This window comes from Falco peregrinus, chromosome 3, assembly GCF_023634155.1.
Source record: "Falco peregrinus isolate bFalPer1 chromosome 3, bFalPer1.pri, whole genome shotgun sequence".
In the NCBI taxonomy this organism is placed as follows: domain Eukaryota; kingdom Metazoa; phylum Chordata; class Aves; order Falconiformes; family Falconidae; genus Falco; species Falco peregrinus.
This window is the reverse complement of record NC_073723.1, coordinates 13,786,011-13,888,821: the sequence shown is the minus strand read 5'-3', so window position 1 is coordinate 13,888,821 and position 102,811 is coordinate 13,786,011. Positions and strand designations below refer to the sequence as shown.

Sequence of the window (102,811 nt, the reverse complement as noted above, 5' to 3'; positions counted from 1 at the left end):
AAAAGGCGCTGTACCTTTAAATCGAAGCGGGGAAGAAACTAACGGATAATTAATTACGAGGCTCAACTTTGGGCGGAACCAGCCAACTGACCTGTATGAATGTGCGCTGCATTGGACTGGGTGTGCAAGTCAGGAGGAGCGATCCCCGGGCACCCAGCGCTCCCCGGGCACCCAGCGCTGCCCCCGACACCCAGCGCTGCCCCCGGCACCCAGCGCTGCCCCCGGCACCCAGCGCTCCCCGGCACCCAGCGCTCCCGGGGCACCCAGCGCTGCCCCCGGCACCCAGCGCTGCCCCGGCACCCAGCGCTCCCGGGGCACCCAGCGCTCCCCGGCACCCAGCGCTGCCCCCGGCACCCAGCGCTGCCCCGGCACCCAGCGTTGCCCCCGGCACCCAGCGCTCCCCGGCACCCAGCGCTGCCCCCGGCACCCAGCGCTCCCCGGGCACCCAGCGCTCCCCCCCGGCACCCAGCGCTCCCGGGGCACCCAGCGCTCCCCGGCACCCAGCGCTGCCCCCGGCACCCAGCGCTGCCCCCGGCACCCAGCGCTCCCCGGCACCCAGCGCTCCCGGGGCACCCAGCGCTCCCCGGCACCCAGCGCTGCCCCCGGCACCCAGCGCTCCCCGGGCACCCAGCGCTCCCCCCCGGCACCCAGCGCTCCCGGGGCACCCAGCGCTCCCCGGCACCCAGCGCTGCCCCCGGCACCCAGCGCTGCCCCCGGCACCCAGCGCTCCCCGGCACCCAGCGCTCCCCGGGCACCCAGCGCTCCCCGGGCACCCAGCGCTGCCCCCGGCACCCAGCGCTCCCCGGGCACCCAGCGCTGCCCCCGGCACCCAGCGCTGCCCCCGGCACCCAGCGCTGCCCCCGGCACCCAGCGCTGCCCCCGGCACCCAGCGCTCCCGGGGCACCCAGCGCTGCCCCGGGCACCCAGCGCTCCCCCCGGCACCCAGCGCTGCCCCCGGCACCCAGCGCTCCCCGGGCACCCAGCGCTGCCCCCGGCACCCAGCGCTGCCCCCGGCACCCAGCGCTGCCCCGGGCACCCAGCGCTGCCCCCGGCACCCAGCGCTGCCCCCGGCACCCAGCGCTGCCCCGGGCACCCAGCGCTCACCGGCACCCAGCGCTCCCCGGCACCCAGCGCTCCCGGGGCACCCAGCGCTGCCCCCGGCACCCAGCGCTGCCCCCGGCACCCAGCGCTCCCCGGGCACCCAGCGCTGCCCCCGGCACCCAGCGCTCCCCGGCACCCAGCGCTGCCCCCGGCACCCAGCGCTCCCCGGCACCCAGCGCTCCCCGGGCACCCAGCGCTCCCGGGGCACCCAGCGCTGCCCCCGGCACCCAGCGCTCCCCGGGCACCCAGCGCTGCCCCCGGCACCCAGCGCTGCCCCGGCACCCAGCGCTCCCCGGCACCCAGCGCTGCCCCCGGCACTCAGCGCTGCCCCCGGCACCCAGCGCTCCCCGGCACCCAGCGCTCCCGGGGCACCCAGCGCTCCCCGGCACCCAGCGCTGCCCCGGGCACCCAGCGCTCCCCGGCACCCAGCGCTGCCCCCGGCACCCAGCGCTGCCCCCGGCACCCAGCGCTCCCCGGCACCCAGCGCTCCCCGGCACCCAGCGCTCCCGGGGCACCCAGCGCTGCAGGAACCGCACCTGCTCGGTCACCTCCCGCGGGCTGGGACGGTTGTGTCCGCAAGCCAGAGGAGGGAGGAAGGGAGTGGAACATCTGTAATACCCGGCTGCTCCTCGACGTCGGGGCCAAGTCTCCCTGGGGGAAAAGCTGAAATTCCTGGCGGGGTCTCCCTTAATCCCATTCTTTATCAGCTTAATTTCGGGCGGTGCAAGGCCCTGCCTTTGCCTCCCAGCAACGCCGAAGGAAAAGGTGAAGGAAAAGCCGGCATCCCCCATTTGAAACCCTCCCGACCCGCCGGAAAGCTCCGCTCATTTTTAGTCTCAGTGTAGGTGAATTAAAGATGATTAAACCTTTTCTCATCGAAATCCCTTTGGAGAAGCCTTGGCGCTGGGGAAGAGGGAGGGGACCCTGTGCGCCCCCTTCCCTTCCCCTGCACGCCCTGTGCAGGCCTGCAAGTGCCGGGGCTTGCGCCAGCGCCCCCTAACCCGTGGGGAGCGGTGCCGGTGGCCCCGGTGCCGTGGCAGGTTCCGCTGACCCCGGGCGCGGACTCCATTTCCCGAGGAGCCGAGCGGCGGCGCCCGGTGACGGTGGCAGGAAGCGCGGCTGAGCCGAGCCGAGCCGCGCCGCGCCGCGCCGAATCCAGCCGAGCCACCGCCGAAGCCAGCCGAGCCGCCGCCGAAGCCAGCCGAGCCGCCGCCGAAGCCAGCCGAGCCGCCGCCGAAGCCAGCCGAGCCGCCGCCGAAGCCAGCCGAGCCGCCGCCGAAGCCAGCCGAGCCGCGCCGAAGCCAGCCGAGCCGCCGCCGAAGCCAGCCGAGCCGCGCCGACCCCCCCGCCCACTGGAGTGTTTGTGGGGGCAGTCCCCCTCACGCGGGGGTGCTGAGGGGGGGTGGTGTAGAAGCGGGGTGTCCCCAAAGAGGGGGGACAGTACGGAGGGGAGAGCCGCAGGGGGTGTGAGGGGTGTAAGGGCCCCCGCGGTGGGAGGCTCGGAGTTGGGGTGGGGTCGGCGCTGCGGGAGGGGGCCTGGGTGCAGGGAGGAGTGGGGTGCAGAGCTGGGACTGGGGGTGCGGGGAGGAGTGGGGTGCAGAGCTGGGACGGGGGGTGCAGGGGAGGCTCGGGGTGCAGAGCTGGGTGCAGACCTGGGACTGCGGGGCGGTTGGGTGTCAGGGTGCGCCTCCGTTTCGGGAGGCCGGGCAGTGCCGTGCTGCGTGGCACGGTCTGGCCCCAGCCCTGGTGCGGCGTGTGCACGGGGAGCCCGCGGGCCACCAGCCAGTTCCATTAATTAGCAACTACAGCTGATGAGTTTCTGCTGCCCTGGCCTGGCCACGTCACCACCAAGCACACTGCTTCCACTTTGGTTTTTGCTTTTGCTGGCAGAAGCAGATAAAAGCCCCCCCCCCCCCAAATTAGCTCACCAGCCTGATGTGTGGCTGATGTTCATTGGGCACCCACACCATGGAGGGGGTGAGCTTGGTGGGCTGTAGTGGGGTGCACCACAAGGTGACCCCAGCTTAGCCTGCCCCCCCCCCCCCCCCCAACTCTCCACAGAGTTTTGGCCACAATGGAGGGGGCTGGGCTAGTGGGCAAGCACATCCTGGTGACGGGTGGCACTGGCTTGGCGGGAAGAGCCATCGAGAAGGTGGTGGCTGATGGAGAGGGGCAGCTGGACGAGGAGTGGATCTTCATGTTCTTCAGAGATGCTGACATGATGTGAGTTGACTCTGTGGGTTTTTTACTTGGAAAGCCCCCAGTCTGCTCTCTTGACTCCACTGAACCCCCAAATTTCCTGTCCCAGGAGCACCACAGAGACCAAAGCCCTGTTTGAGCTGTGCAAGCCCACCCATGTCATCCACCTGGCTGCCATGGTCGGAGGCCTCTTCAGAAACATCTGCTACAACCTGGATTTTTGGGTGAGCACCTGGGTATCAGGTCCTAACAGGGTCCCTGTGGATGCTGCAACACTCTGCCCTCCCTGAGCTGGGACATGGGGACACAACTTGCTCTGCTCCCAAAATCCAAACCAGAGCTCCTCTGGTTTCTAGAGTTATTAATGAGTTATTACCCATAGGGTGCAGGGTTTTGGGGGTCCCCACCCTGCAGATCTGAGAAATCTCTCCATCCCCAGAGGAGAAACATACTCATCAACGACAATGTCCTGCACTCGGCATACGAGACAGGGGTGCAGAAGGTGGTCTCCTGCCTCTCCACCTGTATCTTCCCAGACAAGATGACATACCCCATTGATGAGAGCATGGTGAGCATCTCTGTCCCTAGGCACCTCCCAGGAGACATCCCTGCCCTGCTTAATTCTCTTCTCTCCTATCCCCAGATTCACAATGGGCCACCTCACAGCTCCAACTTTGGCTACTCCTATGCCAAGAGGATGATCGACATCCAGAATAGGTGCGTGTTGGGGAGGAGGGGAGGTGAGGCATGGGAGAGTTCTTGCAGGCTGTGAGCACCCAGCGGTTATCAGGCCAAGCGGAATCCCCTGGGACTCCCAGGAATTAAACTGAGCTGGGGAGGTACCTGGGCTCAGCGGATGGAAATGCCACTAGCCAAAGTCTTCTGGAGACATCTTTGTGCTGGAGGGGGGTGAGCCCACCCACACCTTCCCTGCTCTCACCCAGGGGCTACTTTGAGCAGCATGGCTGCCGCTTCACCACTGTCATCCCCACCAACGTCTTTGGGCCACATGACAACTTCAACATCGAGGATGGGCATGTCTTGCCTGGGCTCATCCACAAGGTCTACCTGGCCAAACGTGAGTGTAGCAGGACTTCTTGTGGCCTTTTTTGGGAGCATTGGGTTGTTGTGGGGATTTTTTTGTTGGTTTAGTTTTTTTTCTTCCTGCTTGCTTAATCAGCTGTTCTGCAGAGTAGCCAGGGTGGGTGAAGGTAGCTCAAGTGCTCATGGACACACTTTCCTTCCTCCTGCAGAAACTGGCTCTGCTCTGACTGTCTGGGGCACTAGCAAGCCCAGAAGACAGTTCATCTACTCTCTGGTATGCATGGCCTCAGGGACCTCTGGGAGCACTCATGTCCCACAGCTTGGGGGAGGGCAGAGTAGGGGGCCGGGGGTGGGGTGGGGTGGGGTGGGTGGGTGGGGAGCAGTGCCTGGATTTCAGCAGGGTCTGAGCCCACCTGGGTTGTCCCAGGAAGCATTGGCCATCCTCAGGGTTGGGTCCCCTTGTGATGGGAGGGCTGGGGGACAGCAGCCACCCCCCAAGAGCCATCTACCCCTCCACAGGACCTGGCCCGGCTTTTCCTTTGGGTCCTGCGGGAATACGATGAGGTGGAGCCCATCATTTTGTCAGGTAAGCACTGCCCATCCCTGCCACAACCCTGCCTCCAGCCTCTTCAAGAGGATGGGAGAATCATGCTGTCATGGTTTAACCGTGGCTGGCAACCAAACAGTACCGGCAACCAGACACCATGCAGCCACTTGCTTACTCCCCCCCACCCAGCGGGGTTGGGGGGAGAATCAGAAAGGAATGTAAAATTTAAGGGTTGAGGTAAGAACAATTTAATAATTTAAACAGAATAAAGAGATAAGAACAACAGTAATAACAATAATAATAATAATCATAATAACAACAACAATTAGGATGGAAAGATGGAGAAAAAGGGTAAAACCCAAAGGAAGGGAAAAGGAAACCAAGTGATGCACAGTACAACTGCTCACCACCCGCTGGCCGATGCCCAGCCAGTCCCGGAGAAACGATCCCCCCCAGCTAACCTCCCAAGTTTATATACCAAGCATGATGTCCCATGGTATGGAATACCTCTTTGGCTGGTTCAGGTCACCTGTCCTGGCTGTGTCCCTTCCCGGTCTCTTGTGCCCCTCCAGCATTCTGGCTGGCAAGGCCCAAGAAACTGTGAAGTCCTTGAGTCTAGTATGAACATTACCCAACAACAACTAGAAACATCAGTGTGGTTATCACCATTGCTCTCACCTGAGAGCCAAAACAGCACTGTACTAGCTACTAAAGAAAAAAGTTAACTCCGTCCCAGCTGAAACCAGGACACATGCCCTGCTCCATAGTGGGAGAAGAAGATGAAGTGTCCATCAGGGAGGCAGCAGAGGCAATTGTGGAGGCCATGGACTTCAGGGGAGAGCTTGTTGTATCCTTTACTACAGAATGGCCTCCCCTTGCTTGCAGGGCTGCTACAGCATGGGGGGGACCCCACTTTCCACCAGCAGCCACAGGGCTCCGGGGGAGATGCTGTGGTCCAGAGCATTGCTCCCGCTGCCCCAGCCAGGACACAGCGGGGCAGAACAAGACCCATCTTTCCCCTTTGGTTTCCCTTAATCCTTCCCATCCCAGTTTGATACCACCAAGGCAGACGGGCCGTTCAAGAAGACGGCCAGCAATGCCAAGCTGCGGCGCTACCTACCCAGCTTCCAGTTCACACCCTTCAGGCAAGGTGAGATGGGAGGCTCCACCAAACATGGAGGTCCTACCCACTGCAGTTAGCTTTGATGGCATCAAGGTGGTCCAGCCTTTCAACACTTAAAGGGGGCTCAGAAGGATGGGGACTGACTTTTTAGCAAGGCCTGTAGTGATAGGACAGGGGTTAATGGTTTTAAACTACAAGAGGGTAGATTCAGACTAGATACATGGAAAGTTTTTACACTGAAGGTGGTGAGACACTGCATCAGGTTGCCTAGAGGGGTGGTAGATGCCCCATCACTGAAAACATTCAAGGTTATGTTAGATGGGGCTCTGAGCAACCTGATCTAGTTGAAGATGTCCCTGCCCATGGCAGGGGGGTTGGACTAGATGACCTTTAGAGGTCCCTTCCAACCCAAACTGTTCTGTGAGTCTATGAACAAACTGCATTCCCAATCCCAAAACCCATCCCATCTTCTCCCTCCCCAGCTGTGAAGGAGACCTGTGCCTGGTTCAACACTAACTACGCCAACGCCAGGAAGTGACAGGCCAACACAGCACTGGCACCGGCATCATCCTCTTCAACTCAGGGTTGTCCTTTTTTTGGGGTAGAGGACTGGGCTGGGGGAGTGCCAGTCACATTCCCAAAGTAAAAGGGGGCCAGAGCCCAGTGAGCAGCCCCCACATTCTTGCCCACTGCTGGGAGCGGCACAGGATGCCCAGGGGAGGAAGTCTGGGGCACCCCAAAGGTGCTGACACCCCAGACCAGTTAGTAGCAGCCAGCTGGAGCCACCACTACCAGCCACCTTGGCTGTGTCCAAGAGTCTGGTGGTTCTGGCTGAGCTGTAATGGGCTACACTGCTAATTGCCTGTAATTAGGCTGTAATAAAGGGAAGGTGATCAGGGTTCCTCTGGCACAGGAATGGCAGCTGGGCATTTGCTGTTGCTTTTGCACATGAGGATGGTCCCAACGCCCTAGCATCAGGGGGACCAGAATGAGGAAGGCACCAGCTGTAAATATGGATTTATTAAAATATTTCAAAATAGCATAAAACTGGTAAGATAAGGAGCATCCACCCTGCAGCACAGTCCTGTATCCATGTCAAATTGCACCCTTAGGGTCCTGAGCACCATTCTGCCAGGATCTAGAAGAGCCAAAAAAGGGTTTTAAACTTCTCTGGGAGGGGGGCAGAGGGTCAAACATGGAGGTACGAGTCCCTGACCAAGCCGCTGCATGAGGCTTAACCAGTGGTGTGGAGATGGCAGAAATCCTGCCCATGGATGGCTTCTTTCCAGCATTGCTGCTCAGCCCCAATGAGCCCCTGGCATGGGGACCATAGGGACAGTAAGGACCTACAGAGGGAGGAGAGACCTGTCAGCACCCCAGGAAGCCCCCAGTGGGACTGTCCCCCCACGGTTGGGTCACTGGCTGCACCCCGAGGTGACCCCAGCCCCTGATGTCCCTGGAGAAGGGATGTCCTCTATGGTTGGTACTCGTATGTCGCTGGCTAGAGGCTGGCTCAGGCTGCAGGGTTTGGGCTCCCAGCACTTCCCACCACCCATGGCTGGCTCCAGCATCGCCTGGCTGAGGAAGAAGGGGTTTAGACAGGGCATCCTGCAGCCCTGCAGGAGATGTCCCTTGTCCCCTGATGACATGTAGGTCTTACAGGATGTGCCTTGGCCATCATTGCAGGACATACACCGCCACCCAAAATTTCTCCCTGTGTGTCACATCCCCAGCCCTGGCTCCTCTCCCAATGAGGTATCCTGCACCCAAAGGTGCACTGACAACGAGGACACCCCAGCCCTAGAGGGCCTGACCCTCAGGGGGACCTAGCTGGCCCCTAGGAGCAGGGTCTGGATGAATCTGGGGACATCCCACCCAGCTCAGGCTTGCCCTATACAAGCTCAGTTTTGTACTCCAGCCACCAGGGATGGGTGACACCCGCCCTGGTAAACCAGGGAGGCCTCCTGCCGTCACTGGGTGCTGCTCCAGGTATGAGAGCCCTGCAAGAACATGGCATGGGTGGTGACACTCCCAGCACTGCTGTCCTTAGGTAGACGGTGGGGACACCCTGGAATGCTGTGCATACCCTAGCATAGTTTGGAGATGCTCTGGGGTAAAACATGCCCCAGCACAGGATGGGGATGTGCTGGGGCTTCAGATCCCTGTGCTAGAGCCACTACACCTCCCACTTCATGGTCGTCTCTCCCATGTCCCCCTGCCCAGACAGCTCTCACCTTGCAGGCAGCTCATCTCCCTCCTGTCCAGCTCTTCATGCAAGAGCTTCATTTCACACTTCCTGCATGGGAAGAAGGAGAACTAGAGTCCCATGGCATTGGTGGCTTCTGTGTCACCATCACGATGGCAGCTCACTCACCAGCCTCCCCTCACCAATGTCTGGGCAGAAATAAACCAAGGATCTAGGATGAGATAGCAAAAAGCTATCAAGATGTGTGCAGCCCACCCCTCTCCTCCTGAGGGCCAGCAGCCCAGCCCACCCCACGTGAAGACCAGCAGCCTTCCCCTCCCCTCCCCTCCCCTCCCCTCTCCTCTCCTCCCATACCCTCCCCACCGCTCTCCTCTCCCGTCTCATCCACTCTCGTCCCTTCTACACCCTTCTCTCCACTGCTCCGCTCTCAATTCCTCTCCTGTTCCCCTCCTCTCCCCTGCCTGGCCTCTCCTCTCTCCTCCACTCCCCTCCCCGCCTATCTCCACTCCTCTCCTCCTCTCTCCTCCCCCATACATCCCATCCCATCCCATCCCATCCCATCCCATCCCATCCCATCCCATCCCATCCCATCCCATCCCATCCCTTCCACGCTCCACTCCTGTCCCCTCTCCTCTCATCCACTCCTTTACTTTACCTTACCTTACCCTCCCCTCGGTTCCCCTCTGCTCCCCTTTTAATTCCTCTCCTCTGTTCCCCTCCCCTCCTCTCCCCGCCCATCTTCACACCTCACCTCCTCTCACCTCCTCTCTCTTCTCCTACTCTCTCCTCCTCCCCTCCCTTTACATCCCCTCCCCTCCCTTCCACACTGCCCTTGCCTCTCTCCTCCACGCCTCGCCTCCTCTCCCCTCCCTTCCCCATACATTCCATCCCATCGGTTCCCCTCACCTCTCCTCTCTTAACTCTCTGCTCTCCTCCCTTCCCCATACATCCCCTCCCACGCACTCCTTTCCTCTCCCCTTCCCTCCTCTCCACTCCCTGCTCCTCCCTGCCCCTCTCCTCTTCTCCCCTCTCCCCTCCCTTCCCCACTCTTGCCCTCCCCACCCCTCCCCTCGCCTCTCTCCACCTCGCCTGGCCTCCTCTCCTCCCCTCTCCTCCTTTCCTCTCACCTCCCCTCTCTCCTCCCTTCCCCATACGTCCCCTCCCCTCCCCTCCCCATACATCCCTTCCTTCCTCTCCCTCTCTACCCCTCTCCTCCCCTGCCCTCCTATCCATTCCCCACCCCTATCCTCTACTCTCCTTTCTTCTCCAGTTCCCCACCCCTCCCCAACTCCCCTCCTCTGCTCTCCTTTCCTCCAGTCTCTCCCACACCCTTCCCCTCCACACTGCTTCCCTCCCCTTACTTAGGCTTCCCTGAAAGTTTTCATACTTTGCGTTAAGTTGGTTAGTAGGCTTAGGACATTTAAGTTACCTAGGATTATGGCCATTACAGTGTATGGTTTTAGCGTGGTTAGGGGGAGAAATTCAGATTCCTGAAACCCGGTGAAGGTGCTAGTTGAGGTAAGTTTAGGCCCTAAAACTCGTTGAAGGTTCTAATGGTGAAGACTTGATGTACTGAGGCCTGAGCAACAGGCCCTCAGCCAAAGTTGGCCTTTAGATGAACCTACCAACGGAATGTTATGGAGAGATACATATATATTTAGTATTCTATCATGAGTGAAAGAGGCATGATCCTTAGTGAACTATGTATGATCCTTAGCGAAAGATGAAGCTGAAGATAAACTGGAATCGTGAGTGAAGAGATAGCACATCCTTCCTTGCTTAGACGCAGGTCACCAAGGCCATGAATCCAGCTGTTTGGCCTTGTTTGGAACCAGGTGGTCAAAATTCAGTAGATAAAGGAAACTCCCTCAGGTCCTCCCTGAGCCCTGGCCAGGCTTTGGTGGGATCTGAGGGGAGAGTGAAACCAGGTGTTTCCACATTTGCAATTAGGTGGGCTTTTTTATTCAATAGTACAAATGCTGGACACTCTTGCAGCGACTTTAGAGACCTTGCCTATGAGGGGACACCCTGTGTAGGATTCCCCCATTGCCAGGAGAGGCTGTCCACATCCTTGCTGCAAGAGGGGCTCCACAGCACCTGTGGACCTGAGGACAGTAATGTATTAAGGCAATTGGTATATGTATCTTCCTTCATCGCTATAGCTAACCTGGAGTAGTAATGATTAGGTCCATTGCCTTGCTTATCTGTTCTATTGCTTGAATCAGGGTATTGTAGGCTCATCCTTTTTGTATGTGCGTATTGCCTTCTTTTCTGTATGAATGTGAAACCAACAGTAAATAAAGGTTATTTTCTCTATTGGTGTCTGTGTGCTATCTAGCGACCTCACCATGTGACAAAACAAGGCCTTAAGTGAAAACAGTTTAGGCCCTACTTGTTGACGAAGGCCCTAACTGAGGTAAGTTTAGGCCTCAAAACATGGCAAAGGCCCTAACAGAGGTAAGCTGAAGTCCTGAAACATGGCACAGGCCCTGATTTTTTGTCCTGAACTTGGCAAAGGCCCTAAAACTTAATGAATACCCTAGATGAGGTAAGTTTATGCACTAATATGGGAGAGGAGGATAGAGAATGTCTGAAGAGAGATATATGAAAGGAGGATGGAGAACGTCTGATCTGGCAAGAGATGAGAGAACACCTGGGTATTGTGAAGGAAGGTAAGAAAGTTAAACGTGGTTATCTAGTAGCAAATAGGTGTCTGCATGCTTGTAGTGAAATATGGCTATGTAACTGCATGAATGCTTTCTGCCCTGAGCCTGGTGGTCCATACAACTGGAATTTGTATCTGGGCTCAGAAATATAAATATGAGCTTCTCTGTACAATAAAGTGTCTCTGGTTGCACCACAGCTTGAGTCCGTGCTTTCATACACTGCAACTGCTCACTTTTGCACTCATTCAGAGCCCAAATGCTCCATGGAACCACCCAGACACAACTGGGTGAGGGAGGAAAATGGAGGGGAAGGCAGGAAAGAAGAGGAGAGGGGAGGAAAGGGGAGAAAAAAAGTGGAGAGAGGAGGGGAAGGGAGCCTTGGGGGGGAAAGTGGTGGGGAGAGGGAGACAGGAGGGGAGGATTTGGGAGAGGAGGGGAAGGGAGGAAAGAGGAGGGTCGGAGAGCAGTTGAGAGGAGAGAGCAAAAGAGGAGAATGGAGGGGCGGGGAAGGGAGGAGTAAGGTGGGGACGGGATAGGTGGGACGGGGAGGGCGGGGAGAGGAGAGGTGAGGAGTGATGAGGAGGATAGGGAGGGTAGAGGATGGGAAGTGTAGAGGATGGGAGGAGAGTTTAGGGAAGGGGACCCGAGAGGAGGAGGGAAGGGGAAAAAAGGGGACAGGAGAGGAGGGGCTGCTCCAGAGAGCCAAGAGTGGTGGCCCCTCCTCCTGGGGGCCGCAGCCCACCCCAGCCCACCCCACTCCTCCTGAGGACCAGCAGCCCACACCAGGTGTCCTGGTTTCAGCTGGGACGGAGTTAACTTTCTTCTTTAGTAGCTAGTACAGTGCTGTTTTGGCTCTCAGGTGAGAGCAATGGTGATAACCACACTGATGTTTCTAGTTGTTGTTGGGTAATGTTCATACTAGACTCAAGGACTTCACAGTTCCTTGGGCCTTGCCAGCCAGAATGCTGGAGGGGCACAAGAGACCGGGAAGGGACACAGCCAGGACAGGTGACCTGAACCAGCCAAAGAGGTATTCCATACCATGGGACATCATGCTTGGTATATAAACTTGGGGGGTTAGCTGGGGGGGATCGTTTCTCCGGGACTGGCTGGGCATCGGCCAGCGGGTGGTGAGCAGTTGTACTGTGCATCACTTGGTTTCCTTTCTCCCTTTCCTTTGGATTTTACCCTTTTGCCCCACCTTTCCATTATGATTGTTATTGTTATTATTGACATTACCGTTATTTTAATTTATGTTCTTACATTTTCATGCCATTTAAATTATTAAATTGTTCTTATCTCAACCCTCAAGTTTTACATTCCTTCCTGATTCTCCTCCCCACCCCTCTGGGTGGGGGGGAGTGAGTAAGTGGCTATGTGGGGCTTGGTTGTTGGCCGAGGTTAAACCATGACACCAGCCCCCTCTGCCTGGGGGCTGGCAGCCCAGCCCAGGGGACCTTGCCAAATGGCAGCAGGATGGGACATCCAGGATGGGCACCCAGGCTGGGTCCTAGCAGCAATCAAGGGTGCCATGCCTCTTCCTCCCTGCAACCATATCCCACTTGTCTGGGGTGGAGGTGAGCTGGTGATGGGGCTCCATCCTGCAAAGCATGGGCCAGGCTCCCCCAGCACTGTGTCAGGCAGCTGCCACCAGGCACTGCCCTGCAGGGAAGTGAGAGCATCGTTGAGGGTAGAGCACCTCCAGCTCACCCCTGTGATACTCTCAGAGTGGCATGTCCCCAAACAGATCCCCCCACACCTGTCCCCATCTGTTATGTCAAGGACCAGGAAAGCAGAGAATGCCAAGATACAGAGGAGCTTGCCAAGGGGGTTGGAGACAAGGAAAAGGAAGATTGCACAGGGCAGCATGAGCACCAGTAGCGTGACCGTTAGCAGAAAGCAGGAGTGTGTATGATGCAGGTGGATGTGGTACTTGGGCTCTGACATGTGGGACGGTAAGCAAGAACCAGCACCCATCTGCCCTCCAGCACCAAAGCATAGCTCACCAGCTGGGCCAGGGATGGCGCAGAGGTGCTGCAGATGGTTCTTCAGCCAGCTCCACGCACCCTCCATGGTTGCCAGCATCAGCCTGAGCCTCTGGCTGATCTGTTGCAGCTTCTCCATCACCTCCTTCATCCAGTGCTGCTGGGTCAGGTCACTCTCTGCATGTGGGGGAGATGGATATGGCATTGGGATAAGCCAGGCGAGCTGCACTCAAGGGTGTTCTGCTGCAAAAAGAACTGGGAATGGGGTTTGCCACCTTCCTACCTAGTTGGGAATGGATGTCCTGAGCTCTACCCTGCACGTGGTAGAGGTCTGACAGGAAAACCCAGTGCCCTTTCCCAGGCCTCACAACACCACAGCTGCTCACGTTCCCTGTAGGGAGAGCCAAGACGTTTCAGTCCCTAAAGTGGGACACAAGGATATATAGCAGCATCCCAGCTGGTGGCCCTTACCCGTCTGCTGGGTGATGTCCTCCACAAGCCAGGCCATCTAGTGCCACCAGCTGGCGACGCGGGTTTCATCCAGCACTGGCTGCTGCAGGCTGTGATGGACAGGGATCTCCAGTCTTGGCTGCGGCCACTGAGCCAGCCACTCCCACAGCTCCTCCTGGGGCGAATACTGGGGGGTACTGGAATGGTGGTGACAGGGGGCGGCTCCACAGCACCCCACAAACCATCACTCCATGGTGATGCCCACCACCACCTACCAGGTGGAAGCTGGCTCACCCTCAGCATTCAGCCTCCATCCCACGGTGCTGGGGAGACTGGAAAAGCCTTCAGAAGCAAGTAAAGCTGGCAAGGCTGAGGGTGGGAAGAGGGTTAGGAGTGGACACCCCCATCTGCCGCGACGGAAGTGGGCTGAACAAGGCTGGTTTTACCCCAAAATGAGGATGAGCAGCTGAGCAGAGGTGGCTGGGTGCCACTCAGGCTCTGCAACTACAAAGTTTAGGATTTTTTATTATTATTTTTTTTGGGGGGGTGGGGGCGGGAACTGCAATGGATTAATACAGAATTTGGGGTGGAATTGGAGAAAACAGGATTTGAGGTGCCCTGCCCTGGCACTTTACCATATCTGACATGCAGTGGTGTGTCCGGTGACCTTCAGTGCTGGCCCAGCAGTTGAACAGGTCAACCTCCAGCCTGGTCACTGGCCTGGCAGTTGAACAGGTCAACCTCCAGCCTGGTCACCTCCTCCTCACCCAAGTCAGCGCAGAATGAGCAGAGCCACACCATGACCTGGTGGCAGCAGGACTCAGCACCCGTGGGTGCCCCCAGCACAGCTGGAGTGAGCATATAGAGGGGTTGGTTTTGGGTGTGAAACAAGGAGAACTGCTTGAGTCCACCCCAAAACTTTGCCTTCAACCCCCAAAGACATACCATGCCAACACGAGGCAGCCCACACCAGGAAAAGCAGCTGCCCAGGGTGGTGGTGGTGGTGGTGGGGTGTCCTGGGGATCCCCTGTTTCCCCAGCCCGGGGGGAGACCCACAGCCACACCTGATGGTGGCAGAAGTTCATGGGTGATGGCCCCCAGCAAGCGGCTTCAGTCTAGAACTGGTCAACACGTGCTGCCACCTCAGAGGGGACAGATGGGCGGATCCCCAGCTTCTCTGGGCAGATGCCAAAGCCCAGCCACCCACAAAACCTGGCAGTGGTGCAGAGGAGCAGCACAGCCCAGCAGCTCCAGGGCATGATGATGATGATGATGACGACTGGGGGTTCCTGCAGGGAGAAAAGAGTGGGGAGCACCCCAACACCAGGACCAGCCCCCCACCAAGGTCAAGGACAGGTCTGGGGGACCGCCCATTGAGGCTACCCATCCCATTGCGGGGGGACCCCCCCCAGTACACTCAGGGGTACCTGGGGCTCGGCTGATGGTCCAGCCCCGGGGCGGTGGAGGCGGCTGGGGACCCCCACGCGCGTAAACCGCGGCGGCTCCGCCCCAGCCACAGCCCCCAGGCCACCTCCCGCGCCTGCGCAGACACCCGCCACTCTTCCGGGCCCCGCCTCTAATAACCAAGAGCCGCCAATGGGTGAGCAGGGGCGGGCAAAGCGCAGCCAATGGGCGTTCGTGGGCGGGGCCTGGGGGGGGCGTGTCGGTGCGGTGGCCGGAGCGATGGAGGCGGTGGAGCTGCGAGTGGGGTTCGTGGGCGCCGGGCGGATGGCGGGTGGCCTGGCCCGGGGGCTGCTGCGGGCAGGTACGGGCAGGGGAGAGGCCCGGGAGGCCCTGTCCCACAGAGCGGTGTGGGGACATGGGGACAGCCCTGTCCTTCCTCTCCCCGGCTTCCCTGCCCTCCGTGGGGTCCCTTCCCCGTAGGGCAGGGTGGGGATATGGGGACAGCCCTGTCTTGTCCCCCTCCCGAGGTTCCCTGCCCTCACAGTGGGGGCATAGCCCTGTCCCCTCTCCCTGGGTGTCCTTGGTTGTCCTCGCCCCATAGGGTAGTGTGGGGATGGCCCTGCCCGTACTCAGAAGCTGGGAGATGGCCACTGCATTTGGGGTCACCTCCCTTGCCGCTGCACCATGGCACAACTGGGTGCACCTCAGCTGACCCACTGGGTGCCCACAGCTGTCCCCATGGGGTGCCTATGCCAGCCAGACTGGCAGAATCTGGCCCTCTTTGTGCTGTGTCCCCTAGGCTGATTGTGCAGGGGTTGGAGGAGAAGAGCACATCCCAGCTAGTATCAGGTTCCCTGGGCTTGTGCTGGGGTGTCCCCAACACCCTGGGGCCACCCCAGCCACTCACCCTGGTTCCTGTGTTCCCCAAGGGAAGGTGCCAGCCAGCAACGTCCTGGCCAGCGCTCCCTCGGACAAAAACCTGGATGCCTGGCAGGTGAGTGGGGCCATGGAGTGACAAGTCACCCCACTCGGTGGCCGTGGAAGGGTGAGGCATGCTGGGGTGCCCCTTGTCACAGTTTTGGGGCACCCTTTACCCCTTTGCAGGGCTTTGGCTCATCCTTCCCAGGTCTGGGTGAAATCCAGGCAGAGCCTTGGTGGCTTTGCGGCCAGAGTGGGTCCCCATGCCATGTCCCCCCATGTGAATGTGCCTTGTCCATGGAGGTGGGGGGTGCCAAGCTGTGACACCTCTCCCTGCTCACGCAGGAGTCAGGCTGCCGGACCACTCACTGTAACCTGGAGGTGCTGCAGGAGAGCACCCTGGTCTTCCTGGCCACCAAACCCCACATCCTACCGGGCGTCCTGCAGGAGATCCGTCCTGCTGTGGGACCCCACCACATCATTGTCTCGCTGGCAGCTGGTGTCACCCTCCAGACACTGCAGCGGGTGAGCCTCCACCTTTTCCTCTTCCTCCTCCTCCCATTTGCACCCAAGCCTGTGGAGAAGGACATGCTGCTGTGGCTCTCTACCCACCCACATTGCATCTCCATGTTCTTCCCTATGGACCATGCTTCTCTGCCAGCCCCATGGGGGGCTGTGATACCCACTGGTGTCTCAGGGCACCCTTGGGTGCTCCCCAGAGCTAGCACCCTTCTCCCATCCCTGTCTCTCCCCAGCTTCTCCCTGCTGGGACCAAGGTGCTGCGGCTCATGCCCAACCTGCCATGTGTGGTACAGGCAGGGGCAATGGTCTTCGCCCGGGGTAGCAGTGCTGGTGACGGGGAAGCTGCCCTGCTGAAGAGCCTGCTGTCATCCTGTGGGCTCTGTGAGGAGGTCCCTGAATCCTACATCAACATCCACACTGGCCTCAGTGGCAGCGGAGTGGCCTACGTAAGCACCCACACTCAGTGGGCACCAGCTCACCAGCAGGACATGGGACACCAGCAGAAATCCCACCTATGTGGGGCTGGGGTTTGGGGTCCCCACTTGTGCCACGCTCACCCCTGATGTTCTTCTTCCCCAGGTGTACCTGTTTGCCGAAGCCTTGGCTGAAGGAGCAGTAAAGATGGGCATGCCAGGTGGCTTAGCCAGTAGGATCGCAGCTCAGACGCTGCTGGTGAGTCAGTGCTGTCATTCAGGGACACCTAGCATCACTCCTCTCCCCACTACCCCACAGCTCCCACCTGGCTTGGGCATCCTGTCACTGTTGCTGCTCTGGGCGTCAGGGTGACAGAGTGAGGGAGGAGGTGTTGGGTGGCATTTCTCTCTTGAAACGAAGATAAGGCCACCAGAAGACAGCAAAGGGCATGGTGGTAGGACAGATGCTTCAGCACCTTGTCCCTTGCTGCAGGGGTGTGGGCCGTGGGAAGATGCTGCCATCCAATCCCTGGGCAAAGAGGAGGGTGTTTGGGAGGTCCCCTTTGTTTGACCCACCCTGATCTCCTGTAGGGTGCAGCAAAAATTATGCTGGAGACGGGGGAGCACCCGGCAAAGCTGCGAGGAGATGTCTGCACACCTGGGGGCACCACCATCCATGCGCTGCACCAGCTGGAGAAGGGTGCACTGCGAGCCACTGTCATGAATGCTGTGGAAGCAGCCACCAACCGGGCACGCGACATGGCTGAGGACTAGTGCTGAGCCCCTCCATTCTGTCCCCCATCGGGCGGGAGGGGTGATGGCGACCAGACTGAATCCCTTCAGGGAGCAGGGGACACCCCCAGGAGACCCTGGCTGGGGGTGGGAGATGGTGTGGACCTGTGTCCATGCCACATGCTACCTCTGCAGCACTGGGACCAAATAAACATGGGCAGCACAATGGCGGGCTTGGCTCTTTCTGGTCCCTTCAGTGCTAGAGGCTACTATTGTACCCACCATGGGGTCACCTATATGGGGAGGTGACAGCCATGGGTCCCTGGGCCAGTAGGGATGGAGTTGATGCCATGCCGGCTCTGTGTTCACCAGGGATGGAGCTGATGCCATGCTGGCTCTACACTCACTGATGCTGTGCCAGGATGTATGGCACTGAGGACAGGGATGGGGGCAGGGTTTTGGGATGGGGTGATCCCATGTCAAGCTTGCTGGGGCTGGACAGAGTGGCCACATCCCTGCGGCAGGTGGTATGTGGATGCCAAGGGACCCTGAGAAGTGGGAAGTTGGCAGGATGATGCTCTGGGGATGAGTACAGAGAAAGGCTTTGACTTTTACACATGGGCACTGGTGCCTGCTCCTCTGCTCAGCTCTGGAGATGTGTGCATGAACACAGAGCTGCTATCCACATCCCAAAATTATGAGTAAGAAGTCAACCAGCTGAAAAACATCCACCTTTCACTTTGGCGAGGGACCAGCATCACACCATGGGCCTGCAGATGGGTCCCTCTCTGGCAGCAAGGTGGTGGGATGGAAGCTGTCAGCTCTGGGGTGCTGTACATCAAGGGAGTAGAAATGCCTATCTGGAGAAGATCTGAGCCTTTTGTGTGCCCTAATTAAGCTTTGTTTGCTTCCCAGCACTTGCACGGATGCAATGAGTGATGATTTGCAATCTGCTTTGAAACCACGCAAAACATTGCTGGTGAAAGAAACAGCTGGATGCTGAGCCTCTGGCTCCTATGGCTTCGACTCTCTCCCCACGGTTGCTGTCACCCCAGATGTCAGTGGCACCAAGCCAAAAGAGATGCCACAGCCCTACAGTGCTGCCGGGTCATGCTAAAGCATGAACTTCCTGGACACTTCCTCAAGGCACCTAATTAATTAGCAAAGCTGCACAGAAGCCAGAGGCAGAGCTTGAGCCTGCCTGTGTCTCCTGCCGATCTCTATCCTTTGCTGTGGAGCCAGGGAAGGGGCTCACGGCACCTACGTGGTGCAGGGAAGCAGTGCTCCTCAAGGTTTCCAAGCTACCTGGTAGCTCTCTCCTTCTGCCTGCTTTTATCCCTGCCCTGTCCCCAGATTCCCCCAAGGTGATTCTGCTGGTCTCTCTGAAATATGCAGCCTACCAATTTCATTCTCGGGCATCTCCATCTCTTCTGTGTCCTCCACACCATTTCAACATACCTGGTGAAAAAGCCTTGGCAAAATCCAGCCCCACTGCTTGTGACACTGCTGACCTCAGCCCCTGGCCTTTCCCCATCTTCATGTGTCCTCCTAAAGGCTTTTGAGCTCTGGGGTTTCAGGTTGTCTTGCAGAGAAGCAGCATGTTCAATCCCAAAGCCAGGAAGCTGATGACCTTCATCAATTTGGTATGCACTAGTTTTAACAAAAATGGCTTAAATTCCAAAATTTTATTTAAAAAATCAGAACTCACTGCAGGTATATTATTGCTACTACCTTACTGCTAATATTCCTGCCTTCAAGAGAGGCATCTTCTGCCTGGTGAGATCACGGAGCAGATCCTCCTGGAAGGCATGCTGAAACCTATGGAAGGCAGGGACGTGGTTAGAGACAGCCAACATGGCTTTGCCAAGGGCAAGTTGTGCCTGAGAAAGGTAGTGGCCTTCTACAATGGAGTGACTGCATTGGTGAATAAGGGAAGAGCTATGGACGTCATCTACCTAGATCTCTGTATGGTGTTTGACATGGTCCCACACAACATTTGTGCTGCTAAATTGCAGAGAGGTGGGTTTGATGGGTGGACTGTTAGCTGGATCAGGTATTGGCTGGATGGCTGTGTCAATGGCTCCATGTCCAAGTAGAAACCAGTAATGCATGGTGTCCCTCAAGGATATGTACTGGGACCAATCTTATTAAATATTTCTATTGATGACATAGATGGTGGGATTGGGGGCACTCTCAGCACACTTGCAGATGAGACCAAGCTGAGCAGTGTGGTTGATTTGCTTGAGGGAAGGGATGCCATCCAGAGGGACCTGGACAGGCTGGAGGAACGGCCCCCTGCAAAGCCCATGAAGTTCAATGAGGCCAAGTGCAAGGGTCCTAAACCTGAGTTGGCGCAATCCTCAGTAGCAATACAGGCTGGAGGATGAAGGGATTGAGAGCAGCCCTGCCAAGAAGGACTTGTGGGTGTTGGTGGATGAAGAGCTGAATATGAGCCAGCAATGTGTGCGCAGAGCCCAGAAAGCCAGTCCCATCCTGGGCCACATCAAAAGCAGCATGGCCAGCAGGTCAAGGGAGGTGATGCTCTCCCGCTGCTCCGCTTTGATGAGACACTTGCCCTGCTGCACCCAGCTCAGGTGTCCCCAGCACAAGCCAGGCAGGGATCTGCTGGAGCGGGGCTGGGGGAGGGACATGGAGCTGGTCCAAGAGCTGAAAGCCCTCTGCTGTGGAGAAAGGCTGGGAAAGCTGCAGGGGTTCAGCCTGGAGAAGAGATGGCTCCAGAGAGACCTTACTGCGGCCTTTTAGTGTAGAAAGGGGGCTGGTAAGAAAGACGGAGCAATGGTTTTAAACTTAAAGAGGGCAGACACAGACTGGACATAAGGAAGAAATCTTTTACACTGAGGGTGGTGAGACACTGGAATAGGTTGCCCAGAGAAGTTGTGAATGCCCCATCACTGGAAGCGTTCAAGGTCAGGTTAGACGAGGCTGTGAGCAACCCAGTCTAGTGAAAGATGTCCCTTCCCAAGGCAGGAGGGTTGGACTAGATGATCTCTGAAGGTCCCTTTCAACCCAAACCCATGGTTCGATGTTGTCACCTCCCAAACCAGGCCAATAGTGCCATAAGAGCACCCAGGCTGACTGACACAAGAAGTGAAGACCTCCAGCCCTGTATCTTCTGCTGAGCTTTGCAACATTGTCAAAAATGGATGACTCCTTTAACTCACAAACTACTGCTTGAAGTGAGCCACATCAAGCTCTAAAATGTTTTTTGTGGGTTGTTTTGTGATTTTTTGGTGTAAAAGACTATAAAAATAATTAGAAACATGGTTTTACATGATTACATCCCGTTAGTGGATAGAAGTCTGCATTCAGGCATTGCAGCATCAAGCCCCAAACACATACCATTAGGAAACCAAAGCTAAGGGAGAAGCATGAAATGGGACAGACACACACATCATGCTGGCTGTCAACCTGGCAGCAGCCAAACAGCAGAAATTGAGGTTGGCTGGGTTTGTGGGGGAAAAAAAACAGTGCATTTCTCCCCTAATTGGAAGCTTTTCTTGAAATAGGTTCTGCAGTGGAGTTTCATGATCTGAAAGGACAAACCTCACCTCCAAAATTGATGACTTCTGTGGGTTTTTTTCCTTGCTGCTCCCTAAATGCCCTGGCAGCCTCATTTATTGGCAAGTTAACCCTACTAATAAATTAAAATATCGATTTGGGGACAAGCCGCAGTGGCTCAGGTGCCTGCCTGGCCCTACTGCATTAAACAGGCAGCAGAGAGGTGGGGAACACAATGGAGAAGACCACACCAAGAGGACACAACCGCACAGAGGTTCCCCTTGTGCCAGCCTCCGTTCTGCTGGGATGGCTCCACATGACTGTTCACAGATGACAACCCCAAAGTGGCAATAAAAATCCATTTAATTTTCATAAACTCTGATGTTATGAGACAAAGACTCAACAAGTAAAAACACCCACCTTGCCTGCTGACATGGGCATGGCAGCACTGATGAGTTGTTGGGTTTTTTTCTCCTTTCAATAATTTGGCTAAGCAGGCTAATATTTAATTGAAATCAGGTCAACAGTTGCTGAATTCACATCTGATGCCTCCAGTATTTCAAGGCAGTGCTGGGAGCCCTCCCTGCTCCCATCTCAACTCACAATGCATGTCACACTGGCAGGCCATCTGCCCTGCACTGTGAGATGCATCTTCCATCCCCAACTGCCCCGCAGACCCTGGGAGTGGCACCTTAACCCCCATCCCTGGAGCCTTTGGGTTCATGAGGATTCTCAGGTGATGGTACCTGTTTCAGCAGGTCTCTGTGGTCTGGGTGTTCCCAGGCATGGGGCTGTCATGGGAATGATGAAGGCGACCCTCTCTGGGGAGTTGCAGCTTCATGGATGCCACCCCAGGTGTCCCTGTCCCAATCCAGTGCATGAAGAAAGTTGTCTTAAACCAGCCTCAAGCCTCCCCGGTTTAACAGGGCTCTGTTTTGGCAGTAGGAAGAGCATCACCAGCCTCCTCCATGGCAGAATGCTTTCCACCCAGGAGTGGTCCCTGTCCAGCCGGCAGTGCCCACCCCAGCCCCGCTCCAAGATGCAAGGAATTACTTAGTGTAACTTCCCCCATCATCCCAGCTCCTCGTGGTGATATTGAGGATGTCCCTCTCTCACTCCTCCTCACGGGGTCAGAGGGACTGGGCAGCACGGGAGGCACCCACCCCCTTCTAGTGGTGCCAGTGACTAGGGGGCCAACCCCACTCAGTCTCATGTGACTTAAAAAATAGCACCTCCTAAATATACTCAGGTGAGGAATAACCCTCGGAATATGCAATGTACGGAGGAGTTGTTGCACAAACCCCCCCCCCCCCCCATTAGCCCTAAACTGTAACCCCCCCTTAGCTGTAATAACCCAGGGGCGTTTGGGCCTCCTGAGCTCTAGTGACTGCCTGTGACAGAGGGGTAAGAGGAGCTGGCACCTCTGCTGCCAGCCTCCTGGGACAAAAGGGATGTCCCCAGCCCCCTTCACCCCCCACACCTCAAGTGTGGTGGTTGGTAGCTGAGAGGTCACAGGTTGCCCTGCCCTAGGAATGGGGGCTGCCACCGCGGTGTAGCCGCTGGGCCATGCTGATGAGGGAGCGGAGCTGCACCAGCTTCAGCGGCCCCACTTGCTGGGGGTCCTGACCCTCCAGCCAGCGCAGTGCTGTCTCCAGACCTTTGATGGCTTCCCGAGCTGTGGGCAGCAAGATATCTCCTCCTTCTCCACCCCTTCTACCATCCCCATCTCGGGTAGCTGCCTCCTCCTCCTCCTCCTCTGCCCCACAGCCCCCAGGGCCTTCCTCCTCAGCATTCTCTTCCCCATCATCCTCCTCCGTACCCGGGGCCACATCGTCCAAGTGCAACCAGTCAGCCACCTCCTCGGGAGCCAAGCGCTTGTAGGCCAATGCGGCCAGGTGGGTGAGGTCGCTAAAGACTTTGCTGTCCCCTCCACCCTCCTCCCCACGTGGGGGGTTTCCATGCTCTTCCTCCCCAGGCTGGGGCTCGAAGGCGGCACGCAGCCCCAGCAGCCAGCACTTCTCGATAGAGCTGGGGGGGATGAGGTCCCAGGAGAGGCCAGCCAGGTACAACATGTCCTTGAGGAGGAAGGACTGCACAAAATCCATGGGGCAACCCGAGCCGCTGCTGCCAGCCGCGCATGAGACAGCAAGGCGCAGCAATTCCCGCTTGTAGAGCTGCTTGAAGGCGGACACCACACCCTGCTCCAGTGGGGCCGGGATTCGGCCTCCTCCTCCGGCCGAGCTGCTGCCAGCAGGGCCCTTGGAGAGGAAGAGCGCGCGGATGGAGCCGTCGGGTGTCTGCAGTGGCGGGGACTCCTCAGAGCCAGTCCCGGAGGAGGGTGGTGGGGAGCTGAGCAGCAGCACAGCCTTCTGCTGCAGGCAGCTCCGTCGCAGGAAGCGCTTGACACCCGGCACAAAGTCCTCAAAGAACCAAGCCCGAAGAAGGGCTGGCCCCAGCCTGGCTTCGGGGCTGTAGCGGTAGCAAGCAGGGAATTTGTCCTGGTTGTGATGACGGAGGCTGGGGGGATCACGAAGGCCCCCAACCACTAACGGCTTGAGCTTGTGGGAGCCAGTCAGGTTGGCAGCCAGCAGCACAGTGACCCGTTCACGGGGAGCCGGCCGCCGCCGTGCTGCTGCCGTTGCTCCGCCAGTCTGCCCTGGCAGCAGCTTCCAGTAGAGCCCAGTGATGTTGGTGTTGTAGATCTGCTCGTCGCCATAGCCCCCAGCATCAGCAGCTGGCACGGGCAGGGCCTCGGGGCAGGCAGTGGGAGCCCGCTCAGGCTCGGTGGGGAGGCCACCCTCCCCATAGATACGCTGACTGGAGATGCCATGACGCTTCTGCCAGCGCCAGAACCAGCCGTGGCTGGCCTTAAAGGTACACTCAGGACCGTAGATCTGCCGGGCGAAGGCCTCGGCCTGGGCCTGGATGAGGGGCCCAGAGAGGGGGACGCCATGCTGGCGGAGTGCGAGGAACCAGGAGTAGACGGCGCGGTCGATCTCCTCCTCGTTAGCCAGGCGCATCTTCTTGCGCTGGGTGCCCACCTCACCCCCTAGCTGCTCCAGGAACCACCGTAGCTTGGCCTCATCCTTCAGCCAGCCCCTCAGCGTACCCCCCGGCACCCCGAAGGCCCGGCACACAGACGCCTGTCGCTCGCCCTTCTTCACCCGCTCGATGGCTTGGAGCTTGTCCTTGATGGAGTAGGCCCGTCGCAGCGCCATCTTCACCGACACCCCCGCGGCTGCACTGCCGCCACCGCCCTGCCGCCCTCCCGCCATACCGGCCGGCCCCCCACCCGCCTCCGGCTCCCCCCCGGGCATGGAGCCGCCCCCGCAGCCATGGGCCGGCGCGGTACCGGGAGGGGGGCGCGTTATAACCGGGGCGGGGCGGGAGGTGGGGGGGGGGGCGCGGCGCCTTTGTCTCCGCTCCGGCCCCGAGCCGGCCGGTAGGGCGGGGCGGCGCGCAACGCGCATGCGTCCCCCTCCATAGCGATTAGGTTGCGCCTCTCCCCCTTCTCCTTGCCCTGTTGGACTCTTCCCCGCAGCCCCGCCGCTGCCTCTGAGTTGTACCACTCTACAAAGACGGGGGGCGCACGCTTCACCTCTTCCCCCAGCGCTGCTTTCCCCGCCCCGCCCGGCTGTTCTACCGTGGGGAAAAGGAAGGGGGGAAAGGAGGTCCGCGCGGTGAGTGCGGCGCGTTGTCTCCCCTCGCACACCCCTTCTGCACCCCCCGCCCCCGCCGCTCGTGGTCCGCGCCGCCCCCACAACCCCCCGCGCGCGCTAAGCTGTATCCCTTTGCCTGGTGGAGGCCGAGCGGAGCGGTGCCGCCTGCGGCCTGCCCGGGGCCCAGCGCTGCCGGTGAGTGCAGCCCCCCTCACCGGCCCGCCGGGCAGGCTCCCCGCTCTCTGGGGCCCTTCAGCCCCACACCCTCTTCCTCCGTGAGCCTTGCTAGTGGGAGTTTCGGGGGACTCTAGGAGATGCCTTGCTCCTCTCACAGCCCCGGGGTGGGAGATTGTGGGAGCCCCTCGTGATCTGCGGGGCCCTTTCCTGCTCGGGGGCCAGGAGGACGCCTTGTGGGGGCTTCCCACGATCCGTGGGGTCCATTCGCTCACAGCCCTCAGGAAGGGGCAATTCGCCTGTCCCCCCTGAGGTCCCTTCCTGCTCACGGGCTGTGGAAGGAGAACGTGTGGCTCCCTCGCAATGGCGGGAACGGGGAGCTCTGGCGGTCTGTCACTATACGTCGTTACTTCCCCTGTTACAGTCAGGGAGGGAGGTTGTGGGGTTCCTCCATTGCCTGTGTGGTCCCTTTTTCATAGCCTGAGTAGTGGGGGTGGATCCCCCCCATTATCTGTAGGGTCCCATGGTACCCTGAGTCCTGAGGGAGGGGGCTTTGGGTGCTTTTGGTCTTCGGGGTTACTTGTACCCGCTCAAGGTCTTGGGGATTAGTGGGGTGACATCCCTACCATGCTCCCCACAATCTCTTATTTCGGTTTCCTCTTAATGGGTCTGGGAAGGGGGATGTGGGAGTCCCTCCCCACCTCTCCATCCCCTGTGGGGTCTCTTCTCCCCTCACACCCCAAGAAAGGAGGATGTGGGGGGTGCCTTATTTGGGAGATCCCTTTTCTTCTCCTGGGCCCAGGGAAGGGTGTTGTGGGGTTGCTTCTCTTTCGCAGGCTCTAGGGAGGTGGTTGCAGGAGCACCTAGTTACTGGTGTAAGGGCTGATGCTGGAGGTCTCCGTAAATCTTTGTACCTTTCCACGGATTATGGGGAGTGGGTTCTCTCTCTGTTGGGGTGCTGGTGTTGGGATATCCCTGATGCATGAAGCCTCGCCTCTTCAAGCTTGGAGGGGATTAGGGTGGTTTCTGCCTTAGTAGGGAGGGGAGTTAAGAGGAGCCCCCTGTTCCTGTAGCTCTGGGCGCCATGGGGGTCTGCTCTTCTCCCTGTTGTTCATCTTGGCAATGGTTTCTTGTTGAGTCACCTGCTGCAAAGGGAAATTAGAACTGCTGCACTGTCCTGGCACAGAGCAACTGACAACCCTCTGTAACTGAAGCAGTGGCATGATCCAGCCCATGGCCCTGCACTCTTAGCTGCTTCTCCAAACTTGTTTTGGAGCTGGGAGCCCTGTAATGTCTGGTCTCCTCCATTGACCTGTCTTTGCTCTCTTGGTACACCTGGACCCTGCTTATCTCGCCTTTCCCCCTCTGTGTGCTGGTGTTCCCAGCCCCTCTGTAACCTTGGTGGTGCCTCCAGCAGCCCGTTCTGCTCTTTCTGCTTTTCCTTTTTCTTCCAATGACAGCTCGGTCAGGAGGTATCTATTTCAAAACTATTTGGGGAATGGGAGGAGTGGTTGTGTGAAGGCTGCTGATGTGCTCTCTCAGGGGTTGTGAAGGATTACAGCAGCAGCTGAAGTTGCTGAGGCTGCTACAGTCTTATCATTCCTACTTCCCTGCTGGTGTTCACTGAAATCAATATGGATTTGTTTTTTCAAGTCTAGATCATTGAAGTTTTGGAATTGATTGTAATCTGATGTTCACAATCCTGTCATGCTCAGTGTGGAGGAGAAAATAAATTTGGCGGTATAGCTGTAATTCTTTCCTCTCCTTTTCTAGGTGTGCCCTCTTTCTCCCTGACCTTGCCAGGTATGCCTTTTTTTTTTCTCTTCATCTAAGCTACTTTGCTTTTTCTTGTGATGGTGATTTCTGTCCTGTCTTTCCCTGCTGGTGATTTCTCATGTCCTTGATTATCTCTTCATTTGTACTCGGCAGCATTGTTGCTTGGAGCAAAGAGTTGCATTTTTAGGTGATCGAGATTGAGGGTGGTGGTTGTTTCCCTGGCTAAAGGCTAGCGTGGAGCTTTATATTATAGCAAAGGTGATAGCAGCTCGTCTCCTGACCCTGTGCTGCTGCATTGGACCGCTGTTTCTGCTGCTCGTGAGTTGGGGGAGAGCCAATTTAGGGAACGAAACTAGAAGAGCAATACTACAGAAGCATTAATATTTTCTTTTGCTTTAGCTGCAAAGCATTTGCATTTTCTTTTGCTTTAGTGTTGAGGAAGGGGTGGATTAGCTCCTTTCAGTTGCAAGAAGCCATCAGACCCTCTGGTGTGAAACAAGTCTTGTTGCTTTTAACTGAATCACCAAAAATAAAAAGCAGGAGGCAGTGCAGGGATGATGCTTGTCTTTCCTTTGCTGTAGAGCTTGTAGGTATGAAGCAGCTGTCTTAACTGGTGCCTGAATGCGTAGCTGAAATGGCTCTTGCTTTTGTGCAGGACTGCGGTAGTAGCGGTTTTAAGAAGAGGAGAAGCGTTTCACAGGCAGTATGGATGTCTAGTGTGATGTAGCCGAGGTGCAGGTCTGAGGCTGTAGAAAGGAACAAACTGGTGCCTATGGACCTTCTTGCTCCTCTGTCTGCTCTCTCTGACTTCAAATGGGCCATTTCTAGGGTTTTTGGTATTTATATTTTTTTGACTGCTGCTGGGATGAGTGTTCAGGAGTTTCTAATGGAGAGGGTGTGACATGTGATAGCACAAGAGCACTAAATATATAACCATGGTGGCCCTGTCGGAATCACCTGTGCCAGGGCATGTAACCAGATATGCCGATGGAGGGTTGGGATAGAATCTCCTGTAGTTAGAACTTGTCAGTGCTGGGCTGGGGGATGAGCAACTGGTGTTGGCTTGATTGCTGCTTGGATTTACAGAAATCAGGACTTTTCCTGCGTAGCCTTTGGGGCTGCATCTGTGGGGTGGTTTTGGGGTGAAACCACAGCAAGCTGCCTTATGTGTACATCATCCCATGTCCCTTGGTGCCACCTGATGCCCATTTTTGATGTCTTTTTCTGAAGAAGGCAGTTGAACTGTGACTATTGTCTTGCCCTCTTTGTTACAGCTTGCAGAAAGCTGTCACATCCCTCCAGAGATCAGTGACAGATGACATCTGCTGCGCTCGCTCATCTAAAGAGACTCTTCAAGGCTATCAGAAATATTTTGTCACATCAAACTTAAATTATTTCTGGGAGAGCTGATTTCAAACTGTGGTGTTACCTGACTTGCTGTGCCTTGTTGGGAGCTGACTGGTCAGCCTGGCACATGAGATTAAAATCGCAGTTCAGTTCCAGTGCAAGAAATTGTGTAGGGCTTGATGGAATTTAGGTCTCTGGGAAGCTGTGACAGACATACTTATAACCTGACTGCACCCACCCCTTTATTTTGTAGGCCTCTCTGTTCAGAAGAAATGTAACTTTCTTATGGATAGAAAAAGAGTGGCTTTCATTAAACCAATAAATGGAGTTGACTTAACTTTCTTTTTTTTGGCTACAGCATTATGGTGATGTATGCTTTTGTTTTACTGACTTTCTAAAAAGTTGCTAGGCTTAAAGGGATAATGCAGCCAAATAGCTGAAGTCCAAAGCTTATTTTGGATTTACAGAACAACAACAGAGGCCGTTTCATTGCCTATTTTTAACATTACACATTTCCCTGCAGTGCTGGAAGTACACCACAGCTTTGTTCTGGCTTGAAATACCTAGGACATGGTGACAAGACAACACCAAGCACAAAGTTCTGAAGCTGTAGCTATTGATTCAAAATCCTTTCAGGTTTTTTAAAGCCTTTTTTAGTGGTCTGTGGAGGCCTAAATACTGACCTGTGATTTTTATTTTTTTTTTGCTACTTGGGAGTATTTTATTATTTGGCATCAATAAAGATTAATATCATTTGCCTTTTCAGTGGTTTCATGCTTTGTAAAACCCCTGATAAATTATCTGCACTATCACTGGAAAAGCAAAATTGTCCTGGGTACACAGGAGCCAATCTCTGGAGTGTGCAGTAAGAGCTTTTATAAAGTTTGCTGCCTCTGTCTCAAAGCATTAATTTATCTTTGTGCTAAAAAAAGCTCATTAAAATGAAAACCTGCTTCACTTCTGAGAAATGTTATTAGGTCGTGGATGAATGTGGTCTCGAGTGGTTTGAGCGGGAGACCCAAGGGTTCATGTTGCATTACTTTGCTTTAAGTGCAGAGTGCACCTCTAGTTTCTGTGCTGCGTTTTTTGCCAGTGGAGAGTGTTCATAAAACTACAGTGTGTTCTTTCAATTGTAAAACTTTGAGGAGTTGAAGCACTGAAACAATTGCACAGATGGTGGTTTTGTGTGGTGGTAAATCTTAGCTGCTCCAGACTGGACTGTGAGCAGTGTGAGTCAGTTTAAATTTCTTCCAGAACCTCTGAAGAGGTGAATTTCTCCCTCCAGACTTGGTGACATTAGGTGTACTCCCTTTGCTTGTCGTACTGTGATTTAGCAGACTTGGCTGAAGGAGGAGTGTGAGCTTGTGTCTTGTCTGGAGTAAATTTATACGCTGGGAGAACTGGTAGTGCTGTGGTATTAATGGTCTGCAGCTCTCTCCTGTCATGAGGCTGTCTGCACCAGCTCAGGTGATGGTTTGTGTGGTTAAAAGCTTCATATATGTTTCTTCCCATGTTCTTCTGGGAAAACTTAACGGACACAGAGTAGAAATGTCTTTTTTTTATTTTCAATTTTTGCTTGTTTCTAAACTTCCTCAAAAATCTGGTCTTTATTATAAGGTTTGGCTCATTGTGGAAACAAGTAGGTGCTGCAAGTGTCTTGGACTTGTGTTTGGAAAATGATATTAACACTTGTTGTGATAAATTCCCTTTAAGATTTTCCCTGGTAATAATCATTGTAAAAACAACACTTGAGTTCCTGTGAGCCAGATTTGATGGGGAACATTTGTGGTCACTTTGGCTTGGAGGTTTGTGTTACTTCCTTGCAGAAACAGCCCTCTTAGGTGTAATGTTAAATTGATGACACAGGAAGCTGTCTTATTGGGTTTTTGTAGGTGTAGCCTCTGTGTAAGTTGAATTCTTCTGCAAGCTTTCACATGTTGTATTGATGCTTTTTCTGAAAAATTGGTAGGCTGAGTACTGGTGTTAGTGTTTTATTTCTGCCTTATTTTATGCAATGTTCTACAGATTGCTGACTTGTAGAAATAACTGCAGTCATGTGAATTCATTATTTGACATTATAATTGTTATATTATATTTTCAGAATTATTTAAAAGTATTTGCTGTTGGTGTTTAGTTACCTGAAACTGGGGGACCTGAGCGCCAGCTGACAGTGTTGATATGGCAGGTTGGGATCTTCTCTGTTTGATTCCCTGTTGTGATGGGGTGGATCCTTTTGGATACTTAATTTTTATTGCTTGTTATTTAAAATTAAAAGTAAGTGGTTGTCTGTGGTGTTGGTTCATGAAGATAATGTAGTTCTGGGGGGTTAACCAGCTGTAAGTTTCATTAAATGTATTTGAGGGGGAATTAACTATATGATAATACATTCAGCTCTTGTCATTCTATGTCCTTGGTGACTAGCTGCTGCATCTCTACAACTTGAAACTTTCTCTAATTTTATCTTTTTTTCTTAATGCTATCATAGGAGCTAAAAAAGTAAGTACTCTCTAGTTGTCATGTGGGTTTTGCACTTTCTGGAAGATCAAGGGAATATAGGCATGGATCTGATACTTCTCACTAGACAGATTATTGTACAGTTCTCTGATTTCTACTGGAAATAAGTGTACCTTTACAGATTTGTTTATTAACGTCAGCTGTGTCTCATTTTGATTTGAGACAGTTCTTTGAGAGACACTTGGTAATTGGAGTACTCAATAATCCACCTCACCCTTGAGATGAGTGATGTGGGGGCTGCAACTCCAGTAGCTTGAAGCTGTTTGCTTAAGGACTTGAGCAAAATCACCTATAATTAAAAATACTAAACTCCAGTTATTAGTTTTATTTTTGTCAGATGGTCATACTCTTTCTGTATGAAATGTTAATGGCTGTGTAATGCAAATTAAGTATTTAAAGCTATATTGAGTCATGTCTGGGTTTCTCATTACACCCACTAGAGATTCTTCCTGAAATACTTTTGTTATAACCTCTGAATACAACACCTGTGTTGGGTTAATGAAGTATTCTCAATGAAGGATCTCTTTGAAGGCTGTGATTTTTTCTTGGGATAACTCGAATGTGAATGTAGAGCCAAGCAGAGCATGTCAGGCAAACGGAGAAATCTGATGGTTAAGGACTCCTAAACAGAACAACCTAAGTAACCTACAAATTCAGACTTACTATCCTGCCTATGTAGTTTCAGTTGTGCATTTTATTTTTCCCCTAGATTTTGTGCTGGCAGGTTACTCCACTAGATCCGGATGGCTGCTGTTCTAGAATGTGTGCACTGCAAAGCGGGGCCTTTGTGCACAACATTTTTTTTATTTGCATCATTTAATCCTTTTCCAGTCTGCTGAATGACTGAAATACAGATACTGCTCTAGCAGACATTGCCTCCTCTTGATGCTACCCTCCAAGAATCCCATTGAAATTGGCATCTCCTGTAAAGATTATTTTTTAAGGGGGATGCTGTTTCCTACTTAAGAAATATAAAAATATCTAAAATTATTTGTCCAGCAGTTGAGATGATCAGGAGTATAGGGCTGCCTCAATGTTGGGGTTTTTTTAACAGCAGGAGTGTATCCTTGTACTTGAAAATAACATGTGTAGGCTCTTTGGAGGCATGTTTTCTGTTTGCATGATGTATGTGATGTCATTTTTCACTGCTTGATGATAGTACTGTGGAAGCTGTAGTAGCAGAGCTTATCCTGACTTGCAAACCTGCATTACCGCTTGCTCATAGCATTGCTCCTACCATGCAATGCATGTGCTTCCAGTGTGGGTGTTTTTGATGTTGATGGTAACAAGTAGGATAATGTTTATTGAAAGCGCTGGTTTGTTTCTAGTTGTCTGTAGTAAGAAGTGGGCTTTTTCTCTATTAACTGGTGTACAATGCAAGAGAATAGTGTAAAGTAAAATAAATACTTGAAAGTAAGTTTCAATTTAGATATTTTCACATGTTTTTAGCTGTATCACAGTGCTTTCAGCAGCTATTGGAGGAGCATTCTCACAACTCAGTAAGAAAAAGATCTGTCTTTGCTTTCCCTAGTAGTTGTTACAATTGAAATACGTTATGACATTAATATTTTAAACTATAGAAATTAAAATTGAAAGTTTAAAAAAGCAAGTGTTTAGTTGTAATAGGTTTGTTTTTACTGGTCTGTCAAGCCCCCAGATTTGAGGCTTGTAAATTGTTCCAGGAACTGTTTGAACTGCAAATTGTTGACTGAAGTCTGGAGGATACTTCAGCTGTATGTGTTTTATTTGGCAACCTGTCACAGATAAATTTGTACCTATAAAACATGCAACTGCCAGTAGCTAAACAGAGACCTGGCTTACAGATACTTCATTTTGGGCTTTTTTTTTTACTCTAAGGATCTGACTTTGTAGTGTTTGGCAGTGAGTTACCTACTCGTTAGATGTTTGAGCAGTGCAGTAAATTCTGTACTTGGAAAGGTATTTCCTGTACCAATTAAAATAAGTCTACATGTACTAGGATTATTTTGTTCTGTGGTAAAGTATGACTAAGGAAAACACAGAGTAGATGTAATGGTTTTCATTTCAGTAGATCTTTTTGGTAAACTAAGCTATTTGTGAGATCTTCAGTGATTCATTAGTTTTAATTTGCAAGTAACTGGGGTTTTAAACCAAAACTTGAGTCATAGCTTTTCAGTCAGCTCCCTCTGCTGACTTCTGGTAGCAGAACACAGATAGGTGTAAGCAATGACCTCTAAAGATACTGAAAAATTGGGGCATCTTTCTTTAGCCTGTCTTCCCAAAACCATACCTAGTTGAGAATACCTAACAAGTAATTAAGGACTTACCTACTAACATGGAAGAATATTGTATACGTTACCAGGGATTTGAACAAAGCCTTGTAGGTTTTTTCTGCCAGTTGTCTTCAAAAGTGAAATTTAAAGTGCTTTCAGCCAGTGCCTTTATATTTAAATAGTAACATACAGAATACTTGTCAGAGCAGCAGAAGTATTTTAGGAGGAATGTTGTTTTGACTTCAGAAACTAGACATGTTTAGGCAGTTTAATCTTTGAATTAAAATCGGTAACAAAGGAAAAATCGAATAAAAATGCTTAGGCTCTTTGACATGAATAATAATGGTATGATAGCTTTTGACACTCTTGTATTAAGAAATTACCGAAGTCTGATGCATGCCCTTGCTTTATTTAGTTTTCTTGCAACTACTTCATTGTTGTGCTTATCTTTTAATGCTGCCACTCTTTGGAAGATGAGGACAAGGAAGCCTCCCTGCCCAGTAGAAAAAGTGTGGGTAGACAAGCACAAATATGATGAAGCAGAGAGACTGCATTACGAAAGAGAAGCGATGCTAGCTGCTGCAGCCCCAGAGGAGTGCCAGGAGGTAGAGGCTGTAAATGGAGTCTGCAATGATGACTCAGTTGAAAGCGAATTCAAGGGAGACCTGAAGAGAGCAAGGAATGGAAAGAAGCAAAGGAAACGGAAGCGTTCTCCAAAACCCAAAAACGTGGCCTCCAAGTTAGACTCTATTCTGACTGGGTTGTTAGCTGACAATGTGTGGTTTGACAAGCCTTTCTATGATCGCGCTGAGAACATGTACAGGAAAAGACTAGTGGATTGTCAGAACCAGGAAGCACCAGAACCTGAACTAACTGCTGAGCAGTCCCCTTTAGTGGCCAGGTCAAAAGCTGTCCAAGACATTCCTAAGCCAAGGATGCTTTCAGCAGTCCTGTCCTGCTCCCATGGTAGTCTGTCTGCATGTCACCATGTTGTTCAGGATGTCTGGGTCAACAAGTTTGACTTTGATAAGGCTGAGGAGGTGTTTATTGAAAAATCTCAGTTCTTTGTTCCTCCAAATGTCCTAACCATCCCGTCTGTGTGGTCAAATGCTGGCAATGTTGGGCTGAGAACGCCGGATGAGGGTTATGTTACAGCCCTGCCTACACCTGCTACACCAAGCTTGGCTCCAGATGTTGTTGCTGCTTCTGCTGCTTCCTCTGTTACCAGTTTGCCTGGTTCTGTACACCAGACGGTAAATGGTAAGCCACAGATTTCCAGCTTGCAGGCGCTCATGTCAGAGGTGTGGTTAGAGAAACCTCTCTATGATGATGCTGAGAAGAGCTTCTACGAGAACATGTTTGATGGTCATCCGTCAGGCAAAGTCAAACAGCAGCAGCGTGGATGCCCCGGAGCATTGAAGAACCACCATGAGGACAGGAACGACAGCGCTGGAAAGGAAACAGGCGTGAAACATCTGGAGACCACCACCAACTCTCTGCTTTCCAGTGATGCTGAGCAACCTTCACCTACCTGCTTTTTTCTGCATGAGGGCAGCGAAACTGTGTGGCTTAATAAGCTGGCATATGACAGTGCTGAGACACGATACTATGCAGCCGAGGCTCTGAAAACGTCAAGAACAGGAGACAGTACGGGGATGCAGGAATCTGCAGTAGTAACTCCCTCTCAGCCAGCTGCTTATGCTTCAAGCGTACCTGCACCAGAAACGAAGTAGGAGAAGTTTATTCTGGGGTAACACTCACACATGCAAAACTGCTGGGTCAGGACTGAGCTGAAAGAATTTGCATGTGTAGAAGACAGGAGTCTTCTGTATTTGCAGGACCGAGCATGCATGTCGCTGTAGGGAGATGCTGCTCCTGAGCCAGAGAGCCTGTTTGTGGGCAGGGTAACTGGGGGTGGGGGGGGTGGGGGGGGTGGGCCGCGTGGGGCGGGACACACAAACACGAAGACATGGGACTTCTTCCAGGAACCCCTTTCTCCCGATGAATGTTGGTGGCTAAAGGGTAGTATTTGTGTGGTGCCAGAAGTTAAGCATTTAAAGTCAGGGCTGGTAAGTGAGCTAAGGTTTGATTCCCTCTTTGTATGTGGGGGAACTCAGGGCTGTGGCCCTCTTGGTATTCCTATTGCCTACAAAAGGTCATAAAAGTGAGAAGTTGGAGAGAGTAGTCATGAGATTTAAACAGGCCTGCTGAGACAGCAGAAGGTGTGGTGTTTCATCTTTGAATTTGAGAAGTAAAATTGATGGCTGTTTGCTGTGTATTTCTGTTAAAATGCCACAAGATCCTTCAGAAAAGCAGTTATCCCCAGTTCTCCTGCACAGCACATAGGCTAGTCATTGGGCTTCACACAGGCAGTGACTACCTTTGAGCATCACTACCAAATTCCACCTTGCAAAGAAGGCTTGGGGATGATGACGAATTACAATTTAGGGCATTGGTCTGGTGGGCGCATGTGCTATATTTGCTTCACTGGAGGGGGGAAGGTTATTAGACTATTCTGCCTGGAAGCTGCTGTTAATTTTGGGACAGGGCTGGCTGGATTACAGCTTGTTTGATGTGCATATAAGTAGCTGGGTAGGAAGAGTTCATTCTCAAATTGTAGATTATTTTTGTAGTTGTAACTTGCAGTTATAAATCAGTTTGAAGCCAGAAACATTTAAAGACTTCCTTTTAAAGTCCTGAATGATGTGCGGTATGAGATAATGCTTTCTGTGTTAAATATATGCTTTTGTGTATGACTGGATGAACCCCGAAGTCTGCTGCATGGAGGTCTGTACTGCCCTGGGATCCTGTCCGGAGGACAGTGCTTAGAAGTTATCTTGCAGTGCTAAGGTAGAGACTGATGTTCTTGGGGGGGGGAAAAAGGATTTTGGAGCATTAGGTCTTATTTCTGACACTTCCGATCATTGAGGTTTTTTTAGCACTTGTTGTAAAGGTTTTAAGATCTTTACATCAATGATACAGGGGATTAGAGACAAGCTTTAGAGCATATGTGCCTTTCATCCTGTCCTGTCTGGGATAATTTTCTCTTTACTTGGACAGAACTAGATGTTTGGTCATGCCTTTCACCCTTCCCCAGGGAAGTGCATGTGTTGTTGTAAAATAGATGGCATGTTTGTGTGTAACCAGGGTTCTTTGTTAATAGTACTGGTTGGCAGGTCAAGCGGGGTCTTGGAGGTTTGAGTGCTGATGAGAATGGCTTCTGTGTAGAGGAGCTGTGTGGTATGGTGGCCTCTGGCCTCTTCTGAATGAGTAGATGAGAAGGGTGCTTGTTTTACAAGACTCATCTGTTGGCTTTTGTGGAAGTACTGGAGAGCTGGTGGGGGTTGAGCTGACGGGTTTGTTTGCAGGTTGCTTTTAGTTGCTGTCTGCATTGTGTGGTGGAACCTGGTAATGGTGTGGTTTCATTGTGGTGCTCTGTCCCTGTTCTCACCTTCTCCAGCTGATGTTGGCTCTGTGGCTGTCCCCTGGTTTGAAATAAGGGCACATCTTCTCTTACTGTTGCAAGGGCTCAGTCGTTTGCTTTCAAGTTAAGAAATTAACCTGTGGAAGCTGCTGCACTGAAGAAAAAATAACACTATTTCACAGCAGTTTTAGGATGCTTTATGCTGTTCCTCCATGTAGCGGCATGTGCATATCCCTTGCAAATGTTGCATTCCTGATTATTTTAATTTCCAAACAGTTGCAGCAGCTTCCAAAAGGGCAGCACATGTGGGTTACCTGTGGTACTGTTGTAAATTGTGTATATGTCTGGACTCTGGAGGCCAGTTGCTGTCAGTGTCAGGTGGTGTGCTGGGTTGTTCTTTACAGGAAGATTCAGTAGTGCACCCTAATGAAACATGGTGTGACCTGTTAGAGACATGTACTAGTCTAAGACAGCCAACAGTTGCTGTCAATGCAGTTGAATTGTTTTCAAGGAAGACTGAAATGTGTTTTAAATTTTGTGAGCTAGTGTCAGGAGTTGCCTGTCACGTACAGAGTGCTCTCTTGTTGGCACACTGTAGTGTGGCACATGATGCTTGGAGCTGTGTATTCTTCAATCTTTGGTTTCACAGTCACCAGGTGTCTTAAGAATTAAAAGCATTATTTCCTTTTTGTTTCTCGTGTACAAGACATCTTTCTTAGCAGCAGATTCCCATGTGTCTAGCATGATCTAGAAAATCCTGCTCTGAAAGTGCTTTTGTGGAAGAAGGTACAGATCAGCTAATTCATTCTGTCCCCACTTGGTGTCCTGTTGCTAAATGCAGGTCAGGCCAGGCAGACAGGTGGGTAATTAGGCTGCCCTGCTTTCTTAATAGGATCCTGTTCACTTAAAGCTTTCCACTGGAGGGGAAATGGCCAAGCAGAGAGCTGCAGGCACAGCTCTATGGGGGAAGAAAGCTCTCTTCTGACAAGCTCATTGCAAGCTGTTAACCTTAAGTACTTCTAGGAACTCACTTTTGTGGTTTCTTTTCCTTTCTGTAGAAAAATGGCAGTTGACTACTTTATGCATGAGAAGATCTGGTTTGAGAAGTACAAGTATGATGATGCTGAGAGAAGATTCTATGAGCAGATGAACGGGCCAGTTAGCAGCTCTTCACACCAGCAGGTAACACTTGTTCTCATATGGGTTTAGTAGAGTGCTGGAGCTTTAAGAGCTAATACAAAGCAGGCAGAAGGACACAATCCACCTAGATGCGCACATCTGAATAACTTCCACTGTTGGTGCTGCTTTTTCCAAGTGTAAGTCTTGTCTTTAGAGCTCTCTAAGCCTACCCCCTAATGTCTTTTGAAAGGCAATCTTCTGTGGACTGTGAAGAATTTCTGCCACACAACCAGTGTACTGGGAGATCAGATGCCTTTGTAACAGCAGGCAAAGCAGTTACAGGTTGCCACAGTTACTCTTAATCTTTTCAGGCTGCTATGGCGGGGCACAGATGCTATCTGTGATCTAATAGGGGCACAGCTTGATCTGTAAGCCCCAAGAGCTGCAGTTCTGATGACTAAGCTGGGTGATATGCTGTGCAGAGAACTGACCTGTCCCCATTCAGCCAGGGAAGATGCTGTTTTGCTGCTGTTTTGGAGCAGCAAAACCTTCCTTGGCAAGGGATATAATTGAGTATGTATGATACAATGTTTGAAGAGAGGCAGTGTGGCTCCAAAGAGACAAGGAATTACGGTCCTCTCTTTGTACCCTCCTGAAGTATTCAGTGTGCTCCTGCAGAAGACTGCATCACAGGACTGGTGAGTTGGGGGGAGCAGGTGGAGGCGAAGCATGGGGCATGCTGCAGCAGCACAAGCTGAGTAGTTCAAGTTTAAATATTAGCCTGAAATTATTACTGTTTAAAGGTACAGAGCTATCGTAACTTCTTCCTGCTATGTAATGAGCTGTTAACTGCTTATGCGTTCGGTTGGTTATATAGAAAGCTGCTTAAGAGTTTTAAACGGCTGTCTTGCAAGTGTTTAAGGGGAAGCTTTTTGCTTAGGTAATAGCTTCTAGGCGCACACTATTCCTGCTGGCCATGCTAGCATAGTGGTGGCACAGCACCTAGGACACTTGCATAAAAATTAGAAGCTATAGATGAGCACTTGAAGTAGATGTTAAAGTGCAAATCTCTGCAGTGCTCTTAGAAGAACTGTTAAGCTATTTCATGCCACGTAATGAGCTTCCAATGAAGAAGACCTCCCTGCAAGAAGGCTCTGGTGGAGATTCAGCAGCAGTTTATCAACCACTTGCCTGCTAAGGAAAAAGATACATGCTCCTTAGAACCTTCCTGCAACCTGGAAGTGGTTTCCATCTGAATGTGTCCAGGCTGTTGCTCTTCTGTGGTTTATTTGACATGGGGGGTTGAACCTGTGGGTGGTTTCATATCTCGGATCTTGCTTTGGGGTTGCAGTCTGGAAGAGGCAAGGAGTGAACGGATCATGGAAACTGAATTTGTGCCCTAGGAAGGGAATCCTCAAATCCAGGTTGAGGCATGGCAGCAGGAGCATGGGGGTGGAAAAGCACAACCTTGTGCTGCCATATTCTGGGTCATACCTGTCTGGATGGAAGACTTCAGCTAGGGCTATCACTTCTTGCCTGAATACAGTGACAGGTAATACTATGAAAAAGAACTGCCTAATGATAGATCTGGAAGGAGTACTGAAGTGACTCCAACCCTCTGCCTGGCTGGCAGCTGTCCAAACCCTTCAGGATAATAATAGAGAACTGAAAAGCTCTTGACTGGATGATCTTCTGGACACGTGGCCTGATGTGACCAGGGACTGCAGTCCATGCTCCTTCATTTAGAACCAATCCTTCTTGCAGCTAATTTTGCAATATTTGCTGAATCATTGGAAGAAACCCTCCCCCGCTCTTGCCCCCCTCCTTTTTTTTTATTTAACTTCCCTGACCAGTTTCCAATGTTTCATATTTTTTAAAAAAAATATCTTGGCTCTTTCTGCACTGTTTGCAGGAGAACGGGGCCAGCACGATCCTACGCGACATTGCCAGAGCCAGGGAGAATATCCAGAAATCGCTGGCCGGAGTGAGTACCCAAGCTCTCACCAGCTGGCTACCTGCAACCATTTTTAGCTGTGGTGCACCTCACAGAACTCCACTGTGACCACTTCATAGATTGTGTGGCTTCTTATTTTTAAGTTAGAGGAGAAGACTAAGGTGTGCAGTGCTGTGTACCACCAGCATAGCTCCATCTCATCAAGAGCACCATTACTACTAGAGTGCATGCTGCTTACCTGCTTGATAGCCTGCAGTGCTTTTTAAAACTAACTGGATTTGGGTTAATGCTGTGCATTTCTTTTTGCTCCTGGTGGAATGTTCCACAAGTCTTATCTAACAGGTTATGTGTCACTGTTAAAATAACCTTGCTGAGTAGCGAAGCACTGAGCTGCCAGCAGGCGTGTATGTCTCTCTTGGGGTACACTGTGCTGCCACCTTCTCTTTTCTGTTTTGCTTTCAGTTAGGGTATGTGCAAAAAAATGGTATCTTCCATCTGCTGCATCTAGGAAATTCAGCTTGGCTACTAGCTCCTAAGTCTGGACCGTCCTGTACAAGTTCAGTAACATCCTTTCTGGAGGTGTTTTTGTGCTGATATGTACAAACAGCACTGTTAAAAAGTCTTAAATCTTTCAAGAGGAAGCTGAGATCTTATATTAAGTGGACTGGTGTCACGGGTGAAGAAAAGTCACTGAATATAGTCCATGTGTCTTGATTTCTTACCTCTGCAGTGGAGCTACTACATACCTTCCATCCGAGGGTATCCATCCTTTATATTGATTTGGCCTTGTAACTGCCTGTTGCGGTATTTAACACCCTCAATTTCTATTTAGAACAGTACAGTAACAGGGAGTGGAGCCTTTCTCAAGGGGAGTATTTAATACTCCTTAAAACAAGCAGAAAAGAGCCATATGTTGGGATGAACTTGAAGGAGTTTGGTTAATTGCTTTCTCCTTGGTGGTCTCCCTGTGCCTGTTGAAGTTGACACTACAAAAGCAGCTTCTGCAGCTGCTTGTGTGAGTGATCCAGAATACTCATTGCTGCACTGGAACTTGGAACTGGATGCAGGAAGAGCAGGGCAAACTTGATGAAAGGATTATTTTTTTTAGATTCAGTGATTTTGAATACAGCATGGGAATCAATGGAAAGTTGGGACATCTTAGTAATCTTAAAACCAAACAAAAACATGTTGGGAAGAAAAATACTTGAAGCTTTTCTAATGTTAGTTTCTTATTTTGGCATCAGTATTTCAGTCAACAGCTTAGGGAACATTTTCCTGAGCTGGCTCACTTAAGTTCAGATCTGAAATAATGTTTGGGCTGTCAGTACAGACTACCAACCCCTGTCAAAGACTTTTAGTTTGGACTTTAGTAAGGCAAATATGTGGGAAAATGAGCCTCCATCCAAAACAGGGTTGAAGAATGCTTTGCACAGTGTTAAATGCCTTTGGAGAGACCTTTTCAAGCTGGGCAAGGCTGCTGCTGCCTCCAGGAGCAGAGGCTGCATGTGGTGAGTAGGGACAGGAAACCTAAATACAGATCACCTGGCAGTGCTGCTGGTCTGCCCTGAAGGCATATTCTCATCTTGCAGAATGGTCTGTAGTTTGCCAAAGATGTGGAGTTTCTTGCCCTGGCCTGTTACTCCTGTTAGAGGTGCTTTCTGTCAGAAGCATGTCAATTTAGATTGTCCAGGTCCTGTAATGGGAACAACCGCGAGAACCAGCAAAGCACTAGACCAAAGCTGGAAAGAAATTTGAGAACATAAAGTCCTTTGCACCCCTGTGGCACTTGGTGGTGTTACTGCTGAATACAAAAAAATTCATCTGCTGGATTTTTGTTTCTTTGAAGAAAGCTTGGTGGGCTTGAGGATTTAAGGTCAGGATTGAGCCATAGGGCCTTAAAATTAGAATCCAGGGTGTTGCAGAAAGCAGACTGAGACTCTCCAGTGAAGTCTTGAAGGAAAAGCATTGTATTACTGCACAACTGTTTTAGGCAAAGCATTGTGCACCCTAATCTGCATTGCTGCCAGGGGCATGCCATAGTAATTTAACCTATAGCTGCTGTTCTGCTCTCAAAGTATGCAGTTGCTTGGATAAGCAGAGAACATGGCAACAGTTACCTCCTCCTTACTGTTCTGTTATCCTGTTTTACTGATCATGCCTTACCCTGCCTGATGTGATACCCCAGAGAGCTCACAGTTTCAGTTTTTCCACACGTTGCCACACCTCTGTCCTGAAACCTGAGGCGGTGAACAGCAGTTGGATCTTCTGTGTTAGCGGGTCAATTAGAAAGACTGAACTGTTGAGAAACAAGTCTGAAACATCAGCTTTTGTAGCTTGCGTTTCTGAAGGATCATAATTAATCTTGGGACAGCCATGGCATGAAGCAGGCTTGACTTTAGAACACGCTTAAACTTCAGGTTTGTGTTTCAGAAAGCCTGATTTATACTGTGATTTACAGGGCAATAGTGAAGCATGTTTTTATAGTCAGGATTTAGTTTTTCCTTTGATCTGAACATGTAGAGTTACTGTCAGGAGTCTGCAGCTGTAACAAGCAAAGAGTTGCCTCTCAAGACAGGAAGATGAAAGATTAGTGCCTGCCTTTTGCTGTGAAGTTCAGCCAAGGCTGGTTTCAGATCTGCTTCAGCTGGATAGTGTTGTTCTGAGATGTGTGAATGAGCATTAGAAGGGTTGAGGCAATGGTTTGTACCTCCTGAAGGAGGCTACAAAGCTCTGATGCTGGAAACATTTGTTTGCACATACCTTTCATCCTGCTTTGCATGGTCATCTCTGCTTTAAACAATCTCTCCAGTTGACATCTGCTTGATCGCTAATGCTTTCCTAGATATAAAGTTGTTAACATGCGCAGTACTGCGGCTTGTGGCATTGAGACCACAGGCGGTGAGAAATCTTACAGCTGGGGACCTGAGGCACAGAGGATTGACGTGTCTGAGATCGTAAGCAAGTCCAGCAGAGTGGGTGACTGAACTCTTGCTTCTTACACCCTCCCTGGGGGCTGTAATGGCAGGGATGTCACTGAGTAGCTGGCTGTCGTGAGTGTCTGAAGTTCTGTTATTCCCCTCTCTGCCCAAGCTCCCTCTTACAGAGCTGCTGTATTTGTTTCCTGTGTGTGGATTTCAAACAAGACTCCCACAAAACCTCTGATCGTGCTAAAGTGTTTGGAGACCCTAGTCATACTAAAGTGTTTGGAGACCACATTCAGAAATACGTCTGTATGTGCAGGGAACAGTTGCACTTTCTGTAGGAAACCGGCCAGGATCCATCTTGCCGGTGTTAGGCAGGGGAACTCTTCTAGTTCAGCATAATTTCCCCACAGTTCAATTTGGTTTATCTGACCATGGTTAAACTTACCATGTTTCCAGAGCCTCTAGGCAGGCAACCTGAGGGAAAAGGGTGTTCTTCAATGAAATGAAAATAAGTGCATGAAATAAGTTTAATTTTTTGGATGAAGCAGAGTTCTTTGTGAGGACTGGAAAACCTACACATCACATCTGTTACAGAGCTTGTAAAGCCTGCATGCTGTTCTTTTTAATTACTGTTATAACTTGTTAACTCAAATTAAGGGAAAAGTGTTGATACCTCCAGATACTACTTGTAGTGAGGGAAGTGCCAGCTTTCCAGCTGTTAGTTAGGCCTGAGATACCAAGGCACAAAAGCTCTTAGCTGTAGTTGTCCAGGTGGATTTCTTTCAGCTGATAGAAATCTCTCTGGCCAATTACAAGAGCTCTTCCTTTGGTACATCAGGGTGCTCACAAAGCACTCATAGCTTTATCCAAAAAGAAATGGTAACCTTTGCCAACTTTTTCTCCTTTAGTCAGTGGTAGTCTCTGATACGTAAAGTAAGTTTTAGAGAACGTCACAGAGGGCCAGATGTTGATAGTCCTTTGAGGCTGAGGCTAGATTCTGTATTCTACCCTTCATAAGCAGGAAGTCCTAGGGGTTTAATGTGCCTGGATGATTAAATCTGTATGCAGTCCTTAAGTGGTTCTGGGCTTGCTGAGTGCTGCTGCTATGCAAAATATTTTTAATAGGTTGCAGCACTGGTCAGTGTATCGCTCATGTGGGTTCAGTACAAAAACTATGGCTTAAGCTTATTAAAAATAAAGGTTTTAAGAGCTCTGTCTGTGAGACAATATGCAGGAAGTGACTGATGTTCTGGAACTCCCCACCTTTGGGATTTTGCATTACTGTCCTTGATAAAACTGACCAATGTTTGTGTTGAGCTTCCTCTTGGCACAGTTGAGTCAAGTGGAAATAGTGTTTGGTTGTGCATAGGAAAAAACACACTGTAGGTAGTGTCTTGCTTAGGTTGGTGACCACATCTCTAAAAGTTTGAAACATCCTCACCTCAGGGGAGAACCCACAGTCTCATAAAGGCAGCTTTTCATCAAATTCTGAACATGAGGCTTACCTACCTCCCAGAACTGGGAACTTGGTTCAGCGTTGTGAACGTTATGGGTTCTCAAGGGATGGCAGGTCCAGTCTACGAAGACCTTTTATCTCCTGTTTGTTTGAGCTTGGGGCAGGCAACCCTCTCTTCTTGCCAGGAAAAGATGGCTGTGCTCAGGCTCATGCTGCCCAGGGGCTGCTCGGGACTAACAAATAACTTCTGAGTTCCACAGGGTGTTGAATTAAATGCTTTGCTGTGCCATGTCTGGGAGCACTGTGAGCCCCAATCATGTTTAAACCTCCCTCTTAAACAGGTGTGAAAAATACAGCATGGATGAGCAAGTGCATCCAGGTTTAGGATGATCTTAGCATATGTAATATGCTGAATCTGTTCATCCAGGTGCACAACACTCAACTATGAATTTTGTGGGTGTGTAAGTCATAGGTGCAGCTAAGTTGATAATTAATCTTGCCATTTCTGCAGAGACCTCAGTAGCAACTTGAAACTGAGGAATCCCAGAGGTGAGATGGCTTCTCATGGAGTCATCTATATATCTGGGCTGCAGCTCCCTGCATGCCTGTGCTACCTGTACTACTCCATACTGATGGGCAGATGCATACTTAAATTCCCCACTGAGAATGCTGGCTCTTCTCTGGGCTTCATTATCTGTATTAGCAACCTTAATGTTGTCTTACCTGCCAGGCTCAATGTAAGCTGGCAAAGGAAGGGTGAAAAGGGGAAAAAAAATTGTGCATTGTAGAGCTCTGCCTCGCTGCCCAATTCCCTGGGTGCTACACAAAGTTTTACAAACAGGTACTGACAGCAATATACAGCTAGGATTGTATCCTAGTATTTTATACTACTCAAAAGAAAGCTCTGTTGAAATAATAAAATACCATTTTTTTTCCCATGCTTCTCCTTGTCAAGAACAGCTTCTTGCAGAGCAGAGTGTTAGAGTCCTCTCACCTTGCTTTTGTAAGCCATAGCTATGGCATTTTTGGGGACAATGGCCATGACTTTCTCAGACTCTTCCCCTAAATGACACAAACGTGCAAGGAAGGTTTGTCTTGAGCTGGAGGCCTCCTGCCAAGCTGTAGGTGTTTTTCCTGTGGGACTACAGGCAGGAGCAGTGCTGACGGATTCCATGTGAGGCTTCAGGATGGCAGCTGACAAGTGTAAAGGTAGATGGTACTGCCTCAATTTAATTTCTCATTTTTGAGAGGTTATTGCTAAGAGGGAAAAGAAATGCGAGGCACAGCTGGGTTCTGCGGCAAATGCTTCTACTAAAGCTGAAAGCCAGGGTTTCAAAGTGGGTTGTTCTGCAGCACTGAACAGGCTGAAGAAGGTGTAGCCATCTTACAGTGTCTTGAAAGTCCACAGCTGTGCACAGGATAGCCAGTCACCAGGGCAAGCATAGAGCCTGCTGAAATGCTTCAGCATTTGGCCTGAAAATGCGAGTAGGGCTTCAAACTGCCAAATATCTGTGGTGCTTGCTGCTTAGCTGAATCAGCAGGCTGCCTTTGGGAAAAAAACAAGCAGGTGTGTATCTCCTTGCAGGTGACACAGCTCCTGTGTTTGATCATAAGTCAAAACATGAAGTGCTTTTTCAAGGGTTGAGGATAGATATGACTGCTGCCAGAATTCCCTTCTCACTGAATTAACTTAGACCTTTGCCCTCATGGTGTAACTCGGACAGGAAGAGATCAGGCAATGAGTTCATCTGAGCTTTAATGTTTGTTCTTGGTGCGTAAGGCTAAGGGCTAGCCTGGTGTGATGAGCCCACGGTGGCTAGCAGCCTCTGTTCTTAGTTGTGCATGTGAGGATGGAAGCCCACGCAGGGGTTTCAAAGTTGTTAGTGCAGACCAGTGTTGTGTTACTTTAGGGAGAGGTGCACTAGTGGTGATTGTGGACTTGTTAAGAGTCTCGGTGACTTTGCATGTGTTTCTGTATCTGTCAGGTTTTCTCTAATGACCGGAGAACGAGCTGAGCCTGTGATGTGTGCTGCAGTAATGCATGCATCTGCTGCACCTCTGATTTTACAGATGGGGAGATGACTGAGACCATGCTCTAGACATCTCGGTCTAGTTCTGCCGCTCAGCGGTGTGCCCTTTCTGCAGGCACTGAGATGTTTAACAAGAAGATGACAGAGTTCATGGATAAATGTCTCTCTGCAGGCTTTGTTCAGTGTGTAGCTGGTATGAGGCCGTATCTTGTTGCTTGATTTTCCTGCATGTGGGTCTGCTTCCTGCACTTGAACTGCCTCTTCCAGCTTGAGTGAAATCCTTTTCTCTCTCCCAAGTCGAACCAAATGTCCCCCAAACCTTTTGCCCTTCGCAGCAGAAGACAGTTCCTCGTAGCAAAGAAGCTCCTTCTGCCCGTCACAAGAGGCAGTCAGGCCGCTCAACTGTAAGTCACCTGCGCACGGATGGAGCTGGTTGTGTGATTTGAGAGGGTGTTGTAGGGCAAGGACAGTCCTGCCTCGGAGAGATGGACCAGATTCTCCTTCCTTATGATGAGAAACATATGTCCTTTGGCACATGGTTGTAGCTTTGATATAATCCTATATAACAGGAACTTAGAGCAGGGCATTTAGGTCCCCCAGCTTGGTGTCTGGGGACTGCAGATCAGTGCTTGCCTTCCTGAGCCTGCATCTGCTGCAAAGGCTCTATCAGAGGTTGATTTCATGGTGCTTTTGATGTCTGGCCCCTGCCCCTTTTTGGATGGGTGGAGAAGGGTCTCTTTGACCTTCCTGCTAGGGTAGCTCACATGTCTTCCAGGGCCAGGCGTCTCCCAGACCTGCTGTCTGTGTGCCACATATTCTTCATCTTAACCCCTGTATTTCCCCCTCTCCATCTTAAGTGACTGCTTGGATCTCAGAAGCATGTCAACTGCAACAGAGAACTGCATTATAATTACAAGCAGGATGCACCTGAATGAGTATAATTTTCTCTATTGTTATATTCAGTTAAAAGTGACACTTGAGGTGTGAAGGCCTGTTATTTTCTTTCCCTTGGCTGATTTGAATTTACAGATAAGGGCCTGCTTAAAAAAAACCCACTCTTTTTCACTATTAAATACTTTTGAAGCTGGATCACTATAACTGCTCCCTCAGGATGTGTTACAGTAGGCTTAAACTGTTTTGCGAGGAGTTAAAGGCTGGACTGGGGAAGGTGGGGGTATGGAACTGCTGGGATCTCTTTCCAGCTTTCACAGTGACTCACTGTGTGATGTTAGGCAGGTCACTTCTGTGCTCTGTGCCTCAGTTTGTCTGTAAGAGGAGACCTGCTGCCCCACTTAAGGGCCTTAGTGTGAAATTTTCAAAACTGTGTGTTCAGTGTCAGTCTGTGATCTGAGACTGAAGAATTACTTCATCCTTTGTTCATCAGTGCCAGCTGAAATTTCTCAAGATATATTTCATGCTTCATCCTAGAGCTGCTATATTTATATTCTTTTTGTAAAGCCTTTAGAGAAAATACCCTTGTTCTTAGATTAGCTCTCAAATTTTCTTCTTCCCTGAAGGCATGACTCTGCTTTGCTTCACTGAACCACTGAGTTTGGGAGTAGGTGAACCGACTTACTTCATTCCTGTTTTTCTTGTTGCAGAGTGCAAGCACAGCCTCTTCTGGGCCTGTTGGTGACCAAAATGAACTCCTGTCCAGAATTTCTCACCTGGAGGTAGAAAATCAAAACCTTCGCAGTGGTAAGTAGGAGAATCTTCTGCAAAGAAAGCAAAACTGGATGTGGGGGTCCTGCTTCTGTGGGGTGTATCCCTTACTGGCCTTGTCTGTCACCAGGTGAGCATGTCAGTATCTTGATCAGAGCTTTGTAGGCTTCCCTCTGACTGGGGCAACTGGTGGTTTTTAAAGCCCACTTTGAGCAGAAGCAAGTTATCCTGACTTATATTCAGAGCCTACAAGATAAGGCTGTACTGTTTCCCCCCCCCACACCTTCTTGCAGTTGTTGCAGACCTTCAGATGGCCATCTTTAAGTTGGAAAGCCGCCTGAATGCTCTGGAAAAGTCATCTACCTCCCACCAGCCCTCACCAGTTCCTCCAACCCAGGTGAGCCTTGGCAAAGTGCTGTTCTTGAATGCTTCACAGTCACAAAGTGTCAGGTCATTTCAAAGGTCTTGTGGCTGTCTGAAGATGGAGAGATGCTTATAATTAGGATGAGTCTGTTGCAGGTTTTCCAGCAGTTTTGGCAGCTGCCTCATCACCTTTCCCAAAAAGTATGTATGGAGAGGAGTAGTCTGCTGTAAGACCAGCGAAGAAGCTACGTTAGAGATTTCAGCTAGGGAGAGCTGGTGCAAATCTGTTTGGAGTTTATATACGTGATTAACATGTAGTCCACAGTGCTGTGAGTTTGTTAGCAAGGCACCAGATAAAATGCCACTCTGTTATAATAGATAAGCGGAATTGGTGATGCTTATTTCTTTTTTAACAAATGTCCCCATAAGAATGTATTTAACTTAAGAGAAAGCTCTGTGGGAGCTGAATACACGGCACCAATTTGATCATTCTTGTTGTAGGTTGGAAGACATGCTACCAGTGGTGCTGGTGTCTCTGCAGTAAGCGTACAGAATGTGTAGGCCCCTCCTCATGCTAGGGCAAGATGCTTGGTTGTGTTCCTAACTGCTGTCCCACTCAGACTCTCATGGTAGAAGTACCCTGAGCACTTAGGAGGAGGATCAGCTCTTGGCTACATGGTGATTTTTGCTCTAGGGGTTAGAAGTATGGCCATGCTGGGCCAGTTCAAAGGTCCATATGGTCCAGTGTCCTGTTTTGATGGCCAATAGCTGATTCTTCACACAAATCACATGGTGTGGGCCATGTTCACTGTCTTGAGCAATGCAGACTTCTGTACCTGAGCTTCTCTTGAGTGCTGCTGTCATTCAGCTTCAAGTTAATCTTCTTCCCTTTTTCCTTAATGCAAACTTGAATGCATGTCACCCCAATGAAGAAAGTGGAACCATTCAGTGTTCCCTCCAAGAGAGTGGAGCTCCCATCTGCTTCACCAGCAAAGAAAGTTGAGCCAGCTGCTGCAGAGGACGATGACGACGATGACATTGACCTTTTTGGTAGTGATGATGAAGAGGAAGACCAAGAGGCTGCCAAAGTCCGGGAGGAGAGACTGCGTCAGTATGCAGAGAAGAAGGCCAAGAAACCGGGTCTTATTGCCAAGTCTTCTATCCTTTTGGATGTGAAGCCAGTGAGTAACTGCAGGGGGGAAGCCCCCGAGTGAGGCTGTATGTCTTGTGCTGAAGGAGGCTGTAAATCACTTGCACATCTGAGAGGGCTGATGAAGATAGGACCTGCAGGTTTCCAAACAAGGGGTCAGAGCACAGTGGGATATTGCAGCTGGGGTCTGTAGCCTTTGCGCTGCTGCCTTGCTCCTTGCACCGTAGCAAGCGTAGGCTGTTATCTGAGGTTCCCCTAGTCAGGACTAGCCCTTTAAGATGGGAAGAAACCTGTCTTTGTCAAGTTAGCATGGTAGAACAAAAACTCCAGGCTGGCTAGTGCTCATGGAGATGCCCTTTGTGAAAGTCACTTTAAAGTGAGCACTCCAAAGCAGCTGCATTGCTGCAGGAAGAATCCCCCTTGCATGCATCTGCAGTGCCTACAGGTGGAATTGAAAAAACGTGATATGCAGCATTGCTGCCATGTCAGATACAGCTTGGCGAACCCATCAGCTAATTCTGGTAAAAACTATAGACAAAAAAGGGCAGCTTGGGTCAGCTGAAATGTGCTGAGAGGTGTAGCGTTCAATTTTAAGTCACTGGATACCTCTTGGGGGCTAATGGTGGTATCTAGGAAAACTAAAGTTCATACTCCATATTTTTGCAGTGGGATGATGAGACTGATATGGCGAAGATGGAGGAGTGTGTACGGTCCATCCACATGGATGGGTTGGTGTGGGGAGCCTCCAAACTGGTCCCAGTAGGCTATGGCATTAAGAAGCTCCAAATCCAGTGTGTAGTGGAGGATGACAAAGTCGGAACAGACATCCTGGAGGAGGAGATAACCAAGTTTGAAGACTATGTAAGTCTTTCAGCAAGCTCTGTAATCCTGGGTGATGCCTGACCCACAGATTTTGGCAAACTTGAATTTTTATTTTAAAAAAAAAAACCAAACCCAAACGATAGAATTGATGGCGTCTGCCTGCTGAGACACTGGTATAGTGTATTTAAATATATTTTTTAAGGCTGGATGATGCAGCTATTTTGCAGTATTTTCTAGAGCCTTTTTGGAGGCTCTTAGTGCCCATCCAGCTCCCACAGATTATTACTTTGGATAAGCCCTGCTTTGACACTTAGCCTGTGCAGCACCAGGGTAGACACACAAATGTTTAACCTTCATGGCTGGAGGTGTCTCAATCCCTGTCCTTCTTCCATGGAAATGACAGTAGGAGCTCCAGCCCTGGGCCAGGTGATATGCAGCTCAGCAGAGCTCCTAGTCTTACTGTTGAGAGCATGGTGGGTTTTACCTTTTTTGCTTTGGCTACTCTTTTGCTTATATTTAGAGTAAATCGGGAACTTCTGCTCTTTAGCCTTAACATTGCTAGAAACTCTTTAATATGTATGTTCTTCATAGGCTAGACTGTCTAAAGACTTATGCAGTAACTAGTACAGTGCAGTTTCCTGTTGTGACTGTTTCTAGAATTATTAAAAAGGTCCTCTTACTGCAGCTGGGAAGCTGGCCTGAGACCTGGGCCATGCTTGATCTTTTTGAGCATTGCTGGTGCATGCTGTGAAGAAATCCCTGATGTGAGTGCTTGCTTTGAATATCTGGAAACACCTTGGTGACCTTCAGCTTTACTGGTTTTGTTTCAGGTGCAGAGTGTTGACATTGCTGCTTTCAACAAGATCTAGAAGTAAAACTGTATCCCCTTTGAAACTGTAACTAATAAAGATCAAGACTGGGAGTGCAAATTGGATGATGTTTGTCTCTGCCAAGTGCAACATCTCCAGAGTGATTTGTTGTGAGACTTTGGGGTATTTCCCTTCCTTGTTCCATTCATAAAAGGGGAGCAGTCTTGAGGCAGGAGTGACCTACATTTCTGGGTTGGAAAGAAGGTCCGAGGAGCATCCTGTATGAGTAGCCTGTGCTAAGGGTGGTTGCAGTCACCTTTCCCAAAAGTAGAGACTCCAGTCATTCTCTACACCCTGCACACACACCTTCCCCCCCCAAACACCCAACACGCACACAAAAAAAAAAGAAAACCCCAAAACCAAACCCCACAAATCAGGACTAATCAGCAGGAAGCATCCAGAAATTGCTGGCTTGGGACTGAATTTCTTCTGTCTCTTCCCCTTGCTGCTCTTGGTACCCTGCACAGGGTCACTTGAGCTGATCATTTGGTGTGTTAGGAGCCAGGGCCATCTGGAGCATGGCCTGTGGAAAGGGGAGGTGAGGTGGCATTTCTAACTGTAGTCACGGGGTCTGTCGCAGTGTCAGAGTCCAAGGTCCAGGCTGAAGTCATGTAGGGCCAATACAGAGCAAATGGGAAGTGCTACGGGGTTGTGCTGCAAGCACTGGATGAAGCCGCAGCAGCATCCAGCCTGGGCAGTATGCAGTAGCCAAGTGATGATGGCTGTAGTGCCAACTTTATTGGCTGTGTGCAGTGCCCCGTGCATGATGTGCAGGTGCTTTAGGAGCTTGGTGTTAAGTGGTGTCCTGCATATGCAGTGCACATGCATGTCCAGGACCTGGCTGCTCTCTGCCTGGTGTGACCCTTGGGGTTGCTGTTGGCTTGTGGAGTGCTGGGGTTGATGCACATGGTGCCACTGCTGTGCATGCTGTCCCTTGCCTTGGTGGTGGTGTAGCCAGTGTTTTGTCATGTCTGATGTGTGGCACATATCCTGTGCTTGGTGTTGGGATGCCTGTTGTGCATGGTACCCAGTGCTGGGTGTGCATACTGTGCCCCCTGTGCTGGTGTGCCTGGGACTCAGAGTGTGTGTGTGTGTGTGTTGTGCTGTGTGCTGCTGCACCCAGAGCCCTGCCTGCCTGGTGTCCTGTGTGTCTGTTGTCCCATGTGCTACCAGTCCCACATGCCTGGTGCTGGCACAGCTGGGGCCATGTGTGGCTGCTGCTGGGCACACAGGGTCCCAAAAGCATGGTCCTGGCAGACTGCCACTCCCAGTGCCGCATGTCCCGTGGGTGCTGCCACTCCATGTGCCCTGTGTACCAGCCTTGCCAAGTGCACCACGTGCCTGCTCTTCTTGGCACCACTCTCACTTCTATGGCCTGTGTCCAGGTGTTCTGGTGTGCTCCACCCCCATCCTGTGCATGTGTCCCTTAAGCCACCAGTGCCCCATGTGTCCAGTGCTGAGGATGCTGGGTGTCCTGAATGTCCTGTGTCCTCTGTACCTGGGACTGCCTGGTGTCCTGGGTACCCAGAGTACCTGCTGTTGTGGGTCCTGGCACAGCTGGGGCTGGGTGTGCAGCGTCCCACACGCCTGCTCCTGTGTGCTGCCATCCTGTTCCTTGTGTCCCTTCTGTGCTTTTACCCCCGTGTGCCTAGTGTCCCTTCTGTGCTGCCATCCCTGGTGTCCTGTGCCCCTTGTGTACTGTCATCCCTGGACTCCTGTGCCCTGTCTGTGTGTCTATGCTGCCGTCCCCGGTGTTCTGTGCCCTGTGTCCCCGTGTGCCGCCACCCCCCGCACCCGTGCAGTCCCTCCCGGTGCCCCGTGCCCCAGCTCCCCGCCGTGTCCCGCCCCGCCCGCCCCGTGTCCGTGCCCCCCCCGCTCCCAGGCTGCCCCGCGGCGGCGCGGCCGGGCCATGGCGCCGCTGACCGACCTGTACCAGCTCACCATGGCCTACGGGCACTGGCGGGCCGGGCGGCACCGCGCCCCCGCCGCCGCCGAGCTCTTCTTCCGCCGCGGGCCCTTCCGCGGGGCCTTCGCGCTGGGCGCCGGCCTGGCCGAGGGGCTGCGCTGCCTCCGCGCCTTCCGCTTCTCCGCCGCCGGTAGGTGGGGACGGGGCGGGAGGCGGAGGACCCCCGGGAGCCCTTCAGCGGGGGGCTGGGGGGGCCTGCGGGGGGGCGCAGGGACAGCCGGAGGGGGGGGCGGGGTTTATGGGACAAGGGCACCCTCCCCGCGGGGACCTGGGGGGGCGGGGGCACAGCCGGTGCTCTGGGTGATTGGGGAACCCCTCGGGGGAAGCTGTGGGGAACGGGGACAGCTCGTGGGGACAGGGGCACCTCTAACTCTTCAGGGGGACGCGGAGAGGGGTGCACGGGGACAGCCTTGGGGCACACTGGGGCACCCTCCAGGAGCACAGTGCTCCCACGGGCCGTCCCTTAGAGCGGACCTGGAGGGCCACGGCACCCTCCCAGGGCTGGGGTACCCGGTGTGGGGTGCTGCGAGGTGCCCCCTGCCTGCAAGCTGTCACCCATCCCCACCGTAGGAGACTTGGTCCCTCCAGCCCGACCTGTGTCACAGGACCGTGGCTCCAGGGACCACCCATCCCAGTGCCCACTGAGCTCTGCCTCTGCAGATGTCGCCTACCTGCGCTCCGTCCTGCCCAGCACCACGGAAGATGCCTTCTTCGATTATTTGGCCACTCTGGATGCCTCGGAGGTGACCCTCTCTGCTGTGCCAGAGGGCTCCGTCGTCTTTGCCAGGGTGGGACATGCTTGGTACCCTCCCCTGCTTTGGAGGGGCTGCGGGGCTGTCAGCTCCCATGTCCCTGGGCAGGGGAGACGGGGATGTCACACCGCCTGGCTGTCCCTGCAGGTCCCGTTCCTGCAGGTGAAGGGGCCGCTGCTGGTGGTGCAGTTGCTGGAGACCACGCTGCTGTGCCTGGTCAGCTATGCCAGGTAGGGACAGATCCTGCTGTGGTCCCTCAGCTGGTGGGGACCACATCTACCTCCACTGTGCCAAACCTTCTGAGTCCTGTGGCGGTCCCTGCCATGTCCCTACATACCAGCTGCAGTCAAGCAGAGAGGGTCCCGGAGACCCCCCTGCCCCTTAGCTGTGTGCTGGCTCTGTGCTCAGCCTGCCTTGGTGTGACCTGTCCCTTCCTCCCCTAGCCTGGTGGCCACGAATGCTGCCCGCTTCCGACTCCTTGCTGGCCCAGACATGAAGCTGATGGAGATTGGGCTCCGTCGTGCTCAGGGGCCGGACGGTGCCCTTTCAGCCTCCAAGTACTCCTACATTGGGGGTGAGTGCTGCCCGGTGGTGCCCTGCGGCACCACGGCTGCACCATCACCTGTGTGTGTCCCCTCCATCCCTTTGCAGGCTTTGACTGCACCAGCAACGTCCTGGCAGGGAAGCTCTACGGCATCCCAGTGCACGGCACGATTGCCCACTCCTTCATCATGTCCTTCACCTCACTGGAGGAGGTGCAGCCCCGGGTGAGGGACGCTGTGGGCAGGGGATGGGGGTGGTTTGCTCTGACTGTGGCCATGCTCCTGCTGCCATGGAGGATGCCGCGGGTTGTTCAAAGCCCATGTACCTCGGGCAGGAGCTGCTGCCATTGGCAGGAGGAGAACCAGTGGATCTCCCAGCCCTGGCCAAGTCGTGGCTGCAGCGTGTGTGTGAACTGCTGCAGACTCCCCCTGAGAAGGTGAATAGGGGTGAGCTGGCTGCCTTCGTGTCCTACGCCATCACCTTCCCGCATGACTTCCAGGGGTTGCTGGACACGTACTGTGTCAGGAGGTGAGAATGCCAGGTCCCCCCAAGGTAGTTTTGCCACCATGGCAGAGGGGACAGATGTGTCCCTCTTTGCTTGGTGGCCTTGAAGCAGGGATGTTTCTACCTGACAGCACTCCCATGCTCCACTGTTGCCTGATACGGGGTCACACCAAGGAAGGGACACTAACCCTCTCCTTGCCCATACCAGGAGTGGCTTGCCAAACTTCTGTGCCGTGGCGCTGGCGCTGCACCAACTGGGGTACCGGGCCATCGGAGTGCGTCTGGACAGTGGGGACCTGGCCCAGCAGTCCAAGGAGATCCGCCAAGTGCTCCAAGCCTGCGGTGCTCAGTGAGTCCCCCACTGAGCCTGGGTTGACTGCCACAGGTCCCCGGCTTCCCCACCTTGGGCACCCAGCACCTCCTCCTATCAGGGCGGGAGCCCTCCTGGCTCAGAGGGGTGCTGCGAGCTGAGTCATGGGTCCTCCCCCAAATCCTGTGCCCTCTCCCTTGGTCACTCCCCTGCCCCTCGCCAGCTTCCAGGTGCCCTGGTTTGAGACCATCCCCATCGCCGTCAGCAATGACATCAGTGAGCAGAGCCTGGAGGAGTTCAGCCGGGAGGTGAGGTAGCTGCTGTAGGGGCTGAGATGTCACCTTGTCTGTGGCTGGCGCCGCTGAGGTTTAGGGGTGTGTGGGGTGGACGTGAGAGTCCCCTGGGCCTTTCGTCCTGGATGAGAACTGAGAAGTTTCCAGGCTGGGAAAAAAATGGATTTTTGATGGGACAGGTAGACATAATGCACCTTCAGGCAGAGCATCCTCTGACCTGCCCCGTAACTCTGGTTTTGGCACGGGCATAAAAAACAGTGGCAGGGCTGCTCTGTTGATGGCCACTGTCTTCTCTGCTCTACCAGGGGAGCGAGATTGACATGATCGGCGTTGGGACAAACCTGGTGACATGTCCCCTGCAGCCATCGCTGGGCTGTGTTTACAAGGTAGTGGTGGCAGCCGCTCTCTGCCCTGCTTGGCTTGTGGGGCATGGAGCTCCCTGGCTTCTCCCAGGCTTTGCACAGCTGGGGCTGGGCAGCAAAGGGATGTCCAGCTCCAAGGGACGATGCTGCAAGGCATCACACAATGGTTTGGGTTGGAAGGGACCTTTACAAGTAATCTAGCCCACCCCCCTGCCATGGGCAGCGACACCTGCCACTCAATCAGGTTACTCAAAGCCCCGTCCAGCCTGGCCTTGAGCACTGCCAAGGATGGGGCACCCACAGCTGCTCTGGGCAGCCTGTGCCAGTGCCTCGCCACCCTCAGCGTAACAAATTTCTTCCTTGTGTCCACCCTACATCTCCCCCTTTCAGTTCAAAGCCGCCCCCCAGTCCTGTCGCCCCAGGCCCTGCTAAAAAGCCCGTCCCCACCTTCCTACAGCCCCTGTAGGCACCGAGTGGCCGCAGCCAGGTCTCCCCGCAGCCTCCTCTGCTCCGGGCTGAGCCCCCCCAGCTCTCCCAGCCTTTCTCCGCAGCAGAGGGCTTCCAGCCCTCGGACCAGCTCCGTGTCCCTCCCCCGGCCCCGCTCCAGCAGGTCCCTGCCTGGCTTGTGCTGGGGACCCCCGAGCTGGGCGCAGTGCTCCGGGGGGTCTCCCCAGAGCGGAGCAGAGGGGCAGAATCCCCTCCCTCGCCCTGCCGGCCACGCTGCTCGGGGTGCAGCCCAGGAGATGACTGGCTTTCAGGGCTGCAAGCGCACATTGCCGGCTCATGTCCTGTTCTTTGCCCACCATGGTCCCCAAGTCCATCTCTGCAGGGCTGCTCTCAATCCAGTATTGATGCTGAGGATTGCTCTGACCCAGATGCAGCACCTTGCACTTGGCTTTCTTGAACTCCATGCTGTTCACATGGGCCCATTTCTCCAGGCCTCGAAGGTCCCTCTGGATGGCACCCTGTGCCTTGAGGGAATAACCTGCACCACTCATCTTGTGTCATCTGCAAACTTGCTGAGGGGGGCACTCAATCCCACCATCTGTGTCCTTCTTGGAAATAATGAGACCACTGTAAGAAGCTGGCTGGCAGGAGGAGGCAGGATGTCCAACTTTGGGGTGGTTTGAGGGATTTATTTTTTATCATTTATTCAGCTGGTTTATATCAGTGGCCTCCCCAGCATGTGGGGACACATAGAGGACAGAAAGCTCAGCACGGTCTTCAGCACTGGCATGAGCTGGTGCACGTGACAAAAATAAGGTGCCCATCTCCTTAACCTCCTTCTCCTGCAGCTGGTGGAGGTAAATGGCTCCCCATGCCTGAAGCTCACAGAAGACGAGGAGAAGATGACGATCCCAGGGGTTAAGACAATCTATCGGCTCTATGACACTGCTGGTGAGTTGTGGGAGACCCTTGCCATGGTGCTGCCCTGTTGACCTGCATTCCCCCACCCTGTCCTGCTGCATAACCTTGTTGCCAATGTCCTGTGCACCTGCTGGCCCCTAACCTGGCACCCCTGCAGGTCACCCCTTCATGGACCTCATGGCCCTGGAGGAGGAGCCCTCACCTAAGGCGGGGCAGGAGCTGGCGATCCGGGTCCTGGGGCAGCTTGGTGAGACAAGCAAGGTCATGCCCACCACTGTGGAGCCCCTCCATCGCACGTACTTCAGAGATGGTCAGGTCAGGGGCAGCTCTGCCTTCTGGTGCTGGGGTGTCCTCTCCCACATTGGGTGAAGGGCCAAGCCAGGGTTGGGGGTGTCTTGGCAGTAATGTCAGGATCAAAGGGTTAAACCCCAGTGTTTTCTTGCCTCTTGAGATGTTCCCTGCCCCAACAACTCTGGCATCAGAATCCAGCCCGGAGCTGGCTCATTTGGGGGCTGGGGCTAGGTAGCTGGCTCCCCATATGGATATAGTCGTGCACCTTCATCCCTGCAGATGTGTGAGCTGCTGCCCAGCCTGCAGGAGGTGAGGAGCCACGCACAGGTGTCCCTCAGCCTGCTCAGTCCCGCTCACCGCCAGCTTCACGAGCCACAGCCTTACCCGGTATGTCTGCTGCTTGCCAGGCACCATCGGTGCACACCCAGGAACCATGCCCGGCCCCGGTGCCTGGCCAAAGCCAGTGTGGCTTTACCACGGAGCTGCAGCAGTGTGTGGATATGGGGCTGCAGTCTCCCCTGGGGAGCGCGTGCCCACTGTCCCCTCTTGCTCCTGTGCCAGGTGGCTGTGACGGAGAGGCTGCACCACCTCCTCGCTGAGCTGCAGCAGGCCAGTCAGTGAGGGGTCCCCACTCACCCCCCCGCGCTGAGCACAGCCCCTGCCAGGGGCCAGCTCTTCCTCTGTGCTGTTCCAAAGACCAGGTGACTAATTGGGAATTAATGGCTCTAATGATGTTGCTGCTGTGTGGTACTAATCTGAGGACCCTGCAGGAACTGGAAGAGCACCCTGGGGTCCCAGCAGCAGAGCTGGGGACAGAGGGATGGGGCAAGCAGAGCTGGAAGGCAGCTGCCCCTGTATCCTCTGCAAGCAATGGTCCTTCCCTGCGCATCTCGGTGGCCTTGCCAGCCTTGCACTTTCTGCCATGATGGTGCTGCCTGCCTTGGTGGCCCTGCACCTTCTGCTGTGGTGGTGCTGCCTGCCTCCATGGCCCTGCCAGCCCTACACCTTCTGTGGTGGCAGCACATGCTGAAGCTCCTTGGTGGCACTAGGGACCGAGTCTTCAGTGCACAAGAAGGGGTCCTGTCATGGAAAGGGCCAGCCCGTCCCTTAACCCATGTCCTGTGGGACATCCGTGGCAGACATACTTTGCCCTTCCTATTCTAGGCTTTGGCTCTGTGGCCACATTTCATCCCTTTCCATTTTGTATGCAGTCCTTGGGGCATGGAGGCTGGCTCCAGGTAGACGCCTGCACTCTCTAACCTGATGTTCATGGAGGAAACATGGTACTAATCCCTGCAATTAGCTTCATCCTAAGCAAAAAAGCAAAATAAAGGCCTTTACCCACTATGGCTATGGCCACACCGTGTGGCTGCCCTGGTCCTTCAAAATACCTGTTGCCTTCAGCTTGAATGTTTAATGCAATGTCCTTCACTTCACAGTTTATGACTGAATAAAGCTGGAAAGAAAAAGCAAGTGCTGACCCCTGAGAGCATCTGGAGGTGGCCCCAGCAGGTGCCATATGGCATCCTGTGGCTCTAATTGTGGTGAAGTCCCCTCTATAGGTCCACTGGGGGTAGGTCTCATGCCCAGGCAATGGCTGTGAAGGCTTTATCAAAACGGGGTCAAGGAAAGTTGTTGCAAGGAATGGGAAAAAAGAAAGGCACAGACTGCTTCTTCTCCAGAACATGCATATTTTCTCTAATCCTGCCCAAATCTGTCATGGGAAGATAGTAAATCCTTTCCTCTGAGCTTGTAAAATGTACAGACCCAGAACTGAGCCACCTATCAGAAAAGTACAGTGAAGGAGAGCAAGAAGGCAATCCCCAGCAAGATACATCTGCGCATCCCTAGGCACCAACCTGGCACACCTTCCCAGGAACAGCTGTGGTTTAGGTCTTTGCAGCATATGTTGATGCGGAGCAGGGGAAGTATATTAAAAGAGCTTAACCCAGCATGGCCTGATTGTCTCGTTTCTAAAAAAACACAACAGGTTGGAGCTCCCTGTTGCAATGTTCCAGCTGTGGGCACTGTATCACATTCAGCATTTTAAGAGAAAACTTACATTTTTAGAGCAGAAGCCCCAGATATAAGAGCCCAGTCCCCAGCACACCCAAGTAGAGCCTGTCCTGAGTTCTTAGAAGGTGGAATGAAAAGCAACTTTTAAGTAGTGAGACAGCAGCACTTTCCAGCCCCTTGGCCTTCTCCATTGCCTCAGAGGATGAGCCAGTGAGGTCAGTAAGTCAGTTCACAAGCAGGAGCAGGGTAAACCCATCCGCAGGATGATCTGTTGCCAGATCTGCCACTATCCTGCCCCAGACAGACTCTTCAACCACTGGTGCTTTGGCTTTGCCCAGGACCATTCTGAGTATCTCCAAGGATGGAGACTCCACCACGTCTTTGGGAACCTATGCCAGCGCTTGTTATCCTCACAGTGAAGAAGAGTTTTTTGATGTTGAGGGAACTTTCTGTGTTTCAGTTTGTGCCCAGGGCCCCTGGTCTTGTTACTGGGTATCACAGAAAAGATCCTGGCTGTGTTATTTGTACCTTCCCTTCAGGTATTTATATTGATGAGAACCCCTTGAGCCTGCTCTTCCAGCCTGAACAGTCCCAGCTCTCAGCCTTTCCCCATAGGAGAGATGCTCCAGTCCCTTCATCATCTTCATGGCCCTTCACTGGACTCTCTCCATCTCTTTTGTACTGGGGAGCTCAAAACTGGATCCAGTGCTCTAGCTGTGTGTGGCCTTATCAGTGCTGAGCAGAGGGGAAGGTTCCCCTGCCTTGGGCTGCTGACACTGAATGCAGCCCAGCACATTGTTCACCTTCTGCACCACCAGGACACATTGCTGCCTCACAGTCAACTCTATTTGGGCCAAATAGCAAGGACATTTGGAAGCTGAATTGACATTAACTCTGTATTAACAATCTAGGTTCGTTACACACCAGCCACCCTTTGTAGCCACCACATACAGAAACAAGGGACACACCCGAAAGCCATCATGCTATTGAGGTCCTACTTAGCATCACAACCCTGCTGTCAGCAAAAAACCCGCAGGTATCGCATGGCCCAAGCCAACAGGTCCGATACAAAGCTAGAGGCTGTGTATTACAATGACGGTACCCTGCATTAAAGAGGAAAAAAGGAGGAGGAGTGAGATGAAAGCACCACATCTGGGGCTTCTGGATGCATTCCTCAAGGTTTTGGTGCAATCTGGATCTGGGCAACCCAGTTCATAACACTGACTTCCCACTGCCCTGACAGCATGTGCCTAATGGCAAAGAACCTCTAGTTTGCAAATTTATTTAGCTTCAGGAATACCAGATCCCACCCACGGACCTTAAACCTTACTGCAGTCATGGCAGAAAAATCCAAGAGTGCCCATTTTTAATGTTTCTGCTCTTGGAATTCTGTTATTGGTCTTTGGCACACATCTCAGAAGTTTGGACAGGAAGTGCTAGAAGTGAGGTTAGAACACCCAGTCATGCAGCAATTGTGCAGACTTCGCAAAAAAAGAAGCAGCATAATGAGCTCACATGCTGTTCCTCTGCTCCATCTTTCTTCCAGTTTTGTTCTTACAGAAATACATATTTTTTAAAGCATATTTGCAGCCAAAAGCATCCAATTAATCCCATGGTTGAAAATAAGTGATGGTGGGTAAAAGTACCAGAGTATTAGTGCTGGGTAAAAGAAGTGCAGACAATTCAAGGACCCAGCTTTAGGTGTGGGGTCATATCCCAGACCTCAAGAAAACCCTTCGTCCTGATCCATTTAACCACACCAGTGCAGCTCACACCTGGTTTTCTCACTCCACAAGCCCACGTGAGAATATCTTCAGGCAGGGCAAGGCTGTGGTTTTCTTGTGCTTTTTGCAAACCTGAGGATAACTGCTCGTATTTTGATCAAAGAGTGGTCCTCAGCCTTGGAGGGAAGGGCTGGCAAGGTGTCCTGGTTTCAGCTGGGACGGAGTTCATTTTCTTCTTAGCAGCTGGCACAGTGCTGTGTTTTGGATTTGGTGTGAGAACAATACTGACAGGACACTGATGTTTTTAGTCATTGCTGGGTGATGTTTATACTAAATCAAGGAGTTTTCCGTTTCCTGGGCCCTGCCAGCGAGAGGGCTGGGGGGGGGGGCACAGGAAATTGGGAGGGGACACAGCCAGGACAGGTGACCCCAACTGCCCAAAGAGATATGCCATACCATATGGCATCATGCTCAGTATATACACTGGGGGAAGAAGAAGGAAGGGGGGGCATTTGTCTTCCCGAGTAACTGTTATGTGCGACGGAGCCCTGCTGTCCTGGGGATGGCCGAGCACCTGCCTGCCCATGGGGAGCGGTGAATGAATTCCTTGCTTTGCTTTGCTTGCGTGTGCGGCTTTTGCTTTACCTATTAAATTACTCTTATCTCAACCCTTGAGGTGTACATTCCTTTCCAATCCTCCCCATCCCTCTGGGTGAGGGGGGTGAGCAAGTGGCTGTGTGGTGCTTGGTTGCCGGCCGGGGTTAAACCATGACACAGGGAGAACAGGATGCTGGGGAGGATGCTGAGGTAGGGCAGCACTGCAGAGTGCCTGGGGAGGAAGGAGGGTGGAAATGGAAGGTAGGAAATAAGAATGAGTTTGAGTGTAAGTAATCAGAGTCCAGGTCTGCCGAAGTACAAACTATCACTCAGTAAGTCCAGGTACAGGATTTAACAAACCCAGACAGGCCAACATGGACAGCTTGATACCAGACACTGGAAGAGGTAAGAAGAGGCAGAAGTGCAAGCTCGGTGCACCCAGACTCAGCTGCTTTCACCAGTTACGAGCTGCAAGGTTGATCCAAGCTCACATTTCTGACAACTCACAGCTCTGCGGCACCAGCCAAAGACAGCGTCATTTGTAAAGTGCCATCTTCTTGCTCTGGTACATGTACATGTAGGCATCGCAGAAGAGGCGCTTGGCCACTCCATCCATGTCCCGAGGTTGCTCCAGGGCCAGTGCAGCCAGTGACAAGTCCAGGTATTTGGCAATTTCAGGGCACAGCGTTACTGTGGGAATGTTGAAGCCATTTTCGTCACCTAACCCAGAAAAGAGGAGAGAAGTCCAAACCAGGTACCAGGGGATGAGTACCTAGAGCTCAAGCAGATATCACACTCAACAGTAATGTCATGCCTTAGCTGAGAGATCTGGAGGCCAACAACAAAGTGGGGAAGGACAGGAGAACGGTCCTCGCCCACACAGCAGCCAGTCCCAGCTGGCTTGACAAGTCCCTTGTTTGAACACAGCCAGAGGATGAAAGCACTAGGAGGAACTCACATGTGCTTGGGCTGGCCATACTCTTCTCTGGGGTCTACTTAAATGGTCACTGTTGGAAGCAGGGTCCAGAGAGAGCCTAAATCATGTAGGGGGCTTCAGAAGAAAAGGTAGAATGGCCAGCACCTATGCGACAAGTGCTGCAGAACCTCACAGCTGCCCACCACGCAGTGCCCGGCTGCAATCAAAGCTCAAAGCCCACCACCTCATTTCCTCACCATGCCTGTCAGCCATGCTGTCAAAGAACATCCAGTGTTCGTTCTCAGGGCCATATTTCACAAAGGAGACATAATGACTGGTCTCGATGCAGAGCACCGCGAAGAGCTCCATCTTCTCACGAGGGACCTGCTGGCTACCCCAAGGACTCCGACTGTGAAACTCTTCTGGGATGTGCAGCCCAGTTGGCTTGTGCATTTTGCGTCGGTAGTGGGAGTGAACCTGAGGAGATACGATGGGCAGAACTGAAGCTGGCCTGCCAGAAAAAGGAGTGTGCAGGGGTCAGACCCCCAGTTTATTCCCCATGGATTTGACTCCCATTGTCCCCATGTGCCAGGTAATGGCATTGTGTCAATGAGCTGGCAACAAGCCGCCGAGATGAGAGCCTGCCATGCTCCAAACAAGGCCAGAGAGCTGTAGGAATGCTCCTGGTGAGACAGCGTGGAGGGCTCAGCACTCAGTCTGTGCAGGATCAGTGCTTATTTAGGCTCTGTGTAAGCAGAGGGTTCAATAATGTGTGGCACCTAACCCTGCTCATGCAGCTGATGCAGGCAGTGGGACAGATAGTCAGGAAGGGGCCCCTCTGTACCCAACCTGAACAGGGTGTTTTGAGGGGGTTCAATCTGCTGTCAGCCACCAAGGCAGATTTTGTGAGCAGCCAAAGAAGAGGAATACCTGTCTGGAGCAGGAGCTGCAGAACTGCTTCAGGCCCACAGCTGCAAATACCTTGTCTTTGAAACATTCTGCACACTCCAGGGTGGCAACGTTGCCACACACACAGCACTCCCTGGGACCTGCAAGGGCAAAAGGGGTGAGAGGATGTGTCTTTTCCAGATCTCACCTGAAATCCAACTTGCCCTGCCACAACTGGTATTCAAGGAAGAAGAATCACACCATGATCCCACCTTATCTGCTCACAACCCAAAGAGGCAAGTTTTGTCACCTGGTTGCTCACAGTCCCAGTCAGCAGCTTTGCTACTGCCCAACAACTTACTGTCAAGCAGCAGATCTGTTATATCCAGTTCCAGGGAAGGAATAATTTTGCTGAACATTTTATATTCCTTCCCAAAACGCGGCATTTGGATAATGAAGCAAGATGGGATCTGGGAAAAGAAACGCAAATGAGTCACCCTGCCAGAAGAGACAAGCCCCAGAGACTTCTGTCTGTAATGCTGCTGGGAGTAAAAACTTTATGCTCCGGTTATTCACAGGACAAAACAGGGAAAGCAGAGCCCTCTTCCCAGGTCACGCTCAGATTCCCTGGGACCTCTCTCTTGTGACTGTATCCTGCTTCTTTGCAGTGTTGGATATATACTAGACCCACTGCAGACTCATTGGCAGGCACAGGTACATTGGAGGAAGCAAGAAAGAGGCAGCAGATAGCAGTGTAGGCAGAAGGTAGCTGGGCTCACCTCCACTAGCTTCAGATCAGAGGACAGGAAGGAGTGTTCCACTAACTGCTGCACATCGGGAACCACCAGATCCTCCTGTTTGTCCATAAATATCTGGTAACAGTAACAGTCCTGCTCCTTCTGGCCTCCTGACCTGCAAGGATTGGTCACGGGGCTTGTTTACGTGGTGCCACAAACATCTGAGCTCCCAGAGGACATACTGGTTTTGTTCTGCAAGAGATTCTGGGCCCAAGGCACCAAGGGCTGCTTGGTGCAACACTGACATGAAACACTTTTTCCTTCCAGAAATACTGAATACATGCCATGGGAAGAGAATACAAGTACCATCTTCAGCCTCATTATCCCTCCGCAGCATCACATCCTGCTCCTATAAGCAAAACTCAGTTGCCCCTCGTTGATGTAAATATTAAAAGACACTTCAGTATTTTTTAAATCAACTGCACCATGGCACAATCAGCAGACTCCTTCTGAGATGAAAGGTCTCTTGAAAAAGCCACAGAGCAAAACTCGGTGCATTCAAAAGGTGAGTTGTGTCTCCCACAACCCCTACATCCCTGAGCTAGCAGAGAAAGGATTTCTTTCAGATGACCCTGTGCAGAGGAGCTGCAGTACAGTTGTCTTTGTGCTCAGCCTTTCCAAGTACTCCACAATCTACAGCTTGACTGACATCTCAACAAAGGAGCACAGAAACCAAACAATCTCCTTCTACACTGCTGAACAGCACAGTTATTTTTGGCTTCCTTTAGCCTTCATCCTCTTTGTAGAGTCCTGAAAAACTGGAACTGCATCCATGGACTGCCTGTTTGAAAGGCTGCAGGACCTGAGCCAGCTTGACAGTCTGGATGTATCCCAAATGCATCCAAAGGCTGTCAGATACTGCTGGCTGCGCATGGAAGTTGGACACTTGTTTCTCAAACCACTGTTGGCTCTGCGTGAGGATGACACAAGGGGTTTATCACAATTTTCTGAAGGCGGCACCTCCAGGAAGAGCTTAGAAGTGTCTTCCTGGATATGTCACCTGGGACAAGATCACAACAAGCAAAGTCACAGGCAGCAGTTAATGGGCAGCAGAGAGAAGCTACACACAACTCACTGAGCTGTGCCTCCAAAGGCTGGATGTAAAGGTTCAAGTAACACCTGGTGATTGTGCAGTGAATAACTAATGAGCCTGGACTGTGTAAATTGTATGGCTTAGATATGGAAACTTACTGCAGCTTCAACAGTGGCTCTACTCCCAGGATCTGATGCATTATGAGATTAAGGAACTCCTCAGGATCTGGAAGGTGAGAGAAAAAACATAGGTCACACCACACCAGGAACGCTGCCTTGCCCCACTGCATCCAGAAGGGAAAACCTGCCCAATAAAAATGAACCACCATTTCATGAACCTGGAATCTCCTCTTTTACTCTAGGTACGGGGACAGGCAAGCTAAAAGCTGAGAGCACTTGGTTAATGGATAAATCCTAGCATGAGCATGAAAAAAGCAAAGCATCCTTCAGATATTGCACTCCAACAAGCCAGGCCATCACAGTAACACTACCTCAGGGACTTTAACGGACAGTTACTGCTAACACCAAAAGCATAAACTCAAAAGTGAAATCGAGGACAGCTATGAAAATTCAAAAAACTGAACAGTAGTTAAACCATCCTGGCTAAAGCTAATACACAATAGTACAAGACACAAGTGCTGTTCACTGACAAGTTACCTGCTGTTTCTGGAAGAATCAATGCCACTTGTTTACTACTCAGGTACTCAGAGGCTGTTGCAGTGATGCTTGGCATTGGTGTAATCCATTTCCTTGTAAACTACACGGGGCCTTGCTGTCCATGGATGAGAATGTGGTGATTGCAACCAGAGATTGGTGGGCTTCAGCTGTGGGTGTTTTCTGTTTAATTTTAGCCAGACTACAGAATCTGACGAATCTCAAATAACTCACCAGAACTCAAAGACAAGTTGATCTTGCCAAAATGATGAATCAAGCTGGATTCTAGCAGGGACATCAGGGATGGACTTATCAGGGTATAACTCAAGGTATAAAGATCAAGGAAATTTCCCTTATTTAAATTTGATTCACACAGATCTTCATCTCCCCTCGCAGCAACAGCTGCCATAGGTTAGAGACCCAGCACTTCCTATCTTTCCATCAGACTTCAGGACAATTTCAGCTGAAAAGCCTGTAGAGTTTTAAAAGCCCAAACTATTTTACATGTGCATTTTTGCATAAACAAACAGCACAGCAGGCATATTAATGCAGATGCCTGAAAGAAGCATACAATTAAATTGTCAGCCTGGTGCTTGGATGAGGCAGCACGCAGCAAAGCAGTGTGGGGAAGGCCCCAGAGAAGGCCCCAGGCCACATTACCTTTCTCAGCGTTGGTAAAGCTTGAACACCGGCCCTTTTCAGTTAGCTGCTCCCTAAGGTGCATCACACTCCTAGCTCTGACGAAGCCAGTCCTAGAAACAAGAAGCAGCTCAGATGATCTCTCTAGTGTATTTAAGTAATAAAATCATCAAATGGTTTGAGTTGGAAGGGATACTTTGAAGGCCATCTAGTCCAACCTCCCTGCCATGGGCTGGGACACCTTCCACCAGACCAGGTTGCTCAGAGCCCCGTCCAACCTGGCCTTCAACACTGCCAGGGATGGGGCATCCACAGCTTCTCTGGGCAGCCTGTGCCAGTGTCTCACCACCCTCAGTGAAAAAATTTCTTCCTTATGTCCAATCTAAACTTACCCTCTTTTACTTTAAAACCATCACCCCCTGTCCTGTCACTACAGGCCCTGCTAAAGAGTCTGTCCCCATCCTTCTTATAAGCCCTCTTTAAGCCGAAAGGCTGCAGTAAGGTCTCTCTGGAGCCTTCTCTTCTCCAGGCTGAACCCCTCCAGCTCTCCCAACCTTTTTCTGCAGCAGAGGGCTTCCAGCCCTTGGACCATTTCTGTGTCCCTTTCCGGCCCCGCTCCAACAGGTCTGTCTTGTGCTGGGGACCCCTGAGCTGGGTGCAGTGCTCTGGGAGGGGCTCTTCACCACAGCAGAGCAGAGGGGCAGAATCCCCTACCTCTACCTGCTGGCCAGGCTGCTCAGGATGCAGCCCAGGATCCGGTTGGATTTCTGGGCTGTGAGCACGCATTGCCAGCTCATGCCAAATTTTTCATCCCCAAGTCCTTCTCTGCAGGGCTGCTCTCAATCAGATCTCAGCATCACAGAATGTCCCAGGGTTGTATTTCTGCAGCCAGTGCCAGGACACTGGTGCTCAAGGAAGATCATAGAATCATAAAATGGTTTGGGTTGGAAGGGACCTTCAAGATCATCTAGTTCCAACCCCCCTACCCTGGGCAGGGACACACCTCCCACTAGAGCAGCTCACTCAAAGCCCCACCTTAAACACACAAGATGCTAATGTCTTATGTTCAGTCAGCTCTCCATCCCTCTCTTCCACACCTCTCTAGGGAGGATGAGGAAAGAACCTGGTATCTTTGATACAAATTCCAGAAGATTTAGCTCTCACACCATGATCTACCATCATGCAGCCTGATATTGCATACTGCCTTTGGGACTAACTGCTGATGAAGAAGTGCCACTACTTCACCTGCTCCAGAGGTCCTCCCAGCCATGTTCTAAACCCCAGGAACCCCCTTTCTTCCTTTCACTGAAAGGTGCAGCTCACTGGGCTTCCTTCTAAGCAAGAGATATTCATGCACATGCAGTAGGAGTTACAACAGCCCTACAACCCAGGGAAAGGAACAACTGGAAGAGGAACCCTATATGAAAATGTTTGGATGTGGCTGTAAGGAGAAACCCTCCAGGTAACCCTTTCCCTTAGTGGTAGGTACCATCTGGCAGGGCAGCAGAGAAGGTACAAAGGCAGATGGATTACTTCCAGGGTTCCTACATACTATACTCACTTTCGGAGGGGATTAACAATCTCATCCCGCAGAATGCTCTGGACGTTCCTGTCACATAGTGGGAAGGGCTTGAAGAGCATGGAGTCCAGCACGGACGTACAGGAGAAGAGGCTGTGAAAAGAATGTGATAGGTTTAAGTCTGATGGATTTCCAGCAATAGTTAGAACCAAACTGTTGTGCCTGGTGACAATCGATGGCTGTTATTTTCAACAGTCCATGCATACAATTACAGAAAGGTGCATGACAGCACATCTCCACAGTGAGATAAACCACATCTGATTTAATGAACACTGGTAGTAAGCAACGGAACAGCTGAGAGAGAATGAAATCTCACACTTTGCAGCCAAAACTACTCATGGGGGGCACCACTGAGTCTTTTCCTCTCCAAGCAGTGCTGCCCAGTGAAGCTGGGACCTTCTGGGCAGTTTCTTTGAAATGTTTCCAGACAGTACCTCCAGTGACAGAGTCAGCATGGTCCAAGTCCAGAAAACTACAATCTCTCACTGCCCTGCATGACAGACACGTGGGTACCTTAGGTACTCATGAGGGGTACTTCAGGGCCTAAGAATCTACCACATTAGGAAGGAGATCAAAAAGCAGCAAGCATCACAGCTGCATCTCCACACAGGAAATTTATACCAGCTAAATTTCCAGCCACCTTGAAAGTCCAAGGAAGTGCTACAGCTTAGGGCTCCACCCAATTAGAAAAGCACTCCTTTAATGAAATGGTACCATCTGAGCATACCTGAAGAGGGCTGCATCCATATAGCAAGAATTACAATGCCCTTGGATCCCCTTCATCCGCCCTAGCAGGACACGCACTGCTGCCTCATTCCGGAGGGGAGGAAAACTCTCTGAAGCCTGTGGAAGAACTTCTTGCCCTCCTGCAAGAGAAGAAACAGAAGCAGCTCTCTTTAGCTTCTCACCTCATCTGAGTCCATTCGGCCCTTCCCCAATGCCCCAGAGGTCTGCTCCACTCAGAACTCAGCACCACACCCTTATGTGCTGCTCCTGCTGGGATTCAACCATGCTCAGATGAAGACTTGTCTTTTTACTAATTCATTACTGGAAACGGGAGACAAAACCAAACCCTCTCTTTTTCACTAGAGGCATGGCCTAGCAATCCACGCTGCCTCTGCCATTGTTACGCCAAGTATAATGAAGACAAAAAGAGCTACAAATGAGCTGGTGCTATGTTATATGAAAGCTTGGGATCTCTCTGTTGAAATACATGTGACCCCAGCAGCCAGCAAAAGTACAAACAGGCAACTGCACTTCAATAGCCTCATCTTCCTGGCCTGTGGTCTCCTTAAGCTTCAAAGGTAGCTTTCTCAGTCTGGTCTTTTCTGATTTCTTCAGCATTCTCCCCTTGTAATTCAACTTCCTCTCTTCAGCACATCCTTAAAGACATTCTTCCCTGTCTCTACTCCCAGTTTTTGGATAGTCCCTACAAGAATCTTGTCTTCTTGTTTGCAGTGATCTTGTTTACTGTTTCTAAATGGCTAGTTCACACTGTCTTTTCTGCTCATGAACAATTTCTTTCTGTTCAACTGAAAATACTGGCCTGTTCTTCCCTGCATCTTCGTGTGAACGTCTTACCATCACATGAAGTTCTATGCTCGTATTAATTTAATCCTCCCTCCCTTTTCAAGCTCCCTCTTATTTCTCAGTCCCCAGGTGTAACACTGTTACACCCAGCATCTTGGCCATAGGCCTCAGCTACCCGCTCCAATTCTCCAGAGCCATGCGTGCCATCTACGTTTAACATACAGTAGCTAGGCCAGGCCCTATAGCTAGAACGCTTGCCCATATTCAGGTCTCAATTTTACAAGACTTTTTCTTCTGCCCTGAAAAACACAGGGAGAGAAGCCCTGTCTTGCTTGCAGCCTTCACAATGCCTTGCAAAGGCTGTTGCTCTGAACTTCTCTCCTCTGTTACCCCCACAATGTTTCCTGCCAGCTTCCCTTTCACCAACACATCCATGCCACTGAGGCCTTGTTTTTAGAGTCACACACAATACATTGTCCCATATTCAATGCCCTAGTCTATGTTATCCCTGTAACAAATCACTTAACAACTCTCACACTTGTGGGGCATTCCCTATAAATACCATCATGGCAACCTCAGCCTCCTTAAAACTGACATCTTTTGCAACACCCAAAGGAAGTGAAGACTATTAAACCGCTGATTAAGAGACTTTGCATGAGGCTTCTCCACAGCACGCCTTGTCCCAGCACAGCCCTGTCTCCTCTCTCCCTGGAGAACTTACTATAACCTGTGAGACTCAAGTCACTGTTGTGTGAACACTGGAAGCGGATGTCAGGCTGGCAGGACTGCAGCTTGACGAAGAGTCCGCGCTTTGGAGCACAGTGGAAGTAATATTTGCCCAGCCATTCGCCAGCAGTGACCCCTTTATCTTCATCCTGGGAAAAGAGCATTGAGGAATAACATGAGAGAAGGCTTTCCACAAATGAGGTGCAATCCCCCAAATGGCCATTTAATATCTTAAGAGCTGTGTACAAGTCTGGTCCCATTTTGTTGACTGTTTTCATTTATTCTGGTTATGTTCCCAACCTATTGATGCTGCTTGTAGGATTCATGATTATTCCATCCCACATTCCAGTAATGCTGCTCTAGAAGAGAGCAAACCCAGCCCTCATAATCACTCCACAAGCTCTCCTCCCCAGCCTAAGGGAGGGCACAATTGTGTGCTTGCCCTCACAGTTCGCACTGTGACACATTAGAGGCCCAGGTCAGGCTGTGTGATATACAGCCACCTGCTGAAGGTCTTAGAAGAGCGACCAAGACCTGCCCGTTCTGATACACAATCTCACAGCAGGAAATATTTTACTTCTTACCAGTTCAACTCCTGCCATTTTGTGCTTAATTTGGGGCAGGTAGCCCAACCAGCGGATGATTCCTGAAACCTGATTTCCCTTGTCCAAGGTGATCTGGACCATGGAGTTCACCTCCAGGGATGAATTCCCACTTTCACACTCCTCCCCACTTTCGCTTCTCTCTCGTTTCATTTGGTTTGGGTGCTGCAAGCCCATGTCAGACTCGAATGGTGAAAATAAACCTAGTGGGCAATACAAAATATCAGGTTAGGTAGGAAATCAACACCTAATGACAGACCCCTCTGGATGTCCTCTAATACCAGGTCTATTTTGAAATTATAGACCACACAGACAATCATGAAGCTGAGCACCAGAGACACAAGGTATAATTCCCAGTGATATGGCCAAGCTGGTCTAACAGGCTGAGTGGGGATGATCCTGCTCCTTGTTTCCCCACTCAAGGTTGCATACTCCAGCCTCTTGCTGGCCCTAGAGCTAACACAGCCCTTCACAGAGCCATTTCAGACTACTAAACAGCAGCAGGGGAGTTATTTCCTCATTATTTTTCTGCCTTTAGTGAGATGAATCAAGTGAATGGTTTAATGATGGCTTCCCTCAGCCGGCCATCTGCACGGTGTCTGCTGATGGCAACAGAGATATTCCACTGTTTTCTTGTCTTGTCCAATGACTCACACCATCGCTGCTGGCATCTGTGCCTTTCTGAGTTTGTCTGTCATCAGGATGAGGCTCCTGCTCCACTTTCTACAACTAAATTAAAGACTCTTTAACCAGTGGTGCCTTCTCCCCTAGGAAATATTTCTGCACTGCAATCAGATTCTCTTCCTTTTCCTGACAAATGGATAGACTCAGCTTTAGTTGTCTAATGCAAAGAATTTAGTCCAGAACTTAACGCTGTTCTACAGACCTTCCCTGCCTCCTGATCAACGTAGCTGGGACTAGTGGAAGCTTTTGTTGGACTTTCAGCTCATCAGTAGCCTGCAGAGAAGACATAAATGCTAAATCCCCAGGAAAGTAGTACACAGGGCAGACACTTCTGATGATAACCTACTTTGCAAGCTTTCCTTCACAACAGAGTCCATAGGGATCTCTCTGAAAATGTCAGTTGTTCCTTCTTCTTCCTGAAAGGAGAGAAAATCTATCAGCTAAATGCTTTATCAGGCATAGGGCATTCCTGAAACAGGAACCAATTTTTCAAAGAGGCCTGGAAAGTTTTAACCTTACGTCCCCTTTGGACAGTCCTTCCACTTTTCTTTAATGTCCCACTATAACACAATTTAACAACAACAAAAAAAAAAAATCCCCCAAAACCAAGAAAAGGCAGCAAGGCTGCTCTTACCGGACAAACTGTAACGAACCACTGGGTTCCCTCCCTGTAAACTGCCATCGCTATTCCTTTTGTGAGGACTTGGTCCACGTAGAAGCTAACTGCATCTCCCACTTTCACAGGAACCACCTCTTCTGTGTCTGGTTTTGGCTTCTGTTTCGCATAGTCATCGTCTGGCATGGAAATAAACTGGACTTTGCTAAACGGCAGGAAGATCCCGCAGTTCCGCTTACACTTGAAATACTCAGTACCGTGGTAAGATCCATCACTGCGCCCTCTGTTTTCTCCTTCACTCTGAAAACATGCCAAACAGGCACATTACATACAAAAACATTAAGGGAAAATATAAAACTTATTTTCTTGGTGACTTTACCTGTAACTCCACCCCGAAGAAGACTGGAGACAGGACAGCTGAAGTGTTTTTGTAAATGCTTCCAATGTAGCGGATGATACCAGGGAAATATTGCTGGTCAACCTCTACCATCACTTTTTGGCCTGGCACGGCCCGCAGAGCTGCTTCAAGGCTCAGCCTCTCCAAGAAGTAGTTCAAGCGTTCATTGTGGCTACTGATGGCCAGGAGGAAGACAGCAGTCTCCTTGCGCACAGGCTGAAGGATTTCTATATTTATCGTGACAGTGGAGCTGTCATCCAACATGATGACTTTTAAGAAGCAAGCCGGGGGCCTGTCATCGGAGAAGTTACGCAGGTAACTTCTCTCACTGCAGAAACACATGTTCCCAGCTTGGAAGTACTTGCTGCCATAGGCACAGTCTTCTGTTAGGATGTAATAGCAGTTTCCATCCCCTGCTGAAGACAGGATGCTGGTCATCGTCATTCCCCTGAGTTGTGAGAAAAGGAGGAGTCACCGCGGTGAAGACACATGCAGGTTAATGGTTGGACTTGATCTTAAGTATCTTTTCCAATCTAAATGATTCTATGTTATTGCAGGATGTCAGAAGAATTCAGGTTGGAAGACATCTCAAGCCCAACCCTGCACTCAAAGCAGGTTGCTCAAAGCCTCACCCAGTTGAGTTTTGGGCATCTCCAACCACAGAGAGCCCACAGCCTCCCTGGTCCCTTGTTCCAGTGTTTGATCACTCTCATGGCAAGGGTGAAAGAAGCAAAAGGTGAAAAAGGTTAAAAAGAAAAAATTCCATCTAATCAAGACTTCTGATGTTCCTGCTTGTCCTCATTGCCTCCTGTCCTCTCACTGTGCATCCATGGAAGAGTCCAGCTCTGCCTTCTTGACTAAACCCTCCCAGTAAGAAGCTGCACAGAGCAGCATCTCCTCACCTGTCCTGTTCCCTACAACACTGCACAGCCAGAATGGCCTCATTAAATTCTACCTTCTTTTCATACTTAGTTGCAGGAGTGAGGGAAAGGCTAAACTCTGCCTTTTAAAAAAATCTCTAAAAAGGAAGTTCTAGTCTGCAACTAGAACTCTTGGATGTTGTGTTAAAGCACACTAAGATTCACAACATATGCAAAGCACAGCACCACATTGCTATGTTGAGGCATTAAAAACCACCATCTTTGAAAACCAATATATTAAAAGAAATTCAAACATCTGGAATCAGAGGTACATTTCTGCACTTAAATTCTAGTTAAATTCTCATACGTTTTACCCCTCCCCATCTCACTTTTGATGATACCCTGCACAGCCAGAATCCAGACTTTTTGTTAGAGCATTAAAAAAAAAAGGATGAGTATAGAAACTTCTACCTGCAAGTGGACAGCACCATTTGGCCCAACCTGGCCAATACAGAGAAAATAAGGAGACATGCCAGTTTCTAGGCCATGGAGGAAATTAAGAAAGAAAGATGCCTCCACTGTGGGCTACCTGGTAGAAGTTTCTTAAAACTTGGGAGTGGAGAGAGAAGGAACTGAGCAGATGCAATTAAGGGAAGTAGAAACACACTTGGGGCATTGCAGCAGGAAGCACAAATGCAGCTGCTCACAAGAATAAACGGGTGGGTTGGGAGGAAAACATAGGCAGAGTTTTGAAGAGAAAGGCTGTACAGAGCTCAGCAAGGAGGGCAGTGTTACTGGGGACTTCACTGGAAATTAGTATCAAGAAAGCTTTTTTTTAAAAAAAGTATCATGAAAAGATAAATCACTGCTTGTGTTAGGAAAAAAAGAAATCACATGATGCCTGATTAAATCTTGGGGCTTTCCTTCTGTTTGGGCTGATTGTGGCAGCTTCCTACAGGAGCTGTCTCCCTTTCAATTTTAGTTGTTAACCTTAGCAGGCGGGAAGATAGCTTGGAGATCTGATCTAAATGCTGCTGTACTGCTTTTGGGCAACGCTCCTTTGCTGAGGCTGAAGGTCTGGTCTCAAAATTGAATAACCCCACAGAAATCCATGGGTCTCCTCAAGTACCATCCACTTGGGTCTGCCAGCATGGCTAATTTAATATGTATAATCAGCGTTTTCAAGAACTCAACATGCAGCACCGAGGCAGGCCGCTGTCATGGTGGTACAAACCACGCTCATGCTCCTTCTTCTTTGTACTGAGGGACTCCTACCAATAGATCACCATCACTCAAGGATGACCACCTCAAAGTCATGGGGCACTACGGGGGCACACAGGAGCAGCCCTGCCAGGGTAAGGCACCCTGCTTCGCAATGAGCAGCTTGGGAGGTGACAGCTGGCAGTGGCAGTGATCCCACGGCATGCAGCAGTTCCCTTAGTGCCCATCCACACAACTTGCTGCTGACATTTTAAAATTCTGCTGGCAGAGCAAAGGCTTGAAGTTCTGTGATTTTTAAAGGACAGAATTAAAAAAAAATAACATTCCATGTACTATCTCCCCCTATTCAATGTTCCGCTTTCAGGACCTTGGTTTTATTTTACTATTCTTTTTTTTTTTAAAGTTCTCTCCCCACAAGGAATATAATAAACTTCACTGTGCTTTAAACGCTGGGGGAAAAGGAAAACCAGAATAAAACCATTTTCCGCATAAAATAAAGCGTTTTCCTCATCAAAGCCACAAACAAACTGTTCTTCTCATAAATAACCAAGAGTAAACTGTTTTCTTCATCAAAACCAAGAATAAATAATCTCTAACAACAAAATATGTGCAATTCCCTCCCAGGTTAACAGAATAAAAGCGCACTGTGACCAGTGTGCAATATTTGGGCTTGTGGTGTTTCAAACAGCGCTGAAACCTGATGGATTACGCTGAGGGGAACCTGGAAAGCGCCAGATAATGAAAAATAAAGCGGCACAAAAGCAGCGCTTTGAGGCTGGGCTAGAGGAAGGCCCTCCAGGGCTTTGCCCCTGAGTAGCGAGAGAGGGGGCGGCAGGCGGCGTGGCGCCCACAGGGCGGGCCCAGCGGGGGGCTGCGAGGGCCCCACCGGGCCTAGGGAAATGCCCCGCTGTGGGGCCATGGCCGAGGCGGGGGGGGGGGGGGGGGGGGGGGGGGGGAATCCCGGCGCTGCCCCCCCCAAGCCCCCCGCTCTCACCGTCTCCCGCCGCCGGCCCGGCCCCGCTCTTCCGCGTCAGCCGACGCCACCACAGAGCCGCGGGGAGCGCGGCCCAGAGCGGCGATGACACGCCCGCCACGCCCCGCAGCCGCCGTCTGGCTCAGCCAATTGGAGAGAGGGCAAGAGGCAGGGAGCCAATCAAGAAGAGAGTGGGCGGAACTGAACCGCCGAGGGGCGGGACTCGCCTCTGTCTCGCCCCGCACCCTGTGGGGCCCCTCAGGGGCCGGAGCGTCCCCGCCGGCGGCAGCGGGGTTGCGCGGGCTCGGTGGCTCCAGAGCCCCGTGTGCGGCCCCGGAGCGCTGTGTCCTCACGGTTGTCTGTTCTCAGAGTCCTGTGTCACCATAGCTGTGAGTCTCCAGAGCCCTGTGTCCTCCCTGACGCCGTGCCTTGTGTCCTTTATGTCCCATGGCCCCATGACCCTGGGACCCATGGCCCCATGGCCCTATGGCCCTGTGTCCACAGAGTCCTGTGTCACCATAGCCCGGTGTCCCCATGGCTCAACGTCCCCACAGCCCCATGTCGGGTGTGCCCAGAGGACTGTGTTCCATGTCCCCATAGCCCTGTGCCCCTGCATCCCCACAGCCCTGTGTCCCCATGGCCCCGTGGCCCTGTGCCCCTGCATTCCCATAGCCATGTGTCCCGGTGGCCCTGTGTCCCATGGCCCCAGAGCCCTCTGGCCCAATGGCTCTGTCTCCTGTGTCCCCACAATGTTGTATCCATTGTCTATGTCCCTGCACCCCTGTGCCCTGTGTCCCCCTGGCCCTCTGCCTTGTGGCTTGTGTCCCTTGGCCTGTGTCCCCCTGCCCCTGTACTCTGTCCCCCACATCCTGCATCCTGTGTCCCCTCCCCAGGTGACCCTGCCTGCTGCAGCACATACTGATGCACTGCCTGGGTGTCCCCACCACTGCTGGGACATGTCACGGGGACAAGGGTGACACACAGGATCCATGATCATGGAGTCATCGCCCTGGGGACATCATCCACCCTGGGGACATTGGTGCTGTGGGCAGAGCTGAGGGGACACCAGACAACAGCAGCAGGATATAAATATTGGCTAAATAGATTTATTTTCATACAAAGAATACACATATCCCCCTGTTGGGACACCCCAACCCTGGGGGACACCCCGAGATGTCCCCAGCCACCCTGCTGGGTATCACCTCTATTGGCTTTACTGGCAGGATCTGTCCCCATTCCCAGAGTTTGGTGTCAATGCTGGAGTCACCTTGGGGACATCCCTGTCTCCTCTGGGGCCACCTCAGTGCCTGTGTCTGTGCAATGCTCACTCAAGGCACCCTGTCACTGGCCACCCTGCCCCACAAGGCACCCCCAGACCTGGTCCCCTGCTCCCTCATGCCCATGCTGGGGTCATCTCCAGACGTTTTAGGGTCCCCCCTGTGCCCTAATACTGAGGCTCGTACAGACCCCCCACCCTGCGCCATATGTACATGCTGGATAAAAGAAGAAAATACAGATATTTATAGGTGGGGGGGGGAAATGCCCCCTGCCCCCACGAAAGTGTCCCCTGTGTCCCCATCCTCATGCCTTGCTGCCAGCCAGTCCTGTCCCCTGTCCCCAGGATGGAGGTGGCCGGTCCTGCCCCATCCTTGGCTGGCTGGGCACCTGTGCCTCAGTTTCCCCATCAGTCACAGGACTCATCACCACCCCCTTGCAATGGGATGGTGGGACACAGAGGATGCAGGGTGAAGAGGAGCGGGGATGGCCAACCCGGGGGACACGGACATGGCCACAAGCCCCAAGGGACATGGGACGAAGCTGGAGGTGCCCAGGATTTATGCCAGAGCATCTTGCCTCCCACCTCGCCCCGACAGAGAAACATCACAGGCAGAGCTACCTGAAATCCCCTTTTGTCCCCAAATTTGTCACACTGCTGTCACCCAGCCCCAGGCGTGGGAAGGTCAAGATCCAGCCACCCCACCTCCCTCTGGAGCAGGAGAGGAGGTGGCAGGGGAGGTCCACAGCGGGCTTGTGTCCATCCAGCTCAGCTGCGTTTGGTGACCATCTGCCGGTCCCTCTTCTTTTTCTCCATCAACCTGGTGGGGAGCGGGAGCAGGGTGGTAGCCTTAGGGACCCTCTCAAGAGGGACCTCCTGAAGGCACAGGGAGAGGACACTCACTTGCGGTTGCGGACTTCTGTGAGCTCCATCAGCCGCTCCTGGGCTGCCCGTAGCTCATCAAGGCGCTGCTGGTAGCGGGAGTCACAGCCATTGGTGCGCTCATAGCTGGAGACTTGGCTGGAGAGCTCGCTGGCGCGGTCCCGTAGCTGCTGGATGGATGAGTAGAGGTTCTCCTCATCTTCCTCCTGCTCCAACACAAGGGTGTGAGGCTGGTGGCATGGACGGGACACCCCAGGGTGCTGTTCTCTCTTGCTCCAGCTGGGGAAACTGAGGCACAGGGTTCTCCAAGCCACCTGGGCCACCTGCCTTGGCATTGATGATCTCAATGTGGATGAGAAGGGCAGCGAGCTCCAGGTCTTCAGTGTAGCTGTTCTTCAATGGCACTGACCGGTAGCCTGGACACAACACCACAACACAAGCTTAGCCCTATGGTGGGGTCTGAACCCCTCGCCACGGCCAGATCCCCAAGGAGATGATGATGATGAGGAGGAGGAGGATTGCAGGGGGGTTGGACCAGATGACCTTTAAAGGTCCCTTCCAACCCAAACCATTCCACGATTCAGTGATGATGATGAAGATGATGATGATGATGGTGGTGGTGTGGATGGAAGAACCATACCTGTTTTGAGGCCCTTGACAGGGAAGGTGGCTTGTGCCAAGAAGTTGGGGTCACTGAACATGTCCTCCTCATACACCACAAAGCGGAGGAAGGCAAACTCAGGGTTGTTGATGTCAAAGACAAACTGCTTGAAGATCCAGACAGGGTTGAAGCCATTGTCGGCTGGGGCCCAAGGAGAGAGCAGGGAAGGTCAGAGCAGGGTTAGATCCACGGACACCACCAGCATAGCACCAGCATGTTAGTGGGACATGCCAGTCCTCTTCTTTCCTCCATGAAACCCAGCCCCATCACCCATATGTCCAAGAAGACCCCAAAGGGCACAGTTAGGGTTGTCCCGGTGTCCCTGCCTGTCCCCAGGGTGCAGGGGCTGGGTGGGAATGTCACCCATGTGGACCCTCACCTACGACATCTGTCTTGTTCTTGCTGTTGTCATACTCAGAGCCGCACACCTCCACCTCCACGAAGGGGCACACGATGCTCCTCCCATTCTTGGGCAGGTGCCGGGCACCGAGGATCTGTGGGAGGAAGAGGAAGAAGAGGAGGGTGAGCTCCAGACATGATGGGCAAGGAAGGACTCCTCGAGCCAATCCTGTGGCTCTGTTGGTTTGGGCTTGCCAGAAGCTTCATGGCCATAATTAGCCACACCACAAATTATTTATGATTTTGGACTGGTTTTAGCTTGATTTTAGCTGTATCCATGAAATTATTTTAACAATTTTTGCTGGATTCATGCTGTGCTCAAGAGTCAGGTGCCTACAAACCAACCCCTCCCAGCTGTAACTCTGAAATTATCCAAAGGTTGAGTAAGGTGCTTCTACTTTACCCTCCCCCTCACTCTCGCTCAGGTTAGGCTCAACTCTGTGCAATTATGAGGTTGTCCCGTGGGAAAAACGATGCTGCATGCAGAGAAAGACCAACAAACTCAAGAGAGTATGGGGTAATAAACTCCATGGAGCCAGTATGGGGCTGAAACATGTAAAAAGCACCCCCCGTTGACATAAAGACAGGGAAGAAGCAAGTCCCTGTCTTGATGGTGGACTTGTTGTCCTTGCCCACTTGCCTGCAGCTGGACTGTGATGGGTTCCACAATCTTCAGGCTGTTCTTGTCGAAGGGGTCAAAAGTCTCATCCCTCATGATGTCAGGCTGCAGAACGTAGCCACTGCGGCCACCGAGCATGAAGAGTGCCTGGTTCAGCTGCATCGGCTTGTCTATGGCCATGGGGACAGAGCAGCTCTGAGCCATGGGGCTCAGGGACCTCCGCAAGGTCCTTGGGCAGAAGGTCCTGCCCTGGCAAACCACTAAGAGCCCCAACCCTGGTTGGAAAAGGGACGCAGCTGGGTTTTGCATGAAGCACCCAGGAATGCATGGAGATGTCCCCATCAGGATGAGGAAAAAGGTTGGAGAGATCATTCAAACCACCTCCACCAACAGAACCCAGGGCAGAGCCACTGGGGATGGGGATTTTGGGGTGACCTCCAGGGATAAGCCCAGCAACCACCCCAGCAGCAGGATTTACCAGGCGTTTGGAAGTTGAGGGCCACAAGCTGGCTACCACAGATCCACATGGGCAATGGATCATAGTTGGAGGAGTCCAGGCGCTGCCCTTTGGGGTAGATGCGGCTGAGCTGGCGGCGGTTGTACTGCAGGAACTTCTTGCCCTTACTGCGGTTGGCGTACTTCTCTGCCTTGGTCTCCGGAAAGGAAGACATGTCCCGGTAGCATGCCTTGTCGGTGCCAATCTCTGAAAACACCAAGGTGGCCATTAGTGGAGGACACAGGGCTCTCTGGTGGCCTGGGGGTAGCCCACTACAACTGCTTGGTTTTCCCCACCCATCTCTTTCCATGCTCATCCCATCACACCCCTTCTCCAGCTCTTACTGTCCTCATCAAATGGCACCGGGCGGCAATAGACAACCAGCTCGGAGAGCTCCAGTGCAATCTTCTTCCTCCGCTCCATGATCTTCCCCTCTTGCATCTGCGCAAGGGAAAACAGGAGCTGAAAGTCTCCCCCCAGCCTCCTCCTTCAGAGATGCTGGGGGTCAGGACTGTCCATCCCCCATCCTCTGCACCCTGGTGCCCCTCACCCTGGCATCGGCGTTCTGTGTGGCCTCTCGGATCTTGGCCACCCACTCACTGAGTTCCTCCTGTGTGTCTGCGGCCACGTCCAGTGACTGGGCTGCGTGGGACATCTGCTGGGAATGGATGGTGAAGACAAATGGTTTGGAGCTCCTCCCGTCTTTGGAGATAACTATAAGGACATCAGAGGGGGGCTTTACTCGAAGACATTCCCAATGGATGGCTCTGTGGAGCAAACGAAACCTCAGCGGTCCCACTCCCGGGCCCCCACCAGCCCCTCCTGGAACCCCCCCCAGCCATCAGGGTCCTTCTCCTGATAGGATCCCATTTTTCTAATGTATGGTTTCAGCTTTCCATGCTGAAATGCATTGTCCTTTGAGCTGGGGGCAAATGTCCCCTGAATCATTTGGACCTCCAAATGCCCCCCCCCCCATCAGCCAAATCCCTCTGAACCCAGCCCCATGTTGCTCCCCACCACATTGTGCCAAGCATCAGCCTGGCTGGCAATTGTGTGATGAGTTTAGGGAGCCTCAGCTCACAGCACCGAGCTTCAGCACAGGGTGCGCACCATCCTGGTGGGCTCCCACAGCCACAGTGAGAACGTGGTGGGGACACTCACCAACGTGGCAGGATGGCACGTCAATGAAGCCTTTCAAGAAGTTCCCCAGGGGGCTGTTTTCTGATGACTGCAAGAAAGGAAGGAAGACGGGGTGGTGAGGGAGGCATGCAGGGCTGAGCCTGGTGCCCACCCTGTTTAGCAGCCTTCCTCCAGCCCTCCAAATCAGTCAAGCCTGAGCAAAAGCAGAGAAAAACCACCTTCTTGGTATGCTCTGCTCCTCAGTCAAGACTCCCCCAGCCTCCAGATAAGGGTCTGAGCTGGCATGAGGCTGGGAGCATCCTCCAGCTTCCAGAACAGGGTTAAAGCTGGAGTGGGGCCATAAGCACCCCCCAGCCTATGGATAAAGGTCTGAGCTGGCATGGGGCCAGGAGCATCCCTCAGCCTCTGGATAAGGGTCCGAGCTGGCAGAGGGCTGGGAGCATCCTGTGGCTTCCGGATAAGGGTCTGGGCTGGGCATGGGGCTGGGAGCATCCTCCAGCTTCCAGAAAAGGGTCCAAGCTGGAGTGGGGGTAGGAGCATTCCCCAGCCTACAGATAAGGGTCTGGGCTGGCACAAGGCCAGGAGCATTTCAGGTGGCCTCGGTCCCAGGTGTGTGGGGACATGGCACTCACAGCCTCATCCTGCTCCTGCGCTTGCGTGCTGACAATCTCCTCCACGTAGTTGGCCGGGAACCACAGTTGCTTCTTGCCCCCATAATCCCCCCGCCACCTGCAATGGGTCAGAGGATCAAGGCAAGTGGACCAATCTGGGGGGGGACAGGGATGCTCATGCTGCATGCAATGTCAGGGAGCAGTCGGAGAAGGGATAGGGGGACAGAAAAGGAGGCAGTTAAAACCCACTGCGGGACAACCCATGGGAAAACCCAGGGTGTCCCCTCCACCTTCCACCCACGGCCATGCCCACCCGGGGGCCACCCAACTGCCCTCACCAGCCGCCGTCCTGCTTGTCAACGTTGTGGATGATGGCCTGCTTGCAGAACGACAGCTCATCCTCCCGCTGTGCTTTGTAGTCGTAGAGAGCCTTCACTGTGCACTGGGCCACCGGGGAGAGTGACATATGTCACCATCCAGTGCCCACGGACACTGGCAGGCAGCATGCCCACTCAGACCAAATCTTCAAGCCCCCATGGTGAAGCATGGGGGCTCCTGAGGGTCCAGTACTCCAAATGATGCCCCCAAATTGCTCATGCCAGCAGTGAAACACGTTAGAGGGGACAAGGAGGGCTGGAGGCATCTGTGGTCCTGTAGGACCACCACATTCAGTGCAAAGCAGGTTCCTCTTCTTCCCCCAATGGTTCCTTCTGGTGTACTAAGGGGTTAATCCCCTGATATTACCACACTCCCTGAAAAAAACCCTTTGGGTTAAGCGTTCCAGTGTCTGGTCTTAGCCTGAAAGCTGCTCTGCTGCAAAGGGACCTTTAAGACACAGCAGTGCTGGACGATGTGGTTGTAGGATCACAGGGAAGGAATCCTGGAGCTCCAGTCAAGTCTCCTCCAAGGTCAGCTCCAAGACAGGCCCAGTCCAAAAACCTCCAAGGATGGAGACTGGGTCAGCTCTGAGACCAGTCAGTCCCAAAAACCTCTGAGGATGGAGACTGCATCACCTGAGAACTGACCCTAAACCTGCTCTTTTGGGGTTCCCCAGCGCACAAGGATCCGTGGGGATTTCATTGTTGTAGGGGCTAACTTGTGCCAGGTCCTTGGTCCAGCCTGGGCTCTCTCCAGACCTGCCCCTGCCACCACACTGTGACAGTGATGTTGGTGGAGTTCAGACTACTGTCCCCAGGCGATGCTGATGTGGGAACGGTCAAGTTCCAGCATTGCTTGAGGGTGAGAAAAATGCAGCAAAAAGTCATAACTTCTCAGGTCAGTGGTGGGAGATTTGGTGGGTCTAAGGATAACCACCCAGGAGCCCCAGCACTAGAATTGTCATGTCCCATCATCCTCCACCTCCCAGGGACACCAGCTTGGCCCCTTACCCTGGCCATTGGCATCTTGTTGGCCTCTACGTAGAAGTGGGGTGTCCGCACCTCATACAGTGCTCCATAGTCCAGCTCCTGCAAAGATAAATGCCTGAGTGGATCACCTGGATGCAGGCAGGGGCTACAAGGGGATGTGGTGGGGGCTGGGCTACTACATGTGATTGAAAGGAGGCTGAGAGGGACCTAATACCCCTTTGCAACTTCTTGGAAGGGAATTATGGTGGAGCTATAACTGTGGGCAATGGCTGCATAATGAGCTTGGACAGTTCTGTTTGGGCTTCAGCCGAGAGGCTGGAGGAGACCTTCCCACCATGGTGGAGCTGGGGACAGGGCTTGGTTACCCATGGTACAGAGCCACCATCACCACTGCTGGGAGCACTCACGGTGGTGCCCATCTTCTCCAGGGTCTCCTCGTTGATGGGGTAGCGCAGCTTCATCTTGCGGTAGAGTGGGTGCTTCTCATAGTAGCTGATGAGGTCCACAAGGCTCTCAAACTCAGCTGAGCTGCCTAGCATAAAGAGCCGACCCTCCTGCTGGATGCGGCAGTGCTTGATCTTCCCCTCCGCCCTGGGGCCAAGAGAGCCAAGGGAGGATATGTGAGGGGTAGCCGGACCCTTGTTCCATCATGGAGATGGGCAGGAGATGATGCCCTTCCCCCAGCAGGGATGCCACCAGGGTGACCGCCCTGAGGACATGGCCTTCCCATCACCACAGCTAGGTGGTCTCTGCTGTGACAGCACCAAGAGTCCCCTTGGTGTCACCTTGCTGACCCAGAGCAAGCACCTGCCACCCAGCATGGAGCCACAACAGACATGAGCCAGGCAGTTCTCAGCTTGGCCAGCAATGTGGGCATCGTGGCCAAGCCTGGCCAGCCTCAGCGTGCTGGGGTGACCACACTCACCGGAAGGAGATGGCATAGGAGTTGGGTTCACTGCGCTTGCGCACCAGGAAGGCTCCATCCCGTGGGACCCGCATCAGCATGTGCTCGGCCTGCAGGCGTGTCAGGCTGGCGTGGTACCACCTGGTTGGGCAGAGCATGGTGGTGGTGAGCTGGCATTGGCATTCCCACACCCCAGGGGGCACCCAAGACTTGACACCAGGGAAGGAGGAAGGTGGTGGACCCAAGGGACCGAGGGGATAGGGATGGGGACCATCCTCACTCTTTGCTTTCATGGGCATTGGGTTGGGGGACGGGGTCGGTGAGGCGCATCTCAAACTCGTTGCAGCGGAGTGGCACCTCGCGGTAGTGGCAGATGAGGCTGTAAAGGCTATCGAAGACCAGGTTGTCTGTCAAGTAGAACTTGGTGGCACCGGCCTCCTGGCGTGAGTGGATCCGGCAGTGCTGCACCCGGCTGGATCTCCTGCCACAGTGGTGAGGGAAAGGCAGGGGTGAGTCAATTCAGGTCCATGTCCCCACTGTTCCACGCTTGGGGGTCTGTATGCTTTCCCCCACAATAAGCTATTCCAGCCACCAACCCAGCCATTGGCTGGAGGGACAATCTCTGGTGGGATGACCAGACCAGCTCAGAGAGGGTGGGATCCTGCCTTCCCCCTGGAGCTCCTACCAGAAGGAGAGGGTGTAATCACCCACGAAGGTCTCGCTCTCGCGCACCAGGAAGGTGCCATCCTTGCCGCCTGTCTCAGTGCAGTACTCGTGCAGCAGCTTCTCAGCAATCTGTCGCCCGTCGCGGCCACCTCCCAGCTTCCCATGGAACCACTTTTCCGTGAAGTGCAGCTCATTGTTGTTGAACTCCTACAAATTCACCCCAAAATGGGTGTTGCCATCCACTTACCCTCACTACAGAGTCCTCCCTAAACTCCCCTACGGATGCATCTTGCCCCTCACACACCTCCTTTTGCTCCACCTCCTCTTCATCCTCATTGAACTGGTAGCGGGATGTCTCCTCTGAGTAGTAGATCTTGTTGCTTGTCAGGACAAAATAATGGGGGCTCCAGGTCTGGGAGGGAGGAAAAGCATCACCAGGGTGTGGAGGACGATGGCATGGATGGATGGGGCTTTGAGATGGCTGTTTCTGCCCTCTCCTGTCCCCCACAGCATTGCAATGGTCTAGGACAGCCCATGCCCCACGCCCAACCCAAACCCCAGTGCTCATCCCCATCTGACAGACCCCAATAGGCCCCTGGCTGCCATTGGCAGGGAGACCCTTACGTGGTCGATGGGGTCTTCAAGGTAGAGGATGCCATTCTTGATGGAGTTGCTGATGTCATTCTCTGAGTAACTGGCAGTGGAGACCTCCTCATACAGGTTCCCTTCAACCAGCTTCTTGTGCTGGGGACAGCCCAGGGAAGGGAGCTCAGCAGCGGGCACGGTGTCCCCGTTACACTGAGCTCCCAGCCCTCAGGCTATGCTTGGGTTCCTGCAGGTCCCTTTCCACCGCCCCCTGTTCCCCTGGACCAATCTTTTGCAGTAGAACATTGGAGAGATGTCCTACCTGTGCATAGAGGGATATCACTCTTGATTTCTAAGATTTGGGACTCCTTTGATTTAGAGAATCACCAGCCCTCCCAGCCCAACACAGTCCTTGTCTCTCCTGCAAAGAGGGGCTTTGGGGTGCTTTTTTCCAGCTCCGTACCTTGATTAGGATCTTCTTCTTGAGCTGGGTGGGTGAGGGCAACTCATCAGCATTGATGTCCACTGGCTTAGTGAGTAGCATGTCCCCGAAGACCTTCTTGAAGTGGGATGCCATGTTCCTCTGTTGGACAATGCTGCAGTGGTCTTCGATGGAGAGGATAATGGGGAACCTGGATGAAGCAGGTGGCAATGGTGGCCTTGGATTAAGGCAAAGGAGGGGTTGCCTGCCTGGCCCAGAACTGGGGTGTCATTGTGGGGCTAGGGCTTACTCAGAGGTGACAAACGCGTGCTCCTTGATGGTGTGCAGCACATCCAGGAACTTGATCTTGGAGGTGAGTGTGTGGCCATGGTAGATGATGGGGAGATCATCTGGACCATCCCAGCAGTCCACTGAGTAGGGAAACACCTTGGTTAACACATGCTGGGCACCAACTGTGCACGGGGGACCATATTTTTGAGCCCCCAAAGGACATGGAAGACTCCCCACCCCAGTGCTGTGGGATGGGTACAGGGGATGGTCTGTCTGATGCAACATGAGGTGCTGGGAGGAGCTCAGCATCTCTGCAAAGTGCTCTGGGGACTCACACTCAATGCAGCGGCAGCCCATGCGCAGGCAGCGGGCATACGCCTCCAGAGAGGATTCACTGGAGAACTGGTCCCCTGTCAGGTACCTGCAGAACAGAGAAGGACCATCAGCAGCCAGGGCTGCCCCAGCCTAGGTGATGGGATGCTCATGGAGGTCCCCAAGGAGAGCCCACCCTGTTCTTACGTGTTGTGGGAAGAAGAGATCCAGTACTGGGACAGGGGGTGGTTCATCTCCTCAGGCACCACACGCTCATACTTGGCGTCCATCACCATGTTCTCCTTGGAGAAGAGATACGTGAGGAACTAGGTGGGGGAAGCAGAGAGGTCAGAGCCTGATGGGACCAGGAAGACACCCCTGGGTGGGTACTGGGTGGGGCCACCCACCTCATCCAGCTGGAAGGAGGGGTCTGCTGCCTCACTGGAGCCCTCCTTGAGGTAGGTGCACATATAGTCCCGCACCATGCCCACGTCGCTGGCCCAGGGTTCCTGAAGTGCAAACGTGGCTGTCATTACATGGGGAACTGGGCTCGGGCATCCCATGGGGCAACCCTTGGGACCTATGGGGGTCCCCTAGGTTGGGGGGTGAGAGGGATGCTGCAGGGGTCTCTAAGAGAACCCACCTTCTGGTCATGTAGCAGGAACTTCTGGAAGTCATAGAGGGAGACTTGGCACAGCTCAGGGCGGTCCACATTCCTGGGACATGGAGTGGCCATCAGTGAGGACTGGGAGCAGGAATTGGGGTAGACCCCATGGGAGAGTCGAGGCTGCCAGTGTTCATCTGCCGCTCAGCCTCCCTATGCCCCCAACTCCTGCTCCACTCCTGCCAGCTGCGGCAGCCGGCAAGGGGCTTGGGGAAAGCACAGACCATAGGGGTGGTGGGGCGCAAGGGGAACCTTGAGCTGTTGGGTGCTGCTAGAGCAAACACTCCCACCATCACCCTGTGACCCGGGAGAGGTGGGCACACAGCCGGAGTGTGCTGCATTGCTTGAGGACATGGGGAGGAGGGAAGAGTAACATGTCCCTATATTCCCGGCACACATCCCCACTCCCATAACTTCTCATCCCTGCTCCCATTGCTGCTCCCTTCCTCTCTCCCATTCTGGTTTCATCCTTGCTCCCATTCCCACTCCCATCCCCACTCCCACCTCCACTCCCATCTCTGCTTACCTCTGTTTTCTGCTCCCATCCCTGCTCCCTTCCTGCTTTCAGCCCCTCTCCCATCCCTGTTCATCCCTGCTCCCATCCCTACTCCCACCTCCACTCCCATCTCTGCTCATCCTTGATTCCACCCCTGCTCCTGTCCCTGCTCTCAGCCCCTCTCCCATCCCTGCTCATCCCTGCTCCTGTCCCTGTTCCCATTCCCCCTCCCATCCCCATTCCCATCCCTGCTCATCTCTTCTCCCATTCCCGCTCTCATCTCCGCTCCCATCCCTGTTCCCATCCTCTGCTCTGCTCCTCAGTCTGGCTACATAGACCACCCGATGCAACCAGCCCTTGGAGGCTTGGCCGGGGTGGCACCTGTGGGACTGCAGGGTACTCACCGCAAGGGGAAGGAGAGCTCCAGCTGCTCGATGACCTGCAAGGCAAAGGACAGGATCAAGCTTAGCTGGTGGGGGATGCGCCACACTAGGAAGCGGCATGCTTGGGAAGACAAGCCATGGCTCTTACCGACTTCTGTGCATCAAACATCAGGTTTTTGTAGAACTGGATGAAATGGGAGAAAGTCATCTCATTCCTGGCTTCCACCTCCTGTGGGAGATGGTGCTGCATGAGAGTGGGGCCACCTGACTGGAGCCAGTGACGCTGGGGCTGGCTCCAGCCCGGCTGTGGGAGCTCAAAGACCATCCCTCTGCATGGCTGGGGTGCCCAGGGGGTCCTTACCATGAGCTTGTCCCTCAGGAACCTCATGTTGGGTACACGGTAGTTCACCTGGGGCAGCATGGCCTTCAGGTCCTTCACTGTGATGCTGCGGGAGGGTAAGCCAACATCAGTGCACTGGCCAGACCCAGGAAAGGATGGATAACTCCTAGATGGGTCTCAGCTCCTGACACCAAGGGACCCACCCCAAATACTGGTGCCGGCATGGGACTGCCACCCAACCAGACTGTGGACTCTTGCAGTGGCACAGGACCCCTAATTACATGGGGTCTGGCATGAGTGTGAGCAGAGGGTTAGGGAGAAGGAGCACATCCAAGAACCAATAGGGTGCTCTAAGCCATCATCCCAGCTAGAGATGACGCCCACCCTCATCATCATTTCAGTCCAAGTTCACTTGATTTGGGTTTTTTCCTGTCTTGGGGAGATGTTTATGGGCTGCATCAATGTCCCGGCCCCTCCTGGTGCTGATGGAAATGCAGCAGCAGGCATGGGGGCATCAGGGTCCCCATGGTCCTTACAGCAGTGAGGAGGGGATGTGCACTTGGGTCTCTGATTTTCAGTGGCTTTGAGCACCCCAGATAACCTGGTACTACATTGGCCCACAAACCTCACCCCCAGCCTGGCTGAGCCTTCAGATTTGAGGTGCAAGCGGGGGGATACGGCCCTGTCCAGCCAAACCCACCAGCCACTTCCTGGCACAGGGCTGTGCCATGCTCACCTGCCTTCCCGCGACCGGTCCATCCCATCAAACTGTTTGCGAAGCCACCTGGGAAGGAAGGGATGGATAGACAGTGCTCAGTCCCAGGGGGGACAAAAGCCCCCTGGGTTTGCCTCCAGAGGGGCACTGGGAAATGGGACCTAATGGTCCTTCCTCACCTCTCGATCTGTAGCGGGGTCTGGGCTTTCTGGGTGTCCACCACCAGCCAATTGAGGCCTGTTATCCACAGGTTGATGTCCTCCTCGCAGAAAGCTGGAAGAAGAAGAAAGAGGTGGTGAGGTTGGGATGCGGAAGATGGGATGATTGGTAGGGAGTGAGAGCCCAAGGGTGGCCAAGGGGAGTAGGAAGGGAAGCCACACACCAGCCACGCTGAGTGTCCGCAGTCTGAAGTCCATTCCATAAAGGATGATGAAGCACATGGTGAAGTCGAGCTTGCGAGCATCCTCGGGGTAGCGCTCGAAGTCCCGTGAGTTCTTCCCCAGGCGGATCTCCTTGATCTCCCGAATGTCGACTGCAGGGAGAGAGGAACATGGGAATGTCCCCTGACACCCTGCAACCACGGACCCATGTGCAGGGCTCGGGGAGGCTGCAGGAGGTGGGACTGTCAGGAGCCCATGTGTCCTCTGGGGAGCCTTGTCCCCAGGGTGGCGCATCCCCATGACACTGCTCACAGGTGTGTGATGGTATTGTGGGCGCAGTGCCCACGTGTCCTCCAGGGAGACAGGCCCCCACTGCCCTCCAGTGATGTCTCTGCTAGTGTCATGCTACCCATGGCTATTGCATGTCCATCAGGAAACTGTGTCCCCAGAATGGGGCATCCCCGTGGCACTGCCTGTTGGTGCATGCATGGCCATGTGACCTCCAGGAATCTGTGTACCCAGGACAGGGTGGCCCTGCAGCACTGCTGCACTTGTGTGACAGCACCATGGGTACGATGGCCACATGTTCTCCAGGGAACTGTGTCCCCAGCATTAAGTGTTCCTGCAGCACTGCTGCAGCTGCATGACGGCATCGTGGGTGCCATGGCCAAGTGTCCCCAAGAAGGGGTGTCCCTGCAGCACTGCTGCAGCTGTGAGACAACACCATGAGTGCCACAGCCACACAACCTCTAGGGAACCATGTCCCCAGGGCAGGGTGTCCCTGTAGCACTGTTGCAGCTATGTCACAAGAGCATGGGTGCCATGGCCATGTGTCCTCCAGGGAGCCATGTCTCTGGGGATGGGGTGTCCCTGCAGCACTGCCTCCGGGTGTGTGAAGGCACCACACTCCTGTTTGTCCTCCAGTGACTCGTGTCTCCAGGATGTGGAGTTCCAACAGTGCTGCCCACTGATTTCCTGGCTTTGTGGGTGCCACGTGTCCTCCAGGTTCAGCCTGCCCCATCCCAAACAGCGTGCCTCCAGCCACCTCTCCCCTGCCTCCTCCTCCCCAAGACAGAACCTGCTCGGGGTAGGCTGAGCTCATCTTTTAATTGAAGATGTCTGCCCAAAGGTGGCAATTTGAAGCCCTGGCAGCCCAGACCGCAGGGTGTTTCTTTCCTGCACTGCTCTCTCATTATCTTGCTATATAAAGCCCCACCAGCGGCAGGAGGGCTGGGTTTCCGGACCACAGTCTTCCTCACCACTACACTGCCAAAGGAGACTTCTGACTACTGGTTTTGCCAAGTGGACACATCCTACTGGGAGCAGAATAATAATATGTTGATGATATTAGTAATAATACCCAAAGTTGTTCTCAATACCATGAGCATCACCCCCCAGGCAGCTTTGCACTTGGGGGCTGAGCCACCGGCACCGGAAAGGTCATTGTATGGCTGAGGGCAACCGGACCACTGTGCCGGGGTATTGTCCTGCCAAGGAAATGGGTCATTTCCCGGAGAATTTCCAGCCAAGACGTGTTTAGGATGTGGCGGTGGGGAAGGGTGCAGGCGTGTCAGTGGCTTGATGGAAACCCTCAGCCTAATCCAAAGTGGGGAAAGAAAAGCTGAATGTGGGGAGGAATAAGGGATGAGGGAGAAATTGGCCTGATTAAGCAGGAAAAGAGGTGCAGAATAGTTTAACTTGGCAGAAAAAATCCATAAAGCACTGGAGGCTTTATCCAGCCTCCTCTTGCTGGATGACCACAAGCCAAATTTCACAGATTGGAGTGGGATTTTAACACAAGTGATACACAGGGGATCTGCACCCCTGCATGTGCTTTATTTTGGGAGTAGATCTCAAGAAATAAAACCCTGTTGCTGTCTCTGTGCAGCCCCCATGTCTTGGAGAAAACCCTCTTTGATGCAAACAGGCAGATATTTGGGAGTAAAAATGGGTTTATAGGTTGAAAACCAGCTGCTCATCCCCAAACCTGTCTTTCCTCACAGTACCAGAGAGAGATGAGAAGCCAGTGGCTATCAGGGCTCCACCAAAAAATTGCAATGTAGCCATCCCCCCCAGTTCAACACCAGGTCCCTGGTCCCTGCCTGGCTTGTGCTGGGGACCCCCGAGCTGGGCGCAGTGCTCCGGGGGGTCTCCCCAGAGCGGAGCAGAGGGGCAGAATCCCCTCCCTCGCCCTGCCGGCCACGCTGCTCGGGGTGCAGCCCAGGATAAGGTTAGCTTTCTGGGATGTAAAAGCATGTTGCAGCTCATGTCCAGTTTTTCATCCACCAGTACCCCCAAGTCCTTCTCCACAGGGCAAATCGCCTGGCCCCACAAAAAAGCCAGGGGAAGAGGGAGCGGCACGGGGCTGCACAATGCAACACGGCCGGCGGCTTCCTGGAAACCACATCTGCAGCGGATTTGCAGCAATCATGTCAGAAGTATGTCTCCAAACTCCTCCCTGCATTGTCTCAGGGGTCCCGGGTGATTAAAACACTCTGGAAGTCAGTTCCAGCTGTGAAAATCCCTTTTCTCTTCTAATGCAAAGCAAGCAGCATGGTGCAAAGAAGATTTTAAATGGTGGGAAGATGATGTAGGAGCAAGTTCTGCCCAGTGGCTTTTAGGGATGCTGAGAGCCTGGGAGTTTTCTTAATGCATTAGGAGAAAAGCAAAACAAAGCAGCTGGAGGGGATGGTTGTGCTGGGAAAACCCACTGACTTGGGCAGTGCTGTGGTGGTGGTGAGCCATGTGCCCTCGTGTTTGCCTTGGTCATGCCTTCTTGTAGGACACGTAGCAGCTCAGACCCTCCTGTACAGGTGTGATTGGATGACCCTATCCCCCAGAGATCCCCGTGGTGCTGTGAAGCTGACATAAAACCTGAAATAAAAAATTTCCTCCTGGTCCAGTGGTGTTAAACCCCATCTGGATTTTCACCTCCCCAAATGGTCCTGTTTGTAATTATTTGGCATTAGTGAGGCTGGAAGTGTGATCCCAAATAGCTGTCGTCATGGCAAACCACCCCTCCAAAATGCTGCTGGGTTTGCCAAGCTGCCTTTACCCCTATTTCTTTAAATTTCTTGTAAAGATCCCTTTTGGACGGTTTTCTGCTAGATTTCATCCTTGTGCTGGGGATCAGGGTCTGCTGAGGGTGATAAACTGGAAACCCTCCAGGATGAGGTTAATTTTGGAGGCGATGCTACAGGTTACCCCATGGCATGGACACTCATCCATTGGCTGCTTAATGAAGCGTGTAATTAGCCTACATGGCACAGGGCTTCTAAGGGAGAGCCAGGATCTATGTTCTGGTCTTGCCAGTCCATAACAGAGACATCAGCGCAGTTGGTTGTCCCTGCTAATCCCTCTGCAAGCGGGGTGCCTGGTTGAAGGGGTGATTTAAAAAGGCCCGGGAAGGAGTGAGGTCAGGCGCGGGGTGGGAGCAAGACCCCAGGGATGAATAGGAGATCCTGGTGCTTCCACAATATCACAGCAAGTGGGAGGATGTGTAAGCACAGAGCAGGGCTGGACCAGGGGGTGAAGATGCTCCAGCCCAGCATCAAGACAGGGATTGCTCCCACGCTGGCCTGGGGAAAGCAAGTGGTGGGACTGAATGGCAGAATTGTATCATTTCCAGAGGGATTTTCTTTTTTTCCCCCCCTTCTGCATGACCTTGGAGGATGTCCACTCATTCCCACAGAGGGTTTTGGGCCATTGCATAGGAGTAGCCATATCCCAAGGCACTGGTGGGGAAACTGAGGCAGGGCATTGGGCATTGGGCACTGGGAGCGACCCGAGACCCTGACCCAGTGGCATGCAGTGCTCCCAAAACAAAACAAGCAGCTGGAAATGTGTTATTGCCATGAGCAAAGAATGAGCTTTTACCCATGAAGACCAAAACCACCTCTCCAAAAATGGGTGCCTTTCCTTCCCTCGCCCATCCCTCCTCCACCTCTCACAAATCTACTCCCATGCCCAGCAGGTCCAGACAAGCACGGATCGTACTCGTGCTGATACTCATCTCTGGGTGCCACCTTCTTTCCCAGCTCAAAGCCTTGCCATGGCTGGCAGTCCAGTTCAGGGTCAGCCCCTCTGAGCAGGAACTGAACCCTCCTGGGGATTTTGCTCTGTCTTGCATAAAATTAGTGGTGGGTGGTGATTTTTGGGTGGGTGATCCGTGATTCCTAAAGACACCATCCACATTCCTCTGGGGAAAAGGCATCTGTCACTTCCCAAACCTCCAGGGTGGGCCTTGCCATCCTCCAGGTGAGATGATACCCCCAAACTGGGTTCCTCCCTGCATGTGGATGTGGGATGAGGCAATGGTATAGCTCCATTTCACCCCAACCCTGTGTTTTCATCCATTGACTCTTTTTAGCCCAATTTAAGAGGAGGTGCAAGCCTTGAGGTAACAAGCAACCAGGTAATGAACACCAAGGTGTGGAGCTCCACTGATGCCCAGCAGTGGGATGATGCCTCAACAGCCTACTAGCCACCAGTGAATCCACAGGTAACAGTGATTTTTATGGATGCTTCAGTGGGAGCATCTCCTATGCTGGACACCAGTGCTACCAGTCCAAACTCTGCATTGACATAATTAATGCATGTGGGGCAGAGCCCAGCTGGCCAGGTCCTTTCTGGGCTGCATGGGGCCACCAGCACGCTCTACCCCATGCTGCTGCCTGCCCCAGCAGTCAAAGCACCGTGAGCAGGCAAGGTGATGACCAGCTCCTTTACCTCCTTGCCAGGGAGGGTATAAAACCCTGGGGATGAAATGGCAGCAGCTTGATGCCTGTAGCAACTTATGGGCCATGTGAGATGGGATGGAGGAGGCAAGGGCTGCTGAGACCAGCAACTCCTGCATTTATATCTCTGGGCACGCCACGATGGCCAGGCACTCAATCATGGCCAGAGACCCCATCATGGTAGGGCATCCCATTGCAGCTGGGCACCCTACTATGTCCAGGCACCCCACCATATCTGGATATCCCATTGTATCTGGACATCCCACTGTGGCCAGGCATTCCCACTATGGCCAGACAATATGGGGTCACTGTAGTCAGATGCCCCACTGTAGCCAGGCACCCCACCATTTCCAGGCACCCCACCACAGCTGGACACCCTACCATGACCAGGCACTTCATCACACTGGGCATCCCACCGTGACCAGGCACCCCACTGTGACTAGGCACCCCACTGTGGCCAGACACCCCACTGTTCTTGGGCACCCCACTGCAGCTAGGCATCCCACCACAGCAGGACACAGTAGGGCATCCCATCATAGCCAAGCACCCCATTGCCAGGCACCCCACAGCCAGACGCTCCATCATGGTTGGACACCCTATGGCCAGGCACCCCACTGCATCTGGACATCCCACCATGGTAGGGCACCCCACCACAGCCGGGCACCCACCACAGCCAGGCACCCCACAGCCTGTGACCTCAGCATGGTAGGGCACTCCAACATATCCAGGCACCCTGCAGCCAGGCTCCCCCATGGTAGGACATCCCACCACAGCCATGTGCACCATAGTCAAGCACCCCACCACAGTAGGTCTCACCAGAGCCAGGCATCCCACAGCCAGGCACCTCACTGCAATGGGACATCCCACCATGACCAGACACACCACGGCCAGGCTCCCTGCCACGAGTGGGCATCCCACCATGGCTGAGCACCCCACAGCCAGGCACCCCACCACAAGCATGTCCCCAGCCCCCAGCACTACTGTCACTGATACTCACTGTCCCCCTCCACCTTCTCGGGTGTCCGGCTCCAGATGATCTGCCGGGTCTCCAGCTTCACCTGGAAGGTCCTTCGCTCTGGCCTCTGAGACTTTTTCTGATAGAATAAGGTGAGGACGGTGCCCATCTCCAGGCAGCGGAGGATCCTGCCCATGTCCCCTGCCTCCATCCTGCCGTCCTCCAGAAAGCCATTGACGCTGTTGAGCCTGGCCACAGACATCTTCACTGTGCGGCCATCGCCCAGCGGAGCCGCAGAACCAGGGTTGTCTCATGCAGAAGAGGACGAACGAAAGAGGCGAAACCTCCCCGGGGATTTTCTCAGCTTGCCCCAGGCGTGGGCTTCCTCTAAGGCCGACGACCCCTCCACCGCACCACGGCCAAGGCAGGGAGCCGGGCTTGGCGGCACTGGGGAGGGAAAGGGTGGACTGGAGATACCGTGACCTTCTCGCTGAGGCTGAATCTGGCCCCGGTGTTGGCATCCAGCGGCAGTGGGAGAAGATGGGCAGCGTCGGCGGTGATGGCCTTGTGGTTCCGAGCCAGGGGTGAGAAAAACCATCCGGCCACTGCAGGATGGCAGGGGGTCCTTTGCGGGTGAAGAGGGTGGTGTGGGGGGAAAACCCAGCCGAAAAAAAGCAAAGTCACCCAGAACTGATGGTGCCTGCGTTGAGGTGGCAGATCCCCACCCCCGGCCTCCGGGCCAAGCGGGGCCGGGGCTGGGAGCGGGGTGCAGTGAGGGAGTGCCGAGGGGTGCTCAGCCAGCCTGGGGAGAAGCGGGGTCCCAGCAGGGCGGGATGTGGGATGCAGGTTCGGGGTGGTGGTGGGGGGGGGGGGGTGTGCTCCCGCCAGCTGCCTGCCACCCCTCTCCTCTGCCTCTTAATTTCGGGCTGATGAAATGGACGCCCAGAGGAAACTGCAATCACACATGGCCGGAAAGAGATCAGAAAGGAATTTAAAAAAAAAAAAAAATGCAGGATCTTGGAGAAAGGAAAATCAGAGCAGAGGAAAAGACGGCTGAGGGTGACATCTAGAGGAACTCAAGATGGGGATCGGCTTTGCGGGGTGCCCCAGGCCTGCCACCGGCTCGGGGGCACGGTGGGGTGGGGATGGGTTTGCCTGGGTGGAAAATTGGTTGCTTGGCAAAAAAGGGTTAAAGATAAGGAAAACGGCTGCTGTGGCTTTAGTTCCTGGCTGTCCCCGCCTCCACACTGATCTCGGACTGAAGCCCATGAGTGACCCAGACCAGAGTCACTGCTGTTACGAGTTTTGTCCTTCCTCAAATATAAGGGAAGAAAGGGGCTGGGGACTGCAGTGAGGGGAAAGAAACGCAGCCAGAGAAAGGGGGGAAGGCAGTGGGGGACAGGGCTTGGTGTCCCAGCCCCTGGTTTGTCCCTTTAATGGGTGCTGGATGGGCAAAGACCTGCAGGTGCTACGGAGGCAGATGCTTTGTGCAGGGATTTGGGGGAAGCAGGAGTGTGAGGTGAAACCAGAGGTGTGGGGTGTGGGCAGGGGCTTGCTCCACAGCCTCACACTTTGGGGATTTGGACCAAGAGGGGATCTTGTGGTGCTGGGGCTCTGAGACTCCTGCAGCATATTGGGGTCCTGTTAATGGGGGCTCAGACACCTGGGGGTGCCAGTGATGCAGGCTCAGGCACCTGGGGATCCAAGTGATGAGGCTTAGGCATCCAGGGGTGCCAGTGCCAGAGGCTCAGGCACCTTGAGGATTAAGGTCATGGAGGCTCAGGTACCCTGGGGGTCCCTGTGATGACAGCTCAAGCATCTGGGGGTCCCGGTGATGGAGGCTTAGGAACCTGGAGGTCCTGGTGTTGGTTGTTCAGGCACCTGGGCATACCTGCAATGAAGGCTCAGGCATCCAGAGGTGGCAGTGACAGAGGCTCAGGCACTCGGGATTCCAGATGTTGGTGGTTCAGGCAGCTGGGATTCCTGGTGAGGGAGGCTCAGACACATGGAGTTCCAGGTGATGAATGCTCAGATACCTGGGGATCCTGGTGATGAAGGCTCAGGAACCCAGAGGTCCTGGTGTTGGTGATTCAGGCACCCAGGGGTGCCAGTGATGGAGGCTCAGGCACCTGGGGATCCTGGTGATGGAGGCTCTGCAGAACCAGGGCTTGCCAAAGGCGCTTGTGGGAGGGAGGACACAGGAGCTGCTGTGAACAGGAAGCTGTGCAGACCATTTCAGGCCTAAAATCCCTGAAAAACCATTTTACTCATTAAATAAGGGACATGTTAAGAGTTGGCCTGAGCCCTCTAAAATCCTTACTCTTTCCCCACAGGCTGCCAAGATCCTTCTGGTTTGCAGGTTTACTCCCTGCTTACGGGAGATGTTTTCTCTCCTCCACGAAGAAGAAGCCTTACCTTTCTTTTAATTCTCCTCTTGCTGGAAACACTGCCTTTCCTCTCCCTCTCCCCCAGCCATATCTGATCTTCTCATCTCAGAGGAACCCAGAGCCCTGCAGTGAAGCAGGAGCAGCACAGCATTGGCCACCAAGCAAGGGACCTGTCCCAGCTTTGGGGAGGATGTAGGGTCAGGAGAAATGTTTCTTCCACATGTGTGCCCATTCAAATTGCAGCAAGAGCTGAGGAGTGGCGATGGCCCCTATGGTGGTGGCATGTACGGATCCACTGGAAACCACTGGAGTCTCCACTGTCATGGCATGGGATGTGCCAACACATCCTGATGCTCACACGTACGAGGGGCTGCAAATTGTACCTTCATCCTTCCAAAAACAATGATGGAACTGGTACGTCAGAGCAAAGCACCATCTTGCTGGGTTTTGCCAATGCTATTTCCAATTGCCATTGCAGGGACAGGTATTCTGGCAGCCCTGGCAGGATTTGGCACGTGTGAACCTCATGAAGTTCAATGAGGTCAAGTGCAAGGTCCTGCGCCTGGGTTGGGTCAATCCCCAGTATCAGTACAGGCTGGGGGATGGAGGGATTGAGAGCAGCCCTGGGGAGAAAGACTCGAGGATACTGGTGGGTGAGAAATGGGACATGACCTGGCAATGTTTGCTCGCAGCCCTGAAAGCAACTGTCTCCTGGGCTAGATCCAAAGCAGCGTGGCCAGCAGGTTGAGGGAGGGGATTCTGCTCCTCTACTCTGCTATGGTGAAAACACCCCCTGGAGCACTGCATCCAGCTCTGGGGTCTTCAGCACAAGACAGACATGGACCTGTTGGAACAGGTCCGGAAGAGGGACGCAGAAATGGTCCGAGGGCTGGAATCCCTCTGCTGTGGAGAAAGGCTGAGAGAGCTGGGGTAGTTCAGCCTGAAGAAGAGAAGGCTCTGGGGAGACCTCATAGTGGATTTTCAATATATAAAGGGGGTTCATAAGAGAGATGAAGAGAGACTTTTAACCATGGCCTGAAGATTTAAGACAAGGGGCAATCATTTTAAATGAGAGAGGGTAGTTTAAATAAGACATAAGGAAGAAATTATTTATGATGAGGGTGGTAAAACACCAGACCAGGATGCCCAGAGAAGTTGTGGATGCTCCATCACAGGAAGAGTTCAGTATCAGGCTAGATGGCACTTTAAGCAACCTGATCCATTGGGAGATGTCCCTGTTCAGGGCAAGAGGGTTGGACTAGATGACCTTCAAAGCTACCTCCCAACAAAAAACATTTCATGATTCTGTGATTCTGTTACCTCATTGGGGCTGGATGCCCAGGGAGCAGCTTTGCACCACCTGGTAGTGACTCAGGACTGGGGTATTTAGGCTTTTACCCCCATGAGGGCTAGTCCCACACTAAGGGCCTTGGCTGATTGGAGAGCGGGGAGAGATCTCCATCTTTGCTCTGGCTGAGTGCAAAACTTCCCTTTCCCAAAGAATTAGGGGACAATATGGGGTGAAAGAGATCCTGAAGATTTGGGTTTTTTTCTTTCTTTATCCATGAATTAACTTATTTTTTCCCCCTTCTCTGGAGCAGAATAAACTTTTGTTTAAGGCAATAAGCTGCAGAGATACTGGCTTCTTGTGTTTATGTTTTTCATTTCTAGGCAAATCCCATTTTGGAGCCCCCTGAACGCAAGTCTGGGAACTGAACATCCTGACCGCAGCGAGCCGTGGTGGATTGAGGATCAGAATAGAATATTGTTTTTACACAGGGGATTTAACAGCCTGGGTTTGGCTTCTGATGTCCATCCAAAGCACGCGGGCGGAGAAGGAATGCTCTGTTTTCAGTCTGCAATGGAGTCACTGTTTTAATTTTAGCTTCTCTGGAGCAAAGCTGTAAGCCAGCCGTTACCAAAGCAAAGCACCCTATGGAGGCTGGAAGGGGTAGAGGAACAGGAGGCATCAAGCAAGCTTAATTGCCTCTGTGGCTTTCCATGGTTGACAGTTACTGCTGGATGTCAGCATTAGCCTCTGCTTTGCTCACAGCTCACCAATGTCCCGGTGACTTGGTGCTGTCTGCAGAGCTCCCAAGCCCCCAGTGGGAGAGCAGTCAGGTCAAAACAAACCCAGAAAGGTCTCAGAATTTCACCACCTTCTTCCTGAGCATCCTTTAGTCTCTGCCAGGGTTTGCAAAGTAATAGCCAATGCCACTTTTCCTTCAATAGCTGCTGTGAGATCCAGCAAATGCCACTGCTCAGTCACTAACTCACAACTCGGTATTTGTTGAGAACAGTTTGCTTCCCCCTTCTTTGGTGGTATTGTGAAATTCCTGAAACCTCGTTGTGCCAAGAGGATGTGCAAATGTTTTTAGCAATGAACCCCTGAGTGGCAGGTCGTGCAACATGGGAATGTCGCAATGGCAGCTAGTGTTGTAACCGCACTAGACCAGGATAAGCACAGATCCCTGGCTGAGCATGCTCTCCAGCAGAGCTCCGCCAAGCAATGCTGGTCAGCAGTGCAAGCTGAATGGGCAAAGTGTATTTCTAATGCAAATATTTATAATTGTCAGTGTATGGACTTTCTTAACTTTTCCAAACAGGGAAAAGTCCAATGCCCAAAGCACCTGGGAAGCAAAGTCCTCCCTCCTTCACAACTGAAGCTGGACCAATAATTTTTTTTTTCATGTGAACAAATAGTTATGAAGATGCTGCCATGGTCTCATGCCGGGTTGGTAGCACCATCATACCCTTTGGAAATGACGCATTCACTGCAATGGAAACAGCCATGTTTCCATTTCCAGGAGCCGGTGGGTTCCTGTGAGTCACTGTGGTCACAGACACCTCCTCACTCAGTAAAGGAAAATGCATTTTGCTGTGGGGTGTCATTTAGCCCACTGGATCCCCGGCCCCACAGAGCAGAGGACTTGGGATGTTGTCAGATTAATTGAGGTGTAAATGCTTTTGCTGCTTAGTAAGGTTTATGGTTTGTCGTTGGTCCTTGCTACCTCCATGCGAGCTCAAACCATCCTGAGTTCTGCAGGTGAGCACAGTGGGGAAAAAAGAGGCTTTGCTCTCTGTCCCTACTCCACATATCTCAGAAAATAATTGCCCTGGCTGGGAATGATAGTGATGTGGAAGTAGACAGATCATTGTTCTGATTTCTCCCTTTCCTCAAATACATGTATTTAGGTCTGCGTGCAGCTCATCCACCAGCAGCGAAACCACAGGCAAGAAAGAGGGCCAAAAAATAGACATCACAGCAGAAAACTAGTGCCCACTTGATAAATGACAGTGGCTTTGCCTTTAGGATTGTGCAGCAGTTTCTTTTCCTGTTACTGACATTTTCGTCTCTGTTTTCCATCTAACCCAAGAGACATCTCCTTCCCTTGAGCCCACACTCCTGAGTCTTGCTTTTATCAGCAAAAAAGCAATTCTAGAGTTTGTTTGCCCTTGGGAAGCAGTTTTTTCCCCTCAGGTTAAAATAGCAAAAACTTTTTTGGAGAACAAGTAACTTTTTTCAGCGGTAAATAGCTGCTGAGCTTCTCTTGCAGCTGGAGGCTGAGTATGTCCGTGGGTTGCTGTATGAGTTGTGCTCCAAATTACAGCAGCACACAGAGCCTAAGACAATGTCAGGAAGGGCTGCGACTGATGAACTGGTGCTTCAAACAGGTTAAAAGCAGAATTGGGACAGAAAAAGACAAAACTTAAGCTCCTGGACGGTAAGCCTGGGAGGAATTACTGCTCTCAACTTCTTGACCACAGACAAGGGGGTTTGTTTGCATTCATTTGCATCTGTGGCAGGTCTCCACTGCATGGCAGGGTTACAGGGCTGCAGGACACAGGGTGCAATCTCCTTGGAGCCTGAGTTCAGCCCTCTGCTCACTTCTTCCATATAAGCCCACTTGTTTTGGGCTCTGGTTCTTAGGATGATTAGAGGTGTCTTTAGTTTCAAGGCTAAACGTAATAATGCAATACTGCCTTTTGTACTGCAGAGTCCTTTTAAACTGAAAGACAGTAGATTTAGATTGGAGATAAGGAAGAAATTATTTGTGATAGGGGTGGTGAAACACTGGAGGAGGTTGTCCAGAGCAGCTGTGGATGCTTCATCCCTGGAAGTGTTCAAGGCCAGCTTGGACGGGACTTTAGAGCAATCTGATCTAGTGGAAGGTATCCCTGCCCATGGCAGGGGATTTGGACCAAATGATCTTTGAAGGTCCCTTGCAACCCAAACCACTCTATGATTCATTGATTTGTGCTTGAATAGGTCTTCCTTTTCCTGCAATATTCCTTCCTTCCTCTGACACGTTTGCAGAGAGTAGCTGTATCATATCTTGGTGTGGAAGGCTAAGAAAAGTCAGCTGTTTCAGGCACCTCTAGTGAGAGGCTCTCCATTCTCCAGAGTATCTCAGAAACCATTCCCTAATCTGAATTTATCTCACACATCATGCACACCATTGCACATTAGTTTTCACCACTGTCTTGTACAATGGTGTTAATTGTTCCTCGTCTCTAATGAAAACCTGTCCTGCAATCCTTTCTGTGGTCAATTTTCTTCCTTTCTGTTGTTTTTGGGGTAGTTTGTTTTGGTTTTGTGTTTTGTTGTTGTTTTTTTTTAATCTTTGTATTGCTTCAGTCTAGCCAGCAAGCTGCTGCTGCTAAAATTATCTCCTCTGCCTGCTGCTTGGCCTGTGTCACGCCTCCTCCTGAAGCTTTACATTGGCTCCTGGCATCCTTCCACAGCAAATTCAGATACCCCATCTTCCTCCTAAGTGCCTGCACAGGTCCCACCAGCTTCCCTGTCTGGGTGAGCCCCTACCACCTGAGCAATGCATTTCCCAGAAACAGTTATCTGGTCAGCCATGAGACGGGTCAAAATGGGAGGTAGAGTTTCTCAGCAGCTGCAGCTCAGATTTGGGTTTTCTTTCTAAATCAGTGGCTTTCATCTTGTGATCAGCTGGACTCACAGCCACAGGTGTTCTGAAACAGTGTGGGTTTGTGCTTAGGTTAGAGAAATACAGATCCAAGCTACTGCCTAGAAAGTGCTCCCTGCACTGCTCTTATCCCATGAACTTCTGTCCCATCACTTACACTCCTGAGATTGCATGGTGAACCTTATTAGCGACCAGGTAAAGCTGAAAACTAAACCAGAAGGAGAAGGAGGAGGAGGAGGAGGAGGATAAGGATAAATTGCTCTGCAGCCAGATCACATCCCGTGAGTCCATGCCATAGCCGTACAAGTGCAGGTGCTGGCACAGGAGGGAACTGGTCAGTCAGCTCCGGACTCTTTTTTTTCATGATGCTTCAACAAAAGGATGCAGGGGACAGCCACTGATGTTGGGACTACACATGCAAGGCACCATGGAGCTGACAGGACTGTAGGAAGAGAGGCTGAAAACAAGCTGAGGAGGACACCTGACTCAGAGCCCACAGCAGTGTTCAGAACGTCTCGACCATCCCAACGCACTTGCATCAAAGCTTCCCATATTCACCAGGTAACCTCTTCTTTGGATAGTTGGAAAAAATTTCCTGAGCTGTACCTTGAATGTCCTTTGTTGCAATGTCAAGCACACTTAATTAGATATCTGTTTCTAGTATTATTTCCTTTCTTTGTTTTTTGGTTTTTTGGGGTTTTTTGTTTGTTTTTTAAATCAAAACCTGAAAATCTTTTAGCTTTTCTTTATGGGTGATGTTTGTTAAACCTTAACTCTTTAGATTTTTTGCTTCCATCAGGATTCTTACCTTTTTTCTAATGTGTCTCCCCAAAAGCTTGATGTAATGCTCCAGCTGAGGCTCACAGGTGCCCCCAGAGAGAATAATTCTCTGCTATCCTATACATGATGCTCCTGCAAATGGATCCCAGACAGTGCTGGGTATTTTAGGCAATGCTGGAGGATCCAGGGATCCCAGAAGACCCCTGTGCCCTCATAAACGTGCTCGGGTGAGCAGGCAGCAGAA

The 102,811-nt window shown here is 52.4% G+C and overlaps 7 protein-coding genes and 2 long non-coding RNA genes across 22 annotated transcripts; 5 read left to right on the top strand and 4 right to left on the bottom strand.

Annotated features, from left to right (window-relative positions):
- The first annotated feature begins 2,724 nt into the window (after nt 1–2,724).
- GFUS (GDP-L-fucose synthase) lies at nt 2,725–8,793 on the top strand. 3 transcript variants are annotated; one of them, XM_055800518.1, is made up of 10 exons: nt 2,726–3,324; nt 3,410–3,524; nt 3,740–3,868; nt 3,944–4,017; nt 4,245–4,378; nt 4,554–4,618; nt 4,864–4,930; nt 5,659–5,738; nt 5,942–6,041; nt 6,497–8,793. In XM_055800518.1, the coding sequence occupies exons 1-10, from the start codon at nt 3,176–3,178 to the stop codon at nt 6,550–6,552; spliced, it is 969 nt and encodes a 322-aa protein (XP_055656493.1). In that variant the 5' UTR covers nt 2,726–3,175; the 3' UTR covers nt 6,553–8,793. The 3 variants fall into 3 exon arrangements, 2 of the variants coding, with proteins under 2 accessions (XP_055656493.1, XP_055656492.1); XM_055800517.1 differs by having other exon boundaries at nt 3,683–4,017; XR_008746636.1 differs by lacking the exon at nt 6,497–8,793 and having other exon boundaries at nt 2,725–3,324; nt 3,683–4,017; nt 5,628–5,738.
- A 4,099-nt stretch (nt 8,794–12,892) lies between these two features.
- Nucleotides 12,893–14,851, bottom strand: LOC129784140 (uncharacterized). 2 transcript variants are annotated; one of them, XR_008746524.1, is made up of 6 exons: nt 14,749–14,851; nt 14,063–14,610; nt 13,597–14,022; nt 13,343–13,496; nt 13,155–13,262; nt 12,893–13,048 (listed from the first exon to the last, which is right to left on the bottom strand). It is a non-coding gene; the product is annotated as an uncharacterized LOC129784140 (long non-coding RNA). The 2 variants fall into 2 exon arrangements; XR_008746523.1 differs by having other exon boundaries at nt 13,343–14,022.
- A 122-nt stretch (nt 14,852–14,973) lies between these two features.
- Nucleotides 14,974–17,540, top strand: PYCR3 (pyrroline-5-carboxylate reductase 3). 2 transcript variants are annotated; one of them, XM_027784325.2, is made up of 6 exons: nt 14,974–15,086; nt 15,655–15,719; nt 15,989–16,168; nt 16,459–16,611; nt 16,745–16,837; nt 17,170–17,540. In XM_027784325.2, exons 1-6 carry the CDS (start codon nt 15,005–15,007, stop codon nt 17,350–17,352), a joined length of 756 nt encoding a protein of 251 aa, XP_027640126.1. In that variant the 5' UTR covers nt 14,974–15,004; the 3' UTR covers nt 17,353–17,540. The 2 variants fall into 2 exon arrangements, with proteins under 2 accessions (XP_027640126.1, XP_005235865.1); XM_005235808.4 differs by having other exon boundaries at nt 16,399–16,611.
- Nucleotides 17,541–21,174: 3,634 nt separating this feature from the next.
- Nucleotides 21,175–24,299, bottom strand: TIGD5 (tigger transposable element derived 5). The gene has a single exon (XM_005235817.4). It carries the CDS (start codon nt 24,297–24,299, stop codon nt 22,356–22,358), a length of 1,944 nt encoding a protein of 647 aa, XP_005235874.2. The 3' UTR covers nt 21,175–22,355.
- A 191-nt stretch (nt 24,300–24,490) lies between these two features.
- On the top strand, nt 24,491–50,384 carry EEF1D (eukaryotic translation elongation factor 1 delta). 7 transcript variants are annotated; one of them, XM_055800791.1, is made up of 10 exons: nt 24,563–24,683; nt 26,436–26,465; nt 37,034–37,157; nt 39,007–39,078; nt 45,794–45,862; nt 47,060–47,156; nt 47,414–47,517; nt 48,416–48,664; nt 49,300–49,494; nt 50,286–50,384. In XM_055800791.1, the coding sequence occupies exons 3-10, from the start codon at nt 37,038–37,040 to the stop codon at nt 50,322–50,324; spliced, it is 945 nt and encodes a 314-aa protein (XP_055656766.1). In that variant the 5' UTR covers nt 24,563–24,683; nt 26,436–26,465; nt 37,034–37,037; the 3' UTR covers nt 50,325–50,384. The 7 variants fall into 7 exon arrangements, with proteins under 7 accessions (XP_055656771.1, XP_055656768.1, XP_013153371.1 ...); XM_055800793.1 differs by lacking the exon at nt 26,436–26,465 and having other exon boundaries at nt 24,530–24,683; XM_013297917.3 differs by lacking the exons at nt 26,436–26,465; nt 45,794–45,862 and having other exon boundaries at nt 24,531–24,683.
- Nucleotides 50,385–52,194: 1,810 nt separating this feature from the next.
- On the top strand, nt 52,195–58,665 carry NAPRT (nicotinate phosphoribosyltransferase). 3 transcript variants are annotated; one of them, XR_008746687.1, is made up of 14 exons: nt 52,196–52,420; nt 52,951–53,078; nt 53,190–53,272; nt 53,486–53,616; nt 53,694–53,809; nt 53,920–54,113; nt 54,298–54,438; nt 54,623–54,707; nt 54,998–55,078; nt 56,350–56,452; nt 56,580–56,737; nt 56,993–57,100; nt 57,275–57,414; nt 57,484–58,665. XR_008746687.1 is itself a non-coding variant. In XM_055800788.1 (13 exons), exons 1-13 carry the CDS (start codon nt 52,234–52,236, stop codon nt 57,332–57,334), a joined length of 1,575 nt encoding a protein of 524 aa, XP_055656763.1. In that variant the 5' UTR covers nt 52,196–52,233; the 3' UTR covers nt 57,335–58,665. The 3 variants fall into 3 exon arrangements, 1 of the variants encoding a protein (XP_055656763.1); XM_055800788.1 differs by having other exon boundaries at nt 57,275–58,665; XR_008746688.1 differs by lacking the exons at nt 56,580–56,737; nt 57,484–58,665 and having other exon boundaries at nt 52,195–52,420; nt 57,275–57,314.
- A 946-nt stretch (nt 58,666–59,611) lies between these two features.
- LOC101918460 (ubiquitin carboxyl-terminal hydrolase CYLD-like) lies at nt 59,612–75,294 on the bottom strand. The gene is made up of 15 exons (XM_055800789.1): nt 75,186–75,294; nt 72,093–72,558; nt 71,732–72,013; nt 71,444–71,513; nt 70,396–70,616; nt 69,807–69,960; nt 68,283–68,421; nt 67,538–67,648; nt 65,998–66,089; nt 64,843–64,909; nt 63,634–63,766; nt 63,216–63,324; nt 62,897–63,015; nt 62,224–62,443; nt 59,612–61,770 (listed from the first exon to the last, which is right to left on the bottom strand). The coding sequence occupies exons 2-15, from the start codon at nt 72,552–72,554 to the stop codon at nt 61,586–61,588; spliced, it is 2,364 nt and encodes a 787-aa protein (XP_055656764.1). The 5' UTR covers nt 72,555–72,558; nt 75,186–75,294; the 3' UTR covers nt 59,612–61,585.
- A 956-nt stretch (nt 75,295–76,250) lies between these two features.
- Nucleotides 76,251–95,581, bottom strand: LOC101918282 (1-phosphatidylinositol 4,5-bisphosphate phosphodiesterase gamma-1-like). 2 transcript variants are annotated; one of them, XM_027784318.2, is made up of 32 exons: nt 94,506–95,581; nt 88,775–88,924; nt 88,572–88,665; nt 88,414–88,461; nt 87,699–87,783; nt 87,486–87,566; nt 87,359–87,393; nt 86,438–86,510; nt 86,202–86,303; nt 86,002–86,096; nt 85,818–85,903; nt 85,502–85,622; nt 85,234–85,402; nt 84,810–84,929; nt 84,490–84,597; nt 84,205–84,392; nt 83,800–84,000; nt 83,541–83,660; nt 83,023–83,206; nt 82,637–82,714; nt 81,587–81,690; nt 81,270–81,366; nt 80,659–80,725; nt 80,048–80,211; nt 79,842–79,938; nt 79,480–79,704; nt 79,023–79,171; nt 78,363–78,477; nt 77,963–78,124; nt 77,650–77,738; nt 77,344–77,528; nt 76,251–77,260 (listed from the first exon to the last, which is right to left on the bottom strand). In XM_027784318.2, the coding sequence occupies exons 1-32, from the start codon at nt 94,723–94,725 to the stop codon at nt 77,209–77,211; spliced, it is 3,864 nt and encodes a 1,287-aa protein (XP_027640119.1). In that variant the 5' UTR covers nt 94,726–95,581; the 3' UTR covers nt 76,251–77,208. The 2 variants fall into 2 exon arrangements, with proteins under 2 accessions (XP_027640119.1, XP_027640118.1); XM_027784317.2 differs by having other exon boundaries at nt 86,002–86,120; nt 94,506–95,580.
- Nucleotides 94,955–99,314, top strand: LOC114011688 (uncharacterized). The gene is made up of 2 exons (XR_003553730.2): nt 94,955–95,047; nt 96,797–99,314. It is a non-coding gene; the product is annotated as an uncharacterized LOC114011688 (long non-coding RNA).
- Nucleotides 99,315–102,811: the final 3,497 nt, after the last annotated feature.

What these genes read in the sequence shown, in the direction of transcription:
- GFUS (XM_055800517.1), top strand. Translation starts at nt 3,176, where the DNA reads ATGGAGGGGGCTGGGCTAGTGGGCAAGCACATCCTGGTGACGGGTGGC. An exon ending in TTCAGAGATGCTGACATGAT is followed by an intron (nt 3,325 to 3,409) that starts GTGAGTTGACTC and finishes TTCCTGTCCCAG; the next exon opens with GAGCACCACAGAGACCAAAG. An exon ending in ACTTCAGGGGAGAGCTTGTT is followed by an intron (nt 5,739 to 5,941) that starts GTATCCTTTACT and finishes TTCCCATCCCAG; the next exon opens with TTTGATACCACCAAGGCAGA.
- PYCR3 (XM_005235808.4), top strand. Translation starts at nt 15,005, where the DNA reads ATGGAGGCGGTGGAGCTGCGAGTGGGGTTCGTGGGCGCCGGGCGGATG. An exon ending in AAAACCTGGATGCCTGGCAG is followed by an intron (nt 15,720 to 15,988) that starts GTGAGTGGGGCC and finishes CTGCTCACGCAG; the next exon opens with GAGTCAGGCTGCCGGACCAC. An exon ending in TCGCAGCTCAGACGCTGCTG is followed by an intron (nt 16,838 to 17,169) that starts GTGAGTCAGTGC and finishes GATCTCCTGTAG; the next exon opens with GGTGCAGCAAAAATTATGCT.
- TIGD5 (XM_005235817.4), bottom strand. Translation starts at nt 24,299, where the DNA reads ATGCGCGTTGCGCGCCGCCCCGCCCTACCGGCCGGCTCGGGGCCGGAG.
- EEF1D (XM_055800793.1), top strand. Translation starts at nt 37,038, where the DNA reads ATGGCAGTTGACTACTTTATGCATGAGAAGATCTGGTTTGAGAAGTAC. An exon ending in TCCAGAAATCGCTGGCCGGA is followed by an intron (nt 39,079 to 45,793) that starts GTGAGTACCCAA and finishes TGCCCTTCGCAG; the next exon opens with CAGAAGACAGTTCCTCGTAG. An exon ending in TCCTTTTGGATGTGAAGCCA is followed by an intron (nt 48,665 to 49,299) that starts GTGAGTAACTGC and finishes ATATTTTTGCAG; the next exon opens with TGGGATGATGAGACTGATAT.
- NAPRT (XM_055800788.1), top strand. Translation starts at nt 52,234, where the DNA reads ATGGCGCCGCTGACCGACCTGTACCAGCTCACCATGGCCTACGGGCAC. An exon ending in CTTCCGCTTCTCCGCCGCCG is followed by an intron (nt 52,421 to 52,950) that starts GTAGGTGGGGAC and finishes CTGCCTCTGCAG; the next exon opens with ATGTCGCCTACCTGCGCTCC. An exon ending in CTCCAAGCCTGCGGTGCTCA is followed by an intron (nt 54,439 to 54,622) that starts GTGAGTCCCCCA and finishes GCCCCTCGCCAG; the next exon opens with CTTCCAGGTGCCCTGGTTTG.
- LOC101918460 (XM_055800789.1), bottom strand. Translation starts at nt 72,554, where the DNA reads ATGACGATGACCAGCATCCTGTCTTCAGCAGGGGATGGAAACTGCTAT. An exon ending in CTTGAGTCTCACAGGTTATA is followed by an intron (nt 68,422 to 69,806) that starts GTAAGTTCTCCA and finishes CTTCTCTTGCAG; the next exon opens with GAGGGCAAGAAGTTCTTCCA. An exon ending in CTTTACCAACGCTGAGAAAG is followed by an intron (nt 64,910 to 65,997) that starts GTAATGTGGCCT and finishes CTCACCTTCCAG; the next exon opens with ATCCTGAGGAGTTCCTTAAT.
- LOC101918282 (XM_027784317.2), bottom strand. Translation starts at nt 94,725, where the DNA reads ATGTCTGTGGCCAGGCTCAACAGCGTCAATGGCTTTCTGGAGGACGGC. An exon ending in TGTTTGATGCACAGAAGTCG is followed by an intron (nt 87,394 to 87,485) that starts GTAAGAGCCATG and finishes TTTGCCTTGCAG; the next exon opens with GTCATCGAGCAGCTGGAGCT. An exon ending in TTGAAGACCCCATCGACCAC is followed by an intron (nt 84,598 to 84,809) that starts GTAAGGGTCTCC and finishes CCTCCCTCCCAG; the next exon opens with ACCTGGAGCCCCCATTATTT.